Source organism: Toxorhynchites rutilus, chromosome 1 (genome assembly GCF_029784135.1).
Source record: "Toxorhynchites rutilus septentrionalis strain SRP chromosome 1, ASM2978413v1, whole genome shotgun sequence".
Classification (NCBI taxonomy): Eukaryota; Metazoa; Arthropoda; class Insecta; order Diptera; family Culicidae; genus Toxorhynchites; species Toxorhynchites rutilus.
In genome coordinates, this window is record NC_073744.1 from 149,965,901 (window position 1) to 150,099,741 (window position 133,841).

The 133,841-nt window shown below is 38.9% G+C and overlaps 6 protein-coding genes, 2 long non-coding RNA genes and 1 pseudogene across 11 annotated transcripts; 6 read left to right on the plus strand and 3 right to left on the minus strand.

Moving 5' to 3' along the window:
• The first annotated feature begins 3,955 nt into the window (after window positions 1–3,955).
• LOC129776700 (uncharacterized) lies at window positions 3,956–21,815 on the plus strand. 3 transcript variants are annotated; one of them, XM_055782500.1, is made up of 6 exons: window positions 3,956–5,137; window positions 9,596–11,277; window positions 11,331–11,539; window positions 11,601–11,950; window positions 14,022–14,185; window positions 14,254–21,815. In XM_055782500.1, the coding sequence occupies exons 1-6, from the start codon at window positions 4,533–4,535 to the stop codon at window positions 17,088–17,090; spliced, it is 5,847 nt and encodes a 1,948-aa protein (XP_055638475.1). In that variant the 5' UTR covers window positions 3,956–4,532; the 3' UTR covers window positions 17,091–21,815. The 3 variants fall into 3 exon arrangements, with proteins under 3 accessions (XP_055638475.1, XP_055638482.1, XP_055638491.1); XM_055782507.1 differs by having other exon boundaries at window positions 14,022–14,164; window positions 14,242–21,815; XM_055782516.1 differs by having other exon boundaries at window positions 14,022–14,164.
• A 611-nt stretch (window positions 21,816–22,426) lies between these two features.
• On the minus strand, window positions 22,427–27,729 carry LOC129772247 (uncharacterized). The gene is made up of 2 exons (XM_055776195.1): window positions 25,699–27,729; window positions 22,427–25,640 (listed from the first exon to the last, which is right to left on the minus strand). The coding sequence occupies exons 1-2, from the start codon at window positions 27,577–27,579 to the stop codon at window positions 25,551–25,553; spliced, it is 1,971 nt and encodes a 656-aa protein (XP_055632170.1). The 5' UTR covers window positions 27,580–27,729; the 3' UTR covers window positions 22,427–25,550.
• A 1,906-nt stretch (window positions 27,730–29,635) lies between these two features.
• LOC129762620 (uncharacterized) lies at window positions 29,636–31,229 on the plus strand. Its single transcript, XR_008740679.1, has 3 exons — window positions 29,636–29,885; window positions 29,940–30,136; window positions 30,843–31,229. It is a non-coding gene; the product is annotated as an uncharacterized LOC129762620 (long non-coding RNA).
• A 5,114-nt stretch (window positions 31,230–36,343) lies between these two features.
• On the plus strand, window positions 36,344–38,998 carry LOC129762288 (nose resistant to fluoxetine protein 6-like). The gene is made up of 6 exons (XM_055760426.1): window positions 36,344–36,752; window positions 36,816–37,017; window positions 37,077–37,247; window positions 37,310–37,598; window positions 37,657–38,743; window positions 38,806–38,998. The coding sequence occupies exons 1-6, from the start codon at window positions 36,581–36,583 to the stop codon at window positions 38,823–38,825; spliced, it is 1,941 nt and encodes a 646-aa protein (XP_055616401.1). The 5' UTR covers window positions 36,344–36,580; the 3' UTR covers window positions 38,826–38,998.
• A 15,171-nt stretch (window positions 38,999–54,169) lies between these two features.
• Window positions 54,170–62,581, plus strand: LOC129770789 (sphingomyelin phosphodiesterase-like). Its single transcript, XM_055773879.1, has 3 exons — window positions 54,170–54,383; window positions 54,443–55,875; window positions 62,135–62,581. Exons 1-3 carry the CDS (start codon window positions 54,269–54,271, stop codon window positions 62,477–62,479), a joined length of 1,893 nt encoding a protein of 630 aa, XP_055629854.1. The 5' UTR covers window positions 54,170–54,268; the 3' UTR covers window positions 62,480–62,581.
• A 113-nt stretch (window positions 62,582–62,694) lies between these two features.
• On the plus strand, window positions 62,695–65,008 carry LOC129770785 (sphingomyelin phosphodiesterase-like). Its single transcript, XM_055773865.1, has 4 exons — window positions 62,695–62,885; window positions 63,075–63,535; window positions 63,598–64,572; window positions 64,643–65,008. The coding sequence occupies exons 1-4, from the start codon at window positions 62,768–62,770 to the stop codon at window positions 64,982–64,984; spliced, it is 1,896 nt and encodes a 631-aa protein (XP_055629840.1). The 5' UTR covers window positions 62,695–62,767; the 3' UTR covers window positions 64,985–65,008.
• A 3,929-nt stretch (window positions 65,009–68,937) lies between these two features.
• Window positions 68,938–69,977, minus strand: LOC129770363 (replication factor C subunit 3-like; annotated as a pseudogene).
• Window positions 69,978–71,047: 1,070 nt separating this feature from the next.
• Window positions 71,048–72,580, plus strand: LOC129762986 (uncharacterized). Its single transcript, XR_008740770.1, has 3 exons — window positions 71,048–71,264; window positions 71,324–71,436; window positions 71,501–72,580. It is a non-coding gene; the product is annotated as an uncharacterized LOC129762986 (long non-coding RNA).
• A 4,732-nt stretch (window positions 72,581–77,312) lies between these two features.
• Window positions 77,313–133,413, minus strand: LOC129775607 (corticotropin-releasing factor-binding protein). Of its 2 annotated transcripts, none has more exons than XM_055780565.1 (6): window positions 133,169–133,413; window positions 122,054–122,177; window positions 101,018–101,084; window positions 78,030–78,470; window positions 77,812–77,963; window positions 77,313–77,745 (listed from the first exon to the last, which is right to left on the minus strand). In XM_055780565.1, the coding sequence occupies exons 2-6, from the start codon at window positions 122,108–122,110 to the stop codon at window positions 77,482–77,484; spliced, it is 981 nt and encodes a 326-aa protein (XP_055636540.1). In that variant the 5' UTR covers window positions 122,111–122,177; window positions 133,169–133,413; the 3' UTR covers window positions 77,313–77,481. The 2 variants fall into 2 exon arrangements, with proteins under 2 accessions (XP_055636540.1, XP_055636530.1); XM_055780555.1 differs by having other exon boundaries at window positions 132,947–133,413.
• Window positions 133,414–133,841: the final 428 nt, after the last annotated feature.

Genomic DNA, 133,841 nt, shown 5'->3' on the forward strand with positions numbered 1-133,841 from the left:
ACCGCTGAAGCATATATTGTAGGGGTAGTGCAAATTGGTCATGGGGGGCAAAGTAGTCACCTGTTTGGTAGTATTACTATTGACTATTGACACCGTATTGATTGACCTTTGACTATTGACACCGTATTGACCTTATGTTTGAAGAATTTAATGAATTTTGAGTCACCCTGTACTTCGGTAGAGCTGTCGCATGTCGAAATATAAATAAAAACAGAAATTGCTCTCTCGATAGCCATTCGGCTGTAGTTCTGTGTGCATGGTATCTAAGGAATTTATCGTGAAATTTAGTTTATTCAATCTGATATGTTGGACAAATCATCAGTTCATATATTCTAGGAGAGGTGAACATAAATTTTGTTCAATCTCAGCGATTAATTAGCATAGAAATTACTTTGATGTTTGGGGACAAAGTGGTCACAGATGCATGACGACTTACAATGGTATGTTTACTAAAGCTAATATACCTTATCACATTCTGCTTTTGAAGAGGTTCCTTTTGTGGCTTTGATCCTGGATACCACTCCAACTAAATCAAGTCTTATTATGCGGAACGTTATGTGTTTCTTACAGAGTTTTGAGAAAGAGCATAAGAAAATTTTAATTGAGACTCTAGGTGAATAGACCAATCTTATTTTATACATGTACCTACTATATCGAATATGATTTGAACAAATTAGGACGAAAAAACCGCCTCAATCTATCCCATTTAGCTTGATATGTGCGAGTGACCACTTTACCTCCAAACAAAAAAAAAATTCTATTTTCTAATTCTAATGATGAAAAATGTACTATTTTTAATTTTTATTGTAAAAGCCGCATGCTATCTTGAATAACAATGAGTTGAACTATAATATTCTTAGAAAAACGCTAATTGTAGCGGTATGTGGACGCTGGAAATGGATATATTCCTTAGGGTGACCGCTATGCCCCCACTTCCCCTACACGGTTTTATTCCTCGTCATGCTTCTGGTTTCACCGATGTTTATCGCCTCAAGCCGTTATTTTTTTATGCTTCCCCGGATTGGTTCCCATGCCACGTTACGAAGATCCCTGCGATTGAGCGGATTCAGAGAAGATTCACGCGGATTGCCCCGTGTTAGCTTCCATGGAATGATCCAATCAATCTTTCATGATATTCTCATCGCTTAAGTTTTCGATTTGGAAACCCTCTCTGTCAGGCGTTGAAAATTACAACGACTGTTTATCTTGAATCTTCTTACTTCTTATTTTGATTGCCCCGAGTAGCTAGAACAAGTTCCGTGAAGTATTCCTCCCTTATCAGTTCCGCAATTATCTCTTATTTGCAAATACTTTCTGAAGAACGAGATATGCATTAGATAACTATTTTAATTTGTGTTTTTTAACTTGCTGTTTTAGTAAATAAATACAGGGGAACTACGATATAACGTACACATTTTCAAAGTGTGCAGGAATACTTTTTAGAATTTTTTTTTTCTGAAAGAACAATAAATTATCTGTATTTTGATACTAGAACGTGTTTTGTACCTTGACCCATCCCGAAATACAATTGTTTTTGTGATTCCGGATTCTTAATGAATAGTGCTTTAACCAACAGTACGAAGGGAAACATAATGAAAAAGGTCGACTTCGTCTTCTAGTTGAATTTATTCATTAACCTTACCTAAACAGCAACACAATAAAATCATATAGGCAACGTTTCTGAGTTCTTTATTATGCTTCGATATAACGTACAATTCGATACAACGTACAGTTTTGATAGTAAAATGTAGGGTAAATGATTTTGGTTTGTCCGATTCGGGGTGTTTTTACGTAACTAGTAAATGCAAATCGATTTTTCTTCATGAGAATCACATATAATCGATACGAGTTTGAGTTTGTTGAAAGGCCCCAAGTCTCTAGTTGCTGATACCTCCATACGGTGTTGAAATTATTCAAATTTTTATGTTTTTGAACGATTTTCCTTAAAGAGGAATTATGATCATGGTTTGACCACCTCTGATCATGGTTTGCCCAAAAAATAATCATGGTTTGTCCGGTTTTAGAAATCACCATTTTTGAATGAAAACATTCGAATTCACAAGTAGATGTTGCATTTATCATTGATTGAGTTTACTGTCATCATATTTATCCATTCATAATTTAGGCTTTCTTCAGAATATTGTCTTTTCTTGGGCATTTTAAAAGTGTTACACTCAACACAGAGAAACTTCTTTTCTGCTATGTGCGAAGGACACAATAAACAAACTGCAGCGCGCCAAGCGGTTTCCATAGAAATCATGTGGACATAATAACATTATTGAATAGGACAACTCATGATCAGAATTGAGTTCATCAAAATGCGTTAATTTAATGGTTTAAAGCTATGTAAATCTGATACAAATGGTGTGCAAGCATGTTGTTTACAATATTTGTAAGTGTTATAATCCAGAGAAGGTCTGCATTCGTGCCAAATAATCATCTGGTGATCGATTAAAAGTTAGCTCGAATAAGGGGCGCATTGACACAAATCGAAGGTGTATTTTATAATCCTTTAAAACATGTGATTCCGTATAAATATGCTATAAAACTACTGTAAATCATGAAAAATTTTATTTATATGTTTTGAAACATTTGAATACCTTATTTGACACAGGAGAGCTGAATTAGAGCATTCAAAGAAGTGGGCAAACCTTGATCATATTTTCGACTGGACAAACCAAAATCATTTTCCTTACGTTATATCGAAGTTACCCTGTATACAGTGACTCAAACCCGTAAACGTACTCTACCATGCAGATCCCTTTTCCCTTCTTTTGAAAGTACTCCAATTCATAATCATACTCCACCATGAGTATGATTATGAATTTGAGTCACTGTATCTTTCACGGTCATTCAATCCGTTAGGGGTATGCAAGATGTTTGATGATGGTGATGTGTGTCATGCTACAGGTACAAGTTTGTTCAACTATTGCAGATGTATGAGATGGGCAGCTTGGAGTGTTGAGTTTCACAATCTATGGACTTCCGCTGTGTTGTGGTTTACTGAAACAATTTCATCGAAGTCAAAATAAAATTGAATTCATTCATATTCTTTCTTTCGTACAATTTTAATAGGTGATACAATACTGTGAAACAATTACAAAAGCAAATGTGGGAACGAGTGGGAATGAAATAGCCATGAACCGAATTCGCTAGAGAGATATTGTACAACAGATTCTATTTCATTTGAGTGTAAAAGCGGTTCGTATCTTCTAGGACTTTAAAGCCGTACCAAACACCACAATCCGTCAAAAACACACGCGTTCTTCGAGCATCAAATTAATCGCATCGAGCCCCACGTGATGATGGCTACGCATCACCCACCTCAACGGTTTTATTCAGTAATAAACCAACTCAAACACTTGCTCCTACACACCCCCATACAAAACTCACAATCCTGCTCAATGTGTGCGTCGCGGATTGATATTTTTCCGCTCACATCGCGACTGTCCTTTTCCCCCAACGCTAGATTTCACCCACAGTCAGATTAGGATAGAGACCTTTCCAAGTACCCATTAGTCACCAGCCGGACAACGTATCCTTCCGTGCAATGTAAAGCTATGCTTTCTCCATCCTCCGGCAAACAGTCAAACACACACACACACACATACACTTGTCGTACATTCCGATTGTTGGTATACGGGGGGGTTGGAAGGATCAAAACGGAAGACGCGGAAAAATCGAGCCAGCCCTTCGGATCCGATGCATGCGTGGAAATGGATGATGGCTGCTGTTCGGGAAATATTTATGATGAAAATACAGATGCGGAGCGAGTGAGTCTGGAGATGCGTTCGAAGCAATGTTGTGGAAGCGGAAAAACTTCGCTCTCTGTGTATCCTTGGCTCTCTCCCCGTTTGGGTTCGCGCTCTCGTGACATTCTCGCGCGCGCCCCTCAACGGGCAGGACTCCGAGCCGGAGAGAGCGGGAGCGTATTTCATCCTCTTCGTTCGAGGGAGGAAAAAGTGAAAAAATAGAATTAAAGATGAAAAGTTTCATCTTGACGAGTTTCTGGTCGTTTTAAAGTTGCAATTTTTGCTGGTAAAAGTTTGACTTTAATGGTTGAAAAGTTTTCAAAACAAAATGTAAGCAAACCCTGTGACTAGAGAGGACAAGTTTACGCGTGACGGAGCGACCGGAATAGTGGAAAAGCTGCGATTGAAAATTGATTGGGAGTAATAGTTGGGATTTTCCTCCCGAAATACAGCAGCGAAGCTCCATCGAGCTCGGATCGTTGTCGACATCGCGGGGCTGGCATTCAGCCTCCAGTTTTTTTTTATTTGGTTCCTCCTTCTATGTGCTGCGCTGCTCGCAGTGGTGATGAAAGTTAGACATTTTATTTGATTGCGATGTGAAAGTGAGTGAGAGTGAAATAATGGAACTGCGAAAAAAGTATATCCCGCAGCCTGGGAAGAGGAAAAAACGGGCGCCTTCATAGGCGTTGGGAAGTGAAAATTTTCATTTGCGTGCGGGAAAACAATGGTGTAATTTTGAGCTGTGCGAGAGTCGTGTCCAAGTCCAAGTGAACCGTGGGAATGCACGATACGATGCCAAAGGTGTTGGACAGTGATACGGAATCTGAGATACCAGTCAGTATTCAGAATAACAACAATAGTGAACCCAGTACGGACAATGAGGAGAAACCGGAAACGGAGTCCCTTCCCACGGGGATGGTACTCCCAGTCGGGAACGGGAACATCAGTGATACGGATAGCACCGCGAGTACCCCCAGTAATGCCCGACTGGTGGTCCACGGAACTACTGCGCAAACCACCGGATCGGGTCTTCCAGCAGCAGCAGCAGGAGCAGCAGGAGCAGCAACAGCGGGAATACCACAAGAAGTTACCAATAGCACTAGTTTAACCAACCTCAACAGCAATGACAGCACTGGCACCATACCGGCCAGGCCATCAACGGCCTTGTCAGGGTCATCGACGACATCGTCGGTCATCAACGAACGGGTAAAGAAATACCGCCATCAACATTTCAGCAAGAATATCTACATCGGAACGAAGAATGCGGAGAAGTGGGATACCCTCCGGAATGTGTTGCAGTTCAAAAACGACGTAGAATTTGTATCATTTCTGCTTCGATTGGCCGAAGTGGACGACCGAAAGCGGAAAAATCGAATCATGAACGGGTAAGTAGATCCCTCCGTTGGGTGGGTGGGCGCTCCCGATGGGAGTTCTGCACAGTGAATGTACAGAGCTTGACAATTGGCAGCGATGACGGACAACAAAATAAGAAAAAAAATATCGCATTTGCGTACGAATGAACAAACAGAGCGGACGTCACCACACAGTTGGATATATTTGTGTTGCCCGTGGGTAGGTGGGTCATGGTGAGCGATGAGTAATGACTATGTTGGGAAAAGGCAGACGGACTTTTATAAGGTCTACTGAGAGAGAGGATGCTGTTTGATAGATGTCCCTTTTTGGTGGGAAGAAACCCATCGGAGGAAAAAATAAATCAAAGACGAGGGTATTGAAGCGAAAATAATGATTTCGTATTTTTTATTACTGTAAGCACGACATGATTCATACAATTTACGTGCAAATGATGAATGCAGAAAATAATTACATACAGCGTAACGTTATCCTTCTCATCGCGTATTCAATGCATATTACATGTCATGTTTCGTTGCTTCGCATACATATTTTCTTTGGAACAACATTAATGGATGTATGTCGAATTTAACGACAATAATTTGTACCAGGGAGTACCTTGATGATACTAAAAACAATAGTTTCGTGGTTGACTCATACAGAAGCAGTGTTCTCCAAATGGATTCCAGTAACAGTTTTCCAAGGGGGTCTTCGTAGCCACTTGGTTACGCGTTCGCTTACTAAGCGATCGATCGTGAGTTCAAACTCAGGGCCCTCAATTGACCATCTTTGTGTTGTTATAGAATAACTACGTCCACGCAACCATCATCAGCTATGGAGATCGATCCACGGTGGAACAAAGATCGATTCATCCATACAACTGCTCTGCTCTGCAAGAAACATCGGGCTGCTGTTCTATAAATAACCCAACAATGATCAATATCAACTGTCTCCGCTGCCCGGTCTGCTGAACAATGGAAGAACAGATAGAATACCCTTACGCCAAAAAATGGCTACTACAGTGTAATTGACCATAATGTAATGTAACAGAAAACCTAACGCCTAAATGGCTACTACTACTACTACTGTGTAATTTACAATTTGTAGAAACATAAACATATGTACATGTACACGATAAAAACCCGGCTCTGTTACAGATAAAATGCTGATGAGCCTGGCAAATAAATAAATGGGATAAAAAAAACAGTTTTCCACCTTTGGACAGTACAAAAAATCAGCCTCATACTCTACCAAATTTGGAAAAAAAATTATAGGAGGTTGTGTTCAAGACACGACCGTCCTGCCAACGAGATGCCAACTTCATAATACCCCTGTTATAGAAGCTCGCTTCCTTATTGGCAAAAAACTCGGATAGCCAATTTTCACAGGCCTCTTTTGTGGCTAACTTCTGACTACCTAGCTCGTTCGCCATGGACAAAAACAGGTGGTAGTCACTTGGTGCAAGGTCCGGACTATACGGCGGATGCAAAAGAACCTCCCATCCGAGCTCCCGGAGCTTCTGGCGCGTCACCAAAGAAGTGTGTGGCCTGGCGTTGTCCTGATGGAAGACAATGCGTTGTCCTGATGGAAGACTCTGTTTATCAAAGATGGCCTCTTCTTCATGAGTGAGCGGTCCAGTTGTTGGCAGTACAGGTCCGAATTGAGCGTTTGGCCATAGGGAAGCAGCTCATAATAGATTATTCCTTGACAATCCCACCAAACACACAGCTTCCTGGCCGTTAATGAGGGCTTGGCCACCGTCTGAGCCGCTTCAGCGGGCTTCGACCACGACCGTTTGCGCTTAAGTGACCCACTTTTCATCGCCAGTCACCATCCGCTTCAGAAACGGGTCGATTTTGTTGCGATTCAGCAGCGATTCACATGCGTCGATACGGTCAAAGATGTTTTTTTGCGTCAACGTATGTGGCACCCATACATCGAGCTTCTTTGTGAATCCAAGCTTCTTCAAATGGTTAATAACGGCTTGATGACTTATCCCCAGCTCTTGGCCGATGCTACGGCTGCTACTATGCCAGTCTTTCTCGGTTAATTCAGCGATTTTGACGCAATTTTCGACGACAGGCCTTCCGGAGCGTGGCGCATCTTCGACGACCTCTACACCAGAACGAAAACGTTGAAACCATCGTTGTGCGGTGGAAATGGAAACTGTATCGGGTCCATAAACTGCACAAATTTTATTGGCAGCTTGAGATGCATTTTTGCCTTTGTCATAGTAGTACTGTAAAATATATCGGATTTTCTCTTTATTTTGCTCCATATTTGCGACACTATAACTTACGAACGACTTAACCAAACAAAACACTGTCAAGGACTATATTATAGCGCGCAAAAATACCTTTCCAACAAGCTATAGTATGACTCGGTACAATGAATACAACTAGAACTACGCGCTTACAACGACACCTCGCGGAAATACCGCAGGCCTTTTTTGACAGCCTAATATTTAAGTGTTTCTGAGCATTTCTCAAAGGAAAATATCAAGAACGCAAACCAAAACAAAATAATTCTTTGAAGATTTGTTGCCTAGCAAACCAAACAACTCGGAAAAGTAGGACAATTACACCGATAGCTTTCACTCGATCGATGCTATCGACTTACTCGGTATCTATAATAGTAAAATAGAGCTAACGAGCAAAATTCTTATCGACTTGATCTCGATGTTCCATTGATAGATTTGTATACCAAATGAATCGAATTTCCCTAAAGTTTGTTTGACATACTGTACATTACGACTCCCCAGTCCGTAAATGCTTCAAATTGATGAAAGCAATTTAATATTTTAATATATTCGTTCTGTACATTTCTGTGTTAACCTATCTATGCTATCAACCAACAACTAATGTAATGACGGCAGCGGGGCGGTCTTGAGCTCAGATAGTTCATTCGGCTCTAAACTAATGTAGCCACGAGGCATAACTTTCATATAGCACTACGAATGAGGCTCGCGTGAATATGAATATCAATTGCAGGGTAAATGATCAGTTTATAAACATCTATGTAATTCATCAGGCAAAGCCTTCAATTTCTGCCAATTACCGAGTGCCAAAGACTAGAGCATAATATGTATTACATTTTGTTATTATTATTTATTACTTATTGGATAAAAAGAAATCATTCGTGATTTCTGTCACACAGTCTTAAGGGGGGACCCCTGTCTACAAGGTCGTAAAAAAATGAATTTTCGTGATTTTTTCTTCGAATGTTACGAATAAAGTGATGTGTTCGGGTATTCTGGTTATTGTTTAAGGTATATTTGAAGAAATATTTTCCATTTTTTGAGTGCACGAATAATGGTTATTACGCTATTGAAAGCTGGATGTGTAGATGCTCTCTGAAAATCGATATCTTGTGATGGTATCGGTTCTGAAGCAAGGGGGTGTCGTAGAACAAATTCCAATGAATATTTTGAAACTTCAAGACAATACCTAAAGCTTTACATAGGGAATTTGGAAAATTCGAAAAATTGCTAAAATGGCGGTCGTTTTTATTAAAAATGAGTTATTTTTCATGGAAAATTATTGTTTAGAAGCTCATAAAAAATCGAAAAAATGAGATATCAAAAATACGGCTATGCAACGCTTTAGCTAATCCATTTTTACATGCTGATAAAAAATTTCAGCCAAATCTGTCGAGTAGATCCTGAGATGTCGATACCACCAGTTGAGAAAACATGGTTTCGAGAAAAACGCGTTTCAAAATTCGTACAGCAATACTATATCCCTTGAGGTGATTTTTACTTTTGGCTGTAACTTTCCAACGAAATAAAATATAGAAAAATCCTTTTAGGACAACATTTCTGAGGGTATAAGCTTCCCAAAAATGCAAAAAAACAAAAATTCCATTTTTCGGATTTTCCAGACCGGGGCCCTCATAAGCTAGTCTCCTTTAATGTTGTGACATACAGAACGCCATTGCTTGATAGGAAGTGCTGATTTGCAGCGGGTCAATAGTTTGTTTTTAATTAATGTTGTTGCATACCAAGGTACGATTTTGTTCGCTACTTCGATTCCAAGGCTCGATAAAATGGTGCACCACTTTGGTATTCAGACCATCTGGTGGAGAGTGCTTGTCTATTCTCGCGTCACACGCACACATTGTTGTAGTTCTTTTTCGTTGCCAAAAATTGATTTAGGCGGTTAGTAAATGTGGAATAAGTATGGTTTTACAATCGCCTGTGACCAAGTACGTGTCACCTGCGAAAACGATCGCCACGAAAGCTTAGCCGTTTCATTACGGCAGTGTGCTCCGTCGGACTGCTACCGCTGAACGGAGCACTGCGCCGAAAAGTATGCATATCGCGCTGGTGTAATCGATATGCAGTATCATCCTGATGTCGTCTATAGACGACGCTCGTTGCGAAAAGGTTAAACGTTCTCGCCTTGAAACTTTCGCAACGAACTAATCCATCTATCGAAGTATAGCAATATATCGTAACCCAAATCACTTACCATCGTTTCTGTTGCCTCTTGCAGATTGAACGGCGATAGGCTGCATCCGGAGGACGAATCGCGTAGCGATGTGCCACCCGGCGTACTGGCGGCGGGTCATTCGAGTGGGAAACCTAGCACTAAGAAAACCAAAAGAGTACAATTCCAAGACAATGTAAATATAATCAACGACAGCAACAATAGCAGTAGCAGTTTACGAACCTCCGGTGTGAATGCTTCCGGCGGTGTATTCGACTTCCACGAAGACGAGGATGATAACGAGAGTGGAACGGGCATGGAGTTCAGGCGGCGGCGGATGCGCTCGCAGCAACCGATGCGGTCTCCCGATCCACCGAACGAGGGTGATCAACGGGACGAGGAGGCGGCTGCCGAGGGTGGTGACGAAGATGACGAACAGTACATCTCACAGAACATTATCAAGAAGATTTCTAGTAGAGCTGCTCAGGGTAATGAGGTGCAGCAGGATTCGATTAGCAGCACGATGGGGTCTGTTTCCGAAGATTCGTTACACGCTGAAACGGAGGTGCTAGATTACCGCATTGCTGAGAAGATTAAAACCGAGTTGGAGGAGAAGCAGAAAATGGAACGTAAATCATTCGGTGAAGAGTTGCCTTCGACGTCAAACTTCTCGGAGCACTCCGATCGTCCTTCGGACGATGAGACTTACGATAGTAAGCTCGACATTAGGAAGGTTGATATCCGGAAGGCACCTTTCGATCCGAAACTCGGTACAAGCAGGAAGGTGAAACGAGAAACAGGTACCGTTGGACTTCGTATAGAGTACGAAGAGCAGGAGTATGGTCCACTCACGCCGGACGAGCGAAAACCACTGTTGCCCCCGCCAAAGAAGCCTAGAAAAGCACCAACAACGAAGAATAAAGCCTGTATTGGCTGTAGTCTGAAGCACGGACTCGACCCGTGTCCGCTGAATACGCCACTGGCAGTAATCAATAACAAAATCGAGCTTAAAGAATGGTTAGACCAGAACGAAGATTTGATCAAGAAGCACAAAATTGTGTTGAAAACGGAGAATCCGGAAGAAATGGACGATGAGAACGAAGATAATTACGATGACGACGAGGATGATGATGAGGGCGATGAGATGGAGGAGAATCAGTTTGAGGAGAAGTTGGACATTATACCGTCATTTTCCGAAACTTCACTACCGCAAGAGTTCGAATTGCGTTTGGCACCGCTGGCAACCACGATCAGTACGGCTCCGCCGGCTGCTAGCAGTAATCCTCAGCTATCCCTGGATGTCAACGAGTCATCGTCATGTGCTTTACAACCCCCGAATGAATCGCTAGCACCACCACCTGCACCAACCGCCACAGTGACCAACACGATCAACCATGGACTGAGCATCTACACGAAGATTTTCATACCAAAGTATACGCAACTGGGGCCGGTCATTGGCCAGGTGGTGAAGGAAACCGAAATCCAAGATGACTGCAATATGCGGTACATTTTTGAGACGTTTGATGGAACCAAATCCACCTACATCAACATGGAGAACAAGAATCAGGCCAACTGGTTGAGATATCTGCGGCCAGCTAGACATCGTGACCAGAAGAACTGCGTACTGAAAGTGCGAAATAGTCAGATCGTGTTCGTTACATGTTCGGACCTGGATGTTGGCAGCGAACTGCTGTACTGGAGTGACGACACGAATTCGGCCTGGGGGAAGAAGAAAATGGAGAAAACAAGTAAGTGTTCCACATTTGGGTAGATAATGCCATGTTCAAACAATGTTTTTCAGACTGTGGTGGTTGTAATCTGAAGTTCGAACACTCACTGTATTATCGGACACACTGCTCGGTCTTCCACGATCCGTCGTTCAGTTTGACGATTCGAAAATACCACTGCAAAGTGTGCGGCATTGCGGTCCTCGGTAAGGAGAACATCATGAAACATGCCGAAAAGATGCACGACGGCAAGGGAGCTTATCAGTGTCAGTTTTGTCAGAAGGTAATTTTGTAGCTTTCAACATTCTGGATCTCGTGTTCACAACGATATTGATCTCGTTCAGTTCTTCCTGCGCCTTAACTACTTGGAGATGCATCGAACATACGGTTGCAGCATGAATCCCCAGCGGGCACGCCCACTGTGTGACTTTTGTGGACGCAAATTCTGCCAACCGCAGAAGCTGAAAGTACACATCAAACGAATGCACAGCGATATGGCCGAAGTGCTGCGGGACTTTCAGTGCAAGTTGTGCTCCAAACTGTTGGGCTCACGGGCTGCATTGCAGCGTCACTCGAAGGAAGTTCACAGTAGAAACTCGGCGGTAGTGAGTTGTCCCCGGTGCCAGAAGCTGTTCCAGAACAGGAGCAACCTAAAAATTCACATGTTGACCCACTCCGGGGTTCGACCGTTCAAGTAAGTTTACGTTGCGAAAGATGTCTCGGGAAATTATTGCACCACACTTAAAAACACAGCGAAAGCTAATCACGTGGACCGAATAAAAAATAGTCTGGGCCTGATCACGATCATCACTTCGCGGTGAAAACGAAGTGAAGTACATATAACCTTGCATGCAAACCATTCTCTTTTCACCGTTCAGTGAGGTTCGTGATCAGGCACTCTATCTGATATAGGTCAGAAAGCTTCGAATGATTCCACGGGGAATGACAGATCGATCAGCTTTCGACCACTTTCAATTTGAATGAAGTTTAGAGACTACAGATCCACATGATCAGACTAGAATCGTTGGAATTAATAAAAGAAAAATGATGAACGATTAGGAACTGCGATACTTTTATTTAAAGTAAGTACGCAAAAACAAAATTGTAACGGGTATTTCAATAGGGACGCTACAAAAGCAGACCGATAGGGACAGCAAACGACGCCATATTTTTTCCTGCTCGCTTGACATTTCTCTTCAATAAGGTTTGCCATTTCATAATGGAAAGATATACGATCCAACAATGAGTCGAGATTATTAAAATTTACTACCGAAATTTGGAGTAAATGGCCTCAACTTTAAGAGCGCTACGTCCAATTTATGGTCGTCATAATCATCCTGCCAGATCATCAATCGCATCAGACGCATCAATTGAGGAAGACCCAAATCAGTCTCTAACACGTCGTTCTCAAGCGTTGGGCATCTCTGTGACGTCGTTGTGGCGAATTTGGCGAAAAGATCCTAACCTACATCCTTACAAGACCAAATTGACGCATGAACTGAAGCACAGAACTGAAGCTTGACTACCAGAAGCGTCGAATGTTCGTGAATTGGGCTGAGCCACAACTTGAAAATAACCCGAATTTTCATCGAAAAATCATCTTCAGCGGTGAGGCTCATTTCTGGCTGAATAGCTTCGTCAATAAGCAAAATATGCGTTCTAGGTCAGGCAGCAATCCCCACGTACTCCATGAGTCACCATCGCATCCCGAAAAAACTACGGTTTGGTGCGGTTTATGGTCCGGCTGCGTCATTGTGCCGTACTTCTTCCGTGATGAACAAGACCGGCATGTTACTGTGAATGAGAATCGCTACCGCTCAATGATAACCAAATATTTTTGGCCCGAATTGGATGATATGGACATGGACGATATGTGGTTTCAATAGGATGGCGCCACAAGTGTGAATGATAATAAAAACCTTGTAAGGAATTTCGTCCTTATGAAACTGATCAAAAGGGTTAGTTTAACTATAATATATTTTGCTGATCAGGTTTACCTCCTTTATGTTTCTAATTAAGGATAATGTAGTTTAAGGCTCGTATTTTTACGCTAAATTAGGTATTTTTAAGCTAGATAGTAGAATAACAAATTCAAATTCATAGGATATAGACAATTCTTCGAACTTTTCACCACACTCTGAGCTATTCAGTTCAGTTCAGTTTTTGCTTTTAAGGGACTTCAACCCGATGGTCATTCGTTCCTATCTGAGCTATTCAATTAATCTTTTGTATATATCCTGCATTTCATCGCTCACAACAAACCTGCTGACAAATAACGAGCCAGGGACGCACCCGGGCGCTGCAAAAATTGTGTTGCGTATCATGAGGTGCGTCGCATCCCGTAGGGCTGTGACAATAATATTTATACATTCAGAATTTATTTTACATAAAATGGGTAAAATTGAAGTTCACCTATAAAAGAAGCTGGATAAACTGGATAATATTTTAAAAATACTGAAAGATTTAGGGATTTTACTGTTTGACTGAATCGAGGAAAAAACTGAAAGAATCCACTGGAACATTGGCAACGCTGGACTCTCCTCCTGGCTTGAATCCAGGAACTTCACACACTGTATACCATAGATTCTCAAATTTTAAGAGATGTAAACAGTACCCGTTAAACCTAGCTACGATGTTTGCACGATGAGCTATTAGAATTGTGTGTGATGCAATAATTTCTTTGACCTTTGGAAACCTTTAAACCCTTAGATAGACAGAAAAACGTTCTCTAAAAAATATTCTGCTATGTACCCGTCTGACAACAGATGCGCGGAGGGCGAGTGCGTGGCGGCATTCACGACCAAACAGTGTCTCCAGTTCCACTACAAGAAGGTACACGGCTACACACAGGAACAGATGCCGAAGATTGAGCGCAGTGTGGCGTACACTTTCGACGCGTATTCGGGTGGTATGAATGATGGATTGGTTGGTAAGTAGCCATTCCAGCCCCAACGACGCGAACATTCCTAAGCCACACTAATGTAGATCTTATTGTAGATGGGATCCAGCGTCGGCAGCGCCGGAAGTTGGAACCGGGCGAGGAAGGTCAGCATCCGAATGGCGAGAAGAGGAAACGTGCCCCCAAGGAGATCTCCGGTAACATCCTCAAGACGAAAAACATTCTGGAATCGTTCAGCGAGATTTGCAAAAACGACAGCAATTTGTCGCTGCTTTCGAATAAAATTTCGTCGATTCTGAACGGGAATCTCAAGGACTTCTCGAAGGTTCCCGGTGGAGTGACCGGAATGGATGGCGGTGATGGAGTAAGAAAGGAAGAGTTGGAGGATGATTTAGATTCGAACGATTGTACGGAGCGGGATGAGCGTCTGGAGGCTATTCAGCGTCATTTGAGTCAGCCACTGCAGGAAGAGAAGCATGACGACTTTAGTCAGCTGCATTCTCGCCTATCTAACATATCAAGTCAAAGTGAGCCGAACCAACTGCATTATAAGATGTCCAACGAAGACGACAAACCGCTAGCTGACGGCGATGGTTTTGGTGATCTGAATGCTTTAGCCGCCAACCATAAGTACAAAGAATTCATGAATGGTGGTAATCCGGGGCTGGTGATTAGCAAAGGTAGCAAAAAGTGGATCAGCGACAACGATCATCTACAGGATGACAACAACTCGGAGAATATGCTCGCGGCGGCTGCCAACAGGGATTTCATCACCAAGCTGATAATGAATGGAAACGTAGGGCACAGCTCACAGCAAAATCATGCCGTGGATGACGATGAAGACGACGACGATAATTCTACGATCCTGGATGTGGTTGATTCGAACAATCAAAATCAACAGAACTCCAGCTCACAAAGTCAGCAGACTCAGCAGCAACAGCAACATCAGCAGCAACAACAGTATACGTCTAGTTTTACGGGTTTGAATAGTTCTTTGCCGGACTTGCCAACATTCCAAAGTCACACTTTTCCAACGCATTTCAATCATCAATCACTGTTGGGTAGCTTCTACAATAATAACGGTGGTGTGACAAGTAGAAACGCTATCAACACTATTCCCACGTCGGCCAGCATGTTGGTGGAAGCCGCCCTAAATTCCGTCAGCAATATAATAAACGAAGCGGAGATGAACAACAGCAACAACGACCAGCAGGACATGCACATGACCGATATTGATAGTGGCAACGCAGGTGGCAATGGTAACAACCTTCAGTCCGACTCGTTCAACACAAGTGGTATTGATGGGTCCGTAGACGATATGAAGATGTTGAAACCTCACAATTTCATGAACTCCATGTCTCAATTCTCTACGCAGTCTCCAGATGATGCCAGTATCATCCAAGAACGGAGTGAGATCGAAGTGGTGAGGCCAAAATCACGCGACAAGCTTTCAGCCTACGGTGACGGAGAAATGCTAGGTTATGACAGCCAACAACATCAGCAGCAACAATCCCAATCGACGCCACATAAACATACGCCAAGTGTAGATTCTGTACGCAGTGCAATGTCCCCGGAGCAGAACGATTTCAGCTATTCGAACTCGAACGGGGCGCAAGGACAGCCACACATTGCTACGAATTCTCCGGTACGTTCAAGCTCCCGACAGATCTACGGAGATCATGATCTCATATCACCCGCATCGACACCGTCATTGCCAAGATACGACTTCCGCTCCGAGAGTAATAACTACGCACGTCGACAGGAGAAAACCATCAGCTCGCTTGCTCTGGAGAACTTTGAAGCTAACCTCAAGAGTAACCACCACATGCAGCATATGTCCAGCGATGAGGATAGCAGTATTGTGATCGCGGAGAATCTGTCGGTCAGTGCCGCCAATAGCGAAGCTAAGCTGAAACTCAATAATCAGACGTCTACTGCCGACTTCCTGGCGGCGACTGCAGGTAGTGGCGGTAGTAAGTATGACACTGGGCGAAACACTATTGGTGCGGATCTATCCGCAGATCTTCGTCTGAAGTACAACTCCGAACCGAACGTAGATCTTCCAGACTTCCGGTCGAACAATGCAATGAACGAAGCTTCAGACTTCCAGGGATTGGATATGACATCTCGGGCGGGTTTATCTTCGAGTTACTCACACACCAACTTCCAGGTTCCACCGTCTGGACCTAACCTGAACTTCAACCGATACCACCACCATATCTACGACATTCTCAATGAACGCGAGCAACACCAGCAGCAACAACAGCAACAACATCAGCACCAGCAGCAGCAAGAATACCAGTTGCAGCAGCAACAACAGCAACAACATCAGCAACAAATGCAGCACATGATACAGGATCACATCGGTCAGGACACGGAATCAGATCAACCGGCATCGGTTGATTTGAGTCGTACCTCGAACTACCTTGTCCCTTCACCACCCTCCCCGGCGATCCCTTACTCCCATCCCCACCCGGATATGATCCGTATGGTTTCGTTGGATCTAAGCTCGAACAGTGGCAGCAACATGATGGTCGGAAACACTCCCCACCACGTGCGGCATCCATCGTTCCTCTCCTCCCAGATACAGCACTCCAACCGTGACTCGTTGCCAGATCATCACCGTTTGTTGGCTAGTGAACAGCTTGCTGCCAGCAATCACCGTCTCCTGGTCGATCCCGCTGCCCATCTGATCTTCGAGCAAAACAACCGGTTGTTGGCGGAAACTCCCGGACCGGCACCACCTCCTCCACGCCACGTGGTGTCCCCTCAGAGGGGCTTCGGAGCTTACCATCATCATCACCACCACCAGGTCGGTACACCAAACTATCATCATCACTCGGTTAAGCAGAATCTCACCTCTCCGCCGCTGAATCAACACACATCCGCTGCGGCAGCAGCAGCAAATTACCACCCCTTCCCGACTTACTACTAAAAAGAGCGATTCCATTCGAATTCGAAGGTCGATATTTTTGTATTTTTTTTTTATTTGGCTTTGATTTTGCAGACACATTCTCAATAACCAGAAAGGACATTTTGTATAATCGGTTTTCCATTTTTGACTCTAACCTTACTTTTGAGATGGGCCCAAACAAAAATTGCTTGAAAATAAAAGAAAAGAAACACAGAAACCAATTGAACTGGTCCGATTGTTTTGGTGTCTTCCGCAATATTTTAGGTTATTATTTGGGCCTTATGAAGAAAGTATGCGATGTTCAAAAAAAAGTTTCATTTTTATTCTATTTCGAAAATAACACTTAAAACTCAAATTTCTAAAAAAAGATGCTTTTGATTTTTGACGTAGAATTGCGTCTTTCGCGAACATATTAGGGGTGCAAATTGTGAAACGAAAATCGATCGCATCGTAAAAATTAAATTTCAAACGCTTTTTGTTGAGTCAATTCACGATGGATTGATGAGATTTTTGCTTCAATCGATTTGGGCACTCTATAACAATTTGGAAATTACACCTATAGAAGCTACATTGGCAACAGCAGCGGCAAAAGTACGAATGTGTCTGTCACAATGGATTGGATTTCCTGGCTAGAATGGATCGTTCGATTTGAGCTGCCTATTTTTCAGATTCGTTTCCGCACAAGGAACGTTTATACGGCGAGCAATCAGAAAAGTGGCCAACTCGTCTCTGCGTAGTAGGCGTTGTTATCACTATCAGGCCCTTCCTCACAATGTAACGGTCGCCATATCATGCAAAACACGCATTTAAACAAGAGGAACAACAAAAGCTTGCGTTTTTGCAACGTAATTGACCGTTTCGGATTTAGTTGCATAAATCAAGAACCCACTCATTTCTATCCTGGGGGATGTTCTCTGATCGAGTTATTGTTAACAAACAATGAAGACTTTGTCGTGAATTTCAATCAGGTGGCTGCTCTTTACTCTATAGCATACAGGATACCGTTCTTGCGGATGATTTTCTGAATATGTGCTTGTTAGATCTTTTTGATACGTTCGTTCCAGTCAAATAATTTTCATTCCAATGAAGAAATTCATAATGCCATGTTTTCAAGAAATGTTGCATACATGCAGTGGACTAGAAGCAGAAGTGGTTTTGATCATGCAACATATGAACGTGTTAATCATTTAATAAAAACAGCCAAAGCTGATTACGTTTCCTCTATTTTGCATTCCGGTAATTCTAGTCAGCAACTGTGGATGAGACTCAAGCAATTCGATGTTACTTTACCTCCTGATAATCAAACAAAGTTTCCTAACTCTGGTGATGAAATCAATAATTTCTTCAGCGAAAACTTTACTCGCTCCATTCTACCCTACGTTATTACTTCAATTACATTCATATTTAACCTAATATTTTCTGCTTCTAAATTTACTCGAGCGTGGAAAGCAACTAAAATAATTCACACACCTGAAAAAACCAAAAAAAATGCATTAAACAACATGCGTCCAATTAACATTCTTTGCTCTTTGTCCAATGCTTTTTTCCAAGCATCAAATGCAAGAGTTTAAAAACACGTTCAGCCTTCTTACTCCTTTTCAATCAGGTTTCCGAGCTGGTTATTTTGCAGTATGATATGGGATGGAAAGCTCATATTAATACACAAAATAATACTCAAAAATCTATGCAGGTCTGCGCCACTTGAGACTTAATGCAAGTATGTTGTATGTTACGGTTTGAATAAGATTATTTAAAACTCTTCTACTTCCCCACTTTATCTATGGTTTAGAACTCACACCAAATGCCTCTGTAGCTGCTCATTTGTTCGAATTCTTCACTTACAAAGTAAATATGTTGAATTCAATTGAATTCGAAATTATTTCACTCAATTGATAACTTAATCGATACAAAAAAGCGATTACTAAGCCAACGGTAGTAGTTCCATGTCAACCTTGTGGTTATATCATATATATATAACCCAGCCATTTTTTTCCGAAAGTAGCTACACTGGAAAAAAATTACTCAAAAAATTGAAACTCGTTTTTTATGAACATATTTTTTTAAATTCCTCTAAAAAATATGTATGATTAGTCCATACAATTACCAACAAGTCATCCATACATCGGAAGATGGGAACTTTCACAGGGAAACAGTTTTTCTAACAACTTTTTCATGTTCTCATTTAAAAAAATAACAACTAATCCTAATTTTGTTCGAAGTCAAGATAGCGATGTAGTGCATTAGACAAAGTTTTAGATCTTAATAAAATATGGACTTTGGCGAAGACACTTATTTTCTATCTTTTATAGTTTCTGGAATACATGGCATTTTTGTGTGGAGACTCCTGAAAAAATAATATTTTTATCATAGCATTTTTGTGTGTGAGTTCTCGCGTTTGGTATGTTTTTGACATGTTTCTAAAATGAAAAAAGATTGCAGAACATGTGAAACGGAATAATATGCACACAGATGTCGAATATCGTATTCCGATGCCATTTTGGAAAAGAAGATGGTGACTTCCGGTTCATTGAAATGGAGTTAGTGGAGTGGAGTTAGACAAATAAAGTGTTAGAAACTAAGATCGTGTTAGAGCGAAATGGCGGTAGTAAAAGAGCACGAAAACGGAAACGGAACGCTAAACGTCGTTCAACCACTCAACACTGCACAACGGTCAACGCTCAGCGAAAACTAATCTTGCCTTTTCCGGATTCCTGGTCCTTTCTTTGTTTCTAAATATGGAAATCAAACTTAACGTTTGTGATAATCACCTGGAATTATTGACAGTAATGAAAGTGCCTGAATGCAGGCTTTTCGATATTCGTTCATGCTGTTTTCGTCCAAAATACCAGACAAGTTCACGCGTCTCGACTCTTGTGTTATACTCATTATGAGAATTCATCCGACACTGGAAAAAAAGCTAATTCCTTCATTCGTGAATAAATTGTGATAATTTGTGGCACTGGTTTTTTGACCTCGATAAAAAGCGAAGAAGAGCAGGTCTCGAAAATGTTGATTTTTGCCTGCTGGGTACTTCATTTCTAAGCCTCAAAACTAATAAAAAATTATATAACTCAAAAATGCAATTAACATAGTTTTACACATCAAGAAGAGTTCTATCGAATAAATAAAACAAATTGTTGTAAAATAAAAGAAATATAAGAACGGTATAAACCTATTCCCCAACCCAATACTTTCTCTACATAGTCCTGATAATAACCTAAAACATTGTGGAGAACACCAAGTTAATTGGACTAATCGTTTCTGAATCATATATTTTTTTTTAATTTTCAAACAATCTTTGTTCAGGCCCTTCTCGAATATAAGGCTGGAGTCAAAATGCCGTGGATGCAATATGACCTTTTTGGTCATGGAGGTTGCGTCTGCAAAAATTGAGCAATTAAAAAAATACAAATAATTAAATTTATTGGAAGAATCGTCATTTGCGGTGGAACAGCTCTAAACCGTCAGGAAGTCATGCAGTGCAGTTGCGATCATAGCAGATAAAACAATTTCCGTTCTCTTCCTCTTAGTTACTCTAGTCTCTAGGTACTGAAAGTACGCACATACGAATCATACAAATCATAACAAGGTGAAACGACACAAGCTGTTATCAAAAAAAAAAACAAACTAAAACCACTTAATAAAAGTAAGCCAGTAGGAGAAGCAGCTAGCCAAAGAGTATTATCTAAAGAAAAACGCCCACCAGAAAACAAGCTGATCGTAGAGAACAGAAACCTCCCGGAAAGCACTTCCGATCAATCATCATCTAAAGAGAGTTCCGTAGAATGTCACGGTCAATCATCAGCCGGACTATATTTCCATTACTTTTATCGTGCCATTGTATTTTCGTCGATGTATACTGTATAAATTTTAGCTCTGTATTCGTTTCAGTTATAAATAATTTCCTTACATTGAATCAATCAAAACGTTAGATCGCGCAGGAAACAAGTTCGACAAATGTGTAAGCATACAAACATTATAAATGTTTTTTCTTGAAATTTATTCATCGCTGTATTTAGCACAAATTGGAGCAGCCAGAGCGCTTGGCAATACAAAAAAAAACTATTACTTACCGTAGTTTGTAAAATTTACTCCGACGTGAGAGAGACGAAAAAATGATACGTCAACCCCTACAAAGCAAAAGATAAACTTAGTAACTTATTGTGCCAAACGCGCTGAAGACCACTCAACAACAATGGTTTTTTCTGTTGTTTTTTTGCTCCCGTCTACTTCCGACATCATCAGTGAAATCGTTTTAGAGTTTTAGTAGTAGTTGTATAATCGATATTTACAAAACAAAAATTCAAACTGTATCTGTGTAATATTGGTAAATTGAAATCTAATGGATAGTGTTCTATGTAACAGTGGCACAAAAATGAATGCAACAACAGAAGAGAAAATCCTTTTGTCTTCAGCAGCAAACAAGAAACATAAATATACACTCACAAACACATCCACACACACGCGCGCCGATAAACTGGTCAAAGTTTCTCTGGACATTCGCTACCCAGTTATTCGACCAATATAACACACGGTAGAGCCGACACTTCCGGTAATAATAATGACTAGCACAAACAAATGGACGACAGCTAGAGATCATGTGTTTGACTGAAACCTTCGGCAAAAATTTTGCATATACTAAGAGAACTCAAGTCGTCATATTGATTGAAATGAAAGGGTAATTGAACTAAAATCTGTCAGGCATGAATAATGTATGATATGGAAAATTAATAAACAAAATGAAAGAATGCAGAATTGTTGTTATTTATTGGAAGGAATGTGTGCAGGATCACTTGCATCAGTCCTAATCTATATTCTTCGTTTGCGATGACATTTTTATTGAGACCTGGATCACATCGAATTCTTGTTGAGACATACGGCGATTGTTACTGCCAATTTTGATCTTGAAGACAAAGAACGCATTGGCGTGCCGGCGAAGCACAAACCAATCACGGGATATCGCTATCGAATAGAATAAGTGCGTTTGAACCAAACATTGGATAAAATCCCCATCCGACCACATCCTGCAAAACTGTTAAAACCATATTGGAAACATTAAAATAAGGACTTACCTCACTCACCGTATTCATCACACCTTTCGATTATTGAATATGTCGATCGATGACACATGGCTGGGCTGTTCGGTAGTTTCATTTTCATGAAGATACCAGAAAGGAGTCGATACTAGTATATCCCCACAAGAAGCCTTCGGAAAGTTTTAGGTTCCCAACATATTTTTTATTTCAGATAAAGCATTAACATTCACCGAAATCAGCTATATTTTAGTCAATGACCCAATAACAGAATCCTCTGATCTGACGTGTGGATGTACTAGATGATCTGAAGGTCTTCGTAGCCAAATGATCGATCATTCGCTAATTAGGGAGATCTATAGCTATAGATGGATTTATTCACGTGAAAATAGGTGTAAACGGGTGAGAATAAATATGATACACTTATTCGAGGTATATATAACTTGAATAAATTCAGCATATGTAAACGCTTGTGAATTCCTCACTGGTGAGAAATCACTAAAGTTGTATCCATCTATCAATCTAATCATATTTCTTCACATGAATATATCACTAGTCTAAACCCACCCTTAGACCTTCAATTGACCGTCTTTCGATTGGTCCATTCCAAAGCTAGAGGTGAATGAACTTTGTAATTGAAAGCCGTTGCAATAGAAAAAAACACTCTGACACTAGACGAGAATTATATAAATAATTTAACTGGGGTCTTAACTTATTAGGCCAATAAAGTTTATCTTCCAAACGTTACATCATTAAAGGTACTCCAGAGATTCCAAAAACGGATGACAGTGGACCACAAGCATTGCACCTGATTCAGTATCAATGTAATGCGTGTCCTCATTGATTGATATATAACATTTGGAGTTCCAGAAGGCTTTCAATAATTTATGCAAATCCGGACACGTTAAAACGTATGGGTTTAAGGTTGTGATTAAGGTATTTTCACAATTTCGATGAATCAAGGTAAGAGTGTATAAATACACATAATAGTGTCCGATTGAGCTGAAATTTTGCACAGGCCAATAAACAAAATGTACATGGTCGGTTCTTTAGATTCGATGATGATTTTTTTTCCATACATCCATTGCCACTCTAATATGCATATACTGAACTACTGTAACAATCCTAAGTAACACCCTAAGCAAATCGCCTTATATTTCCAAATCAATACGGTCTAAATAAAAAAAAGTCAAATTGTACACTAAGCCACACCTGTTTTCTCTCAATTAATAATTTTAAATCATTATATCAAGCTTCAAACTACCAAATATTGGGTTGGGGGAAAAGAAATGTATATTGTCAATATATGGCAACACTTAAACATATCTTGTGTTGTACTTCTCGAATCGGGTCATACTATACGGCTATTTAAAGCACGGGTATGACTAAAACGTCAAATCCCTCGTATTGCCAGTGTACCCAATATTGCTGCGGTTTACTGACATTTTGGTTCTATCAATTACTATTGTTTACAACTCGGTCCGGTTATATAGTCGAATAGTGGCTAACTTTAAATTCCATGTTAAATTTGAACACCTCCATGTGAAACCGAAATATGAAAATCGCTCATGCAGTTAAAAATAAAGCATACTATCTCCGTGATTTCAATCCTCGTAAATGATATGTTAGTAAACAAATGACGCCATATTGATTTTGATTTTGGGTAGCCTATATTCAATTGATGTCTAACCCCTGATTTAAAGACGACAATCTGTCCTACAAGTGTCGTTTTGACAGTGTTGTGATTATCCTTTTCAGTCTCAAGTTCTAGCGCGTCAAAGATGGAGTCCATCAAGCAAGAAATTCGCCATATTTTAAATTTTTACTACCTGCGAGGTAAAACTGCAACGAAGGCGGCCGAAAAAAATCGTGTACTTTATGGACCCGATACTATGGCGATTCGCACAGCACAGCGTTGGTTTGACCGATTTCGTTCTGGTGTAGTGGCTGTCGGAGATGCAATGGTCAATTAAAAAATTGACGGAAAAATGTAGTTCGTTCATTTTATGAGTTTAATTATTTTTGCTTTTGATAACAATATTATCATAAGAAAAATAACACTCCTGATCATTGGATCTTTTTTGACAGCCGTTTTGATTCAGTCCGCACTACCTAGGTTTTGCCCATCTCTATCGCGGATACTTTCGTACTCCCAGGTTGATGGCGATATTGACCGTGTAAGGTGGCAAAATATTGATTGAGGTTAGATCAAATGTCAAAAGCCATTCTGTCACGATATTGAAGACACAATAATTTTGATCGTGTAAGGTGCCCATCAAGACGGGTCTATGGTACTAGGTGAGGCTGTTTCGTCACTAAGTTGGTTAGGGGAGCGGTATATGAAAACAGCACGGAAGAAAGTAGAAGGGGAATTATTTGCTTGTAGCGTGAAAGAGACAGACTGATCAGGAGCGAGCTGCGGCAATAGCGTATTGTGTTTTGTTTACAAACAAAAAGTAAACAGTAGACTTCCAAGATGGCTGAAGAGTGGTTTTAGCAAGTTGGCCCACCTTAGTATATACTTCTAGGCGCCTTGGTGCCCATAGATATCAAACAAAGTTGACAGCATCGACAGAGTGAAGGCTATCGGTGCAACTGTCAGACTTTCTCGAGTTGTTTGATTTGCTTGTTGCATAACTTCAGCACCTGTGGCCGAGTGGTTAGCGTCTCACATTATCATGCCGGGTGTTCGGGTTCGATTCCCGTTCTGGTCGGGGGATTTTTCGTCAATGAAATTTCCTTCGACTTGTGACCACAGTGACGCGTATTCTAGAGTTTGCCCCTCGGAATACATTCAAGGCGTGTTATTTGGCTAAAGAAATCTCAACTAAGTATTACTAAATGACACTAGTTAATGCATACGTTGAGACGGCAAAAGTTCCACAGGGAACGTGAACGCCATTCAAGAAGTAGAAAATAACTTCAGAGAATTATTTTGTTTTAGTTTGTATCCCTGAGGGCAATGGGAAACATTTCATAAACGCTTAAATATATGCAACTCACAACACATGAAGTTCGAGCAAGATGTCGACTCGGTAAAATCATCTCGATTTACAAAATGCGAAATTTTGCTCGGTGTGATAGTGATAAGGATTGTATAGACTTCTCGATTCGATTCACATAATAGTGCCCTATAACTCTGAGTTAATAATAAAATCTCGTAAAAAGGGTCGCACAAAAAAAGCTTTGCCTGTACCACTAATTGCTTGGACCCCATGAAACTACCAGCAATAGACACTCTAATGCCAACGGATTACTTTCAAAATAATAACTTATATTTTTTCTGATCATCGATTTGTTCAATGTTATAACCTTCCATTCCTTGTTTTTGAGAGGCTTTAAACTTTGCAGTTCATTCGCCTCTAGTTATAACCTGGAAATGATTATCTATATACAGTAATTTCCCGGATCGAATTTATATTCCACGACAATAATACTATTACTATATCTATTGCTGTTCCAATAACGGATTGAGCTTTTCAAAAAGATAAGTGTCCATGGCTTCCTCTGAATTGATTGGCCACTCATACCACGGTATCTGTGAAAACGTTTTAAATCAGAATTGTTTTGAAGGAATCTATACAATCCGCACTTACCACTACCGGCTCGAAACCGATCAACCGTAGCTGTTTCAGTTTCATTGCAAAACCCCCCGTCACTCGATCCTGTCCTCGAATGTAGCAATTCCACGACCCAGCGACGATGGAGATCAACTTGAGCTCCTGCCTGTCCGAGTCGTCTTTCAGCAGGAACTGCCGGCTCAAAATATTCCCCGAGTACTGCTTCGGACATCGGGATGCCACATCCAGAAGCTGCCTCTGGTTGGAATCCCACAGCAGCGCAACATCCGGCCGTTGATAGTGCGGCAGTAGATGAGTGATGTGCGCGAATTTGTGTCGCTTCTGTAGTGTCTCCAGGATTTCCAGCAACATCCGGTCCGACTTGGACAACCGGTATTCCCTGCTGGGAATATAGTCCTGTGTCATTTTTGCGATGATTTTGAACTGTTTCTCTGGGAAGTAATTTCCACTGTATTTGCCGCCATCGCGCAAATTGATCCGCAGATATCCATCCAATGAGATGACCTCACGACCCGCGCTGGCAACGTTGCGGCCGTAGGTCATGTGGAGGAAGCGAGGCTCGAATGCGGCCGTAATCAGCTCCTCGCGGTAGACGTCTTTCAACGTGAGGAAGTGCAACAGGGTTAGGTAACTTTTTGGGTAAGTTGTAATTTCGTCGATTCGAGATGGCATCTCATCGAGGATTGCACTCAATAACGTAATATCCCTGTTGTCGGTATGTGTCATATTGTTCTGGGCAATAGCGAATGCAATTCGTTCCATATCTTTAAGTCGTAACAGCTTTATATCTTTGATAAACCGCTCAATTACAGCTTCCAGACAGGGCTGATGACCAAGATGGATGTCGCTTCCTAGTAAAGCCAAATGAAGACAGCAGAAGAGGGATATCCTGGGTACTTCCGGAGTAAATACAGTAAGAAACTGTTCCATACACTGAGCATGTGGAATTCTCGAAGAATATCGAAGGAGCTTCAGAATAGCTGCTAAACTTATATCTTTCACAGTTGATGCATTGTGCATAGTGAGCTGATAAATTTTAGAAATAAGTTCAACGCTCCTGATAGGAGTCTGTGTTTTGAAAAATCCCATACAAAGAATTGCTAGATCGTCAATGTCAAAACGGTAGAAATTGTTCTTCAGATTGAGCTCGATATCAATCATATTTTCCACCGGAACCCTCGTCAAATTTATATAGAACACCGTCCGCACCAAATCATCTTTGTTCAGCTTCCGCAGCTTACTACTTATCTTAAAAACAGCTTTACCAACAAATTTTCCTACTTTGGCGAGTCTCAATGGATACCACTGGTCAGCCATGAAGAGAAGCTTCTCTGTATTCCAACTGGGCACTTTCGCGAGGCATGCCTTGTCAGTAGCTTCCCATATTTGGGAATAATTCCTCGTATTAATATTTGGAGTTGGTCCCAGTTTCACCAGGAGCTTCAGTGTCTCAACTAATTGTTCTTCGTCGAACTGTGGCATTTTGCTAACGAATGAGTGCACAAAACTGTCGAAGCGCTCATCGGAAATGCAAAGCTCGTCGTCGCGTGCGCAAATCTCTACCACTTGATGGAACTGATCCAGCAGTTCCCGATCGGAGAGCGGTTCCCAGTCAATAATTTCATCAAATTGCTGAGTGCTCTCGGGAGCTCTAAGAGCCGCAACCACATTGGGCGCTGCTACGATGCTGCTCAGCAGAATCTCCCGCGCGTAGTCATTCTCGGTGTCGGTGAACTTTTTAGCCCCAACATAGGGATGCGTGTGAATGTTTGACGCTGGCCACATGACTGTTGAACTTCTGGAGAACACTTTTCGGCTTTTCAGAGCTCCCGCTCGATTCAGTAGCAGCATGTGTGACCGAGGTAACACATAGCGGCTCATGCTTCCGATCAGCATTATATCTGGTTATTCGTTTATTACGATAGTTTTGTCTATGAACTACGGATAGTTTCAACCATAAACTAGAAATATAACCCGAACTTTATTATATACACGTGCGTAAAACTTTCAATACATTCTAGCATACAGCATGTCTATCAATCTGCGCAAACGGCGAAAGTAAACAAACTACTCGCTGCTTTTCGTAAACATTGTTTGACAGAGAGATTTGTATAAGTATGTGTATATGGTGAATGAAAACAGAAATAAACAAAACACGTTTCAACCCTTCAGAAACGAGTCTGTTCTGTAATTTATTTCCAATATTCAAAATATGCATTTTGAAAAACACTGAAATAAAACCTCGATAGAGCTACAAAATTAATTTCAGTAGAAATGATAACTTCAAACATCATTTCGTTGAATTTTTTGCTTTGTAGCCAGATTTTTGAAACCAAAAATTCAGAGTGATGAATACCAACGACATTTGTTCATTGAGGGGCTTAGAATGCAAGGGGTTTAAGTGACTTGATCGATTTCTCTTCATCAACTTTTTCTTCAGTTCACAACTCAATTGCAAAAACGTTCCAATTTAGGTTTGCTATAGAATCCGATAGATGAGGTGCTGTCCTATCTTCCACATTGTCAAATACAGTTGGGAATTTATTTGCAGCCAAGCTATGACCACAAGAGAGAGTCGATGTAGAGAAATCGATCAAACCACTTACACCCCTTTCATTCTAAGCCCCTCCATTATGACTCTTATGTTTCAAGTACGGTCTAAGGTGTGTGTCGTGAAACTCAAGGAACTTAGGGGCTGTCCACATACCACGTGGACAAAAAAGCACGATTTTAGACTCCCCCGCCCCCTCCGTGGACAAGCGTGGACATTGACCAGACCCCCTTGTCCACGTGGACATTCCTGAATATTTTTATATTAAAAATTACCAAGTAAACACCTCGATTGCACCCTTATTCCAATTCAAAATTATTTAATGTTAGATTTTATTTCTCAGAAGGGACTGTTTCAAATGACTTTTCCACTCACGCGAATAAAAAATTAGGAGTTCGAGGATTTAGAGGCGAATGAACCTAAAAGTTTAAAGCCTTTTTAAAACAAAGAATTTCAATAGGAGTTCAAGGAAGTATTCTTGAATCATTTTCTGCCGTTTTTGCATCGAAACCACCGTGTTATTCCAACAGAATAAAGCATCATTTAATTAAAGTCGGAAGTCCTTTACATGGTTTATAGAACTGGGGCTTCGATTCGGGACTACCCTGCTTTTTTACCAGTTCTCACCCCAATCGGTAACTTATGTAGATTGATCGCACGAAGAATAGAACTGCCGAAGAATAGGCAGTATGCGAGTTTTATTGAGCTTAAACGAGCAGCTACCTCTGCGTGGAGCGAGATTCAAATTTCCACATGCCGTAGCTTGGCCGAATACGTTGTTTGGATTGATTGGAAACTAAGGATGGCCTACGAATTATAAACTTGTTATAATTCGTGCGAAATTTGTTGTTGATTTTGTAAAGAACACGTAATGTATTAATTTTTTTCAATAGGTCAAATTCCAATTCCTCGCGAAAGTGTACATTTGTGGAAAAAGTAATCCAAGTGAAAAATTAAATCTTCGCGTTCCTATGGCTCAGTCACCAACCTTTTTCACCGTGCAGAACTGTAGTCAAAAACCAGTACCTTATTTTGAGGGACTGTGTCGAAAGATGGCATACGAACGAGAGTTTTAGAATATATTTTTTATATAAAATAGCATTTTAAAACACATTATTCAGTAGATACACATCTAAAGTTCACAACGGATTGAAATAATCTTGTTTATCTTTAATTATCATTAAAATTATGAATTACTGCTCTTTCAAATAAAAATAATTCCGACCAGCATGGAACCCATGTCCAAATTGAATACGACCGCAAAGGGTTAACATGCACTGTGTTTCCAAATAAAAAATTATCATTATTTTGACATTTTTAATACAATGTTGGTACTTAAGGCTGATTTAGACGATGCCAGTCAGCGCTCTAGTTGAAGTATCCAGTGAACAGAGAATAGACACTCTGTTCAAGTATCTTGTACCAGTATCGAACAAGTAATTGGCCTCTAACTGGAACAGAGTGTCTGTTCTCTATTCACTGGATACTTCAACTAGAGCGCTGACTGGCATCGTCTTAATCAGCCTTTAGTCATGATTTGCAACTAGTGTATGCAGTGTAGGTTATGCAACTAGTGTCAACCCAAAAAGTATATTTTTATTCGAATTATTCCTGCGGTCCGTCTGAGAAGGATATTCTTAAAATGTTTAATGTAAGATTGTCATTTGTTTGTTTCTTTAATGTAACACTACTATTTGCATTTCAGCACATCGGGAAGAAATGAATTACCGCTAAGTCTGACCAATTTTCGACGCGCTATCCTCATGCTGGAAGCTGGCAAGGTACAACAGTATCCCTTCACGGTGAACCGAGAGGTGCCGGAAATCGCATGAATACTTGTGATTACTCCGAGGAACCGCCAATCAGATTGTCCTCGAGCAAAGTCCACAGAAGCTAGAAGCGGTGAGCTCAATGGAAATGGATGATTTTTGAGTGATTTATTGAGATTGTAATTTTCTTTCGTTTTTTTTAAAAAATAATAAATTTTTTGTGTTCATCTCACGTTTACTAACTACACTTTAATGATTCAGTTTATACTTAACTCTAAACAAAGAAACCACGCTTTGTCGGTTTCCATTCGCTATGAAACCGCTACAAGGCGAAAATTGCAGCCTTACGTTTCCAAGGTTTGCCTTCATCATCGGAAAATTTCGGAAAACTGTGCCACTCTTCAGGTGTATCAACCTGACCGCATTTGGAAAGTCTGGGAATGCCAGGGCCAACAATTCGAATGTAGCGTTGATCCGATTGATGTCGTGTAATTGGAAATGGTTTTTTTTTTCGGGTGAGGGATATTTTTCCTTCACAACTTTGTCCACCTTGTAGATGTAAACCACATCCTGCTGGTTTCCTGAAAATATGTTCACAAGACGAGGCTTCTCCAAATGATAGACCGTCACATCCGTATCGTTGCTGTGTGGTATTTAGAATCTGATGAGTAGCCTCCTGTGGCCGCTTACCGCTCTAAAAATCAATGAGAATTTTCTATATTATTTTACATGGTTTTACCTTTAATTCAAATGTAGACGAATGCGCAATAAATAATTTCCTACAGAAAATATAACTTTTAAAACAACGTGCCGTTTTTGTTTTTGTTTTGGTTTTACAGTTGTCTGACTGCTGCGATGAAAGTTCGGATTCGAAATTCACCGCCCTTCAGGATTTGAGGCGAACGGGTAGAAAGCAAAATATTCGAACTCGATCGGATTGATCCATTCACCGATCGGATTGAAATCCAATCGCCGAACGTGTACCGGAATAGAGGTGAGTATTTTGCTTAATGCTGTTTACTTTTTTCTTTCCAACACTGTACATAGGATATTTGGTAACTTATCGAAAAGCTCTTGATCAACCTGATAAATCTTCACAAACTGCTTTATGATTAGTTCTCTGACACCAAATAGATTATTAACTTCTTCTACTTTACTACTTCTGTAGCAATTTCATTTTAAGCATCTTCAAAAACCAGGAATTCTACCATTGTGTTCACACTAACAAGTACGCAGAACAAGCATGATGGGAAAGTTAAAAAATTCTTGGAAATGAAAAACAGATTTCGTTGATTTTTAAATACAGATGTGATTGTTTTTTTTTTCTAATATTTATTTCACGTATCCGTGGACATTGGCTATACCCCTACCCCCCTCACCGTGGACAATCGTGGACATTTTATAACTTTGAAACCTGCTGCCCGATAGAAACATTGAACTTTTCTTGAGACCGAGTTTTTGCCTTGAACTGACTCAAATTGGAAAAGTACTCGGCTTAGTACGAATTAATTGATTTCATTTGAAAGATGAGAGAATTTTGCATAAAATTCAGTTGTGAAACATTTAATTAAGTGGAAGGTAACAAGAAGGATACAAGTGCGGTGTCAAGGAGGAAATAGTAGAGTGGTTGGAGAGCTTCAATTTGGTTGATAGAAACAATCATGTTTATCATGCATTTTTGGGAGAAAGCAATACAAACCTATGAAAGAACGCTTTTTTTGTTTCAAAAAGGTGCATTGTTCCATTTATTTAAATGTTTCACAATTGCATTCTATACAAAATTTTCTTATCTAATCTTTCAAATGAAAGCAAGATAGTCATTAGAAGTAGCGTACTTTCTGAATTAGAGTCAGTTCGAGGCATAGAATTGAGTTATCACCTCCTAAATTAGTTACCTAATTCCATGTATATTTTATTAGAATACTGGTTCATTTTTTTTAAAGTTTGACGACTAGTTGTCAAGTCTGAAGCAAAACTTTGACAGTACTACAAAACTTAGTTTAGCTAATAAAAATCAGTTGTTTTAATATCAAAAATTCAGAGCTACAAATAGCTAAGACATTTCTTCAAAATGGCTCTTATGTTTGAAGTGCGGTTTAAGTGTGTCAGGTGCATTTCAATGGATTTTCGGGTGGAATAAACATACTTTTGAAATAAACATTATGAATAAAAATCATCTTTATTGTACACGTTCTATATGAAAAAGATACATATTTTTTGCAAGCGATAAAAGAAACTTTTGCTGAAACTGCCCTATAAATGTTTTATATTATAATTATGAAACTTAGTTGAAATCACAAATGTGGATGAATTATGACGTTTTTTTCGCATCGAGGCAAAGTTGCCACATTTGTAAAAGTAAACCTCGAACGGATTGCGAATTTTCAAATCCGATCGAGTTCAGAAATATTGGTGAGTAAGTCTTTGCTGCTAACGTTTTTTGATGAATTTGTATACCAATCGATCCGGTATTTCCGATAGATTTGTTTGCCTAATTTACATTACAATTCCCTAATCCATAAATGGTTTAAATTACGAAAATTTTTATTGCGCTTTTCTGTGCTTTCGAAGTGAAGCCGTCAAAAACAAGTCAAACGCAGCGAGGCACAATTCATATACATCAATACCATTGCGAAACCAATCGTAGCCGAGCATCGAACATCAACATATCTAAGTGAGAAAAGATGCTCAAGAAGGTTATCATATCCAACCAATCCGTCTGAACATAAACCGAGTCATAGTAATCGCTCTTTGTTCTTGATTTACAAGTCACCGATAAGCGACCATTCAGCAAAAGCTTCTCAAAGTTTCCAAAATTGCTTTTTTGAAGCCTTGGGATACAGTGTTAGTTTTCCTTTAATTGGATTTTTTTCAAGGTTAGGGACGACTGGATTGAAAATTTCAAAACCACTATAATCTAACACTATTACTACTACAAACCGTTAGTTGATGCTCTGCTATCGTGTGGATTGGACGTGCAATATCGTTTGCTTCAAAATAAATTTCAAGAATATGCATAGTTTGAACTGAAGCGCGGAAGAGAAATATTTGCAGCTTCATTATCATTTTTCATTCTTGTCTCGCTACAACTACCGAGCAGTCTGCGGTCTCCATAGCTCTCAATTAACAAAAACTATTAAAAAGTTAATTCCTAAATTTCGCTTCCTTTCAAAATAATATCCGAAATGATAAACAAACGAATTGGATGAAATAACTTCGTAATTCTATGTGAACAATGCCTCTATAATTTTCCCTCCATAGCTACCTTCAAATGAATAAGTTATCATCGTTAGACATCACCAGACGGTTTTATTTTCTCGATGTACACAAGAGCTTCCTGATTTCATCAAATACAGAACATAACCTTGGTCAAATAATGTTTCTCAGTAGTAACCAACGTATTTGTGACAGAAAAAAACCGATTTGTTCTCGTCTTTAAAACAGCTGGCTTTTCGACGTTCGATATCTCTGTCTTTCTAGTCACGTGTAGTACAGTTATTTGCTTTATCAACCATTGCCATTGTTTTCAAATATTTCAAAACAGTTCATCGACCGTCATTTGGGTAGGTAGCATATAACCCAGCAAACATTAAATCGTATAATTTTGCACGTGCCAAGTCTTACAAGAAATCCGAATAAATCATAATCGCATATAATATCAATCAAAGTATGTATCGTGTATATTTGAAATCGCATAAAATGTAAAAACTCGATTTTATATACCATTATCAAATTAAGTCGCAATTCGGTATAATAAACATCAATTTTATGATGTACATTGTCGTGAAATATATTTAATCCGCATCATATGCGTATATTACGCTGATGTAGTTTGTGTGTCGTATAAGCGTATAATTTAAATCGTTTCAGTACTGTAGTAAATCGTGTTGCATGCTGAAGAAAATCATGAAACAGTAAATCATATTAGATCCTAATAAAGAACATATTACATCATATTGAAATGTCAATGAAATGCTGATGCACTCGAAAGTTTTAACTGCTGTTGAATTAAATCTCAGATAGCCGCGCGAGATAGCTGGTTGATGATAATCCAGACGACCGGAGTTCGAATCCACATCGCAGCAGTTTTCACCAAACATTAGTCTGTGCCATTTTAAACATTCATATTCCACTCCCAACACAAGTCAATCAAACAATTATTATTTCCACAAACATGAATACTCATATATAAAAATGACGATTCGTGAGGCTATAATAAACATTTCACGAAAATATTTTGCGCCTTTTTTTTTCTATGTCTGTAATAAATCGTATATGAGTATGGCAAAAGTCATATTTGGTGCTTTGACAATTCATGAATATATTCATATTAGATCGCAATTCAATTCAACATAATCGCTATTATAGCCGGTCAAAGTTGCATATTCATCCAAACAAATTCAGTAAGCATTTGTCATGTATGTATATGGCCTCCACTTTTGCATGCATATGCCAGTTAGGCGCATTATATGCCAATCAAATTTTAGGGCATATGATGTTGTATATACGCTTGTTATACGATTTAATGTTTGCTGGGAAATTCGTATCAAATTACAATCGTATAAAATATCAATCGAAGGATGCATCATGTGTATCCAAAATCGTATCAAATACAAAGCACGATTTTCTATATCATTGATGGATTAAGTCGTATATCGGTATAATGATCATCCTTGTATCGTGAAATGCAGTATTATATACGTTCATTCTGTTCATTTTATATGGCATTCTCGGGTTGAATCGCATATTGGTGTAACAAGCATTGTATATCGCTATGCACGGTTTTATATACGTATAAAATATGGTATATACGTATATCGTCTCCACTTTTGTGTGTATAAGCCAGATATAATCATCATATATCATCCAAATGTGTCTTGGATGTATGTATATCCCCTCCAATTATAGCTGTTCATACGATTATATGTTGGGCAATCTTTGCTGGGCAATCTTTTGTTAATAATTGTTCCATACTATCGTCTTCAAAATTTTTAGGTCGTTTTCATGTTATTCGTCTTCAATGATAAAATCATAGTTTTGAAATTGTTAAAAATATTTTTTCTAAGCTGTATTGTTGACCGCATGTTGACCGTAAAAATAAGGTGTTTAAATATGAAACGAAAATTTACACATTAATAGTTATACGAGGGCCGATAAGTATTTAGCCTCATCGCCTGATGGTGTCAGTATCGCAAGAGAGATTACTAGCGTGGAGTATATTCTCGTAAACGGCTACTGTCAAAATTTCAACCGAATCGAACTCGTAGTTTTGTTTTGACCGTGTGTGGAAGCGGGCGTGTCCGCGGGTTTTAGAAAAATGGAAAGAATGGAAATTCCGCCGTCACCATGGCTAAATAGGTCGATTTGCACTACGAACTGCTACCCCATCCACCGTAGTCTCCAGATTTGGCCCCGTGCGACTTTTTTTGTTTCCAAACTTGAAAAAGTCACTCGCCGGGCAGAAATTTGAGTCGAATGAGGAGGTCATCGCCGCCACGGAGGCCTACTTTACAGACCAAGAGAAAGCGTATTTTCAGATGGATTAAAGAAGATTTGGAGCATCGCTGGGTCAAGTGTATCGAACTAAGAGGAGACTATGTTGAGAAATAAATCGCCACTTTTCCAAATTTTTTGTTTTTTTTCTGTAGGCTAAGCAACTATCGGACAGCCCTCGTACGTGCTAATGTAAGTAGTAAAAAATCATATCGATCGTCGTTTTTATGTTTTTTCAATATCTGTCAACAATTTCTAATTCAATTAATCAGAAGTTTCATGCAACTACAACAATTGAATGGTGTTTGAAATTGTGATTTTTTTTAACTTACCTACGATCTGCGAATATCATTTTTTTTGGCTTTAAACTAAAAAAAATCGCTCCCAATTCGTATAGAATGTTGGAGCAAGCTTACAGCGGCATGTTCTAGGTAAACCACATTTTTTACTCGATGACAATGCTTCGTCACATCGAACAAGACGGGCCAGACTGGTGCTTGAGCTACTCAATTCGTCCTTTCGGCTACCATTTTTTCCGTCGATAGGACACGCAGTCGTTGAGCAGCACTTCAATGCTTACAGAAATGTGCACAAATGTCTCGATTACTGGTTTGGCTCAAAATACGAGAAAAAACAAAACGAAGCATTCATGAACTGTCTGAAAACTGGAAAAACATGTGCTGTTTCCAATGGTCATTACTTTGAATAAAATATTTTAAAAAGTGCGTTTTTTTTTTGGCTACGATCAGCAGCGTATTTCTATTCTCAATACTAGTCAGTTTATTCAAATTGTCCGATGACCATCCAAATTTGACGTCTCGATACGCAGTAACTGATAACATTCAATTTCGCTTGCATTTCAAGTGCATCCACTCCGAAGCGTTACGTCAGGAATCGAGATGTCGATGACCGACAACCGTTGAAAACTCAATGGGTGGCGGGGGTTGATAGCTGTTATCAGAGAAAATGTTTTTGGGCCATTGACCGATTCCCTAGATATAAACCGGGCCATCGATTGTGCTACTGGGTCAGTCGGTGTTCTAATTTCAATTGCAATAGCCGATCGAACGGATTCGTTGAGGCAATGAAGCATTCCATGCACGTGAGGTTATCTATATTATCAACGGCGGTTTGGTTTGGTTTGTGTTGGAGGGGAGTTTTTGCGGGTAGTGCGAATGTGAATGACACTTTGTGTGACGTACAATTGCATGCGGCTATCTCCGGACTTAGTTCGAAAGAACTATGGGCTTTGCAGTGTAAGTTTGATAGTTTGATCTCGTTTGATGCTGTGGCCAAACTTTGGAATTTCATTGATTTAGTGTTTGATTCCTGGGGAAACTGGCCTTCAGGAAAGTTCTATGGTAACAGATACGACTTTGGGAACTATGATCAATGTCAAGGCTACACGCATGATCACGCTGTTGGTCGTATAAATGGGCGCTATTGTATGGTGGTGATAACGCGTGAGTCTAACTTGACAAACGATGGAATTCAAAGTCGTTTCTTCTTGAATACGGAAGAGTAAATTGAACAAACAGTATAAATTGTGTATCAAATACTACTAATGCTTGATTTTCCAGGATTGACGGAGTTGGAGTGGGTGTGTGTCTTCCGCACGTTTGCTCCGAACAAAAATCGGAAGCTCTTTTGAAAGATATAATCAAACTGAAGTACAATGTTGAAATCAACAATTTGTCTCTACAATGCGATTACGGGCCAATTCCTCTGGGATCGAAACGAGCAACTGCTATGTATGAATATTTTGTATTGCCTCAAGACAACTTCAAGATAACACGTTGATTTTCTCCAACAGAATCATATTTTCAATTTGTGCATTCCTCGTGACAACTAGTACTTCATATGATATAATCACAGCAATGGCTTCGTATCCCAGGACGCCCGCATTAACTTCATTTTCATTATACTCCAACTGGAAAAAAATGATGAGAAGAACACAATCGGTGAAAATTGAACATCGGAAGTCCGAGACCTTCGAGTGTATTCATGGTATCCGAGTGCTGGCCATCCTCTGGATCATATTTGGCCACAGTTATTTGTTGATGCTATCGGCACCACTGATTAACCCTATAGCTATCCTCGATGTGAGTATGGCACCTCAAAGTGAATTGTAAGACGCCTATCGAGAGTATTTATTTCCAGTGGTTTGCCTCACCCCATAGCTCGCTGATTATCGCTGGACGTATTTCGGTGGACACGTTCTTCTTACTGAGTGGATTACTAACATGCTGGAGTCTGCTGAAAGAGCTTGATCGTTCGTCCCAGCTAAATATCCCACTTATGTATCTGCATCGGTATCTACGCCTCACCCCAGCATTTGCTGCTCTGATCCTGTTCACGGTAGGCGTGTATCCGAACATCAGCTCCGGACCACTTTGGAACACATCTTTAAGGCTATCGGTTGACTTCTGCAACGAATACTGGTGGTCTGCCTTGCTTTACGTCCAGAATTACGTGAACCCCAACCAAATGTGTTTGGGGCACTCATGGTATCTCTCAGTGGACATGCAATTGTTCCTTCTATCTCCGTTCATCGTTTACCCTTTGTGGAAATGGGGTCGTAAAGTATTGATCATAGTAGGATTTCTTATTCTATTTTCTATGTGCTACATAATTGGAGTATTTTTCATCTATGAGCTACGCGTTAATCTACTCGTATCGAGTTTGGATCGAGACAAGTACAGCTATCAACCAACACACACCAGAATGGGTGCGTGGTTTATGGGACTGATTGTTGGCTATATTTTACACCAAACTAAAGATCGAATTGTTAGACTATCAAAACTGCACGTAACTCTCGGTTGGATATTGTCGGGAGGAATTATAACGGCATGTGTTTTTGGATCGTATCCACTAAATCAGCCCGATTCGAAACAACTCCCTCGAATCGCGGACGCACTGTACGAGTCCACCAAACACGTACTCTGGGCTGCGAGCGTGGGTTGGATTGTGTTCGCTTGCACTAACGGATATGGCGGACTCGTGAACACGATCCTGTGCTGGCCCATTTGGCAACCGCTTGGAAAGCTATCCTATTGCTTGTATCTGTTGCATTTACCCATTCAAACGATACTCACTGGATCGATGCGAACTGTGCGCCATTTTAGTGATTTCGGGACAATGCACACGTTTTGGGGGGACTTCGGGTTTACCATGCTGGCCGCGATCGCGTGGACGCTGTTATTTGAGATTCCATTCGGGAATCTTGATGCATTGCTGTTGAGGAGAGGTAACTTTGCTAGTGTTTGAGTAAGCCGTATGTATAGCATATATATTTTATTTCAATTGCAGCGAAAAGTTCCGACCGGTAGTAAATAAGATCTGTAACATCTTATGAAACCATTGTGAAGTTCAATACATTTAGGAAAAGTATCTATATTTACGTTTATTTTATTTCTTATGATTGTACTTTTTTAGGTTAGCAATAAAGTTGTAAAGAAGTGTGAAATTACAGTTCAAATAAAATCCGCTTTTCCTATGAAAAATGGGTTCGATCAGAAATCTTCTGGCTCTATACATTTCACCCATCTCTCAAGAATATAATATATAATTTAGATAATATGACGGGTCAGGTCTGAAGAATATGACGGTGCATCCGTGCGTTGTAAAGTTGTAATATCTCATCACCACTTCCGGTCTTTTTTCCAACAATACAACAATACAATTACAATACAATTAAATTCATCATTTGTTGTCGGTAGCAGTCTGCATTCAGGAAGCCAGCTTTTTTTTTTGAGTACTTTGAACACGTATAGTGATTCAAACCCGTAATCATACTCCACCATGTAGATCTCTTTTCCCTTCTTTTGAAAGTCGAAAACATGCTTTCGAAACATTCTATTTAGATAAAATCATAGTGTCATATGAGAGTTGCATCATGATTCATCTGATACGAATATGCCGAATGCAATACTCACGGTGTCTGAAAGAGGAACCGACAATACTGATAACCACAAGTGTGGTGCCATAAAGGGTGTGTCACATCAAATTGCATCACGGAAAAAACGCTGTAGAAATTTAATTTTTAGGAATTATATCTTCAGCTTTCGCTTATAATCAGATAAGAGTGTATAGATCACGTTGGCCATGCTTCACTGTCAATTTTTCGTGAATTTTGAAAAATGTCGTCGAACGAAAAAGAGCGTCGTGAATTAATCCTGCGCACTCATTTCGAGAATCCGGAGTTGTCACATCGGGACACCGGTAAGATGCTGGGAATCGTCCAATCCACGGTCAGCAGAGTACTAAAACGATACTTCGAGAACCTAACCATCGATCAGAAGGTGAAGAACGGCAAAAATGGATGCTCCGTCAGTGAAAAAGATCACAAGCGCGTAGTTAAGCAGTTTAGACGTGATCCGAGAAGTTCGGTCCGGGATGTCGCCAATAAGCTGAATTTGTCAAGTTCATTCGTCCAGCGGACCAAGCAGCGGGAGGGCCTGCGTACATACAAGGTTCAGAAGGCTCCTAACCGCGACGAAAGGCAAAACATGGTGGGGAAGACGCGAGCCCGGAAGCTGTACCCCGAAATGCTGACGAAGCCGCATTGCCTGGTAATGGACGACGAAACCTACGTCAAAGCGGACTTTCGTCAGCTGCCGGGCCTGTTGTTCTTCTCCGCAGAGGACAAATTCAGCGTTCCGGAGGAGATTCGCAAGCAGAAACTATCCAAATTTGCCAAAAAGTACATGGTTTGGCAAGCGATCTGCTCTTGCGGAAAGCGGAGCGCCCCCTTCGTGATGACCGGCACGGTAAACGGGCAGGTTTACCTTAAGGAGTGCCTACAGAAGCGCTTACTACCACTATTGAAGCAGCACGAGGGCCTGACCATCTTCTGGCCGGATCTCGCTTCGTGCCACTATTCAAAGGACGTGTTGCAGTGGTACGAAGCCAACGGGGTCACCTTCGTGCCAAAGGGAATGAACCCGCCCAACGCGCCGGAGCTTCGCCCAATAGAGAAATATTGGGCGATTATGAAGCAGGCCCTCCGGAAGAACCCAAAAGTTGTCAAATCGGAGGCGGACTTCAAGAGAAATTGGATTTCTGTTCAAAAAAAAACTACAACCTGACGTTGTACAGAACCTTATGGACGGGGTAAAGAGGAAGGTGTGAGCATACGGGCTTGGGCTTGAAGTATGCCAAAAGTTGTTTAATAGTTTTTATTTTACTGTCTAAAATTTTCAAAAGGATCGGTCTACTGGGCGAATTTCTACAGTGTTTTTTCCGTGATGCAATTTGATGTGACACACCCTTTAGTACGGTGGTGAAACAGGCGTTCGGTGGTCAATCTGAAGAAATTCGTGGCGCAGTAACATCGTCCTTCAAAAAGTTGGACGCTACGCACTTCGGAATAGAAAAACTCTGGTTGGGGGATTTTTCGTCAAAGAAAAATCCCCCAACCAGAGTTTTTCTATTTCCGGCTTGCACTGTGGTCACGCGTATTCTAGAGCTTGCCACTCTAGAGCACATTCAAGGCGTGTTATTCGGCATAGAAATCTCAACCAAGTATTAATGAACGACGCTAGTTAATGAATACGTTGAGACGGCAAAAGTTCCACAGGGAACGTTAACGCCATTCAAGAAGAAGAAGAAGTGACTTTCAACACATATCGGCTGGTTCGTCATTTTTAGAAGAATGTCGGGAGCGAGAATTGAACTCGTAATCTCTGCGTGAGAGGTATGGATGTTACCACTACGCCAGATCGCCTCACCTTGTTTTTTGTCCTAACTTTATTTTTCCGCGATTTTTGAGGCACTGAAACTTAGTTTTTGAACGACCTTCGTATAATTCATTGTAACTCGACACGATCTCAGTACTGTCGAAGGTTTTCAGATTGACATGCAAGAATCGTTGGTACGAGTATTGTTTTCATGGCCTTTGGCTCGTGGCTGGAATGCAAAATCGGTCGCTCAAATGAATATGGGAACAAGAATTGACCAATAGTTTGATTAAATACAACCTGAGACAGTATTTATCAATATTCAAAACACATTCTGAATGAAACCAACTGTGTTAATGTTAGATCTACTATTCCGTCTTTGTTTCTCGGATTATTTGACAACAACATTCCATTACGAGTTACCAAAGCCATCAATACGAAAAAAAGTGTTCCATTTGAATTGTAATTTCAATGAACTACCTCATCGTTAACCTAATAAATATACAATTACGAGAAATAAAATAAACGTTTATAAACTTTTCTTGAATGTCTCGAACTTCACAATTGTTTCATAAGCCGTTACAGATCTTATTTACTATCGGTTGGAGTCTTTTTCGCTGCAATTGAAATAGAATATATAACACACACTGCTTGCTCAAACGCTAGAAAAGTTACCTCTCCTCAAAAGCATTGCATCCAGATTCCCAAATGGGATTTCAAATATCAGCGTCCACGCAATCGCGGCCAGCATGGTAAAACCGAGATCTCCCCAAAATATGTGCATTGTCCCGGAATCGCTAAAATGGCGCACAGTTCGCATCGATACAGTGAGTATCGTTTGAATGGGAAGATGCAACAGGATAGTCTTCCAAGTGGTTGCCAAATGGGCCAGCACAGGATCGTATTCACGAGTCCGCCATATCCGTTAGTGCAAGCGAACACAATCCAACCCACGCTCGCAGCCCAGAGTACGTGTTTGGTGGACTCGTACAGTGCGTCCGCGATTCGAGGGATCTGTTCCGAATCGGGCTGATACAACGGTTACGCACTGAAAACACACGCTATTATGATACCTCCCGATAGAATCTATCCGAGAGTTACGTGCAGTTTTGATAACCTAACAGTACGATCTTTAGTAAAATATAACCAGCAATCTGTCCTGTGCAACTTACCTCGTCGGTGTCGGTCTAACCCGTAACAGGTTAAGTGCTAAGTTAAGCTCTATTGACATCGCGTTTGATATGCCACACATGTCCCACAAACCACGCCCCCATTCTGGTGTGTGTTGGTAGATAGCTGTGCTTGTCCAAACCCCTAATAGTTTTTTAACGCGTAGCTCATAGATGAAAACTACTCCAATTGTGTAGCAGATAGAAAATAGAATAAAAAATCCTACCATGATCAATACTTTACGACCCCATTTCCACAAAGGGTAGACGATGAACGGAGAAAGAAGGAACAGTTGCATGTCAACTGAGAGATACTATGAGTGCCCCAAACAAATTTGATCGGGGTTTACGTAATTCTGGACGAAAAGCAAGGCAGACCACCAGTATTGGTTGCAGAAGTCAAACGCTTGTCTTTAAGATGAGTTCCAAAGTGGTCCGGAGTTAATGTTAGGAAGACACGCTCACTCGCATATGTCGCCAATCGGTGTAGACGCATTTAAAAATTGCTCCAAACGCGCGCGCTTTCAATTCGATTGTTTTTGAATTTATTTGCGATTTTATCAATTTTGTGTGCTAATCAACTTGTGTGTCGTTGGTTTTCGTGTGCAGCAAACTAGCGAAACAAAAAGAACAAATATGAATTGCGAAATTTGTGTTACTGGGATCGCCGATAACACAACTGGGATCGCCAATCTGTGGGAGTGCGCAGGTTGTCCGAGACGATTCCATGCTGCTTGCATCGGTGTACATCGTAATAAGATCTTTTTTTAGCAATTTTACGGTGTTTAGGTGTGATCGAGATTTGTCATTGTGTGATCAAAAATCGGGGGGTGGTGTACTCATTGCTGTTAATCCCCTGTTAAACGCAGTTCGTATTCCTAGTGAACAACATAAAGAATTTGATGATGTGTGGATTAAAGTATGTATTAATGGCCAAACACATGTTTTTGTATCTATCTATTTCCCTCCTAATTTTGTCAAAAAACATTCTTATGAGAAATTTTTAAATATTGTAGAGTCATTTGTTGATGAACTCGACCCTAAAATTAAAATCCATATTTACGGGGACTTCAATCAAAATACAATTGATTTCATTGTAGACGAGGAGAACGAATCAATCTTACTCCCGATTGTAGGCGAAAATGAGACATTGCAACTTATTTTCGATAAAACAAGTCAACTAGGTCTATGTCAAATCAATCCTATTTCAAATGAATTAAATTGTTTCCTAGACTTGTTGTTTACTAATTGCACAGAAGATTTCCATGTTTCGAAAGCTGAATGTCCTCTTTGGAAAAATGAAAAATTCCACACCGCTATAGAATACTCTTTATTTATCGATAGCACAAGTACGAGCCCCGCCGATTACGAATTTGAGATAAATTTTGATAGCAAAATAGCAGACTACGAGCAAATTAATTGTAAGCTTAATTATATAAATTGGTCATTCCTACTTAAAGATGAAAGGAACATAGACAAAGCTGTTGAAATTTTTGATGATAATCTGTATAGAATCATAAGCGAACATGTTCCAACAAGAAAGAAAAAACTTAATACAAATTCAAAAACACCAGTATGGTTCACCCATGATATTAAAAATCTCAAAAACAAAAAACAAAAAGCTCATAAAAGATACAAAGCAAGCCAAACTTTGGATAATTTAACAATATACAAAGATATTTGTAAAAACCTTGATACGAAAATATCACTACAATATGAAAGCTATATTACAAAGATAGAAAATAATATTAAATCCGATCCTAAGAAATTTTTTTTTTGCCAGCGATAAGATGAAATCTAATAATTTCCCATCAAGTATGAAATTTGGAGAATACGTTGGATCAAATGATAGTGATATTAGTAATCAATTCGCCCGTTTTTTCCAAGGTAACTACACAACAAATAACGTGGTTCGAGATTACGATTATTTTTCGTTTTTACCCGAATGTGCAAACTCGGTCTCAATTGATAATATTACCGCTAACGAACTTCTTGTCTCGCTGGAGGATCTAGATTCATCTAAAGGTCCCGGGCCGGATGATATCCCTCCAATGTTGTTGAAAAAGTTGGCATCGGCTTTCGGTCATCCTTTGTTCTTGCTTTTCAATTTATCGCTAAAATTCGCAATATTTCCTTCTGTCTGGAAAAAAACATTCCTACTACCCATATTGAAATCTGGTAACCGTTCTGACATAAGAAACTATCATGGCATCGCCATATTATCTTGTATTCCCAAATTATTTGAATCCATTGTCAATACTAAAATGTTCAATCAGTTAAAACATTATATTTCACCGAATCAACATGGTTTTTATAAAGGAAGATCCACTGCCACAAATCTGTTAGAATTTGTATCCTATTCTCTTGCGGTAATGGATAGAGGCAACGTTGTCGAGACTTTTTATACAGACTTCAGCAAGGCTTTCGACAGAGTAGATATTCCAATGCTTATTTTCAAGCTCCAACGTATGGGAGTAACATGAACTCTATTGAAGTGGGTAGAATCTTACCTCACCAATAGAACACAGTTTGTTCGCTTTAGAGGAAAAATCTCTAGTCCAGTGTATGTCACATCCGAAGTTCCACAAGGTTCTCACTTAGGCCCTTTACTTTTTATCCTATTCGTAAATGATGTGTCACTAGTATTAACTAACCTCAACATTCTAATATATGCTGATGATATGAAATTGTACATGGAAGTAACCAAATGTAGTGATCTTGTGATTTTCCAACAAGAAGTAGATGTTTTCTTCGAATGGTGCGTGAAAAGTCTTTTAGATATTAATGTAAAAAAATGTAATAAAGGGTGTGTCACATCAAATTGCATCACGGAAAAAACGCTGTAGAAATTCGCCCAGTAGACCGATCCTTTTGAAAATTTTAGACAGTAAAATAAAAAATATAAAACAACTTTTGGCATTTTCTTTTTATTCATACTTCGAGCCCAAGCCCGTATGCTCGCACCTTCCTCTTTACCCCGTCCATAAGGTTCTGTACAACGTCAGGTTGTAGTTCTTTTTGAACAGAAATCCATTTTCTCTTGAAGTCCGCCTCCGATTTGACAACTTTTGGGTTCTTCCGGAGGGCCTGCTTCATAATCGCCCAATATTTCTCTATTGGGCGAAGCTCCGGCGCGTTGGGCGGGTTCATTTCCTTTGGCACGAAGGTGACCCCATTGGCTTCGTACCACTGCAACACGTCCTTTGAATAGTGGCACGAAGCGAGATCCGGCCAGAAGATGGTCAGGCCCTCGTGCTGCTTCAATAGTGGTAGTAAGCGCTTCTGTAGGCACTCCTTAAGGTAAACCTGCCCGTTTACCGTGCCGGTCATCACGAAGGGGGCGCTCCGCTTTCCGTAAAAGCAGATCGCTTGCCACACCATGTACTTTTTGGCAAACTTGGATAGTTTCTGCTTGCGAATCTCCTCCGGAACGCTGAATTTGTCCTCTGCGGAGAAGAACAACAGGCCCGGCAGCTGACGAAAGTCCGCTTTGACGTAGGTTTCGTCGTCCATTACCAGGCAATGCGGCTTCGTCAGCATTTCGGGGTACAGCTTCCGGGCTCGCGTCTTCCCCACCATGTTTTGCCTTTCGTCGCGGTTAGGAGCCTTCTGAACCTTGTATGTACGCAGGCCCTCCCGCTGCTTGGTCCGCTGGACGAATGAACTTGACAAATTCAGCTTATTGGCGACATCCCGGACCGAACTTCTCGGATCACGTCTAAACTGCTTAACTACGCGTTTGTGATCTTTTTCACTGACGGAGCATCCATTTTTGCCGTTCTTCACCTTCCGGTCGATGGTTAGGTTCTCGAAGTATCGTTTTAGTACTCTGCTGACCGTGGATTGGACGATTCCCAGCATCTTACCGATGTCCCGATGTGACAACTCCGGATTCTCGAAATGAGTGCGCAGGATTAATTCACGACGCTCTTTTTCGTTCGACGACATTTTTCCAAATTTACGAAAAATTGACAGTGAAGCATGGCCAACGTGATCTATGCGCTCTTATCTGATTATAAGCTGAAGCTGAAGATATAATTCCTAAAAATTAAATTTCTACAGCGTTTTTTCCGTGATGCAATTTGATGTGACACACCCTTTATTATATCGTATACTCGAAAACATGAAACTTATGACTTCATATGTTCTCTAGGATTTGAAACTGTAGAGAGATGCGTCAAAATTAGAGATTTAGGTATAATTCTTGATTCGAAACTCACTTTTGGCGAACATTACAATACAATGATCAATAAAGCAAATAGTATGCTCGGTTTCATAAAAAGATTTAGTTACAGTTTCAGTGATCCATACACAATAAAAACATTGTATATAAGTTTTGTTAGATCTATTTTAGAATATTGCAGTGTTGTATGGGCACCCTATCAAGAACTGCAATCTCCAATCGAATAGAATCAGTACAAAAACAATTTTTATTATTTGCCCTGAGAAAGCTAGGCTGGACAACATATCCCCTTCCCCCATATGAAACTCGTTGTATGTTAATAAATATTGAAACACTTGAGAAACGCAGAGAAATTGCCACAATGTCATGTTTAATTGACTTATTTTCACACAGGATTAGTTCTGAAAACTTACTTGAAAATCTAAATTTTTATGCACCAGCACGAGCCTTGCAAGTACGCAATTTGTTCAAACCAACTTCATTTCGAACTTTATATGCTATGAATGGTCCACTTAATAGAATGATGAGAACGTACAATAAGTACAGTAATGTAATTGATGTGACAATGACGAAGAAATTATTGAAAAAGTCACTGACTGAAAGATCATTGTATTCGTGAATTACAGTTTTGTCATATATGTTTGCTGCGTTGCATTTCGTAATTCATTAATAATACAAAATACATGATACCTCTAATAATTGATTTTCATAAATATAGCTATTAATTATTCATTAAGTATAATGTAATTATAAGCAATGTATGTAATTGTTGTCTACTATAGTTTGACGAAATAAATAAATAAATAATCAGCGAGCTATGGGGTGGAACAAACCACTGGAAATAAACATTACTATCGACAGACGACAGAGAACAGTAAATTTTGAGGTGCATTACTTACATCTAGGATTACTATAGGGTTAATCAGTGGCTGAAAAAGTTAAAAGTCTCTTTAATTCTACAAGGAAAGGAAGGAAAGGCAAACTTACAGTATTGTTCTAGATACGAAACGATGAACATCGCTTGTTCTTCTTTGTTTTGCGTCATCACATGTCTTCGTTTCGGACTGAGCTGCGGACGCGACCAAATGCTCACTCGCTGATGTCTCTGGCATTGCAATCATTGCATCATACTGACGACATTGCAATAATTTTTTGAGCTACACAATTGTGTAGGGAATCATCAAGCTAGGCTATCGTCAGCTCACACGGAAATAAAAGTTCTGGATTTTTTTCAGTGATTTATACAATAATATAAACAAGGGGGGGGGGAGATAGCGGGAGGGAATTATTTACGCTAGGGTATAATTCCCTAGCGTAAATAATTCTCTGCCGAGGCAAATATTCAGCCTTTTGCCAAGCAGTTAATATTGTTTATTTTCTGTCATCATGAAGGCTTCGTTGGTGTCTTAGACATTGCATCAATGCATTGAACTGACGCTATAGTGAAGCAGGTGTTAAGGTTGTGCACCAAAAAATTATTTGGGAAATACCAAGTTATAATAATTCATTAATTTCGTTTGTCAGTAGCAATACATTCTCCACTAAGGATGACAACATAACAATAAACAAGCGACTTGAATTAAACAAAAATTCAAAAATCAAAAATTAACTGAACTTTCAAAATAGCCGTACTTGTCAGCATAAGTGAGAGACATGAGTACCAACATCATGTCACAAAAAAATTGGAATCGAATATACGTAACCCGCGTAAATTCGAAAGATACTTTTTTAACAGACCTCGTATACGCTAACCGATACACACGGTGTCGACTTGCTGTCATTTTTTATTTGTTTACCACGCACGATGAAGGAGTACCGCGACGTCGTAGTTAAGTTGACCTGGCGACATATCCTGGCGGTTGAAATCCCACTGTAATCCCATATGTAATAAAGGTTCTCAATACAAAATTGACGCAGAAAAGAATATCTTGTATTTCCATTTTTTTAACACATTTTTAAAGTGTGTTCAAAATTATTGAGCACCCTGTATATATGTATATCGGGTAGGGGACCCAATATAAGATTGGAGAAATTCATCGCCTTTCGTTAAATCAATCGCCCCTAAGGAGAATATAGCGAGATTCAAACGTTGCATTTCAGACTTACACATATTTACCGTTCATGGTTCAAGAGTCTACCTCACACGGATTCGACACATTTCCTGAAAGTCTAAGCTTTTGAAAGTTGTTCTGTTCATGCTATATTCAAACATTTTTTGTTGCTTGCGACGCCATAAATTATAACTGTTATACTGGATGCGATGCGATGTCGCGATACATTCATCCGAAAATGTCATATCGAGTGCAACATAAACAGAAATTTATTACACACAAATTAGAAGTGACTGCAGTTCACTATCGTTCTGTCTGCAACACAAAATAAATATTTTGATTTTTTTTTTCGGTATCAGGCAATTCTCAAATTTATCAATAAAATGGTGGGGGAACCCGAAAGGTCGAAAAAAATAGTTAATTTTTTTATTTTTGAGAAGCTTTGATGTTGTCCTGAAAGGATTTTTCGATATTTCATCTCGTTGAAAAGTTATAGCAATGTGGTCATATGTGATCATCTCAAGGGAAGTAGCATTGCTGTACGAATCTTTAAACGCGTTTTTCTCGAAACCATGTTTTTCAGCTGGTGGTATCGATATCTCAGGGTCTACTCGACCGATTCGGAGGAATTTTTTTTATCAGCACGTTAAAATGAATTATCTAAAGCAGTGATGGCCAACATGCGGCCCACCGACTCTGTTCATGCGCCCGCAGCCTGATTTGGAAAATAATGGAGCTGTCACCAGCGTAATAATCATTAAAAAAATTTTTTTTTTGACTACAATAAAATTGATTTACAAATACATATTCATGGTGAAAAACTAAATATTGGGTAGGGGAAAAAGAAATGTCGTATATTGTCAATATATGGCAACACTTAAACATATCTTGTGTTGTACTTATCGCATCGGTTCATACTATACGGCTATTTAAAGACGACAATTTGTGCTACAAGTGTCAAGTTATAGCGCGTCAAAGATGGAGTCCACCAAGCAAGAAATTCGCCATATTTTACGTTTTTACTACCTGCGAAGGCGGCCGAAAAAATTCGTGTAGTTTATGGACCCGATACTGTAACGATTCGCACAGCACAACGTTGGTTTGATCGATTTCGTTCTGGTGTAGTGGCTGTCGAAGATACACCCCGTACTGGTAGGCCAATCGTCGTGGAAACCGATAAAATCGTTGAAATCATCCGTCTACTCGGCATGTGAGCACTCGCTCGATTGGCCAGGAACTGGGTATAGACCATAAAACCGTTTGGAACCATTTGCAAAAGATTGGATTCCAAAAAAAGCTGGATGTATGGGCGCCACACGAATTGACGCAAAAAATCTTTTAGACCGAATCAACGCATGCGATGCACTGCTGAAACGGAACGAACTCGACCCATTTTTGAAGAAGATGGTGACTGGTGATGAAAAGTGGGTCACGTACGACAACCTAAAACGAAAACAGTCGTGGTCGAAGCGCGGTGAGCCGGTCAAAACCATCGCCAAGCCCGGATTGACGGCCAGGAAGGTTTTGCTTTGTGTTTGGTGGGATTGGAAGGGAATCATCCACTATGAGCTGCTCAACTATGGCCAGACCCTCAACTCGGTTCTCTACTGTGAGCAGCTTGACCTTTTGAAGCAAGCGATTGACCAGAAGCGGCCAGAAATGATCAATAGGAATGGTGTTGTTTTCCACCAGGCCTCAAACATCTTTGATGACCCGCCAGAAGCTACGTCCTATTGCTCCCACTGTATAGTCCGGACCTGGCTCCAAGTGATTATCATCTCTTTCGGTCCATGCAAAACGCTCTTGGTGATACTAAGTTGGCCTCAAAAAAGGCTTGCGAAAACTGGCTGTCTGAGTTTTTTGCAAATAAGTTTGGGGGGGGGGTGTGTTGGTTTAAAAGGGGGGGGGGGGGGTTGTTAAATGAAGTTTCCTTCTAAATGGCAACAAGTTTGCGAACAAAACGGCGCATATTTGACTTTTTCCCCAACCCTATATATGTTTAATAACTTTTGTCTCAAATTCCGAACAGAAAAAATGCAAATTTAAAAAAAATCTTAACTTTTAAACTACTAGACCGATTCATATGATCGATATATCAAATTAAAGTCAATTAGCTAGTCTTTTTTGGAAAAATGCAAACAAAATGGATTTTGCTTTTGTAATTATTGATTGTATTTGTTTCTCACAGTTTACATGGTTTAGGGACCAAGAGCGCTATATCGGTATCGATATCTGTAAATGATGTTAAAATGAAGTCTATAACCCAAAGAATGTCAGGGTTTTGAATATTAAATTATTTACGATATCAAAGTGTTCGCAATTTGAATCATGCGTAGAAACTTGATTCATATTCCGAACACTATTTTTTATGAAGATTTCTGCATAAAATATCATTTTATTTCATCCATTTATTGTAGATTCTTACCATTTCTAGCACCTAACATGAAAACAACAAACAAAATAGTTGAAAAACTACAAAAACTGAAAAATTAACGATGCTTTTTTTTTACAGAATTTGCTAACGCAAACATTTCATCATTGGTTTTGACAGTCACATTTTTGCAAATACTTCATATTATAAATTATAGGCTGTATCGATACATGTAAATGATGTTAAAGTGAAGGCTATAACCCAAAGAATATCAGGGTTTTGATTATTCAATTATTTATAACACTAAAGTTCAGTAAATTTACATTTGAAAATGAAGTGTTCGGAATTTGAATCATGCGTAGAAACTTGATTCATATTCCGAACACTAGCTTTAATATTAGTTTTAATGAAAATTTCTGCATAAAGTATAATTTTTTTTAACCAGTTATTGTAGATTCTTACATTCTCTAGCACTTAACATGAAAACAGCAAACAAAATAGTTGAAACAACTACAAAAACTGAAAGATGAACGATGCTTGTATTTTACGGAATTTTCTAACGCAAACATTTTATCATTGGTATTGACTGTCACTTTTTTGCAAATGTCTAATATTATAAATTATAGGCTGTATCGATACCTGTAAATGATGTCAAAATGAAGCCTATACTTCGAAGAATGTCTGTGTTTTCATTATTCAATTATTTAAAACATAAAAGTTTAGTAAATTTACATTTAAAAATGAAGTGCTTAGAATATGAGACAAAACGGTATTATATTATAAATGGAAAATCAAATAAACTCTTTCGCTTCAAAGTATTTTTTAGTTCTAAGAAGAACTGGATTTGATTTGCTGATGACAACATCCTCGTGCTGTGCTTTGTGCTCAGAACCGCTTTGTTGCTTTCTGTGGCATCGGTGTTTTTGATTAGTGTGCAATGGGTTTCGATTGTTTACGTTTTGACGTAGAACTACGTCTTTCATTTATGTACTGGGGTGTAAGTTCAAAGTTTCGAAAACGAGAGAGTGACGCTTGGAGTGAGAGGTTTTGAACGTTAATATCTCTTTTTCGACTGAACGGAGTGGTATGATAATCACTTCATTATTTACCAAAAAACTTGTTTCTATAGCTTAAAAAAATAGCATTGAAAACAGGCTATTGAAATCACACAAATCCGTATATAAGTTGAAATATATGAAAGCCTCTTAAAAACAAAGAATCGAATTGAATCGGAAATGCTGATGACCACCGAACGAAAAGAGTTGCGTGTGTGTGTGTGTGTGTGTGTTTGGCGGCTGTCTTCAATGGCCACCTTCAATGAAGCATTTTACGATGCTAGCGCTTTCTTGCTCGCCTTCTTAGCGGTACCGTCCTTCTCTCTATTGGACTTTTTCGGGGCCTTCACTCTCGAATGATAGGATTTCGCCAAGTCTGGAAGATAGCCATTCGTTTCTGAAATCACCTTCGTTTGAATAAAATATTATTCCTCACATCCATTTCTTCAAATTGGGAAAGAAAGCCAAGTCTGGAGAATAGGAGGATGTGAAGCGAGTTGGGACCCTAATTCCATTCATTTTGCGACCACCACGGTTGAGGTTCGTGACAATGAAATGTCATGAAAAAAATCACCCGACTTCCTCGATTCAAACGAACGCCAAACACAAACAAACAGATCGATCTGGCTGGAACTTGGTGTGTGATCTACTAAGAGATGCTTCTTGCTAAACATAACATCGGTGCCTGTCAGTAGTGCCATCTGACTCTGCATGGCCTTTTCAAACGACCGTCGCATTTACTACCAAAAATATACAATTTGATTCGAGTATCGCTCGGGTGATCCATCTGGCAACTTTCCCTGCCAACGAACAACCAAACCAGATATTGAAACAGAATGTAGTGGCCTGAACAAGCGAGCGGATATTGTACAACAAGGATCTAACGAGCAACCAAAGCTGCTCACTTATGGAGAACGAAACCTACGTGAAGATGAATAGCGGACTATTTATCGAGCAAAAGTTCTATGTTGCTATTGTTTGAGAAGATGTGTCTAGCAAGTTTGTTTTTTACTGATAAATTTGCGTGAGAACTGGTGGCCTGACAAAATGTTAGCAGTTACGGACATAAAACCGATGTTTTCATTAGAAATGGGACTATGAACTCGAAGACGGTTAAGGAAGGGTGCTTGGAAAACGTCTTCTACCATACGTCAAAGCACATAATTACCCTGTGAAAGTTTGGCCAGATTTCTACCATAAATCCAACACTTCAGTGGTATTTCTTTCTTTTTGTCGAGATTTATTTACATTTTACGGCTGGATGGAAATATCCGTGTTGCAGTATGGTGCTACGATCTGGGATCCCAAATGAGAATGTTTCCATCGCTCGTCCGATGTAATCAATTCTGCTATCAAAACGAATAGCTGACATTATCTTGAACATATTCTGTATGTCATACTGCTTACATGATGTCGTGTGAAAGTGACACTGAACTTCGAAATATTATCACCCGGGATCACATCAGTCGATCCGCGCAGGTGGGACTAAAATAGATTCGATAAAATAATCAAAATTGCTCCCGTGTTCTCAACTGACACCTTTCTTCTTCAATATGCTATCAAACAAACGAACCATTTTTTTTCTAAAACACGCAATTCTTATACTTTCACTGGTTTTACTGTTTCTGTTATTATTTATAAGGGACTCGAACGCGAAAGTCATTGCCCTCTGGCACTGATATTGCGCCTCAAAACACAGAAATAAAAGAAGAATGAATTGTAAATATGAAATAGAATACTACATGACTACATGACTACATGACTAAACAATAGTATCTATCAGGAAGTAATACGACGCAATCTCGTAACTATTTATCGATTTATCAAAACTGTTTGTTGACATTTTTGGTCACATTCTGCAAGTCATCCTGTTCAAACGCGTGAAACCGCGTGAAACCGCGTGAAAGTTTAACTGCGAGCCTCGATTCATTATCACCCCGGATCGGATCAGTCGATCACCACAGGTGGGGCCAACATTGCTAACAAGCATGTCGCCCACATCCTCAGTCCCCGCGCTCACCACCGTGACATGTTACCTGTTACCAAAACACGTGCGTCTTTATCTTTTGCTTGCATTGCGTTGCGTTACTCCCCAACCTGTTGGACAGATTTTGGGGAGAAGATTAAGCATATTATGGTACAAAACTAGTTCATCAGGCTCAAAAGAAAGGGCGTTAGAAAGTGGACGATGCAAATCTCGTTGGCGTGTTTTTGGGCGTTTAAACTTTGTTGAATCAGTTGTTTGGAGGCAGCGATCTGACCAGGATGAGAGCAATCAGAGTGTTTGGTTTGTGTGTTCTGTTGGCTGGAACGATTTGCGGTTATCAGATAAAACCAAGAAATTACAACAAAATTGTCCAGCAACAAAAGAGATTCAATGGTGAGCAAGACACCATTCAAATTTTGTTTAAAGTTTTGACAACATATTCCATCCGACAGAACGATTCACCGAGGAATTCATGGCTGAACACTTACACTACGCCGAAACGGGTAACAAATCGACACGGCTGGAGGAACTGTTCGACCATATTCGACAAACGCCGGAAATGTTCCGCCAAGAATTGGGCAGAATGCCGATGGCTTCTCAGGGTATAGAGTGTACGGCGTGTGGAGCCCTCGCATCGTTGTTCTTGAGATATCGACAAACCTTCAAGTGGGATCGTGAAAGGCTTATCAATCAGGCCGTAACTATATGCCGCTCCCTGGAAGTAGTGCGTCCAGACAGTTGTGTGAAGCTTGTGGATATAAATATTGACGTGATACTATATATTCTCGATAATACCAGAGGTCTTACCGCTCCGACAATATGTGGAGTGTTGTTCCAATCGGGAGCTTGCACATTAGAGGATCCTAAATTTCTGGATTGGAGTGTCGACATAGCACCAGGTGGAACTCCAGTTACCTCGTCCAAGACTGGATCGAACAGGGGAGAGAATGATTTGAAGATTATCCACATTACCGATTTGCACTATGATCCCAGCTATCAAACTGGTTACAGTGCCGTTTGTGGTGAGCCAATCTGTTGTCGCAGAGACCAAGGAATTCCAGAAGAGCCAGTGGATGGAGCCGGAGAATGGGGAGACTATCGTGACTGTAGCTCACCTTGGAAAGCTGTTGAAAATGCTATCAGGGAAGCGGAACGTCAACACCCGGATGCTGATGTAGTGTATCATACGGGAGATATTGTCGATCATGGCATTTGGGACAAGACAGTTTCGGGAAACATTGATTCGATGAATCGTGTGTATTCTTTATTGAAAGAGGTGTTTCAGAACAGAACCATATTCAATGTTCTGGGAAATCATGATATAACACCCGTAAATGCTTTCGCACCGAGTTACATCAATCAAACGGACCTCTCATCTAGCTGGTTGTACGAATTGGCCGCTGATTTATGGGCTGATTGGCTGTCACCGGCAACGAGACAGACAATTTTGAGCGGTGGCTACTATACGAGCCTAGTTCGTCCGGGGTTCCGTGTGATTGGTTTGAACAACAACGATGTCAACACATTCAATTGGTGGTTGCTACACGATCCAACCTATCCGAAGCATCAACTACAATGGCTGCATGATACGCTTCTTCAAGCTGAAGCAGCTGGAGAGAAGGTTCACATCCTGGGTCACCTACCTATAGTATATGAGACAAGCTATAACACCTGGTCCCGGCAGTATAGACGCATTCTGGAACGATATTGGGATACGATCACGGCACAGTTTTATGGACACACCCATGCCGATGAGTTTAACGTGTTCTATTCGATCTCAAATCCCCAACACACCATCGGTGTTGGATTCAACGGAGGCGGTACGGTACCGTACAGTAATTATAATCCCAACTATGTGGTGTACTACGTTAATCCGGATACATATGTAAGTACATCCGATACCATCTATCCTGATTTAGAAGGAAATGTCCTGATTTTGAGATGCTTTGGGGGCGTCCTGATTTAATTTTCATATTTTAGCATTTGTCCTTATTGTTTAAAAATATTCAATTTTGCGGGCGAATCGTAATTTACTTTTTTTTTGTATTTAGTTTTGGAGTAAAAACTTTTTAATTGGTGACTGAAATTTTGCAAGCGTGTCTGTTTCATTCAGAATATTTCGTTTCATCGGGTTGTTTTTATGTTTTGTTTCAATATTCCAAGGTGATTTTTAAATTTCTAAACGGAAGTGTCATTTTACCGACGAATTGCGCCGGAAATGCCTTTGTCTCAAAAAAGACGTAATGGTTAGTTTTTTTGGTAGCGGTTACGGTTTTTCTTTACCCGGCTTCTTCTTGGCGGTTGTCTTCTATGACCTGCCTTTATCCCAGAAACGGTAACCTTTTTCGATGCTGGCATTCTTTTAGTCGCCTTTTTAGCGGTACCGGTGAACGAACACGACACTAGTGTCCTTCATTTGCACAAATAGGTTCTTGATGGTGACACCGTTCATCAGCGCTTTTTGATGAACGAGGTCAGCTTTGCCACATCAATCTTGAGCAGCGATAACATGCTCCAACCGATGTACAATTATATCTGAGTGGATTATCGAGCAGGCACTTGCCTATATACAGATTTTTGTGATTTCTATAGCTTGCCTTAAAAGCAATTTTGAGCTATTGAAACAAGTTTTTGAATCAAAATGTAACAAGCATACACTCTGTCCAACTTCTATAAGACCAGGTGATGATCTTGCTGCTTTGTGTCATTGTGAACAATCAATGCTTTAATTTATATTCTAGTGTGTAGGTATTGGTGACTACCATACACTGCATGATTTTCATATGTATGTGTGTGCAAGTGCTGAGCGTAAACGAATGTTTTCGTATTTTCAACTGTCAAGTTTCTATAAGACCAGTTACATTTTTCGTTGTTTTTAACCAATCATTTCACCAAGAAAATGTTGGTATCAGAGAAATTTCCCGTCGGATTGGTGAATCCAATCAAGTAGTGCTCAATTATTTGGCGAATTCTCAAGGATACGGTAAGAAGAAGAGGGCTCCACGTAAATCTAAGCTTTCTTGGGATAAGCGTGAAATAGCTAGAACAGGTTCGAATACCTCACAATCGCATTTGCAAATAAAGCAATATTTCATCTACTTAACTGCTCGGGTGACAATTCATCAAATTTTGGTAAAAAAATCCTCACAAAGGTTAAAACTCCTCATCTTACACCATCTCACCTCGGAAGACGTCTGAGTTTTGCCAAAGCTCCCATGAACCGACAGTGGGACATGGTATGTTGTGACAAAAAATGTTTCCAAAAGAATACATTTTGCTATATACCATAACGAAGAGTTCTTCAATGTATAGGTTATCTTTACTGACGAACACAAGTTCAATTTGGATGGTCCTGATGGTTTCAACGGGTACTGGTGTGATTTACGGAAGAAGCAGTATTTTTCAACCAGGAATTTTGGTGGAGGCTCGTGCATGGTTTGGGCGGGATTCTGCGCAACCGGAAAGTTCAAAATAGCTTTCACATCATTCAAGGATTACACACATGTTCTGGAATCCTCTCTCCTACTGTTTTTGCGTGGATATCGTCACAAAAAATTCTCATTCCAGCAAAACAATGCCTCTATTCATACCAGCAAGCATACTAAGCAATGGATTAAGGAGCAAAAACCTATTTTTTGGACTGACCGGCTCGCTCTCCAGACTTGAATCCTGTTGAAAACCTTAGTGGGGATCCTTGCACGCAGAATCTACACTGAGGAATAACGGTATACCACGATTGAAGAACTCAAGGTCGCATTTTCGGAAAAATTGAAAAATATCGAGAAATCCGTTCAGCACATCGGTAAATAGTATTCCAACACGAAATAGCAAGGTTGTCAATTATTAACATGTAAAGCAGCCGATCGTTTTGAATTTTTCGTTGATAATACTTATGAATTGTGAAGTGGTCTTACAGAAACTAGACAGCTGAGATTATCATATTTAAGCACAATAAATAAACAAACAACTCTTTTGAACGGAATTGACGTTAAATATACTTCATTCTAAGCAGTCTGCAATGTATGAATGTATCTTGTTGAAATTCTAACTGTTTGTGTTGCAACGAAATAGAATCACGGCGGTCTTATAGAAGTTGGACAGAGTGAACTTACACTCCAGTATAGAAATGAAAGACGTATTCCTATGTCAAAAAAACATTAGAAATACACTACAGAAACGGAACGGAAACAATGAAATGAATATTAGTCACTAACAATTATATAGAGCTAAATAAAGAAGATACAGGTTCCGTTAAGTTTTCGCAGCAAATAACATCCAAATGCAACAAGTCGATATATAAAACTTTTAAGAATAACAACATTTATTTATTGATGAAAATATATTAAGTTGTACGGAAAGCTCGTGCGGCTACTGATGCTGACCAAATAGCGATGCTGATCAAAAATAATCCTCGGTACATGAAAAATGAGTTAGCAGATTCACCGTTCATGAGCATCTGGTGAAGCTTGGTTACCTAAATTATTACGATGTGGGGGTTCCACACTATTTGACTGAAAAATCTTTAATAGATTGCAGTTGCATCTGCGGTTTGTTTCATAAACGCAAAGTAAATGCCGTTTTGAAGCAAATCGGTTGAACAGTGGTTTTAACCTTTTTTGCTCCATTCCCCCCTTTGCGAAAATATATAATAATCCCAGTTCTTTCCCCTATCAGTATTTTATAAGAAAGTATGTAACATATCAGTAAAATAATGAAAAATACAAACGGTTTACAAGTTATATTCGTAACATGTTTGATTTTATACTTGTATCTGTAAAAAGGCGTATAAAGTCTGTCAAGTCAGTATGGCACCTGCGCCTAAACGATTTCGGTCGTAATTCTTGAGAACGTTGTGGAAAAGCCCAGCTCATATCATCTTCGATATCTACTCTCGTAAATCCGTTAAATCCGTCAGGAAATGACTGAGTAATAATTATGAGTACAAGAGTAAGCTTGTTTCTTCGATTTCGACCAATCAGAACACGGGATTTCGTTTGGTGAATAGTTGAGATTTTTAAATTGTTCGATAGTTAGTGTAATGACACTTTGTTCAATGTAATAAATTGTTATGGTGTGCCCAAATCGATCGACGCAAAAATCGTATAAATCCATCATAAAATTACTGAACAAACAAGCGTTTGAAATCGGACAGTTTTCACGAAGCGATCGATTTTGGTTTTTTGATTTGTACCCCAATATGTTTCCGAAAGACTTAATCGTACATAAAAAAAAATTCTTAGGCATTTTTAATATGTCCAGACTTTTCCGTATTCGACCTATATCCATTGAATCGTTCCAATATGGATTCGTTAGTCGTACCCGTTTTTAGTTTTGGTGTTCGTCGAAGAATTAATGTTCGTAAATAACAACCGAGATCTATCCATTTTTTCCATTTTCTTACAACCTCTTCCTAAACTATTGCCAGTACTATTTAGCCATTGAATCACCTTAGTTCGAATTTGATACTCAAATTTTCTCCTTTTATTAAAATGAAAATTACCATATCTCGATTGTTTTTAACATTCCGTTGGCCGGCCGCCACACAGTGGTCCCTGAGAAAATTTAGGCGGCCAAAACTCAGATTTTTGAAAGCCGAAATTTTGGTAGACTGGAGTTTGCGGATACGCTGAGTTCATTTTTCTACTTTGTTTAACCAAAAAACCAAAAAGGGAAGGGGATGTGTAAGAGGGGAAAATTCAAAATTTTCAGTTTTTATCGTGTTTGGTATCAAAATGTATGTTTTCGGATACGCAAAGTCCATTTTTCAACTCGGTTTAACCAAAAAACTAAAATAAGAGGTGATGTGAAGGGGAGAAGCGCAATATTTTTGATTTAATAATGTGTGGTTTTAAAATGAACGATCGGAAATTAATACTAGAGATCAAAATATTATTTAAAATAGCGTAGTACAAATATTTGGCAACTTAATTAGATTGGTATACTTATTGAAATAACACCACAGATAGCTATTTAGAAACATGATTAGATAGGTATACTTATTAAAAAAACATCACGAATAACAAGTATTTGGCAACATAATTTGAGATTCTTATTAAAAAAACACACAAGTTTTTGCAAAATAAAAATTTAAAAAATGCAAAATATCGAGTTCGTCTCCTTCCATTTTTTCATCTCCATCCGCGTCTTCATCGGCTTCTTCTTCATAATCTTCTTCTTCATCTTCGTTCTCAATCTGAATTTCTTCATCTTTCATCTGAACTTGGTCTTCAATCTGAACATCCTCTTCACCGGCATCATGATAATCCTGATTCTCTTCCTCGATGCTCAGTAAGTACAGGGCTTCTCCGCTTACAGCTGGTTTTCTCTTCATTTGTTTCTTCCTCAACGTCGATATGTATGGGTCAGAGTTGATCAATAATCGATTCATTGGATCGGTATTGGTCCTCAATCGGGATGTCTTTAACGTAAAGCTTTCCCGATACCTTCTATAAAATTTATTTGAAGCTTCGGCTGCTTCCTCGGATAGTTGCCCCAGAACATCATCAATTCAATTAATTTTCAAATATATCAAAAAAGGCTAGCTAATTGGCTTTAATTTGATGTGTCGATCATCTGAATCGGTCCAGTAGTTCAAAAGTAATAAATCATTCTTGGAAAGAAATTGAAAAATGATTTTTTCAATTAATCGGTTAGCTTTGAAAACTCATAACTCAAAAACAAAAAAAAAGCCTCTCTGGCTTCGACATATGTTATGTGAAATGGTTCCCGGAATAAATCGCCACAGAAAACGACTGCAACAGAAACCACCGCTTATAAAATGTGTAGTAGGCTATAAATATTGTGGCGCGGTATTGTATTTCAAAACAAGAATTAACCGGGCAAACGTATCGCCCCAGGCAAACGTAACGCCCCGGGCAGACGTATACCGTCCGACGCTCGCTAGAGCTCGGTCGGACATTGCTAAAGGATCGTATCCTATGTTTCAAACTAACCGGGCAATCAGTGGATCCCAGGTTTGCGTGCGAGACACCGCCGCTTCCGACGGCGGGTCGGCGGTGGACTCGGATTGCGTCATCTTGGCGGCATGGGCCGCCTCGATTCCTTATCCTCGCCAAATGGGGACTTCGTCCCCATTACATTGTCCTCAGAATAAATTTCGAAAAACGAGAACAAGAGAATAAATTTATAATAGAAATGTGAGGCACATGATGTTTTTCCCGCGCCAAATATTTCTAGCCTACTACACTTTTTCTAAGCGGTTGTTTCTGTTGCAGTTGTTTACTGTGGCGATTTATTCCGGTCACCATGTGAAATATCCTCAGCTTTTCATAAAAATTATGAAAAAATATAGCGCAGAGATTATGAAAACAATAAAAAACGAATACAATCAATAATAACGGTTTCGCATGGAATGGCTGATTTCGGGTTAATATTGAGAGAATCCAAAAGGGTGAAAAACAAGTGCTGAGTGATAAAAGACACTTTGAGGAACACTTTCATTAAAAAAGTTTTGTGAGGAAATGCGGAGCAAGTTTTATAAGTCCATCCGAAGCAAAATTAATCTTCCAAAATAGTACTTACTTTGTGTGAAGTTAACACATGCTACAACCAACCGAATTTTGACAACTGACAACAAATTCTCCGTTAAAAATGCTTCAAGAAACATAATGAGCCAAAAAAATTCGTTCAAAAACTTCACCAAACACATGTTAGAAAAACACACGCGAAATAGTGGCACCGACGAGCATGCGAAACTGGTATTTTATTGCGGAATGGGGTGAAACTCGTGATCCTAGATGCCTTGAACATCCTAGAATAAGGGTCTGTAGGATTTTTTTTGTTTTTATGTAACTTCATTTTTTGGGTTTTGGCCGCCCAAATTTTCTCAGGGACCACTGTGCGTCACTGTGCCTCCAAGTCAGAAACATTGTAATACTAGATAGATTTACACGTCGAATGCAATCAGTTTAATCTTAATATGTACATTTTTTGAAAAATTAGGAGTTATGAGCAGCCTTTTGTATCCCCAACGAATTTCAAACACCCTTTGCACCTCATTTGAATTTTTTGATTATGTGGAAGAAAGGTTATGATATCAATCATAAACAAATAAGTAACAAAGTTGATCAACTCATCAACTCATCAACTCATAAGTAACAAAGTTGATCTACCTTCACTTACAGGAAGTGACAGACATCGAATCCTTCTACTACGATCTGGCCGAAGCTAACCTACATCCCCAGAGGGAACCACAGTGGAAAACTCTCTATTCCTTCTCGCGAGATTTCGCCATCGTCAACGTTTCTCCTTCATCGCTGGACTCTTTGGTGCATCGTTTTGCCGCGAACTCATCGGAACTGAGACGCTACTGGGAGCTGAAGGTAAAGCGTGGGGAGCCCTTCCTGGAGGAGGGATGCGATGGCGAATGCCTTTTGAACCATCTGTGCGAAGTCGTTAACAACGATATCGGTGACGACCGTAAATGTGACCAACTCCGAGCGATAGCAGCGAGCGTTGAATTTGAGTAGAGATGGATAATTCGAGAATAAATATTGGGATAATTTCTCCGCCAAGATAATCTGTTTTTTTTAATGCGCGAAAAGCCGCCGGGAGGAGGCACTCGTGACAAATCCCTCAGCCAATTACTTATTGATTGATGATCGTGTACAGATAAGGGTGAAGCATGCTGTTTGCGATAAGGTAGCCGTAAGTCAGCGCAAAGTGTGTATAAAAGTGGCCGTACAAAATTATTTGCCGGTAGTCAGTAAGTGATTTGTGTAGCTACCGGCAAACAAATAACGACACAAAAAGCCAGCATGGGTCTGGTGGTGAAAGCGCTACTGTTGGCGGGAGTCCTGGTGGCCACCGCCTGCGCGTATCAGGTGAAACCATCGGGTTACAACTATACAGTCCAGCTGTTGCAGCGAGATTACGGTTGGTTGTTTGTGTTCTGAATAATTCATAGAGTGTTCGTTTCTGGCCGTTAGTTAAGTGTTTGTTGATTCAAGTTGGTTTTAAGTGTGTCATAAGTGATTTCAATAGAACGAATGGCGGTATCAATGTGTGTTACAATTTAAGGGCAACCTACTTAACGACAGATTACATTTTCTCATTCACGTGTAGAACGCCTAGAGAAGGAATTTCGCACGGAGTTTCAGATCTGGCGCAAGTATGGCTTGAAAACCTCGCGGTTCATAGAAATGGTGGATAACTGGAAACTATCGAAGGATGAACGACGCAGTGAACTACAAGACCTACCTGTGGTGGCGGAAGGACAGTTCTGTTCATTGTGCAGAGCTGTGATTCCACAATTGGTGGACCTACGCAAGTTCGGAGCAAGCCGTGAGGATCTCTTCGATGCTATATACGAGCTTTGTACTTTGCTCGAAATTCAAGAACCCGACGTTTGCTATGGGCTCATCGATTCGAACCTAGACTTTTTCCTGTACATTATCGATACGAGACCAACGCTTAAATCGGAAAGCATATGCGGCGTTGTGTTCCAATCCGATGCCTGCGTTCTCAACGATCCTGAGTTTACTGAATGGACAGTCAATGTTGACGCCGGTGGAAAACCTATTACTGTGAGTATATTAAAATATTTCATTCAACCCTTAGCAATTTAATAACACATAGTATTGCCTAGGAATCGAAACACTTCCCACACGGGCGTGGTCCAAACGACATCAAGATTGTGCAGATAACTGATTTTCATTATGATCCGAAGTACAAGATTGACCACAATGCTGTCTGCAATCGTCCAGCGTGTTGTCGCAATGATCAAGGTATTCCGGAAGATCCCGCAAATCGTGCTGGTCGATGGGGAGATTATCGGGACTGTGACAGTCCTTGGGAGGCGGTTGAGGATGTGATTGATCATGTCGTTGAGCACCACTCGGATGCTGCCTACATCTATCACACGGGTGATATTATCGATCATGGAATTTGGGAGACTTCGGTTGGACATAACATTGGTTCCATGAACCGCGTGTACATGAAGTTGTTGGACGTGTTTCCGAATACACCTGTGTACAACATAATCGGCAATCACGAGGCACATCCAACGAACGTGTTTATGCCCAACATCGCGAATCGCTCCGATTTCTCGATGGACTGGCTGTATCACTATTCGGCAGATGTCTGGGGAAATTGGTTGCCACGATCAACTCGGAACACTATTGAGCAGGGTGGGTATTACACGGCATTGGTGCGTCCAGGTTTCCGCATCGTGGGCTTAAATAACCAAGACTGTTACACATACAATTGGTGGATTCTCTGGGAACCATCCTTCCTGTCGACACAACTTCAGTGGCTGCATGATGTGCTACTGCATGCGGAACGTAACGGCGAAAAAGTACACATCCTCGCCCACATTCCCTACAGCTCGTCCGGATCTACATTCCGTACCTGTCAGCGCGAGTTTCGTCGGATCGTTGAGAGATTCCACAATACTATCAGTGCCCAGTTCAATGGGCACACCCATCGGGATGAGTTCAATGTGTTCTATTCTCGGGAGAATCCTGCTCATGCGATAAACGTGGCGTGGAATGGAGGTAGTGCGACCGCCTTCACCTTCATCAACCCCAACTATGTTGTGTATTACGTTGATCCAGAGACCTATGTGAGTGAACCTTCTTTCACTTTTGATATCGGTACACGCACGAATCCATCTCATTATTTTTAACCCACAGCAAGTGACGGATTTCGAGTCGTTCAGCTACAACCTGACGGATGCGAATCGGTTCCCGGACCGACGGCCGGAGTGGTACAAGCTGTACTCGTTCGCGGAGGAATTCAAGATGCACAACCTAAGCCCGGCCCAGGCGGATAAGCTGGTCAAGCGGATGGGAACCCCCGAGGGTCGAGATGAGCTGCGGCGGTACTGGGAGTACAAGGTAAAACTGGGCGATCCTTCGCTGGCCGCCGGGTGTGACGAGCATTGCCTGTTGAATCATCTGTGCGAGGTCGTGGTAAGTGAGATGGGAGACGATGTCAAGTGTGACGAGTTGGCGGCCACTTTCTTCTATAGTTAATAAAATATAATGGTGAAAAAATATCGTGGAATGTTGTGTTTTTATTATTACTTCTAGAGTGTGTAGAATTCGTCTCCGTTTACTTAGAAATGATCAGAAAAGCAGCATTGTTATTCAACATGTGGTCATGTCACGCGACGTCTAGCGTTGGGGTGATGAATGCTGATTATCATAAAGCGTACATTGACATTTGTTGGACTGTTTGTTTTTAAACGTTTTATTTAGATTTGTATGCAGTAGCGTGTAGATCGTCATCTGTTACGATCATTGCGATCAATGGGAGACACTATTTTCCAGATGTATTCATTTAACTTGAAATTCTTTCCTCATATAATGTCCCAAGAGTGTCAAGTAAGTTTCGAGACTGGTGGTGATTTATGACTCAAGCCATTATCGTGTTGAAACATAAACTTTTCCGAGTTCTCGATAGACCGTTTTCTACGATTGAAAGAAGCGAAGCAAAAATAATCAGCACAATATCAGCATTTTTTTTACAACCAACAAAATATTATCTCAAAACAAAATCACTAATGTGTCAAAAAAATGTATCTAAACTTGGTTCATGACGTTTTGAATATTTCGAAATCGACCAAAACGACGACTGTCGGAGCCATCTATTGACAAACAGAGGGAAAATGGCGAATCGTATCTTCCAAAACGTTCAAGTGACTCACCCGTATGACTGTGGAGCAACTAGTGAGAGGCCTCACTGTCATTGGCTTATTGATCAATCAATATCATTGGCTTATTGATAGCGGTATCTCCATCATCGGAAGATACATTTCGGAAGATACTGAAATTTCAGTGACTTCTAAATTCCACCAAAGTTAAATATATAATTCAATTTTGATTCTCGTCAAATTTTAGGTTTTATTATTCTGAACACTACAATTATATAATTTGAACTTTTTTCTTTCTTTTAAACAACTATAACATACAAATTACACAAATTACAACATTTATTTCAATTTTGATCTGGTGAAAAAGATAAATGAACAAAGACTGAGTCACGAAAACGTTGAAAAAAGGATGCAAGAAAATCTTTTTTCAAGCAAAATGCACTTGAAAAATCAATTTGATTGACTCCGCATTAGGATTTGGCGATCTTTAGAAAAAGATCGATCTTTACGGATCGATTTTCTAAGCGGTGTAGGGATCGATTCACTGATTAAATCGGTACCAGAGAATCGATCTTTGCTGAATCGATCTTTGAAAAATCGAACGTCTTTTTTCCAATTGATTTACTTATTCTAATAGAAGCACCGGTAGGTTTCAAAAATTAATGCTTTATTCTGCAAAAATGGTTACAAATTTAATATTCAAAGTATTGCCCATCGCTAGTCACAGCTTTTTCTTATCTTTCTGGCAATTCACAGATCCCTTTGCGGAAATAATCGGCCGAATTGTCGGCTAACCACGAATCGATCTAATTTTTGACTTCATCAAAATTGGAGAAGTGCTGGTCAACCAGGCCATGTTGCATCGATCAAAAAAGGTAGTAATCGGACTGAGCAATGTCTGGAGAATACGGCGGGTGGGATAGAACCTTCCATTTCAGCGTTTCCAAGTATGTTTTGACCGGTTTCGCGACATGCGGCCGAGCATTGCCATGATGCAAAATAACTTTATCGTGTCTTTACTCGTATTGTGGCCGTTTTTCCTTCAGTGCATGGCTCAAACGCATCAATTGTCGTCTGTAGAGGTCCCCCGTAATGGTTTCATTCGGTTTTAGCAGCTTAAAGTAACCACACCCAGCTGGTCCCACCAAATAGACAGCATAACCTGGCCTGGTATGGCCGTGACTATTCCGCGTGGCCATCGATGTTAATGCATGGCCGGGGTATCCATACGTTGCCCGACGTTTCGGATTGTCATAATGGACCCACTTTTCATCGCCTGTAACGATTCGATGCCAAAAAGCCCTTTCTTTTATGCCGTCGGAGCAGTTGTTCGCACGTTGAAAAAACGGCGTTCGACGTCTCGTGGCTTCAATTCATACGGCACCCAATGTCCTATCTATCGGATCATTCCCATTGCTTTTAAACGATCGGATATGTTTCGCTGAGCTACTCCAAGTGTATCTGCAAGTTCTCGTTGCGTTTGTGACAGATCTTGATCGAGTAAAGCCTTTAAATCTCCATCTTCAAACTTTTTTGGCGGTCCGGAATTTCTTTCGTCTTCCAAGTCACGTTCGCTCAGTTGGAGCATGGTCATCATAAGCTTCCACCAAAATGCGATGACTTTCCGCAGTTTTTTTCTTCATATTGAAGTTATGAAGTAACACTCCCCGCTAAAACACTCTCGTTGGTACGAAATCCAACATTTTCGAAGTGGCAAAAATTTATGTTACTTACGCTTCAACTTTTTGACATATACTGAAAAAGACACGTAATTATAGTAGCTTTTCAACGAATGTCTGGGAATTTGATTCACTGGAATAATAATCAAGTTACGCCATCTGTTTTTTTTTATCCAAAATATATATTTTTATTAGGGCTCATATGGCGTCAGCCTAGCGGGGCCGGGAGTTCAATATTTTGACAATGTTTGCTTACAACTATGTTAGTAATATGTAACCGATTACTCGCGGTTGGCTCGAGGTTAGTATTACAAGTGTTTTCGTAATTGTGATGTTGCTGTCTCCAATGCTCTGTACGTGTGTCCGACACGGGATACTTCCTATTGGGATGCAGCTGATCATTAATCAGCAACGCCCCCCTAGTATGCAGAGCTGCAATCCATCACCGTCAATGTCACAAAAAAGCTGACCATAGTCACTCAATTCCTCTCACGGCACGTGAGATCCAAATATTTAGTAGTGATACTCACTCTCTTGTTTCTGACACCTAACCAAATGACGGTTGGTTTCAATGCCTCTCACTGCCGATCGCTCTGTTTACAACTTTACGTTACGAGAGCGGTGGTTGTGGCGTATGATGGTAGTAGAAATGTGAGTGATCAGACAGTTCCAATCATTTTTGACAAACGCGACGGTTGTTTAGATTAAGAAGGTGGAGTTAACAGGTGGCTCGTAATTTACACTATTTAGAAAAGACGTATGAGGAATGGCAAGACGAAAGGTTTGGATTTGTTTATGTTATTACTTACGTTGGACATGGTTACATTTGATTTCGTCGAAGGTATTTGAAGCAGTATAATAAATAAACAGTTGTCGTTGAAAATAGTAACCTAGTAACCTTTATGCATATGCTTCCGCCAGCTGGCTCGGCTAATGTTATAGGATTTATTCAGGGAATGCTTTGATCGTGGTACCGACATGGTGCATAATTTGCAGCTTTGTTTTTTGTGCTGGTTCATAATGGCAATCAACTGTGCCGATGAAACTGTAGCCAATGTTTAGTGTTGTTTAGATACCATCTATGTAAATAAATTCAAACTTACGGGATACGTCCGAACGGCAATTCTGACATTACGTTTTACCTTCCACTTCACTTTCCTTGGTTTAGATTTGTTTGTTGAAATAGAAGTTGTTGTTGTTGTTAGAGATGTCTAAATTTTTCGTTTATTCGATTATCGATTAATTGTGGGGCCATTTTTAAATATTCGAGTCATTCGAACAATTGTCTTTCAGTATTCAAGTATTTATTTCTTGCAGTTAAAATAAACAAACATTTATAATAAAAAAGATTACGGTGTCATAATTTTAAAAGTTATATTAAATATAATTTTCAAATAAACATGGTGCAGCCAAAACCATTATTTGAATGAAATAGTATTTAAGTATATTGATAGATTTACCATTTCATAATTATTTGCGGATCATGAAAATGATCCGATTGAAAACCGACAAGGCGTTTTTTTTATTTAGAGTTAAGCCTTACCAGATGTTAAGCCTATTGAAGTTTAGTTAATAAACGTGAGATGAACACAAAAATTTCATTTTTTTTATAAAATGAAAGAAAATTGTGATCTCAAAGAATCGCTAAAAAATCATCCACTTCCATTGAGGCTTTATTGAGAAACTTCTTATACAGTGTTACAAACCGCGCCACGAACACGTCCAGATGGAATATATGTTTGCTTCCTTGCTGCATCCAGTGTTCATAATGCCCGGCAAAATTCAATGTTTGCGTCTTCAGACTTATATCGCAATTTTTAACCAGATTCGGTACCAATCCACAGATTATAACATTCGATAGAACGCCTTGAAATAGCAGCTCGTATAGCCGTTCGCTCACCCCCTCCAGCTTCTGTGGACTTTGTTCGAGGACAATCTGATTGGCGGTTTCTCGATGGAATATTTGCCAGTCAATTTCCGGTACTTCTTAGTTGACCGTGAACGGTTACTGTTGTACCTTGCAAGCTTCCAGCATGAGGATAGCGTAATTCTTTTCTCCGAAGGAATGTGCTGAAATGCAAATAGTGTTGTTACATTCAAGAAACAAACAAATGACAATATTACATTCAAAATTTTAAGAATATCCTCCTAAGATAGAGCCGGTCCCCTTATTCCCAAGCAACGACTCCTCACCGCGGGAATAACCAGCGAAGTAGAATTGGCGCACAAAATCAATCTGCACCTAGACACATACTTTTCAATGGTTCTTCTCAGCGCATCCTGGGTATCTTTGGTCAACTAATCCACCACGGACAAGACGAGTCTCATATTCACTCTACCCGCTGGGATCAATTTGATTGATCAAATCCGACACGACCACCCTGTCATATATCCCGGTAACCGATGAATTCAACTCGATGTGGTAATTACTGCTGATGGTACTGATTTCCACCTTCCGGTTCGAGGGCGTGGTGATTTTTATTATTTCATTGCGTAGCCGTTCCACTACTGGTTGGTAAAGTTTCCACAGCAGATACATGATGCGAATTTTCTTACTGGCCCGGAAGGACCGTATAACATGAGATGCGGGAAGTCTCCCTGGGACCGAAGATTAATCCGATGCGCAACTTACGTTTTGTGGTAGTCCAGTTTGGACAGCTGGCGCGGTCGGTAGCGGTCAACTCAGAGAGCCATTGTACACAAAAATATTTGATGTATAATACAAAAATACTTGGTGACTTGTTGTTTTCGTGTTTTTGTCAGAGTAAATGCATCACCTCCAGATTTTTTTGAAAATCATCGACAAAAATCTGAAATGTTGATGAAATCTGAGATGCAGATACTTTTGTAACCGCGAGAATAGCAAAGTAATGTAATGAGAATAGCAAAGTAATGTAAAAGTTGAAAAGAAAATACATGCCTGAAAACACAATATTCTTCAAATTGTATTGAAAATGAAACTGTATATTCACATCTGGCATCCCTAGTCACAAAGAACGAACACAAATAGGCGAATGTTGTAAATATCGCCAACCACCAAACCATCAGTTAGACTTTTGAGTGTCGCACTATTCTGACATTTCAGCGACAGGACACTCACCAAGGAGCTCGGATTTCTACTGTCAAGTAGAAGTTCACCATGCGTTAGGGCGATTACACATTATTCGGTTTCTGCCGGACCGGTTTGAAACCCAAATGGCAAATTTCGACCGTACCAACCTATTTACGGCGCCGTGATGCAGCCGTCTACTGCGACTACAATGTCCGGTGACCGGACAAGCATTAAATGCGATGACAGTAGTATTGTGTCGACGTCTTGTGGAGATACCAGTTTGGGAAAGCAAATGATTCTCTATAAGATTATCAGACCTTAACACAGTTTCGAATTGTTCAAACTTTGAATGAAAATTTTTACTTCATATTATGTGATTGTTCAAAACACGTAATACTGACTCTTAATTAATCATTTTTGTATAATTTTGCTGATATTTTCACCAAGACTCATCATTATAATATGAAATTATTATCAAACACAATTCTTGCTTAAGAACTTTTCACAACTTGCAAAAGAATGCGTTACTCTATTACACAAAAGACATATTTCTTAAGAAAAATTTAATTTTCATTAATAATTTTTATTTTATGTGTTAATTGCACCTGAAAATTTATTTTTACTATCACTTCCCAAAAGCGTAGCACGAAGCCCAATGCCATCAACGCGCATTGACAGATGTTTGTCATGTCTGTTAGTATTGGTGCGATTCATGCAATTTTTCGTCCCATGTATTAGCATGTGTGTGCTATTGACGTTTGTTTGTTGATTTTGAAATCATTCCATAAGCTGCAAATGATATGGATGCCGAAAATTTTATTTCGCTACTGTGGAACAAGTGAAGTGATGTAAATTTCTGCTCAAAGCGAACCAATGGTCACATGCGCACGAGGTTTCATGAAGTGTTTTGCCATGGATTGTGTTCAACGGTGGGTAGTGTTATTATTCATAATTCATTAATTAACTTTTGTTTTTGTTTTGCTTACAGAAAATTTCCCTCATTTGAAATCGATACTGAACAAGTTTTAGGATGTCAACCAAATTTTCAACTGTTTCATCAAGGGGCAGATTTCAAGAAACTTCATCCAGCTGAATGTGAAGGTGAGTTTTTGTTAATTTGAACACACCAAAATCTTCTAATATTCTTATTCGGTATTTCATACAGTTCAACCTGACCCGGAACGTGATCGACGAAGAGGTGGTTAAGGCTCGGCTCGAGGAATTCAAGACCAAACTGTCCGATTAGTGCTTGGTGATCGAGATGTTTCCCTGCCCGACTCTGTCAGAACGCAATCACCCAGCTATCGGTCATTCTTCGCCCAGGATCCGCTGTGCGTTGATGCAAAACGCGCTCAAGAAGCTGCTTCTGCCCCAGGAGTACGTCCTCGAGAAATTACGGCTGAGTGCGTTTCTGGACGAGGATCTGCAGAAGCAGCAATTAGATAGTGTTTGAAAGAAAAGTATGATGTAATTTTAATCACAAAGCATTATTACTGCAATGCTGAAATTAAAAAAAAACACTCTAGAATGAATGAATAGGCACACATTATCTTGTAGGCAGATTTCAAGATGATCACAGGAAGTGAACAGACAATACACATAAATAAGTAGTGCCCCTAGCTTGTTAGAAATTGTTATTATTATTGCTTCATAAAATTTTACACTTTTATCTAACCGTGTTTCTGGGACTGTTAAAAAATATGTGGCAACGGAGCGTGTGAAATAAATCATGCTGTTTGTGTGTTTAGAAATAAAATAAATTAGTGAGTGGATGAGTACACAGCAACTGGACAAAAGTTAGTTTTTGTAATACTGTTGATGACAGCCATGTTTTTTGTCCAGTAAGTTTTTCATGTTAATTTATCATTGCAAATTTACGTTGCCGTCGTTGTGGGAACTTTTGTAGAACCATATGCGCCTAACATAAACGTGTGCGCTCTGAGAATTACCGAAAAGGTTTGCGAACGTATTTTGAAATGGGGCGGAAAGGTTTATACCTCTGACCGCTCTGATCGCACTTATCGGTAAGTTGAACTTATCGGTAAGAACACCGTCCTGATGTGCGCGTAATGTCTGCGAGGCCTGCACTCACTTTGGCCGTGCTCATGGCGTGCCACACTTTAACATTCGTCCGTATGTACTCTCAAAGGAACGCAAATTTGAGCAGGTTCGTCGTTGCAACCCCAAAAGGCATATCATGAGAGGGTGAATGCCCTAAGCTGCTCAAAAACAATAGTGGAAATTCAAAAAACACGGGCTCGATCAGCTAGGTGCAGCTATACCAAGAACAAGGTACAGATGCTTGATCTTCGCTCACTCATATGCGATCGGAAAAGATGCGCAAGGGAATTGGGGAATTCACCGCTGCCGATAGCGATCGGGAACATCGCACAGAGATGCGATCAACAAAGCGTAAGCGGAAATTCTGCGGAGCAGATACGTCCGACATCGTCCACCATGGAATCAACAATAAATTAAATATTTTATCGGATGTTTTGCTAAATAAATACAGATTGTAATTTTGTGAAACTGTACATTGTGAATATATGTTTTATATAACTAGTGTTTTCATATGAATATAAGTAGTTCTACCAGAACTGTATTTTGTTTGTTGATGTGATGCCGGGTGTTTCTCCGTTTTGTATTTACTGTCGGCATTGCGTGGATAGCAGTTCGAACTTTTGTTCGCCGACAGCAATTTGCGGAAAAGGATTTCCCCATACAATGTTGGGTGCTGGAAATTGTGGGCTGTCGAATTGAGCCAGCCACCCAACAGCAATCAGTTGTATGTAGCAGAAATATTTGCAGCAATATTTACCTGTCAAACCACTGTATAAACAAATGCATGTATGTGTATGTGAAAGATGTACGGTTTTGTGTAGCGCGAGGTCTCTTTCACATTGTTATCCGGTTATCCGTCCAAACCCAGCGGCGCTTTTTGAAACCGGTCCGGCTGAAACCGGATAATGTGTAATCGCCCTTAGTGTTGTGATAATACTCTTCTCACACTATTGGACTGACTTTGTGATGGTCACCAAAGATAATCGTAGTACAAAATTTGTTGATTATCTTTGTGTGAGTACCATCACTTGATTCTCACGACAAATCGCAGCTCTGCTAGTATGTACCCCATATCTAGCGTGGTGCGTCTTCTTGACTCGAGGAATCCAGGATAGAATGGTCACTAGCCGGCACAAACATCAGCTCTTGTTGAATCATCAGTGGACTGCAAAACCTTCGGCCCGTGTATCTGTAAAGAGTGTGTGTATGTATTGCCGCGACTAAGTAAAAGTTTATAGATCGGATAGGAGGGATATGAAACAGGGACACAACGAAGGAAACATAATTAAACGTTGACATCGGCGTTTCTGAGGAACAGGTATAGATGGAGCAGAAGATCAGGATCACGGCTACTTAAGATATCCCGGACGGGGATATCCGATTGTCTGCCTTGTGCCCTCAATGCTCTGGAGAGCTGAGAGCGGAACAGCATGGAACCGGATACACGACCAGACAACATGCTCGATGTCGTGGTAGCTATCGCCACAATGTACAATCGCCAAGATGTACAAGATGTACAATTTACAAGAACGTGTATTTTTAGTGAAATCGTATTACTCGAGCAACCGAAGCCTTAATGAAACTTCGTCCTCTTATGGTAAGAATTTCAACATTTCTCGTCGTCCATTACTTCCTCTGGGGGTACGTCAAGGACCGTTGCTATTGTTAATAAGCCACAAAATTTGGAGGAATTTAAAGAAGAAATAACTCGGATTTTCAACAGCATCGAAGTCGTAATGTTAGAGTTATGCATGAAGAATTTTGTTCACCATTTAAAACGCGTTCTCAAGGGTGGTTACATCAAAAATGTCCTTAAATAAGCTTTATTTTCGTTTTTTTTTTAAATATAAATCTGTAGAAGTTGTTGGGTGAGCGTTTAATCTGAAAGACCCTGTAGAATATTGTTCTCACTGAAACATGGTTGAATTATGATATCCACTCCGCCCAACTATTTGGTGACTACTATACGGTGTTTCGAAACGATCGTGACTCAATTATGACAGGGAAAAAAAGAGGAGGCGGCGTACTGATTGCGGTATCGAAGAAGTTTAACTCCTCAAAAACAGTGGCGCAAGTTAGCGATTTAGTGGAGCATCTTTGGGTGAATATACATGGACCAGACAGTATTATTATTGTTGGAGCGGTATATTTGGCGCCAGAGCTTGCGGGTAATGCTGACATCCTCGAAAAACATCTTGAGTCCGTTTCCAGTATCACTGAATCTTTGAAACCGAGTGATTCTCATATTCTTCTTGGAGATTACAATCAACCTCACCTTGTCTGGTCGAGCTCCACTACTGGATTTCTGTATGCTGATGCTTTAGAGTCCAGATTTTCAACATCTAGCGCGTATCTCGTCGATGGAATGTCTACTATGAACCTGAAACAAATGAATGACGTCAAAAATAACAGAGGCCGTACATTGGATCTGATATTCATAAACGCAGAGGCTGTCTCCAAATGCACTGTGACAGAGGCTCCCGAACCTCTCATTGAAGCTGACGTGTTTCATCCTGCTGTTGTCGCTAGAATGCATTTCCCAGAGCCTATGAGTTACGATGATTCCATAGATGATGTGAGATTGGACTTTCACAAAGCAAATTTCGATGAAATTAGTCGAGCTATTGCTAGCTGCGATTGGATCCAGCTTCTTGATAACAATATTGACGTGGCTGTCTCCATATTCACCAACACGCTTGTACAATTATTTCGCCGCTTTGTGCCCCCTAGGCGCCACCGAAGTAAACCCCCATGGTCGAATCACCAGCTGTGCGAACTGAAACGCCAGAGAGCGGCTGCTCTGAGAAGATATACTATTCACCGGAATCCAATAGAAAAACAACAGTTTAATGCTGCCAGTCGAAGATACCGCACTCAAAACCGGCTACTCTACTCAAGGTACGTAAAACGCAAAGAGAATGATCTCAAACGTAACCCTAAAAGTTTTTGGGCTTTTATGAATGAAAAACGCAAAACGAGCGGTCTTCCAAAATCTATGTTTCTTGATGATAGAGTAGCTGAGTCTCGTATGGGAATTTGCGATCTGTTCGCTAAGCATTTCTCCAGCGTGTTTAAAGCGAATTTCATCACGGATCAAGTCATGGGCCTGGCACTAGAAAATGTACCCAGAAACGTAATTGAGATGGGAAATTTCACATTTACTGAGCAAAGCGTTCTTGACGCGATTCGCAGATTGAAATCTTCCTCGGCCGTTGGACCTGATGGAATTCCACCGATCGTTTTTAAAAAGTGTGCTGAGGCTATTGCTGCTCCGTTGTCAATCATCATCAACAAGTCACTATCAGAGTTTCCGGAGAAATGGAAAGCATCAGTGATGTTTCCTATCCATAAAAAAGGTGATAAACGTGACGTGTCTACGTATCGTGGCATAACCTCTCTATGCGCTGGGTCTAAGCTATTCGAGATACTTGTTGGTGGCGTGCTTTTCAATGCCGTCAAATCATACATCTCGCCTGATCAACATGGTTTCTTCAAAGGAAGGTCGATTAACACGAATCTGATGGATTTTTCATCGTATTGCGTCAGGGCAATTGAGAATGGTGCACAAATCGACACTGTTTACACTGACCTGAAGGCTGCCTTTGACCGTGTGGATCATCAATTGCTGATTGCTAAGCTGAAGCGATTAGGTGCTTGTTCACACTTCAGTGGATGGCTGAGTCCCTACTTAGTCAACAGGCCACTCACCGTGAAGCTCGGATCATCGCAGTCCTATACATTTACGAATTGTTCTGGAGTTCCACAAGGAAGCAACCTGGGACCGTTATTGTTTTCGATATTTTTCAATGATGTGTGCTTGCTCATCCCACCAGGTTGTCGAATTCTGTATGCGGATGATCTCAAGCTCTACTTAACAGTTAGATCCACCGAGGATTGTAAGGAACTGCAGCGACTTATTAATCAATTTGAAAGCTGGTGTTGTTGTAATCGTCTGACCATCAGCGTACAGAAATGTTTTGTCATCACCTTCACACGAAAAAAATCTCCAATTCACTGGGTTTACGACACTGGTGGATGCCAGATCGAGAGAGCCAGCGTTGTAAAGGACCTTGGAGTTCATCTCGATTCACAGCTCACATTCAGAGATCATTACTCTAACATAATTAATAAGGCGAACAGGAACTTAGGTTTCATAATGAGAGCTACAAACAACTTTCGGGATCCTTACTGTCTCCGATCTCTTTACTACGCCCTTGTTCGATCTGTCCTGGAGACGGCTTCAGTGGTATGGAGTCCATATGCGGACGTGTGGATAAAAAGAATTGAAGCTGTTCAATCTCGATTCATTAAATTTGCATTGAGATTTCTACCATGGACTAACTCGGCTGACCTACCACCGTATAAGGACCGTTGCCGTCTGCTTGGGATAGAAACTCTGCATCAAAGACGTAGCTCGGCAAAAGCTTTATTTGTCGCCAAAGTACTACTGGGACATACGGACTCCTCCCACATTCTCGAACAGTTTAATTTAAACGCACCGACTGTGGTCCTACGATCAAGGGAATTTCTGCGACTAGAATTCAGACGAACCGAGTACGGAAGAAATGAACCGATTGTATCGATGTGTCGTGAATTTAATTATGTGTTTCATTTGTTTGATTTCTGTTGTTCCGTGGATGAATTTAAGTACCGTTTGAAACGTTTCAACTTGACAACTTGATGTTTTATGTTTTCGACTATTTATTTACATTTAATTATAATTTCATATTCATGTAGACTGTAAGTCAGATGGATCAAATAAAAAATAATAATAAATAATAATAATAATAATAAATAAATATGTCTACGATGTCGCATGTGTGCTTCTTCTGTGTATAGCGAGCTGCATTTGTTCATTCATTACACATGAGATGAATGTAGAAACAATGATTCCCCACAGAATGTAAAGAATGGAGCTTTTTGGATCAAGCCTCTGAATTGCCACCCGGTGAAGCAAGAATGTATTGAGAGACGTTTATTTCTAAACTAGCAGATACAATATTTTACATTTGGTTTTTGATTTGCATATTATTTTGAGCAGCTGAGCAGGTTCAATTTCCTCATCAGTGCACGTGCTGTTACTGTTTACTTCTTTTTCCTTCTCATGTCACAGAGAACCGTTGCCATCGGAATGTCATTCTCATCCGCAACGCGTACCGTTATCATTGCCTGGTTGACGTATCGACCGCTGGAAATCAATCGTGCCGTGGTGGTACCGCACATGATGGTCTGCTCGGGACCAAGTTCCAAACTTTTGCCACAAACCGAGCTTGATTTGTCCATGTCGGCAGAATCGAGCCCGGAGGATCCTCCAATATCCAGTCTGTCTACAACATCTGGTCGATCGCACTGAAATAAGAAAAAATCTTGTTTAGAAGAATCCCTGAACCATATTTATAATCATCGTTAGCTTACATCATAATTCACACCGTCCTTAAGTCCTCCAACGTCTATGCCAACGATTGACACGACGGCCGGGAAGACCGCCGTCAACGTGCAGTTCCGATGCATGCCATGATTATTCAGCGTGTAGAATGGAGCAACGCCTTCAGCCATGATGTTACATGCTGTGAAAACGGGAAAACAGCGTTGAACAAAACCACAACCTAAAATACTTTATAGTTTCTCCTTACGATCTGGGTTGTGAAGATATCGTACCGACACTACGAACGAACCACTGATTGGTATCCGATACTGTACCAGCGCGGCATTTTGGCTCGAACGGAACGCTTTCCGAACCGGTTTGAAGGGGTACATCTTCGGGTCGTTGCAGAACTCCTCGGTTCGTTGGTCCAAACTTTTGGCGTGATCATGCTCGGTTGGAAAATACATCCCATTCAGCTCCCATCCGTCAACGAAAGACATCAGCCCACCCGTTTCACAGTTCACATCCATATATTTGACGGAAACCTCAACGATTTTGTCCGGATCGGTGACGAAATACAGTCCACATACCTCCATCGATGGCGCCACACTCATCACATCGATCAGCCGGCCATGCTTGGGGGTTGAAACAATCGGGGCTGTCTTCTTGAAGTAAAACTCCCCCTCCTCGGATGTCACGTGCATACAATCTGGAATCGAAACGAAATTTACAGTTGTGAGTGTGGGTGTGTGCTGCTCGGCTGGTCCTCGTTAAATTGCAATTATCTCATCGTAGGTTGTCTGTCAGTGCCACTCCGCCGACGGGAAGTGACGTAGCAGCCCCCCGCCCCCGCTTCTTCTGTAGGAGCATTGTACCCCCACCCTTAGTGACGAGTCAATTCAAATTTGTATGGATCACAATTTACAACTGTAACAAACATCAGCCAACGCAAACGAAATTACAACAATGAAGCACTTCGCGAAGAGAAACTCATACCTACATTTAATCACTGTTTCTATTAAATGTGTTGAAGTTGACACGAAGTGCAATCAACGGTGATGTAACGTACAATAGCTTCCAATCGTACAAAGCAAGGAGTCTTGTTGAATCGAGACTTACGAATAATAAAACGTCTCATATCATTTGTTGAATAGATACTTCAAAGTTGATAATATCAATTGATGACAAGCTTCAATAGATGGATTTCAATGGAATTTGGATGTGGCTTGTAAAGAGTGATGAATGTGAATAAGACCGTTTCAGACATGTTATATGTATAAAGTGCTAGTAATCTTTCACGTACCGTCGATGGGGGTGAAGATGGGTTATGGGGGTGAAATTGGGTCAAAAATGGAGAAAGTTACTATTAGTAATACCTTGACAAATATTGCGAATATTTATGAAAGCTGTGAACCGTTTAATAGGAGACATATTTTCACAACTTCCAATGCATAATACTCAACTGTAGTACAAATAGTTATTATCCATGCCAAACCGATATAGTTATTGTCAGATTTTCATGAAAATTGGTGCAAGTATAATATTTTTCGAAAAGAGACTAGCTAATTGGATTTAATTTGATATGTCGATCAACTGAATCGTAGTTCAGTAGTTCAAAAGTTATGAGTTTTTAAAAAAAGTAGTTTTTGGAAAAAATAAGAAAAAAAATTATTTTTCGGACCACCCTACAATGGAAATGGTTACCTATTTAATTTGATATGTAGGTCATAGGTAAATGGTAGGTAAATGAATTTAAAAAAGTCGTTTTCGGAAAAAAAATGTTTTGGGCAACCATAAAATGGGAATGGTCACCCTTATGATAAAAAAATACGGGTCTAATGTTTTACGATAAAAAACAAAACTACCGCTTTTCACGAAAATCTGAGAACCACGATATCGGTTTGACATGGAGTGGCTGTATATAAACATTCCAATCGCACTCCTAGGTGGATTGACATTATTAACGTAACTCAAAAATCATTCAAGACACTTACATGTTGTTCAATTATCTTGAAATTATTGAGAAATTGATTTCTAAACACAATTCTTAATAAAAAGGAATATACACTACTTTGACCCATCGTAACCCCCTCTAAGGGGTGAGATTGGATCAACCTTCATTTTATCGTAGTTCAGTGAAAAAGTAATATTATTCAACAATTCCTTGAAAACTTACGAGTGTTCATCATTAGAGAACATTTCTAGGTAATTAGAAAAGTGTTTTACTCTATTTTACGATATTTATTCAACCAAAAAGTTCGAAAACTTCCTTTTTTGACCCATTTTCACCCCCATCGACGGTATCCTAATTTTAGCCCAATACTTCTATCATCTCAAAATATGCTTTTTATTTATTTATTTTTTTTTATCGGTTTGGCATGGGATGACTGTATGAATAAAAATGATTTAATGTTAAATGAATATTTATCTGTTTGCTGTCTTTTGGATTGCAGAAAAACGTTTATAAAATCAATGAGAAAGTTGGAAAACCAAATTTGAAATACAATGCCCCTATCGATTTTGGGGGCTTGTAAGACCGATTTCATTGGTCTTTCGATGTTCGGTCCAAATCACACCGCCGTGTATGACATCTTTTCTAAGATACGCATAAATTTTCAATTAAAAGAACAATTCAACGCATTTTTCACCGATCGGTAATTGAACTCGATTTAAGTTGGAATCACCACTTTACTAGATTCTCGAGATCGTTTTCGGGTTGAGCTAGTGCGAGTAGTGGTGAGTCCAGACTAGAATTACCGAATGTACCGTTTTGAACGGGGCAGTACCGTTTTTTGGACCATTTTGGATTGTCCCGTTTTTTTCATCAATTTGTACCATATTTAAAGTATAAAGAAACAATGTTTGTGCTAATGCCTTATTGTACTACGATTTATTTGGAATCCCATGTCATAAATTGCTTCTCATCAGAGATTGGTTAGTGACATTTCGAACATTTATTCGCCTTGTTGAAAGAGGTGATGTATCTGTTATTAAAATTGCTGCTAATTTGAATGATTTTATGAGAATTCCTCAGCATAAAAGGGAAGAAATATTCTTGACTAGTGTGGTGTAAAATTTTCTTAAAAAATATTGAGGGTTGTATCCATGAAAAGACCGCGTTGTTGACGCAGGACTATGGAATCATTTTTTTTTCAATTCGCTTGTTTACCACTTCGACTGGATGGGGATAGAAAAGCCGGTGCCATGCCGCCTTGAGATTTATTTTTCAATCACTCTGACAGTATGGTCGAGTGAACATCAGGGTTTCGTCATACCTGTCTTATATGAAAACAATCAGTGATTGCCAATCCAAGCAGCTTCAGTCAAAACTGAGATAAGCCCCGATCAGAACCAGTGGCCGATTCTTAAAACAATGAAAACGGGTTTAAACTTTGTGATTGCTACAGAATGCACAATTCTGCTGGCACAATTGAATGCCATAGGAGTTGAAGAACACCTGGAAATGTGGAACGAGTAATAGTTTCAATTGAGCAGTCATTGAGATGGACTGTGCACAAATATGTTGTTGTTACGCTTTGAGTTCCATCTTTATAAAATCATATTAACTCAAGAATTAAATGGACGTAATCATGTCAATGGCAAAACGCTTTGTGAAGAAATGCTCCAGACCACTTCACACATAAATAAATTATGATGAAGATCGCTTCAACCTGAGGTGGTTTTAAACAAGCAAAACTTTTTATATTGGGTTGCTGCTTATCCAAGGGAACCCAATGTGTAGTACATTTACACATTATACATTTACGCATCTGAGACTGATTGAGCGCGTGGAACGATTTCGCTTTTTAAGTTTGGATCGGGCAAAAGCGTTGTGTGTGACATTAGAATTTGGTGAGACCGCTGACCGCTCGCTAGCTGGAGCGAGACTGAGTATTAGAAACCGCGAATTATTTATTTATACCCAATAAGTTATAAACGGATGGGCTTAATATTCAATATCTCCTCTCTCCTCAGTAAGGGCAGAAATCGTAATGTATAACATATCGAACAATGCTAAGAGAGTATCCAGTTCGATTTGTTAGCAGCAAAAAAAAGTTATTAACTTTGAAACTATTTCATAAAAACGTGACATTTTTGTGATTTGGTACCCTTACTGGAATAAGTAATTGAATCGTATGTTTGAGAAACCCCATCAGTCCACTTGACGCAAATGCGAGAAAACGACTGAAAATTGTTTTTCTCAATTTTTTTACCTGGCCCTCCTGTTTGTTGGTATCAGGTTTGGTAATTACACCCAAAATATAATATGTGAAACCACTTTTCCAGCAATATAAAACTTTAAGCTTGAAATATAATGCTTTAAAGTAATTCAATTCCATTTTATGTACTTTAAATGTTCATAATGTTCATACCAAGTAATGATGGGGCTGTTTATAAGTGATAGTCAGCAGTGAAGGAGGGAACCCCTCGTTGGATTAGTATTGTTTGTTTTACTCTTAATGCATAAGGCATATAAAAATACGCTAGATAGAAGGAAGATAGAAGATATTTTAAAATACTTTTTGCGTTACCTAATATATGAAAAGTACTTAATAAGTACTATGGGGCTTTGCCAGCCACTCAGTTTAGTTTTCTTTGTGCTTTACAACCATGGACCTGTGGGGTTTCTCAAACAAACGAAAATTTGCGACTTCAATTTAAGGAGGTTCGTAGAACTAACTTTTTATGAAATTTTGATAGTCGATGTAGATACCTTTGAGGACTCAAAATCTGCCAAAAAGTCAATTTTAATAAAAATGGTGTTTATGGGGTTTCTCGAACAAACGATTCAATTGTTGGTTCTGACACAGTCTAATCACCACTAATGTGCTTGGTCGTTGTAGGTTTAAAGCTTAGATTCCATTCCTAAATGGTCAGAGATTCAAAGAAGCATTAGTTAAAAAAAACTGTTCATATACAGTGACGAACAAAACATTAAGACCACTGTTCAAGCAAATAGAAGGTGACAAAACTTTGAGAAAAAATAATCTAATTCAGTGCTCCAATCCATTTATAATAATTTATTTGCATTGTTCGAATAAATTTATCACAGCTGCAATTCAAACAATAGTCATTCATTGAAAAATGTGTTTTAAGCATACTTAACAACTAAAATGACGCGACAAAATGCGGAACGAGGAACTGTTTCTGCTGTTTCGAGTGTTGTTTCTACCGATTTTTGAAGAAAAGTGATTGTTTCTTTGTGGTATTTTGTGTTTTTCGGATCCAGGTAAGTATTTATCATGTAAATAAGAAGTATGTAAGGTTTTAATTCTCGAATTCTAGTTGTCCAAGACAGGCAGCAGCCAACGCGAAATCGCAGAGTACTTTGGACGATACACCCTTCGTGTTTAATACCCTCCAAGACCAATGAAAATGACCGCGAAGAATGACCATGCCATGAAGCGGGCCTCCGAGAAAGATCCCTTCAAGGCCTCGGAAAAGATCCAGGATGAACTGGGAATCGGGAAGGTAAACCTCATCGACTCGGACGGAAAAACATTGGTCCGCTGTCCAACAGGCTGCGCTTACATGCCACAGTATATCACGAAGACATTCAAGCATGGAGGATGGACGTTATGGTTTGGGGGTACTTTTCCTGGTGCTGTGTTGGCCCCCTATACTGAGTGGATAAGATCATGGATCAGTACCTCTACGTCCAAATCCTAAGGGATGCTATGCTGCCACACACCGAGTGGGAGATGCCCCTGAAATGGCAGTTCATGTAGGATAACGATCCAAAGCACACCCCCAAGACCGTCAGAAGATGGTTCCAGCATAACAAAGTCGACGTCATGGAATGGTCCGTGCAGTCACCGGATCTGAACCTCATAGAGAACCTATGGGAGATCGTGAGACGGTCGGTGTACACGGATAAATCGAAGAATAAGTAACAACTGTGGGATAGGATACCACAGAAGAAAAATCGATTTGCATTCACTAAAAACAAACTAAACAAACTAAAAACATCCTAAATCGGACAAACAACATTATTTACCTTATGTTATGACAAATAATGTTTTCAAACGAATACATTAACGAATTACCATAACGAAAATTTCTTCAATGTAAGACTTTAACTTTTAACTTTGCTAGGTTATCTTCAGTGACGAAAAAAATGTTGGATGGTCCTGAAAATTCACATTCCAGCAAGATAATGTCGTTACTCATACCAGCAAAAAAATTAAGCAATGGATTAAGGACCAAAACCTTGACTTATTGGACTGGTCGGCTCGCTCTCCATATTTGGGGGATCCTAGTACGCAGAATCTGTGACCGGAATAAATCGTCGCAGCAAACAACTGCAACAGAGACAGCCGCTTAGAAAAAAAAATATTGTGGCGCGGGATAAAAACATCATGTACAAGTTAAGGAAACATCTGTGTAACTGGCTGTTAACAAATAATGAGAACATTAGAAGATGCATGCTCTCAACGCATTCATGACAAGGATCATGAGATAGGCCAAAGATTGCAGATAGCCAACAACAATCTAAGCAGCAGCGATAAGGATACCAACGACGCAGGCAGAAATGAGGAATCCTAAACAAATAGCGATGAGAACACAAGCGACGTAGGAAAGCGAAATCATAAGTGATGAACAACGCGGGAGACGGAGATAAACACGTTGGCGTGGCAAAAGATACAAAAGCTTCTTGTTTGTAAAAACTCTATAAATAAATTAGTCTTAGTCCTAATGTCGTAGAGTAGAGTACTCTTTAAATCCGAAAGCCCAGATCGGGTCTTTAACTGGCGCAGTCGTTAGTTCCGGCCGCGAAACGGTTATGTGTTTTTAAGTGTTTTTTTTATTAATCGGGGGAATACCGATTGAGCTATATGGACTGTTTTAAGTTTTTTTTAATCGGGAGAATACCGATTAAATTATATGGACTGATAAAACTGTGGTGCGTGTTAGACGTTAAACGTGTTAAACGAGTGTCGTATTAAAACTAGTGAGGAAAACACATCTTTCGCCTTCGCCGGAGGGAACCATACGTGAGTAATATCTCAATAATATTTTTACTAAGACGAATAAAAAAAGTGCTCCAATTTAACGCATTTATTTCGTATTCAGTTTTAAAGTTTTATGCTTTTTTTTATACAAATAGAACTAGCTTAATAAACGGATGATTACTCGCAAAATGGCGGAATCAATCCAAAAACAAATAAAGGAAATAATCCTTTTGCTTGAAAACAGCATATGCATCATCAGAGACAAAATTATAGATAAAACTAATGACGCTCTTGTAAATAGTCATACAAAATTAGACTGGTCGGCAATTAAATCTGCTTTGCAAGATTCTTTTGGTGACAAAAGAGATCTTTCCACACTTTGTTCAAGTATACCTTACTTGAAACAAGGATCAAAAGATTTAAAATCATATTATGAGGAGTGCCGAGGCTTATTAGCTGATATAAGGGCAAAAATTTTGTTGAACGAAGAGACAAAAGTATGCGCTGAGGTTCTTACCAAAACATACGATTGCATGATTACAAATGCTTTCCTAGATGGCTTACATGCGAACTTATCGTCATTAACTCGTATTTACAAACCAGATAGTCTTTTGAAAGCCTATCAAAATGCTCTAGATCAACACAGCGCTTTAGAAAGACGGCGCGGCAAATTCTCTCAAAGATTAACCAATATTGTGGAAAACGATACTATGCGAACATCACAATCACATTTTCAAAAGCGTCTCACAAATTCAGTCAGAACAAATTACAAACCAATTTCACGTTCATTTAATGAATCCAATCAACCAAACCCTTTGAGGTTCTTCAATAAAAAACCCCGCCCTAAAACAAATTATGAACAGCATTCCAAATATTATGTTCAATCAACTAATACCGTGCCTAACGATAGCAATCTATTTCATGATGAAAACCAAGTCAAAAGTAACCACGAATATATTTCATCTGGCCTCAAACATAACTATCATTTTTCAGAGCAAAATCGAAATTAGGATAATAGGATATGAATCATTAAGATCACTAGGTGCTATAATCAATATCACATCCAATAAGCTATTGATAGGGAATTTAAGAATTCCTATGATGAAGAAAAATATCGGCTGTGCCGAAATAAATTTCCAAATCGATAACGTCAATATGAGAATGACAAATGGAACTGAAAACCGTTATATTGACCAGAATGAAACAATTGTAGTAACCGATGGTTTATCGGAAAGTCTAACAGATGTACAAATCAAACTAGATAGAGGAATAATAGAAAATTATGAAACTTGTTTGAAAAGGCTTCATTTTCCTAGCAAAAAATCCAACATTCGAATACATTCATATCTTTGTGTACCACTCGAAGCAAACATGAAATAAATAAAATTATCGAGAGGTTTCGCACAGCGTGCAACAGAATTTTTCTTTCTAGTAGGCACAAGTTTGGAAATTTGACACCTAAGGAAATGTTTCTAATATCATGTTCACAATTTAATAACACGTTACTCTCTTCCACAGATTTGGTATGTCTAGAGGCGTCATATGGCATTGAAGACGTTGGAGAAAGTCCTTCATGCTTGTCGAACTCACTCAAATATCGATACAACAATAACTTGTTCGAAGATATGGTAAAAAAAGTTCACCACAACAAACAGCGTCAAAACATGAATATCACTATAAAAGTGTTTCTCAACCACAATCTAGTTGAAAGCATTTGCTTGAAGGAACAGAATTGACCAACATAAGGACTTCAAAAACTATGAACCCACATTTTATGCAATAAAAATCACACCAAACGGACTAAAGACCCAAAGATTTATGAAAATTTTACCGAAATGATTGAATCAATTGAATTTAACTACAAAAATATTCACAACTCATTTGTCGGCTTGATGCCAAACCATAGAAGTAGAAGAGTGCTATTATACTTTATAGTATCAGGCAATAAAGAAATATCAGGAAATCTAGACAACAATCATCTTACAGCAATAATAAAACTTACAGCAATAATAAAATTCTAACAATTCTAAATGCCCGCCACCATCGCCATCATCAACAAAACCGGACGTATTTTCCCAGTAAGGAGTATCGCCGCATATCCGATAAGAACCGTCTTGAAGATTTCACCAAGAACGAGTGTTCCCCTAACTCATCAACTAGAGCCGATGATTGTACCGCTCAGGACAACTCTACACGAGCTGATGATTGTACCGGACAGTGACCATTCTGCCATGGATTTATATTGAGTCCGCCTTGAACTTGTTTGTATTAAAGAGGCATAACACTTCGCAGTTAAATAACAATGATGAAAACGCAGTCAAAACCTTACTGAAACGGAACGGAGAAGGGAGAAGTTAAGGAAACATCTGTGCAACTGGCTGTTAAGGATACCAACGACGCAGGCAGAAATGAAGAATCCTAAACAAATAGCGATGAGAACACAAGCGACGTAGGAAAGCGAAATCATAAGTGATGAACAACGCGGGAGACGGAGATAAACACGTTGGCGTGGCAAAACATACAAAAGCTTCTTATTTGTAAAAACTCTGTAAATAAATTAGTCTTAGTCCTAATGTCGTAGAGTAGAGTACTCTTTAAGTCCGAAAGCCCAGATCGGGTCTTTAACTTATATAAAAACCTCTCCAGCTGTATGGCAAATATTGTATAGGATAAAAAATGAGAATTTTTGGTGTTTTTTTTTGACCCCCTATGTGGTTTAACATAGGATCTATAGTGAAAAACGTACTTTTTCGTTTATTTCAAGCCATCCTCAAAAATTTCGTGATAAAAATTTGAACAAAATACTGAATGTGCTTCTCACTACGGTGTGTCAAGAAAAATTATCAAAAAAAATTTCATCAAAAATGGAAGTTCTGAAAAAAATATTGAAATTTTGAAAAATTTGAAAAAATCACCCATACAGCTGGTGAAATCATTGTATAGCGTACTAAATAAAACATGTTGGCAGTAGTTATTTTTCTATTTGATACACCGTAGGATCTATACTGAAAAATCGTTTTTTTCACGCCATTCTCAATAGCTTTGTGACAGAAATTTGAAAAAAAAATACTGAGGGTACATATTACAATGGTGTATCGATCAATATTTTCAAACATTTTTATTCATCAAAAAATCAAATACTAAAAAAATTAAAAGAAAATTATTTGATTTTTAAATTAAATTAATTTTTTTATTTTGAGATTCAGTACTTCTCTAGTTTGTATTCAAATTTATTCCTACGTCTATTTTAGATATATGTGATTTTTTACAGAATTTTAAGAGTGGTTTTCGCGGTACAAAAAAAAATTAAATATATTTTCAGGCATTTCAAAATTTTGAAAAAAAAATATTACCTTGGAGGCCAGTTTTGCTCTAATTTTTATTTAAATGCATTCGTATGTGTTGCTTTTTCCACATGTAGCGTGGAAAATTTCTCGAATTCTCGAAAAGTACTAATATTCATACTAATATTTAATAAAATTAGTACTAATATTTAATTAAATTTCGTTTTTCATATGTCTAATTTTTGTCGGTACAGTAGAACCCCGATTATCCGCGGAATAATCTGGCTAGCTCACCGCGAATGACGAAAATCGCGGATAATGCAATGAAGGACTAAAAATAAGTTTCAAACACGAAAAGGAGGTACAGTAGAACCTCCATTATCCGCGAACGGATGATCCGCGGTGCGGTTTATCCGCGAAAGCGAGTTCCATAGTAATTCTATGAACTTACCCTAAATTTGATAATGAGTGGTAGGTTTTTGTTCTTCTGTTTTGGTCATGACTTTCACATTATTTGACTACTGGTATGCATGACCTTACAGATGGATAGTTCAATGATTCCTGTATTGATAAAACATTGTTTTCATACTGAAATATCTGTTTTTTTTTGTGTGTGCACCTCATTTTTAGTCACTTGTTGTGTTATCCGCGATTTTCGTGATCCGCGGTGAGCTAGCTCGACTATTCCGCGGATAATCGGGGTTCCACTGTATTTCAGTATGAAAACCAGGTTTTATCAATACAGACATCAATAAACTATCCATCTAGAAGTGCGTATACACCGATAGTCAGATAATGTGAAAGCCATGGCCAAAACAAAAGTACATGAGGCTATCACTCCCAAACAAATTCCGGGAAGGTTTATGGAACTCGCTATCGCGGATAAACGAGGTTCCACTGTATATTTAGAGCCAGGGCCCGAAATCTTCGACGGTGAAAAATGAAGACCGACTCCACTCCCAGTAGCTCCGCTTCGACTAGAGCTGCTTCGGCTGTCACCGCCAACAAAAAAATGACTTGACTAGAAAATGAATTGACCAGCGTTGACTAGCGAGGATGACTGAACTAGTCCAGTCAGTGGTTATTTTAACTGACTCGACTAATGAATACAAATCTGCCTCTTCATTCAACTGACTTCAATCCACATTCCCATTTCCCCCTGACACTAATTTTGTACCCCCGTATGCAATCTTACTGTACGTCCATATAAAGAGGAACGAAAACTTGATTCCTGATGCAAAAAAGTAGTTACCCCATCAATGGACGGTTTATTGTCTACCCATCGTGAACTCAAACCAACGAACATCGGGACATTTATCAAGTATGTTGTAAAGGTCCTCGCGTTAGTATTAGTTAGTATTAGGCGTGCAAAATAGCGCACACACAGCAGGCTATTTTATACGTGTGAGTAAATGTCGTGTACGATACAAAAAAATCCAGCTCACCTGTAGCGTTTGTCAAACCACGGTGGACTCAAACATCGATGTATGCATAAAGATACATGGGGAAAAGAGAGAGGAACGAATTCGTTTTGGGGGAAGTCACTTCAAAATGCAATGAGGACCAGTGCTTGGAAATATCTGTATCACCTCAATCTTTTCAGCTGAATTTCCGACCACATTCGATCATTATAGCATTGCATTCGGGATACCGAAAATGAACCAACGCCGAACCTCACAATCACAGCAAGCCCCTCACAGTTGATTCATCCAAGTTTTTTCATTCTCTTTTTCGTTCTATTCTGCGTTCACGGAATGTGAGCAAAAGAAAATATCCCTAGTATTGTCATTCATTGATATTAATATGCCAGTTCAATCACTATCAGCATCGTTCTCGGACACTGACGAAACGGAGAAATTCGTTGAGGAAAATAACATTTAATTTTTGACTCAAATTCCGAACACACGAACATAAAATGGAGCGAATAAACGTCCGACTGGAAGTCATGAACAACAATTCAATGTGCCCAAGATAAATTTATCCTTTGAAGATCATTAACCTTTCTAAAGATGATCAGATGGAATATATTCCAATGTCGTCTGGAATAACCTGTCCAACACCTTATGATCGTAATATTGTTTTTGCTATTATACTGATGTTTCTTAACATGGCACTCTATTGATTATTCGTCGAAAATGAATAAAAAATATCCTTGAAGTTAGCCTACGGTTTTAGTAGCAGTACAGTATGGTGAGCCATATTCACGTGAATAAATCCATCTATAGCTATAGATCTCCCTAATGTAAACCCGCCATTACTCTTACCTAAACTTGTAAACAAAGCTCAATTCGCGTTGACGGCATTGGGCTTCATTTACCAGTTTAGGGGAGCGTCAAAGATAATGATTGATTTTCAGGATAAAACTACAGCGGCCTTACGTTTTTTTTCTCTGGGTTTGTATCGATTAATCGACGTAAATTATTCGTTCGCTTCGATTATTGGTTGCGCAGTATTCGTTCGATTAATAATCGATTTCTGTAGGAAGTATTCGATTAATCGATTAATCGAACGATTATCGGGGATCACTACGCCCGACTGACTATTCAGTCATTTTGGCGGAGAAACTGCGTGAAGAAGCCAAAAGCCATTACTAACTGACTACGGATATTGTCAGTCGGTTAGTCAGCCGACTATCCTCAGTTGACTATGACTACGCCGAGCCCTGTTTAGAGCATTGTGCTGCACAACGCTTTTTTTCCTCGTATCTTAAAATATATGAGATTTTCTTTACATTGAATTTAGACGGTTTACCAAATTCATAGGAGTCAGCAGTAGCACGAAGTGGCAGAGCACTTCGTATTTTTATTCTCCCACGAAGGAAGTGAGCTCCGAAGTGTTGTTTATTTCACACACCAAGTTCCCCAAGAAGGTGCTGCTATGGCTGACAATCAACGAGAAGGGGATGTCAAAGCCGGTCTTCTTTAGCTCCGGACTGGCCGTGAACGGGGAAATTTGTAGTACGGAGTGCCTGGCGGAAGTTGCATCGTCCATCAAGAAATGCCATAAGGGCGAAGACGTGGTGTTCTGGCCGGATCTGGCGTCGGTCCACTACTCGAAGCGATCGTTAGAGGAGATGGAGCGGCTGAATATCGATGTGGTACCCAAGTCAGCGAACCCGCCCAACGTAACCCAGCTGCTTCCCATCGAGAATTTCTGGGCAAACCTGAAGCGTCAGATCTACTTCGACAATTGTGTCGCGAAACCTGAGAAGGAATTGATAAATAAAACGAAGAAAGAATTCAAAAACATGCCTACACACATGTTTTCGTCCGCCATGGCGGATGTTCCGGTTGACTGCCAGCTAAGACTGTAAGCTAATATAATTACCTTCAATGGGTAATTTATCAAACTCAATTGTCTGTCTTAGTTTTTCATCACCATTCCAAAAAAATCCATTCTTTTTTTTAATACAATCGTTATCACAAATAAGCCCCATAAATAAACAAATGACTCTTTGGAACGAAATTGACGTTAGATATACTTTATTCTACGCATACTACAATGTATGAAAATGTCTTGTTGAAACTCTAACTGTTTGTGTTAGAACGAAATATATTCAAGGTGATCTTATATTTGTACAGAGTGTATGGGATACAACATAACACACCATCGTCATGCGAAAACGTGAACTTTCCCCTTCCCCAAACCGATAATCCCAACTAAGCTTGGAGATTCAACCAGGAATAACAAAGGTCAGAACCCTTCGGCTCATATTTCTCGACCGCAATTGAAGGGTAATTTATTAAAAACGGTTGAAACAAATCCAGTTTGTCCTTTTTCTCAATCGTTTCCAACGTGACCGGCCATGCTTCATTTTTTATTGAAAAGCGCTAGATACTTTGACTTTTCAACGGGACTAAGAATACAACTGGGATCCAACTGGGTAAAAAGCTCGGATGTCCTAACGCAATTTCTTGAAGACAGCATTAAGCTACCCTCCGACGTTTCCATCGGTATTTTTCTCGTCTTTGTTCCATATTACCCACCGAAATGAGAAACGTTTAAATACAATTCGTTTGGTTCGTTAAATAATTGTAAAACAGAGCTTGAGAGAATACAATGCTCTTACGTTTGAATCGCAGGAACGAAGAGAAAATAACGATATCGTTTCGTAATATTGCTCCTTACAGCAGCTTACAGACTAAATCCATGTAACGAGATGTTCGCATCGGGCTGAATACACCACGGCTAGCAATGGAAGAGTGTTTTTGGGCCGCCCGCTTCTGCTGAAATTGATACAAACCCGAAGAGTTTAAGTCATTAGTGTCCTTTAAGAATGCCAAAAATTGCGACATTGTCTTTGCTGTAACCACGAACAATATCTAACGAATTTCTGTGCAAATAAACCAAAGAAACTTCACTCCAACTTTCGGTTTTCTATGCAAACAAATCCAACGAACTCGAGTGCTTACACAACTATCGATGATATGCAAATAGCAATTATTTTATGTTACGTTTTTGTCGCAACATATTTGAATCGCTTTGATGAGCGGAGCGAAGTTCGCTATAATCATCGCGCTCGAAGCGATGGCTTCAGCTGTGACATCAATTTTGATCTGATATGAGAGGTCACGTCTCCAATATGTGTTTCAATATATGGTACCTGGAACACAGAAGAATGTGTGTGAATGATGAATATAAGTGTTTATCGCGTTCCTTGCGCGTTATTTCGTATGAAGCCATAATCAATTTCACACATGCTTTTCACGCCGAATATCCTTCATCAATTATCGCGGCAGATGTAAGCGATAAAATAAGTCGTAAAACGCCTATGATGTATCACCCCGGAGTAATTATTGTTATTATTAGCGTCTTTCGTTCGTGCATAGGTTAATTTTAGGTTAACCGCAGTGCCTTTGAAACGGAGTCCAGTTTCACGGATCATCTAGCTAATTAGTCGTAAGCCATAAACGCGCTGCGGATGACATCTTGCGGTTAACCATCATCTCACCATGGGTCGACGCATTTTGTCAACGACCACAGCAGCGCCTGGAATACGAAGCCTAACAGGAAAACGGAACCTCTTGTTGAGGCTTTAATGCCACTTAATACCCAATCCACCGTTTGGGGGTGAGAGTCCACACGGTTTGAAAACTGCGAAGCGAATAATGGATCAAATAATCATGAGGGAATAACGATCCACTCAAACGAGGTGGAAAGGCTAAAAAATCATCGCAAAGGATTTTCTTCTGTCAGTTTGCTGTGAGGTACACCCACCGTTTTGGATGGAAATCATATACCGGGTGGTTTTTTTTTTATTCTCATGATCGTCCTGTCGGAAGGTATAACCATAATAGCTCACATCGCTCACATTTGGTGAAAACTGTATGTGTATAAATAGAAATTCTCATGGGGGAAAACGTCAGCTGCAATTTAACTTCAATTTGTCTTTCGAGAATATGAGAGGCATATGGATATGTACTTCATGGTGTTTTTACAGAATAAGATTTATTAACCTGGTTTTACAATGATTTTCTTGCATATTCCCCAGAACCGAACGATATTTCAACGACTTGAATACAGAGCAATTCCAAACTTACTATCTTTTTTTTTTATCTCATTTATTTATTTATTAGGCTCATTAGTATTTTAGCTGTAACAGAGCCGGGTTTTAATCGTGTACATGTACATATGTTTATGTTTCTATAAATTGTAAATTACACAGTCGTTAGTAGTAGCCATTTAGGCGTTAAGTTTTTTCTGTTCCATTACAGTTGATATTGATCATTGTTGCACAGATTTTTGACGTAGAATTACGTCTTTCGGGAACATATTGAGGTATAAATTGAAAATCGAAAACCGAGCACATCGTGAAAATTGTCCAATTTCAAACGCTTCTTGCTCAGTAATTTCATGATGGATTTATGAAATTTTTGCGTCAATCGATTCCGGCACTTCATAACAATTTTTTATATTGAAGAAAATAATATACGTCATGAAACTAACTATCGAACAATTGAAACATCTCAACCCCTATTCTAACGGAAATACCCATTTCTGATTGGTCGAAATTAACGACACATGCGGCGGGTCCCTAACAGAGGCATCAAAACCAAGCTGCCTGGCGGAAATCGGCATTGCAAATACATAAAAGTAGGGGGAGCTTTTGCTTCCACCGAAATGTGTTCCCTAAGAGAGACACCAAAACCAAGCTGCCTGAGGGAAATCGACATTGCAAATATATGCAATTCGGGGGCATTTTTATATTGCAAGTAAGGTGAGTGATACAATTAATTCTAGCAAGTAAAATTTAAATTTGAAACTTTGATGTTGGTTGCTTCGTAAAATTTCATATCAATGACCGATCCTGTATTGTGAAAAATTTAGCACAAGGGTAAGTGTAAAATTGTATATAATACCAGTTGTGTTAAAAATGATTTGATATATGAAACGATTTATTTCAATGTTCATAAATAAAAACCAAGGTGTGTCCCCGCTCGAGAACGGGTCGTTTGGTTTAAGCTGTCTGTTTTGTTGTGTTCATTTTCATTCAAGGAAGGTTTATACGGCTAGAAAAATTGGAAAAGTAAAGAAATATTAGAAAAAGTGATTTCCCATATGCTCTACATATAGTATTACGTGTTGTTAGTCCAATTAAAATTCGCATTGGGTTGAATAAACACACAGAAAGTAAAAAGTAAAAAAAATGCCTTTTCCATTTAAAATATGTTTTCACTATATTAAAGTAACATGTTTTTACTGTTGAGAAAAAATTTATAACTGTGTTTGGTATTGGTAATGATCTTATATTACATTGGTGAATTTTTTTCTTTATTTCATCCATACATAACACAGGAGGCATCTCGTCTGGGATCACAGGGAGCGGTTTTTATCATATCTCGTTCCACTTCGGTTCCACTTTTATGTGATACCCATTCAACGACTGTTTACCATCCTTCTGTCATCATCACTCGGTAAACACTGATGGAGTGAACAAACAATACCCAAAAACCAAACAAAATGGCCCTTTTCAGGGCCACCAAATCATTTATCAAAGAGTTTAACGATGTAATTCTTCAAACTTATCCAAAATCGACAGTAGCCTAACGGAATCCTACATCAACTATGCGTGTCTCGGACACAACCCTTCTGTAACTTTTTGTTCCTACTTTTTATCTCGAATCTTTAAATTTATCTGATCATTGTCTACTAATCATACAATATGTTTCATCTATCTCAATTGAAAGTGCTTTTTACGAATGCTATTTCCAATCTCTGTTCATGGACTGTTCATGGAATGGACTTTAATACAACCTGTAGAGTTTCTCCTAGGGTAGCCTTCCATTTTTCATGTAGTCCGACACAATGTCGTTGAAATTTAGCCTCTTGTATTTAGAACACTAATGAAATCATCAGAAATAACACATAATTCAGATTAGGTAGCAGTTTACCGCATGGGGTTTCAAATTAATCGCGCATGACATTTCTCCTTTCGAAGAAAATAGAAGCGCAATCCGTCACAAATACTCCTCTCGATAAAAGATGCAATACTACATGATTTCTTTAATGATGTGTTACCATGCTCAAGCAATTTAGTATACTGTACAACTATTCAATTGTGTATGAAAATGTTTGTAAACTTTCACAGCGAAGCATTCAATATCGAATGTCAAACATTCGATTTTATGTCGATGGCAGCTGTGTAAAAATTCTGCGAATACAATGAGTAAAATTTAAATCCAAATTCAAATTCGAGAAAAATTACACGGATCCATGATTTTTCCCCTGACTTTTTTAAATATTTTTTTTATGTGAGTTTGGGTCAAAACGAAACGTCGCAATCCACTAGATCCGCTCACCATCATTCTGAAGGCATCTGAAAAGAAATTTGGAAATCACGCTGAGATGACTTCGTAAAAAGCACTGTTTTAGGCGCAATTCTAGACCGATTTCGTAAATCGCAATGCATTGGTAAAACATAAGACTGGTACCGTCATCCGGGGGAAAATTGATCAAACTTACTAATGAAAACGAACTGAATTTTTTGAAGGTGTTATTTAACTAAATGTAAAACTTTTTTATATGACATGATCAATAATCATTTGTAGGTTTTTTCGTCCGTGTTTTTCATCGAATTACTTATGAAATTGCATAATAATTTATCTTTTTCGGAACAGCATTTTGGTTCGGTTTGGTTTTCAACAAATCAAAACGATATTCATAGACGCAAAACATATTAATTCACACTCAGTTGATTCTTTGCGAATTGAAATCGTTATCAGATAGTTCCAATTACTATTAAAGAAAGTTAGAAAAAATCAATTTTACAAAAAAAAAGTATTGTGATATAGAACTTTTTTGCTAGACTAGATAACCAATGCAATGCTCAGTTTTCTCTGAAACGGTTGAACCGAATTAAATGCAACAAGTTTCATTTGGCTGGGTTTTTAGGGACCATACATTCCTTAACCTGAATATTAGAATGAACATTAGAATAACTCGTACGATCTCCGGATGACCTGCAGCTCAAACTTTAGATCGTGATATGAGAAAGACACGGTTGTAGTCGTTAGATGAGTACAATTAGATTAGGTATCCCTAAACCCTAGAATTATGATTTACATGACCATAGGTGAAGTAATCAAATCAAATTTTTCAAAAATTTAAAATGATGTATCGCTTTCTATTAGGATGAAGTGGGCTCAAACTCAAGGTCATCCAGATTTGTGCCGAAGCCCATGAAAAACCAAAGGTAAAGCTCCTGACAGAAGAAAAATTGAATTTTTGCAGCACTGTGTTATTGAAAATAATGACAAATAAATAAATATTTTTCTTTATACTCAAAATACGGTACAAGTTGACAAAAAGACGGGACAATCAAAAAGGGTCGAAAAAACGGTACTGTCCCGTTGAAAACGGTACGTTTGGTGAGCCTATCTTTAAGACCACATTGAATATATTTCGTTGTAACACACACAGTTAGAGTTTCAACAAGATATTTTTACACATTGTTGAATGCTTAGAACAAGCATATTTAAAGTTAATTTTGTCATGTTTTTGGACCTTAATTCATTGCTTAGTTTTCTTGCCGGTATTAATAGCGGCATTGTCTTACTGGAATGTGAATTTTATGGTGGCGATATTCATTTCATTTTGAAGAATGTGAAAGCTATTTTGCGTTTTCCGGTTGCAAAGAATCCCGCCCAAGCCATGCACGATCCTCCACCAACGATCCTGGTTGAAAACTCTGTTCCTCCTTCCTTAAAACACGCCAGTACCCGTCACTAAAACACGCAATTGTTTTTTGTCACTGAGTTAAGTTAAAAGTAAAAAAAGCCGTCTTATGTTGAAGAACGTTTAGTTATGGTATTTAGCGAAATGTATTGTTTTGAAAACATTCTTGGTCAAAACATATCATGTTCCACTGTCGGATCATGTGAGCTTTAGCAAAACTCAGACGTCTTTCGATGTGAGATTGAAGATTAGCCCGAAATTTGTTTTTTTTGTATAAATGGTGTCCGAAGTTTGATTCTTATTCGCTTGATTTGAAAAGTATTTTATTCGATGATTTTGCTATGCTTTCAATCAAATAGGTACCGTTCTGAATCATATTTCGAACAAAATCATATTTCGGACACTTTGTTCTAATATCTTGAAATGCTTAATGCACTGATGATATAACTATCAAATTAATATCACAATTGTTTCTATAGAGTAATCCCTTGGCTTCTATATCATTTCACATTAGAACTACATTTAAATTATAACATAATCGGGAGAAATCTTACAACACTACGCATCAAGGCGTTGTACTATAGGTGGACCGCAATGTCAAAATTGCTGTTCGGCCATTGCTCGTGAAAAAACAAATTTGTTTACAAAACAAGTCGTATCTTTTGGTGACAAATGCATTCGTTGGCAAAATAGCTGCTCGCGCTCTATTGTCGAATCATAACAGTGCAGAAGGATGTTTTAGTATATCTTTTCGCCTTTCTTTCCAAGCAAAATGTACTTCTGTTTGGTTCCCATCGAAGGGGGAAAAGAGTACTATCAGCTTACGGCGATGGTGACAAAAAATAACGCTGATTGTGGCTCCACTAATTTCACTCAGGGACGAGGAGAATGCTGTGCATATACCGGGAAGGAGATCCGGAAAGGGCCGTTACAAGTAATTGGCTAGAGCAAAAGGAGGTTGTGCACTATATTCCACGAATATATATTTGCTTATTTTTTCCTTCAATTATTTTCCTTAGCGAGTTGACATTGAAATCATAACCACACACCCAAACAAAAAGTAAATAATTCTGAAAGTTACGTCTCGCTACTCGTCTCACTTCATGTCCTGAAAGTGTCAAGAACGAAACAACTATAGTTCAGCATCTTGCTACGCATTATCGTTTGTGTTTGACGTTTCCTTAGCGTGAGAACCAATGTCCTGTAAAAAAGGTAATGAAGATGGTCGAGTTTCGAGCGACATAGCATGCGCTGCCATAACTATTTCGCAAATAGTGACGTCAGTTGTTGTGTTTATCTTTGATTGCCCACCGCATCCATGTAAAAATGCTATTTTCAGGAAGTAATTCATCAATGAAAAACTGTTACTGCTTTCGAGAACTAAGCATACGACTGCTCTCTGGACCTTTCTACCACATGAATAATCCAAATAAGCCACGATATAATTGTCATCTGTCAATTGTCAATTTTTCCACATTCCTCGTCAGTATACGCTCGTAAGTTGGCAGCGCATGTGGAGTGGTGATGAGTTCGGTCGTTGGTTACACACGATTATCCCTAAGGTCTCGACGAGTGCATGGTTCAAGGGATTGAATGTAGGTCGTGATTTCATTCGCGTGATATCTCGGCTTATGTGCAATCACTACAACCTAAACGCGCATCTCTATCGCATTGGGCTCGCAGCAAACAATCTTTGTGATTGTGGCGATGGCTACCACGACATCGAGCATGTTGTCTGGTCGTGTATCCGGTTCCATGCTGCTCGCTCTCAGCTCTCTAGAGCACTGAGAGCACAAGGCAGACAATCGGATATCCCCGTCCGGGATATCGTAGGTAGCCGTGATCCTGATCTTCTGCTCCATCTATACCTGTTCCTCAGAAACGCCGATGTCAACGTTTAATGATGTTTCCTTCGTTGTGTCCCCGTTTCATATCCCTCCTATCCGATCGATAAACTTTTACTTAGTCGCGGCAATACATACACACACTCTTTACAGATGCACGGGCCGAATGTTGTGCAGTCCACTGATTATTCAACAAGAGCCAAAGGTTGTACCGCTCATGACAACTCTACACGAGCTGATGATTGCGCCGCCATTCTATCCTGGATTCCTCGAGTCGAGAAAGACGCACCACGCTAGATATGGGGTACAGACTAGGGGGGCGTTGCTGATTAATGGTCAGCTGCATCCCAATAGGAAGTATCCCGTGTCGGACACACGTACAGAGCATCGAAGACTTCGACATACCAATTATGAGAACACTTGTAATACTAACCTCGAGTCAACCGCGAGTAATCGGTTACATATTACTAACATAGTCTAAGCAAACATTGTCAAAATATTGAACTCCCGGCCCCGTTAGGCTGACGCCATATGAGCCTTAATAAACTATATATTTTGGATAAAAAAAAAATAATTGTCATCTGTTAAAAAACAACCAGTTGAATGATTTCATGAGAATTTTGGCGCAAATTATCATGCAACCGTGAGTACTTCCAACATTGTTTTGTTTCTTCCATATAAATACATTCCATATTGAATGCAAATAATTACGACATGATATTTTGCTTGCCAATACAGATACACTTCGCCTACTGCTCCAACTCTATATGTACCTCATTGCGTGAGAACGTAGAATTTTCCCGTTCATAAATATTTAAATTTCTCCCGTGTTTCATCAGTTCACATCATTGTTAACAGTTTACTGTGATTGCTTGGTAAGTGTTTCGCAGTTGACTATAAAATATAATCAAGTGTGATGTAATTTTCGTCCAAAAAATTACAAAAGAAAGTGTTCGAAATTTGAATTCAATCTGTCCGAAATTTGATTTTGTGTCCGAAGTTTGATTTTTATTCGCTTCATTTGAAAAGCATTTTATTCGATGATTTTTTTATGTTTTTGGTCAAATAGGTACCAAAGTAGAAGGCTTAAAAGCATATTGAACTAATTTATTAAAAATATCAACCTAATAATACCTGTGCGTCCGAAATATGATTCAGAACGGTATTTGACTCTCTCCCGTGTTTCATCAGTTTTCATCGCCGTTAACAGTTTACTGTGATTGCTTGGTAAGTGTTTCGCCGTTGATTATAAAATATAATCAAGTGTAATGTAATTTTGGTCCAAAAACATACAAAATAAAGTGTCCGAAATTTGAATTCAATCTGTCCGAAATTAGATTTAGTGTTTGAAGTTTGATTTTTATTCGTTTCATTTGAAAAGCATTTTAAATCAAATAGGTACCATAGTAGAAAGCTTAAATTCATATTGCACTAATTTATTGAAAATATCAACTAAATAATACCTTTGCATAAAGTTTAGATCTGTTTTCTGCATCATATGCCTTAAGCGTCCGAAATATGATTCAGAACGGTACATGGGACACATTTGTACGTTTCAATTATTTTAAGGAATCGTGTTTAACTTTCGAATGTTATGTAACCATATAAAGAAATCACGTGAATAAAAACGATAGAACTCATTATGTTTGATTGTTGCTCTAAAAAAAGGATAACCTTCATAGCAGTTAAATCATTTGGGTAGCTTCGTCGTTTGAGTTCCAATTCTTTTCCCTTCAACATCAATGCTTCTGAGCAACGAAAAAGTTTCTAAAGAAGTGTCGGATGGATAAAGGAAAGCACTTCCAAATATTCGCACCCTATTTTTTCGCAACGAACTATGCGTTTCCACAAACTCTGAAATTCAGTCCAATCCTGTAAATGGCAACGACATAAAGTTATTTCGATCCACCTCGTACCCAGCCGGAACGACATTCGATACGGAGTCGATACGGGGAAAGTTGTTATAGAGTTACACCGATCCCAACAGCAATCACTTCTCACCTGTCACATGGATCATCTTCTCCGGTGGCTTGATAAACTCGAACGGATTCCGCACCGCTTGCCAGGCCTGTGGATTCGGAATGAAAAAAGAGGAAACATAAAAAAAATATTTCGTTAGCTGGATGCTGGTTGGAGTGATGAGACACATTAAAAAAATGTCGTCCATAGTGCCTTGTTTTTAATAAATTGAAATAGTTTATTACACACATAGATGCATCATGGAAGTAAATCTCTCCCCGTAACAAGATTACGAGGTTCTATCATCTCAGCTGCTAATGGTAGGATTTTTTTACTGATACATACACTTAGGCGCGACATTAATTCTGTCGGACCCACTTGTCGGACTAACACAGGTTGCGGTGTAAAGTAACAAACGGAAATGTGTATGCGAATTAGACTCATAATTGGCTCACATGGCTCTGTTGTTTCGTCCGACGCGGAAATACAACATATGATATTTCACAATAAGCGTTGAGAACGGATGCTGGATGACAAATGGATTACGTTCGTTAGAGTCGAGGCTTCCTCACAGGGAAATAACGGAAGATTTATTGGTATGGTGACGCTTGGGCTGAGCGAGAGTAATGGACTCAATCCCTTGCGACGGATGTGTTCACTTTGAAAGGACACACGTCATGGAGAAACATCACGAATTGTGAAGAGTCGAATTTGTGAAGAGTTCGATAACACAAGCTTCGATTTTGAGCATTCAGAGGTCGATTCGTTGAATATGTCATTTGGCCTCGACGTTCTGTGCCACCTTCTAACATTTGATGCAAAAAATTATGTTGTCTTACGACACTTAGGTGTCACTTTTGACTTACAATGGACTTTAGTTCATGTACAGTGCCCAGCGAAGGAAGAGATCTATTGATCTATTTGAATATGTATATTAGAGTACGCAAGAAAATGGTCATCTCGAATTTTAAAAAGGGACTTTCTTAAAAATGTTGATTCCCACGAAAAACTACCCTATGCAAAATATCAGTTCAATCGAACTTTATTTACTAGTGTCGTATAGCCGTCAAATTTTGAGTTTTTCGAAAATCGAAAAATCACCCAAGATAGAACAAGAAATCAGTGTTTTCGAGAAAAAAAAATTGATGCTAAATGTCTTCAAATTGCATGAAACGTCCAGATTTACTGTTATCTCGAAAATATTTTTTTAGCAAAAATTAACTTTTTGGTATTCGGTCGTTTTTCCGTCTGAAAAGTCGGGTTTTGACAAAAGTCACAGGATAGTTGTGTCCGAGACACGACCGCATAGTTCATGTAGGGTCCCGTAAGGCTATCTGTTGCATGCTGGTTTTGGATATGTTTGAAGAATTGCATCGTTAAACTCTTTGATAATGATTTGGTGGCCCTGAAAAGGACCGTTTTGCTTGGTTTTTGGGTATTGTGATTAGAGATTAGTCGTTGGATGATGTGTATCAGGATAGAAGATGCCGAAGTGGAATGAGATATGATGAAAGCCGTCCTTTGTGGCCCTGGACGAGTGGATTGTACGGATGAAATGAAGAAAAAAACTCACCTATGTTATATAAGATAACTATTATTGTTATTTTTTCTCACCAGAAAAAAACATGTTACTTTATTTAGAGAAAACATATTTGATATACTTTCTGAGTGTTCATTCAACCCATTTATACTTTCGCTTCAAACCCATTGGAACACTATGCTAGATGCCTTAATGTGAATTTTAATTGAACTAATAGCACTTAATACGATATTCAGAGCATATTAGAAATCACAACAATGATAGATAACGTGAGAGCCACGACCAAAACGGAAGAACAAGACATCTCATAATGTTGGAGAAGCCAGAAAGAATTACCGCTATCGATCGGGGACGTAGTATTGCATGAGATCTGTCGCTATTCGCTATTCGGCAGTCATCTACCTAGCAATTAGTCGGCGATGAAGGCACCCAAAAGGTTTTTTTTTCAAGACCGAAAGTTTAAGATAAGTTTTTTTAAATCAACCTCCTCCAAGGCTCGTTTTTTGGCGACTTTCGACATTGAAATGTATAATATAACTCTTTTACTAAGTTTTCTACTGGTCGGTTTGATTCATGATTGCTGAAAAAGGGACAACAGAGGCCAAATCGGAAGTTCCATTTTTCGACACCTTCCAAAATGATGGTTTGTGTGATTGAATTAAACACAAACGCTCTTCACATAACGATATGAAAACCGAAATATCTTTTCATTTAGTCTCTACATCAGAATTGAGAACAAAAAATTTAAGAAAAGATTAGATTAGAATAGGAATGCTGTTTAACATCTTTTATTCACAACTCTCCCTTCAAAGCGATTTCGTGTCGAGAAAAACCTCTGCTTGCTAGCTGAAGGATGAATGTTTATTGCAAATGCAATTAAAAATAACTCTTTTCTACCGAGCTTTTGCGCGTCAGTGCCAGCTTTGCACTATGTTTACTTTTTGCGTATTCTGAAAATAAATTTGAAAAAACGGACATGCGTTCAACACGGTAGCCAAAAATGAACTGGTGACTATTGTCTATATTATTAATAGGGACTTTTAACATTTGCAGTTTATTCGCCTCTAGCCTTGAAAAAATCCCTTCGTGAAACTAACGCTGAACTTTAAATATCGTTCTTTAGAGAAGTGTTTTGAAAGCATTGCCGCCGCTGTCGTTCGGTCACCCGCTGGATTACTGATAAATCGTGAATGAGACGATTAGATTTTGTTCCACCAACACCATTACCCCACATATTTTAACCACCTCAATTTATCTTTGGCAATAGAAACAACAACAAAATGTGCGTGTGATACAAAAATACAGAAGCACTCACCACCAGACGCCATTAGAACCGACGCGGTGTCTCCACCGAACAAAATTGCATCTCTGTGTGTGTCGGCTCGATAGCACGAAAGCAGAGGTTCCCGATTCTCCGATGAAAACGTGCCTCTGGACGCTTGAGCTTTCAAGTGGACAACGAAAAATAGTTCTGGAAAGAACTGATAGGTTAACTTCTTCTGCTTGATACATGGTGGAAGAAAACGCGTTTCGGCAGAAGCGAATCATTGATCATTTGACTGCTCGTGTCAACTACTTCACCCAACTGATCACTTCGACTGATTTTGTTTTTCTCTTGAAACTATAAATTTCATGTTTCGATGCGATTTTTCGCTACTTTTCAGGAGCTGAACAGTGTGCGATATCTTCCATCCTTCGTTTGTATCGAGCAATTAGATACTGTTGTCCACTTGATAGTGGGTGCAAGACTGTGATTTGAAATCGCTTATGGTTTTTATTATATCCACATTGTCCATTGAACGAACTCTGCATTTGCATCTGATTGGCAGTGGTATATAAATATTCCTTCTTGTTATTGTTGTTGTCTTGGATTGTAGAGGCTTCAAACTGCTTCAGTTCATTAGTCTCTAGTATTGGGTTGGGGAAAAAGAAATGTCGTATATTGTCAATATATGGCAACACTTAAACATATCTTGTGTTGTTCTTATCGCATCGGGTCATACTATACGGCTATTTGAAGACGACAATCTGTGCTACAAGTGTCGTTTTGACAGTGTTGTGATTGTCCTTTTCAGTATCAAGTTATAGCGTGTCAAAGATGGAGTTCACCAAGCAAGAAACTCGCCATATTTTACGATTTTACTACCTGCGAGGTAAAACTGTAACGAAGGCGGCCGAAAAAATTCGTGTAGTTTATGGACCCGATACTGTAACGATTCGCACAGCACAACGTTGGTTTGATCGATTTCGTTCTGGTGTAGTGGCTGTCGAAGATACACCCCGTACTGGTAGGCCAATCGTCGTGGAAACCGATAAAATTGTTGAAATCATCCAAGTAGACCGTCATGTGAGCACTCGCTCGATTGGCCAGGAACTGGGTATACACCATAAAACCGTTTGGAACCATTTGCAGAAAATTGGATTGCCACACGAGTTGACGCAAAAAAATCTTTTAGACCGAATCAACGCCTTCGATGCACTGCTGAAACGGAACGAACTCGACCCATTTTTAAAGAAGATGGTGACTGGTTATGAACATTGGATCACGTACGACAACCTAAAGCGAAAAAAGTCGTGGTCGAAGCGCGGTGAGCCGGCCCAAACCATCGCCAAACCCGGATTGACGGCCAGGAAGTTTTTCCGTGTGTTTGGTGGGATTAGAAGGGAATCATCCACTATGAGCTGCTCAACTATGGCCAGACTCTCAACTCGGTTCTCTACTGTGAGCAGCTTGACCGTTTGAAGCAGGCGATTGACCAGAAGCGGCCAGAAATGATCAATAGGGATGGTGTTGTTTTCCACCAGGACAACGCTCGACCTCACACATCTTTGATGACCCGCCAGAAGCTACGGGAGCTCGGATGGGATGCCCTATTGCACCCACCTGGCTCCAAGTGATTATCATCTTTTCCGGTCCATGCAAAACGCTCTTGGTGATACTAACTTGGCCTCAAAAGAGGCTTGCGAAAACTGGCTGTCTGAGTTTTTTGCAAATAAGGAGGGGGGGTTTTATAAGGGGGGGATAATGAAGTTGCCTTCTAAATGGCAACAAGTTTACGAACAAAACGGCGCATATTTGACTTAAATGGGATAATTTTAAGTATGTTAAACAAAGCGTCTAATTTCAATCAGAAATACGACATTTCTTTTTCTCCAACCCTATATTATACGTCGCTAATACATTCGTTGCTTTGCTTGTTATTAGATAGGTAAGCACAGAGATGCAGAATAGAGGCGAATGAACTGCAAAGTTTAAAGCCTCTTAAAAACAAAGAAAGAAGAAGAAGATGCAGAAAACAAATAAATGGGGAATGAGAAAGCTTTCAATTTTCTTTATTCCAAACCAAACAAATTTTAGAGAATTTTCGATTCAATTGGTAGGGGAGAGGGGGGCACATTCGGACACTTTTATTTCCTTGATTTTTAGTATTTTTGGTGAACTTGAAAAAAAATCCTGAGTTCATCCTGGTTGTCATTTAGACATCAATGTATCATATGAGCGTGTTAAAGGTGTGCGTTGATGTGATTACGAATGGTTCATTCGAGTTTTTTGAAAATTGCCTTTTTGTCCGAATGTGTCCCATGTGTGGGACAGTTTCGGACAGTCCTGGGCCACTTTCGGATAACGAAAAAAAAAAATTAAAATTAAAAAATTAATTCCGTTTTCGAGTGGAGGTTTTCCGCGGTGAAGTTTTTGTAAAAGGTTCAACATTTTCCGAGGACAAAGTTGCCAAAGGAAAATCTATCTATGCTGTAGACGCAATGTTTTGCAGCATTGTTGTATTACCCGATGAGTCAGTTGCTACCTCCGCTCCAGTAGGTGAAATCATTTGAGCATTCACAATCGTTGTCCGAAAAAACCTTTCTTGAGCATGGATAGCAACCTGTCATTTTGAATCCAGCTAGGATATTAATCAGATTGAAAGAAGCATTATAAGCCGATGCAACTGTACCTGAAAGGTCGTGTATAGAAAGAGTTTTTCCAGGATGGTTGAAGAGCCAATCGTTCTGGAAAACTGAGAGCTTTTGCTTGAAAGGGCCCATAACTGAAACATCCAGCGGTTGTAAGCGATTTGTGACATAAGGTGGAAAAGATACATGAATTGTGCAATTTTCTCAATTTTTATTTAATTGTTTCCAAAGTGCAATAACTTTTTGATTGATTTTAGATTTTATGAAATTGATTCGTTTAAGTAGCTTTTTGCTACCTTTTTCAAATGTTCCAGAACATTGAGAAACAGTTTTCCCGTTATGCAACCGTTAGTAGGGAAAATAGCAAAGACAATGGACCAGATTTTCCCATCATGCAACCGTTAGTTGGGAAATTAGCAAAGACAATAGACCCAGTTGGAAAACCTGTGAGCTAGAATCATGAAAACGTTCTATTCGAAATTAGTTCGATAGCTCTTTACATCTCATTTTCGTTGATGCTGGTTCTATCGGTTTTTTTGTAGTTTCGAACCATCATTAAGTTTGAGAATCAGACTAAATTGATGTTTGTTAGTAAATAACAATCAGACACAAATTTTATGAGGTATTAAACAGAGTCCGAATGTGCCCCGTGAACAATGTCCGAATGTGCCCCACCACCATCCGAAAACAAATCATAATTTTATCTAATAAATAGACATTTATTTTCGCGATGTATGTTACGTTTTTTATTCATTTCATATTAGTTACTAACTGAGGTGGTGTACTTAAATTTCTAAACCGTTCACAAAGGAATTAGGGAAATACTTACAACTTCAAGCTCAAAAGTTTCGAAACGTGTATGAAAAAGGGCACTGTGTTGTTTTCGTAAATAATAAACGATCAGGAGATGTCAAACCATGTGACAGCTGTTGGCTGAAGGGCTGTTGACTTACTTATATTTTTTAGTTTGGTTAAAAATTGTGCTACTCAATTTTTACAAGCGTTGTCCGAAACTTCCCCCGTCCGAGGGGGGCACCCCTTTCCCCTATTTAAATCACCAAAATATGTTTGCAGCATATAATAGTTATTAACGTTAAACACATTTAATAAAAAATGTGACCTTTTTTTTATTTGGCACAATCACAGAAAGACAAAGTCCTACGTCAAAAAACTGATTTTTTAGATTATTTTTACTAAGGTAAAAATAAAGGCCTATTTTTTTCCATGAGGAATAAATGTACAAGGTATGAGAAAAATCGGAGCAATAAAGTTCATCTTTTTTATAGAATAAATTTTGAAGATCCATTCCCATTTATCTGACAGAGAATTATCGTTTCTGAGAGCGCCATCGGCTTTGTACACCATGAATGTGATCGAAAACAGTAGCGGTGATCATTTGGTCAATATTTTACCATGCTGAATGGTAAGGCGAACATCCACCGACAAAACGCACACAAACCGAGGGGATTTTTCTAAGGTGGAATGAGACATCACGACATTGTTGATTATATTTTCGTATTAATACATTCAAACACAAACTGTGGATCCATACGAGGCTCTACTCTAAATTATGGATAAATTAATCGATGCAAATTAATCGTTCAGCTGGATTATTAATTGTGTAATAACCGTTCGAACGATAACCTTTTTTTCAGAAAGCAATTAGTTCAGTAATCGATTACACCCATACCTCGCTTTACGGTCTAAATACGTTCCACAAAACTCGGCCGCAAAGCAAAAAGCCTTATAAAGAATCAATCACTTTTCAAAAAACTGTTTTTTCGATTTACTAAAAACTCAACATTGACGGCTGTGCGTCAAAAATTCGAGATGGCCATTTTCATTGGCACTCTAATATAAAGCTACCAAGCTACCTAGATATATCGACATCGAGAAACAATTTTTTTGCCGTTATAGAGAAACATTTTCGACTGTAAATCGAAAACGTGCCCTAATTGAAGAGGGCCGTTGTAGCGAAATGCCGTATAGCGAGGTATGGGTGTAGTCGAATAATCGAACCGTTATCGGACATCGCTATGAGCGAGAACGTTGAGAATTTTTTATAGGAGAAAGACACAAAAGTAAATGTAGCATGTTTTCATTTACTATCAGTATTTTTCATCAGTTTTGCAACGACATACTTGCTGGTAATTTCAAGTTTGAACCCGACTTTCAAACAATTGTTGAAAATCAGCTTCAACGTATGTTTTCGCTTTGCAAATAATAATGGAACGAATTATAAAAATGGAATAATTTTGAGGACTGGCATTATGATGTTTTATCTTTTGAATATATCTATATCAATCAACCATAATTAAATAAAGTCAATGTTATTAATGATTGCCTTATTCACACAATTCGCAAACTAAAAATAATGTATCAGACTTACCATGACACATCACAAGAAGAAGGATCTGCTCATCTAACATTTTCTCTTCTGCATACAATGCAACCTCATTGCATACTCGCATGCAGAAGAAATAATTTATTTCGACTTTTTACGAGTGAAGAAACTCAATTACCCTCCGCTCTGCATATTACCACGAACCTACGGAGGGAAACTCAGGGAGAAAATAATAATATCGAAGTCTATCTTTTTTTTTTCAAATGAGGAACAGAATCTTCCAGGAACAGACAGCTCCAGGTTGGGAGCATATGGTACCACAGATGCCTCGTTGTGAACAGCACAGAGCATGTATAAATTTATTAATTTCACTCAACGAACTTCCCTTTGCGGTGCTCTCGAGCAAGGCTATATTCTTCGTGCAGCCTCCAGCAATATTGCTCATATTCATTGGAACCATTACTATCGACCACTGCTACCGCTACTCACGTATTGCGTGTCCTCCGAGGTTAATTTCCTGCTCCAGCAGTTGATGTGTTGACGCGAACTCATTTGCCAATATTCGAATGACTCGCGCAAAAGTCCTCATAAATTTAGAGCGGTTCATCCCACCAGAGCGAGTGATTGGGTGATTGAGTGGGTGGCGCGGCAAATGTCCTCGATTTTGACAGCACCATACGAGCACATCAATTACAGCTTCTCGTTAAAGAGCAAGTAAAACGTTTGTAGTATCACTCCCTTGTAACGACGAGGTGCTGATTCGTTTTTCCCACCATGGTGACGCTATAAATTCTCCGCCTGACGAAAGCAAACACCCAATTATGGCTTTCATCTGAACCTTTTAATGATTCGGGAAACAATTGGATATAAATTTGATTGTGTTAACGGATCACCCCCGCGATTGGTGTAAGTCAGTCATTTTGAGAAAATTATAAAAAACTTCCTTTATTCCCTCGGTGTCACCAATTGCTTCATTGTGCCACGAACCTTACGCACGGGGATCAATGCAGGCTAATTATAAGAGCTACTCCAGCCATTATACTTTGGTAACCACCGTTGTCTGGGTGTTTGATCCCGTGGGGATCGTTATAATAAAAGCTGCTCCCGCAGCCCTACGTGGATCCCAAAGAACGACATTAATTATTAACAGACCCACGCCGGAAACGGTTTTTTTTCGTGTCTTGTTTTGACAGAAGCTTTGGTTGCATCTCAAAAACCGCTGGCCCACAGCAGACGCCTCTAATACTGCTGATGGAAAATCTTATTTGGCCGAACTTTTAATCCCGCACAAATGAGAAACAATTTTAAACCTCTGTGTTGCGTGAAGTGAAAAGAAGATGGAGGAGGAAATTGTCTTCAAACGAATATTAATTTTTGGGCTCCTACACCGCGAATGTCACAGAAACGCTGATTCCATTAGATCAGATTACCTTGAACGATAAGCGATAATACATATTTTATTAGGTGAATATTCGCATAAAAACATCGATGTATAAACTTCTTCTATTAATTAACACATTAAGCACCGATTTTTTCTCGCTACGCTTTCCATTCAGCCCGTATCGAGGGCATTTACACAATGTCAGTGTCGGTCCCCGCTCCCACGAAAAATTTTTGTTTAAAAATAAAATAGTAATAAATTTGACTAGAAAGAAGTCACATATCGTAAAACATCCGAAAACAAACCATTTTGACGTAGGATTACGTCTTTCGGGAACATATTGGGGTATAAATTAAAAATCGAAAATCGAGCACATCGTGAAAATTGTCCAATTTCAAACGCTTATTGCTCAGTGATTTCATGATGGATTGATGAAATTTTTGCGTCAATCGATTCCGGTACTTCATAACAATTTTTTATATTGAAGAAAATAATATACGTCATGAAACTAACTATCGAACAATTGAAACATCTCAACCCCTATTCTAACGGAAATACCCATTTCTGATTGGTCGAAATTAACGACACATGCGGCGGGTCCCTAACAGAGGCATCAAAACCAAGATGCCTGGCGGAAATCGGCATTGCAAATACATAAAAGTAGGGGGAGCTTATGCTTCCACCGAAATGTGTTCCCTAAGAGAGACATCAAAACCAAGCTGCCTGAGCGAAATCGGCATTGCAAATATATGCAATTCGGGGGCATTTTTATATTGCAAGTAAGGTGAGTGATACGATTAATTCTAGCAAGTAAAATTTAAATTTGGAACTTTGATGTTGGTTGCTTCGTGAAATTTCATATCAATGACCGATCCTGTATTGTGAAAAATTTAGCACAAGTGTAAGTGTAAAATTGTATATGGTACCAGTTGTGTTAAAAATGATTTGATATATGAAACGATTTATATCAATGTTCATAAATAAAAACCAAGGTGTGTCCCCGCTCGAGAACGGGTCGTTTGGTTTAAGCTGTCTGTTTTGTTGTGTTCATTTTCATTCAAGGAAGGTTTATACGGCGAGAAAAATTGGAAAAGTAAAGAAATATTAGAAAAAGTGATTTCCCATATGCTCTACATATAGTATTACGTGTTGTTAGTCCAATTAAAATTCGCATTGGGTTGAATAAACACACAGAAAGTAAAAAGTAAAAAAAATGCCTTTTCCATTTAAAATATGTTTTCTCTATATTAAAGTAACATGTTTTTACTGTTGAGAAAAATTTATAACTGTGTTTGGTATTGGTAATTATCTTATATTACATTGGTGAATTTTTTTCTTTATTTCATCCATACATAACACAGGAGGCATCTCGTCTGGGATCACAGAGAGCGGTTTTTATCATATCTCGTTCCACTTCGGTTCCACTTTTATCTGATACGCACCATTCAACGACTGTTTACCATCCTTCTGTCATCATCACTCGGTAAACACTGATGGAGTGAACAAACAATACCCAACAACCAAACAAAATGGCCCTTTTCAGGGCCACCAAATCATTTATCAAAGAGTTTAACGATGTAATTCTTCAAACCTATCCAAAATCGACAGATAGCCTAACGGAATCCTACATCAACTATGCGTGTCTCGGACACAACCCTTCTGTGACTTTTTTTTAATAGTTCCTTATTTATTACTGTCAGTCCCAGTGATCAAAGTTTTTCTAATGAAAAGCTCAACGTCATGGGACTTAACGTGTTAACTTAACTTACTTGGTTTTTTTTTCGATACAGTATATCTCAAGAACTTAGCATCAAATGGTCGAGCCGAGACGGCCCGGAAAACAATTGAAATATGATAATAATCAATAATCAAACTTCAGATACTCCACGAGAAAAGATCTATAAGGAAGAGCCCAAAAAGGGGAAATTAGCTAAAACCTCGCATTTTTGACGTAGGACTACGTCTAACCGGAAGATATAGGGGGTGAAATGGAAATCTAAGCACTGAACAAGTAGGAAAAAATGCAAGATTTGGAACGCTTATAACTCGAGCATTTCTCAATAGATCGCAAAGGTTTTTGCATCAATTGATAGGAAATATATCTACGTATCTATCATAACGAATAACATTTCATTTTTCTTGAGATAAATAATTGAATAATTGTGAAATATCAAGCATTGTCAAAATGCACTATGTGCCTATTTTTGATTGGTCCATTTTGTGCTCCTCAAATCGTACCGACCAAAACGGGCAACCAGAGCAGCAGCGAAATAGAATGAAGCACGATTGGAAAGGAAAAAGAAAAAAATGAACGGAACATTGGTCGCAGTCTCACACATGCGTAATTCTCGAGCCAGCCAGTCAGCTTAAAAATCCCCGCTCCGCTGCCGTAACGATCATTCTCATTCAAACCGTACACCACATCGGTTCGCATCACAACACATCAACAAACCAACCCAAGCAGCCATGTCTGGACATGGTAAAGGAGGAAAAGTGAAGGGAAAGGCAAAATCCCGCTCGAACCGTGTTGATCTGGAGTTCCCCGCAAGGGTAGCTAGGCCGAGCGCGTTAGTACCAGTGCACCAGTCCACCTAGCCGGCGTTATATAGTTTCGGCCGCCGAAGCGATCGAGTTAGCTGGCAAAGCTGCTCGCGACGATAATAAAAACCGCATTCAGAACAGAACACATCAAGACAACAGCAGGCAGTTGCAGCGAGTGGCGAGTGGCAAACGCAATCGCAAAACGGCATCAGGTAGCAGAAGAAAAAAGTTTGTTCTTTATACAAACTGCTTTGGTGGCAAATCCAGAACAAGGCGGCAATGGTTTTTTTCAAAACCACGAGTACTAAGTTTTCTAAATTGGAACCATTCCATAAAACAAGGCGCTTTTCAGGGCCATTAAACCTTCCAAAAAAGAGTTTAGGAAATACAGTTCAATGCTTTCTAAAACAATATCCAAAATAATAAAACACAAATTGATTTTTTCATAATTTGTTTGCCAGGATATGATGAGTATGTGAATTTGGCTGTTGTTCTGAGCTTATTGATTTTCACCAATTCTTAAATTGGTTCTAGATTGAAAGTACAGTAATTTACACTTATCTCGACATTTAGCTAATTGGACGGACCTGTAATAATATTTAGTTGGACATTTTTGTAAACATAGAGTTCGGGGTCTAAATTATGACGCTCGCTAAACAGAAAGGTTTAGCCGAACAAGATGGGGATATCGAGTGATAAAAGTAAACTCTTTAGATTCAAGATAATTTTGTGATCCTGAAAAGGACCCTTTTTAGCCTGCATGTGAATCCAACGAGCGAACAAATCGTAATGAATGTATTTTTTTGCCATCGCTCCCTTTTAACGCTGATTCGTTCGTCTCGTGGGACTCGCCCCTCTGGCTGAGTCTGCCGATTTGTCTCTATCCTGTGAGTGTGTACCGCTAGAGTATAAAACACGCGACCCCAAAAAAATATCTTATTTTCTTTCAAACCGTAAACCCGTGTGGTTGTACGGCATCGGCATCGTGGACGTAACAAAGGAGGACAAGTTAAGGGAAAGGCAATAATACCTAACAGCGATTATAGAGTTTCGGCCGTCGGAGTGCTCGAGTTGGCTTGCAAAGCTGCTCACGACAATCAAGCATCAAGAACAGAGCAGCTTCGGTTCGGCGCTCATCAAGGCAACAATTAGTTTCAGTGAGTGGCAGAGATGTTAAATGTAATTTACTGAACAACATGTCACAAGCTGGATGGGAAGAAATTTTCCAACTGTGAAAGCTGTGGCGAGTGGCAAACGCAATAGCTAAACAGGAAGGTTTAACCGAACAAGATGGGAATATCGAGTGATAACAAAAACACAACACCAAAGGTTCTTTTCAGAACCATCAACATATTCATAAAGAGTAAACAGTAAACTAATCCATTTTTCAGGTAGATAGGTAGGTATTCACGTAGGAGAAGAAAATAAAACAATATATTTAAAATATATATTTAACAAAATCTGTCCCCTTTGTATAGTCCTACGTCACTCCGGTTATGTCCCCGACATTACCCACCCGTCTTTTTTTTTCTCCTCGAAAAATTTTGTAAATCAAATAAAAATTTTAATTTAGGTTTTCCCAAACAATCTTTGTTTTTGGTCAGGAAAACGCTCTTTTTGCCAATATATATTTTGAAAATTTGTAACTTTTGAGTCACTTGATTGACCTCAGATATTTTCACTGAAAATGAAAGACAATTAGACAACTAGGAAAAATATTAAACTGTTAACCAAATGTCCACTCTTTAACGGAGACTCCAACGGATTACTTTTGTTCGAAAAAGCTTTAGCTTTTTCACACGATATATCGAAAATTCAAATAGTTTGACTGGGAGCGGCTTATAGAAGGGATAGTATATTTTTTAATAATAGCCTTTTTGCTGTCCATGCTTCATGTTCAGTTTGCGCTATCCGCAATGACCTTGCTACTCTATCCGCGGATAATCGAGGGTTTACTGTACTTCAGAAAAAAATATATATCTCATAAACAAAACAAAAGTCTCCGTGAATTTTCGATACATCGTACGAAAAAGCTGGAACTTTTTAAATAAAAGCCATTAAATAAATCCATGGTTATTACGTAAAAAAATAAATGACTAAACCCCTGAGTCATGGAATGACGCGAGCCGTGCCGAAAGATAAATGGTCGGGGGGTTTAATTGGATACCCTGCAGCTAACGGAGTATTCTTTTTACCTTCACGGTTACCTTCTCAGGATTTCCAAAAATAACACTCCGCCGTCGCGATTGGAGTTCTATAAAGCGTACGAGTGATAGATAACAGAATATATTGTCGGATCGATTGATTTTAGAAGAGTTCTCTCGGTTACCTTCTCAGGTTTCCATTGAGATGACCCTTCAAGAAACCGTACGCAGAATGAATAACGGAATATATTGTCGGGTCGATTGATTTTAGAGAAGTTCTCTGGGTTACCTTACCAGGTTTCTCAATTACAACTTTTCGCCATCACGAGCGTAATGCATAATAGAATATATAGCCGGTTCAATTAGTTTACAGATTTTCCCTCTCAGGTTACCTAAAGATAATCTCTGCTGCGTGCGACACATTAGATTTTCGGATGTTCGTTTCGTCGAGGTGTCGACAGTTCACATATACATAATCACATTCCATTACATTACATTCCATTACTGGTAACATCACCTACTTCGGTGAATCCTGATTCACATTTTTTCACACTAACAACTATCCCTTCTATGATAATCGCAAGTAAACTCGCAAGTAAACTTTGGCTACGAATATCACACTAACACAAGTCTTGATAATTTAGATTTTTGAAATTTTCATTCTTTTATGAAGCACTTTTTCTGTTTTATCTTTAATTCTAAATGAAGATTCGGGATAAATACACAAGCTTTGAGCAAAATCGGTGTATTCTTCCCGGTAAATCTTTTTTGATGAAATTGCTGCAATTTTGTAATTGCTTGGACAAAGGAACTGTTTGATGTCTCGTAATAATTTCCTGACGTATCCTGGCGACTCCAAAGACTCATTCAAAACCTCTTAATGTAGTCTCCAGCAAGACCTAAACAAGGGAAATAACGTGTTGCGATCTCTCTACGATTGAGTATCGCATATACGCACTTTGTTGTGAACAACGTAATCACTAAAAAGGGTTTTTTGTGAAATAAATTTGATGCCGCTCCAAGAAATCCTCACTTAAAACTTGTAACCATGATAGTTACAACTCAATCATGGTTACAAGTTTTGGTCAGGAAGTTTTGATTTTCATTGTTTCTATTGGAAGAAAAGTGCAGCTAAAGCGCATCGAATTCTTGTGGATGTTTACGGTGACTCTGCACCATCAGATACATTTTGTAGGGAATGTTTTGGACGATATAAAGGGTTGTTTTAAGTGTTAAACACGAAAAGCGCCCGGGTCAACCGAAAAAGTTTGAAGATGAAGAATAAAAGACATTGCTTAATATTCGTGTCAAACGCAAACAGAGCTTGTGGAATCATAGGGAGTAAGTCGACAAGCTATTTCTAAAAGACTCAAAGCCGCAAGCAAGTAAATTATATTCCATACGAATTGAAAGCAAGAGATGTCGAACGACGATTTTGCATGTCCGAAATGTTGTTTGAGCGGCACGAAACGAAGTCTTTTAAGCATCGATTCATTACCGGGAATGAAAAATGGTTTCGATTTGTTTCGATCGATGCACAACGCTTTTAGTGGAAGAAGAAGATGAGTACATACTCCATGCTTCAGACTCGATTCACCAGTCATTTAGCCAGTGACCAGATGGTAGCGGTGGCTAGGCTCAAAAATGGCTTCTTTCAAGGTCTATAAGAGTATAAGAGTATAGTTTTAGTTTTCCAAATTTGCAATCCGATCAAGCGCATATTTCATAGCAAACAAAGAAACCCTCATTCTATCCAACAAACGCACAATTCATTGTACAGGATGAAGTGCCTAGCTTCTGATGTATGGACTTGTTGGAAATTGTATGAGCCATTCATATCCTTTATTTCCGAATTTTGAAAAAAAAAATTCGAGAAAAATTAATTTCAATTTTCAAAATACTTTTTTCAAAAATTTGAGTTTTTTTTTCTAAAAATCTTAATTTAACCCTTTGCGGTCAGAATTATTTTTACTTGAAAAAGCAGTGATATATAACTTTCTGATATTATATGCAGAATATGTATAACTTGTGAGATTACGAAGGATGAACAAGATTTATTTATTTTCATGTAAACTTCAGATAAGTTTTCTCTAAAAAAGGTGTTTTAATTTGTTGTTTTCATAAAAAAATATATGCTATAATTCGTATAATATCTTTCGTAACAGTCCCCACAATGCAGTTCAGTTATTCACATGTATCAACAAAATAATCAGTTTGACGTCTTCCGTCTTTTATCCTTCACACATAACAATTCTCTTTGCCGCATTACATGGAGTTTCCCATTAAGCCTTTTCTCAAGCATGGGTGACAACTTTTGTTTATACTGAGTTCCATTGTCTATTATTCATAGAAGCACCGTTTGGATTCGTGAACCAAATACATCGGAAGATGGGCACCCTTACAGAGAAAAAGTTTTGTCTGACAACAATTTGCTTTCTTTGAAAAATTACTATCAATGTTTAACTCGTAACATTTTTACGTATAAATTATTGTGATTGTCATGTTCTGAATTTTTTTTCTATTTAGAAATATGTTCTTCACGTGAGAATTTACATACAAAAGTTTTACGAGTGAAACGAGTTGAGAATAAATTCATCCTTCACTAGGCGTCTTAACACTAAACGAACCGTTATTGGTGACATTATCAACGACTTATCAGAACCTTGCGTCGATCCAATTTAGTGATCGACATGGAAATACATATGGAAATGATTTGATACCTTCAATATCATCGTATCTAAACGCATCAAACGCAAACGACGTTCGACAAAGTTTCTACCACTCGCTCGCTAGCTGGATTGAGACTGTAATTTCAAATCGTGGATAGCTTATTAATACCAAATAAGTTGAAAACCGTCAGATTCAGATGCATTAAAGGGTGTGTCACATCAAATTGCATCACGGAAAAAACGCTGTAGAAATTTAATTTTTAGGAATTATATCATCAGCTTTCGCTTATAATCAGATAAGAGTGTATAGATCACGTTGGCCATGCTTCACTGTCAATTTTTCGTAAATTTGGAAAAATGACGTCGAACGAAAAAGAGCATCGTGAATTAATTCTGTGCACTCATTTCGAGAATCCGGAGTTGTCACATCGGAACATCGGTAAGATGCTGGGAATCGTCCAATCCACGGTCAGCAGAGTACTAAAGCGATACTTCGAGAACCTAACCATCGACCGGAAGGTGAAGAACGGCAAAAATGGATGCTCCGTCAGTGAAAAAGATCACAAGCGCGTAGTTAAGCAGTTTAGAAGTGATCCGAGAATTTCGGTCCGGGATGTCGCCAATAAGCTGAATTTGTCAAGTTCATTCGTCCAGCGGACCAAGCAGCGGGAGGGCCTGTGTACATACAAGGTTCAGAAGGCTCCGAACCGCGACGAAAGGCAAAACATGGTGGGGAAGACGCGAGCCCGGAAGCTGTACACCGAAATGCTGACGAAGCCGCATTGCCTGGTAATGGACGACGAAACCTACGTCAAAGCGGACTTTCGTCAGCTGCCGGGCCTGTTGTTCTTCTCCGCAGAGGACAAATTCAGCGTTCCGGAGGAGATTCGCAAGCAGAAACTATCCAAGTTTGCCAAAAAGTACATGGTGTGGCAAGCGATCTGCTCTTGCGGAAAGCGGAGCGCCCCCTTCGTGATGACCGGCGCGGTAAACGGGCAGGTTTACCTTAAGGAGTGCCTACAGAAGCGCTTACTACCACTATTGAAGCAGCACGAGGGCCCGACCATCTTCTGGCCGGATCTCGCTTCGTGCCACTATTCAAAGGACGTGTTGGAGTGGTACGAAGCCAACGGGGTCACCTTCGTGCCAAAGGGAATGAACCCGCCCAACGCGCCGGAGCTTCGCCCAATAGAAAAATATTGGGCGATTATGAAGCAGGCCCTCCGGAAGAACCCAAAAGTTTTCAAATCGGAGGCGGACTTCAAGAGAAAATGGATTTCTGTTAAAAAAAAACTACAACCTGACGTTGTACAGAACCTCATGGACGGGGTAAAGAGGAAGGTGCGAGCATACGGGCTTGGGCTCGAAGTATGAATAAAAAGAAAATGCCAAAAGTTGTTTAATAGTTTTTATTTTACTGTCTAAAATTTTCAAAAGGATCGGTCTACTGAGCGAATTTCTACAGCGTTTTTTCCGTGATGCAATTTGATGTGACACACCCTTTAGTTGCCCGTTGTCGACGGTACGGTTAGGTAGGCACACAAATGGGCAGAACAAATGTATGGGGGAAATGAGAATGCTTCATTTTTCCGAAATTTCCTCTAGATAGAGGCGCCAATCGACTGCTGCTATTGGGCGTCTCTGGAAAATTTAAGGCAGTCGCCACCACACAACCCCATAATCGTCAAGTCGAAATATGTCGAAAAATAACTGACAATTTCCGGTCAAGATTGAAGGATCCAACGAGCGATCACGTGTTCAACAACCAAACAATGGAATGATAAAAATTTCTTCGAGAACTGAATTATTAAGATTTTTACATTACTCTTATATTTTTGAAAAGGAAACTCCTAGCATCATTCTCCTTCAATTGATAACAGTCCATTTGTTCTCCTCATTGCAATTAATCTCTGTGCTAGAGCACAATGCGTTCCCACTAGAATGTTGGACACTTGGCGCCTGTATGGGAACGCAACATGCAGAAGGCACACATAAAATCATTATTTTTCGCTTATTATTTGAGTCGGCGAGTTTACATGACTCATAGTTGCAGTAGGAAGAGAGCAGCTGGACAATAATTAATCGAAAGAGAATGATTCAGAGGGTTCGAGATATAACCATTGGAAGCACTGAACCGAAGGCAGTCTGGAGACAAATGATACAACACATATTTTCCCGAACAGGAAAAGGTATAGGTACATCGAATATCTTCTCCCTTCACCCCCAAAAATAGATGAGTGTGAATTTACCCTGCCAAAGTGATAAGATGAATAATCGCAAAAATTTATTGCCAGGCACATTTTAGGATCATCCGCAGGGATTGTTTCTGATAAGGAAGTGCGATGGATAATCGACGATAATAATAGGAAGTATATTTCATTGAATCACAATTTATAAACTGTCGGATATGGTGTAGCCAAAATGGTCGTGATTGAACTGGATAGATTACCATCAAGCCTACATTTTGAATGGTTCCGATTTATCTACTTGAGAGGTATGTTAATGCAGAATAAACTTCTTCTTCTTCTTCTTCTTATATGGCACTAACGTTCCTAGAGGAACTCCGCCGTCTCAACGTAGCATTACTTGCGTCATTTTCATTAGTACTTAGTTGAGATTTCTATGCCAAATAACACGCCTTGAATGCATTCTGAGTGGCAAGCTCTAGAATACGCGTGACCACAGTGCAAGTCAGAGGAAATTTCTTTGAAGAAAAATTTCCCCGACCAGAACGGGAATCGAACCCGAACCCCCGGCATGTTAGGTTTGACGCTAACCACTCGGCCACGGGAGCACATGCAGAATAAACACAACGAGCAATTTCGTTGCTCGTTTACACGTTGTGTTGGTTCACTTAATTGATACTTTGTACAATTTGTTGATTTAAATTGCTCATAGTTATTAGATAAACACATTATGGTTGATTACAGCATCCACATACACCTCGATTCGATAATAATGCAACCTTCCCAGCCTACGTAACTGATAAACATTGCTTTTGTTTCCTTTTAATTAAAAGCAGTTCAATGGATAGTATGTTGTTGGATACGGTTGAAACATAGAACATGTGATACTCAGATTGTGCAATGTGCGTGGGAGTGGATGGGAGAACGGAATTGTTTGTTTTGCTTCACTATTGCAGTGGAAATTGTGGATATTTCGCGCTCACTACTTTGGGATCTTTTTACGTTACTGGCTGAGCAAAAGTAACAACGCATCATCACTCGACAACAGGGTGATAATATACATTTCACTCATACAGAATATGTGATTCCGACCAGCTGTAAAGTCAACTTCATTTTCCAGCATCCAAGAGAGCACATTAATCATTCACACTGGATTGGATTGACAGAGAAATGTGCGGATATGATTTATTAATAAACACGGCACATATATGCGAAGTTCTTCCTGCACCATAAATCCACAGTCAAGTGCAAATTGGTTAGAGACACATTCACGGGAATTCACTTATACGAGCTCGCGCTTATCACAAGCAGGAAGTAATTGGTGGTGATTCAACTCACCTCCACTCCGCTTGAGTTGGTACTTGTTTTATCGTTAATGCATTGCTTAAGAATGGTGCACTTTATGAACTGTGTGTGAATTCCTGCCTGTTATGTTTCGATGGGTCTGAATGTCTTCGATATTATCATATTTTTTTCACGCTCTCCCAATATGTGTTTGTGTTTGATTTCGTTTCTACCCGATGAAGAACAAATATTTTCCATCAGACATCTGGAAAACATGAGCATGATATATTCAATGTTTTTGTTCCTCTCTTCTAATCAATTATTCATATTCATTCAGAACGAATTTCATATGCAATCTAAAAGGTTGATACACATTTTGAAGTTAATATTGAATCAGATTTGATTTTCGGTCAACACATGTTTCTATCAGTACGTCATTACGATAATATACCATGTCTGACAACACATAACGACAACATTCATATAACTTCATTAATTCACGCGCCACATTAGTCTCAAATTATGTTGAGAAATTTTCACACAGCAAGAGTGCCCACGATTGCTCGGATATTAACACCCACTGATGGAATGTCACATTCATCCCAAGATGAAACCAACAAAATTTCGCATGCCAATGTAGAACCTCGCGACAACATTCAGTCACCCAGAGAAACACCTCAATTTGCATAATTTTTTTTTTTTTGATAGTCATAGTTTTGTTTATTTCATGTTTTTTTTTCATACAATAATTATTTCAGCTTTTTAAAAATAAAACCTTATTCATTTATGATTAAATAGAAGTTTAACGCATTCACATCAACGTTATTGTCAGCCTTATTCACGAAATTAACATAATTTAGCATTTTGAGATCTCCGTTGCTGCGAGTCACAGTTTCCTAATCTCGAACTGGGGGTTTCTCCCATTCTCTCCTCTCAACGAGTATGTAGAATTGACTGAAGCGCAACGGAATTAAATATTTCCTAATCGTTCTGGATACAACTCTCTGTGCACAAACACGTCATCTTCACATCGCATTGACGTTAATTACCAAACACAAACGACAATATTACACTTACCTTTGCCCGAAAGCTCAGCACCAACACGTGAAAGCAAAGGATCAACACTCCTTTCATTGTGTAATCCCTGTAGACTGTTGACTGTTGGCTATCTCCTTCTGGCGGTGGAAAACGGTAAAAAATGCTGAAAGAAACATTCGACAAAATGAGTTGGATGTATTAATCTGAACGACTTGTTTGTTTCTGAGCATGTTTCTTAATTTAGGATAGCAATTAGCGTATTGGGAGTGTTTGCAATATTTTAAATCGTTATATAGGACGAGGTTTTCAACGGAGTCGCCCAAAACACTGACCGACCATGCCTAGGCCGTCTTTGAGTTTCTTAAAAGTTCATTTCATCTCTCATTTTAATTTGCCCCTTTTTAGTTGAGATGAGGTCGCTTCCAAAATAAAGATCAACTTCGTTAAACTTGAAACTTAACTTGAAAACTACTTGTCTGATCAGAACCTCCAGCATTTTTTTATACTTTGTTCCAAATACTTACATAGTCTAATTGATGAAAAATGTACACAAAAATACCATTAAAGCCATTACTACCCTTTTCTTCTGTTTATTCAATCATGCAGAAGAAGACAAAGAGTCATCATGTATTATTTTTAAACACAAATCTAAATAGTTAAGACGTACATAAATCAAATCAATCTATGACTACAAAAATATATTATAGATAAAAATAGCATTATCTCCTTCGTTACCACGTTGGCTGGAACATTATTTGTAATAACTGTAAGATCGCGACTACTCAAGCTATCATAATCTGATTTACGTGGGTATACCCTTTCGATCTTCTAAATCAGCAGCTATTCAAATTCATTTATTGCACGTTTACATAAGTGAACAACATACTCGATATTATGACATCCTGGACCACAATTACACAAATTGTTAGTAGTGAGACCTACACGATAAAAATAAGAATCGAACACAAATTGATTGGACAACATACAATCTATATAAATAAAAATGTAAGGAAAAATCTGTTGGTAAGCGGAAAACCCGAAGATGGGATGGTCCGATTTTAGCATCCTGTATTTTGTTATATTCGTCTCCTCCCGTAGATCAATATAGTGGAGAGAAAAACCGGAAATTTTTCGGAAAACTCTGAAGGAAGGTCGGAAAATTCGGAAAATTGAATTCCCACAATTCGAAAATTACATCATAATAAGCGTTGTTAGTCCATTCGATGTTTGCGCTATCGGAATTGATCTCTGTTCGTAACTGGAAATGGATTTTCAGGCGAAGAAATATGATGAGATTTATAGAAATCGCATCAACCGTTTACACTAGCGTGAACTTCTATAATGAATATATTCATATCTTCGGTGAATTTATTCACCTGAAGTTGAACTGCATCCAACTTTAGTGATTTCTCACCAGTGAGAAATTCACAAGCGTTTACATATGCTGAATTTATTCATGTTATATATACCTCGAATAAGTGTATCATATTTATTGTCACCCGTTTACACCTATTTTCACGTGAATAAATCCATCTATAGCTATAGATCTCCCTAATGTAAACCCGCCATTATATCTATAAATAAAATGGGAAGGCCGAATGTGTTGGTAAGCGCAAACCCCGAGAAAGGAATGGCTCAATTTGAGTCATCTATATTTCGTTGTATTCGTCTCTTCCCGTAGATCAATATAGCGGAGAGAAAAATCGGAAAATTCGGAAAATTGAATTCCCATATGTTTTACAATTAGCTAAGCGTTGTTAGTCCATTTGATGTTGGCGCTAACGAAATTGATTTTTGTTCGAAAGTGAAAAAGGATTTTCAGACGGAATAACGCATTCCTATATCTTCTACCTATATAAACAAAAATGGAAGGCCAAATGTGTTGGTGTGCCTTAAACTCGAGGAAGAATGGTCCGGTTTGAGCTGTCTTTATTTTGTAATATTTTCTGTATCAAAAAAGTATTCCATGCAACGGAGAAACATGTTATTTCCAAATGCTTGAAGAATTTTGAACGAGAATTGTGTCTGGAAATAATTTTATATTATAAGGACGATTTTTTGTAGAAGTACTAGACAATTTATAGTAAAAGGAAATTGTAAGGGGTCAATGGGTAATCTATCAATGAAGAGTTCAGTGATTGGACTCACTAACGTTCACTTAGTAATTAAACGTGGATGTTTGAAAGTATTCAAATCAAAAAATCTTTTTTTTTGGCGGGACGAAGTTCGTCGGGTCAGCTAGTATAATATAAAATTAATGCATGTTATCGGTAAATGGAGAATAATTAATTTTACGCATCAACTCACATCACAATTCACTAACGCCCGAATTAAGGCAAAAAGATTACTCGTTGCCTCGGGTTGGAATCGAGTGGACAGTGTAATCGAAAGAAAACATACCCAATTAAATTGTCGAATTGTGAACTTTTTTACTATATTCACTGTTCATGTTTCAATCCAAAAAAATCTGGATAAATTTCCTTTCTAATGATATATAACACAACATATGTCGCAATAACCATTCTAAGTAATTTGCGTTTGAAAACTCTTAATTAATCGTTACATTTTTCGTAGAGTAACCCCCCTGTATAGAAATCAAAGACATAGTCCCATGTCAAAACTTCCTCATGGCGCAACACTACGATTTATATCCCTTCCTTCTTCAGGCGAACAATACCAACCCAATTGTTTACATTATTGTGAATAGAAGTAACCAGACGTGGTTTTAGCAAAATAAAGACTTTGTTTTCCAAACTTTTAATAGAAGACGTTTATTTTTTTATTTTGAGAAGTACAGACTTTGTTACATAATTGATCTGAAATTCGGGATAATATTTTCTGTTTTCCAGTTATATTTTTAAAACCAATAAGCCCGGTTCTGCTTCAAAATTACCATGCGTTTTCGTCCCATTTCTAACCAATGGAGACGCGACATAGGTTTCAGACTAAACCGGGATTAGCACTTTTTAAAAATATACCTCAAGAACAGAAAATAAAACATTCCTGTTTTTTTTTAATATATCCAGTAGTCTGAACTTCCCGAAAAACTTAAAATAAAGGGTGGAACGATCCACATTTAATTGAGTTTCTTTTGAGTGTGTATTTAAAAAACCTGAACATCTCTCTTTTGTAGGTGTGTACGTTTAGAACGATTGTTCTAGTTTGAATTTCACGTTTACTCTTCAGTTCCAACTTCTTTAATCCATCTGAAAAATACGTAAGCCTTCGTGGCGGTGATGACATTCGACTCAAATTTCTTCCCGGCGAGTGACTTTTTCAATTCGCGCGCAGCCAATTCTGGAGAATACGGTGGATAGGGCAGCAGTCCGTAGTGCAATTTGACCAATTTGGCCGTAGCGACGGCGGAATTTCTATTTTTTCCCATTTTTCTAAAATCCGCGGACACGCCCGCTTCCACACCGGAGCTGCATTTTTTATCAATGTCACTGACAACTGACGAGGCACGTTAGTCACTTCCTACTGACAAAATTCTTGGTCAAATGATGACTGACAGAGTACGATGCAACAATTTACCTGTTACTGAGTTTTGTCAATACGCTCTGACCGATCAAGTAGGCGGTAAAATTGTTCATAATGAATTGATGATTGTCGCAGATTACATTTTATTTTCATCGAGCAAAGCTTCGGTTTTCATTTACTGAAGTAAATACTATGTCGAACACGCGATAACGTGTGAGCGATTGCAAACCATTTAGGCAACGGAATATATAATTGACCAAAGCTTGAACAATCTCCACATGCTGAAATAATGAAGAAATTTCTCTTTTCGTAGAAATTTCTGCCCGATATCGAAATTCACGCATTTGAAAGTCCGTTTAGACTCATTTATATCATTTGTTCTCCTCCAAGTTTTAGCATTTTATATTAGAATGATATTCAGGTAGCAAAGTGAACAAATGCATCCTGGTAAACGTGTAAACTTCCATTACATCAGGTGACATAGTATTTCTTGTCTTGACGATCATAGTGCACTGACTTGCAACATGCTTTGATGGTCAAAACACTCTGACAAACTATCTAGCATCAAAGAGTGAGGAATTTGTTTTGTTGGTTTATATTTTGTTGCATGTCGTTTGGTGGTAATGTTGCAATGGTCGCAATAGTAGCCTAAATATATGCAGTGACTGTGACAAATTGCAGCTCTGTTCCACACACGGTCAAAACAAAACTACGAGTCGGATTCCACTGAAATTTTGACAGTGCATGTACTGCACGATAAGTAATCTCTCTTGCGATTCTGACGATATCGGACTACGAGGTTAAGTACTTATCGGACCGCTTTCGTACGTCAAGAAATGCCTACTGCTTTTCCTTAAGAAACACGACAAATCCGTCCGACCGAAGCATATTTGTTTGATCCACCTTTGTTGAAAATTAAATCTTAGGTGAATGGGTTAATATCCTTTGTTCAGTTCCTGGAGAGAATCGAAAACCACAACCCTCACGCCTTTGTGATTCTCCTGTCAGCTAGCAGAGAAGCAGAGAGGCCAAGCAACGAGGAGCAGGCAGTTATTTTACAACCGGGAAGCACATTACAACAGACTAATCTAGAGATGAAACGGATATTCGATATCCTGTCCGGTCAATATTTGGTATCTGGCCGAATTCCGGATATGAGAAAAAAAAACAATAATTTCTCATTAACAGAAGAAAAAATCATAACCGGGACTTGTAATGCTTGTTAATTCTTTTTTGATTTGTAGTTAATTAAGTAGGGTACACTCTCAGATTATCATCCCGAAAGATCTTAATTTTTAAAATTTTGAATATAAATTAGGATTGGGCGGTCTTTAGGAAAAGATCGATATTGTCGAATCGAATTTCCAAACGGCGTAGGGATCGATCTTCTTATTAAATCGGTACCAAAGAATCGATCTATGCCGAATCGATTTTTGAAAAATGTAAAGCTTTTTTTCGATTTATCTGCTTGTTCTATATGAATGGCGGGAATTCAAACAGGGAATACAATTTTCATATTTCTATTCAAACATCAAAAGCATTTTGTTTTGTTCCTCAGCATGAAGGCCACAACTACAGGGCATTCATCTTGTGTCGTCAGGCAGTCGTTTTATTGAACAAATTAATTGAAGAACCATTATTAGAAATTCATCAACCGCGCAGAGCTCAGCTGACAATGATCCCATAAAAGTCATTCGTGCCATACATCTGTCATTTAGTCAAAGTCGTCTCTTGATTTTGGCGCCAGATCTAAAAAAAACCTGTAATTGATGCCAAAATCAGGTTCAGTGATCCTATGCGCAACTGATTACAGTACATCCCCTTAGTAGGGGAACCCGGGGCAAGAGTGCCACCTTAAGCTAATACACGTTTTTAAATGCTCTTTTGTTATACTTTTTTCCATTTTTTTTGCTGATTTGTTCATTTATACTCCTATTTAGGTATAGCTATGCATCAAATTGTTCAAAAGTTTTGTTTACTATGAAAATTTACATTTATTTACAAAAATGATGTTTTCGGCTTGTATTTTTCCAGTACGGGGCAAGAGTGCCAATCTTATAAAAATATAATGTTTGATAAAAAAGCACTGTGAAATTCACGGTGGTTCCAAAGAACGCAAACTCAAGTTCTGGTGGCGTTCACGAAAACCGGCAAGCCAATCTTCTCCGGCCAATTTGGATGTTTTGTCGAAAGAGTGATCTAAATTATTTCACTCTGCGATTTTATACCCTAGGTTCGGGATGTCGTGTGTTGTCAGCCCATACCATGACCACAACAAACACAACCACGATTACACTATTTGCGTTTGACAGATCGAATTCGAGGTTACGACTATGGCATTTTTATCCCGGAAATAATGGCTCCTTTTGCCCCGAAAGTTGAGAGATAACAAATTTATTTTTTATTGAAATGAATGCGTACGATTTTGATTAGTTCATACAGTAAGTTGAAGAAAAATGATTATTCCGTTTGTATTTATGGGTGGAGACATGCAAACATATAGAAACTGAGGGTATTTCGTTAATTTGCGCCTGTGCGTTCTTCCATAGATTGCAGTTGTAAGAAGCTCAGTTAGTATTTATCTGTTTTCCAATAAAAAATATTTAAGGTTCTAGCTGATAATATGTGAGATATATGCAGTATCTGTATAAAACAAAGTTCTGTAGTTGAATAATAGTAAAAGATGGAAATTGGCAAAATAATCAGATGGGCACTCTTGCCCGGGGTTCCCCTAGCTGCCCCTAGTTCTGTCTCTGTCAGCATTTGTACAGAAGTAAATCGTAGAATATACTATCAAAATGTTGACATTATGTTTAAATAAAAAGCTAGGTGGACTGAGATAAAAAGTTGATGTATACTGAAAAAACAACAAACAGTACTGAAAAAATTACAAAAAGTTTTTAGGATCGAAAAGATCGGAAGCATAAAAATCGTTTTTCTTGATTTTCTCGAGTACAAAAGATCGATACAAAAAATCGGAAATCGGAATGGAAAAGATCAATCTTCTATCGATCGATCCGAGATAGCTCAATCATAAAACAAACAATTGATTGATATTGTTTGCATATTGGAATTATGTGGCACAAAACCTGTCTGGAAAGCCATGGTTATCGTAAGAGAAAGTCAATTAAGGGATCAAAGCAAAAGCAAAAATTAGGCAAAAATTGCCGAATAATGTATAATAAATAATGAGTCTAGTACAGAATCTATTAGAATTTTCAAAATTGGCTTCTGATTTGGGAATAATCGCATTATTGAAAAAGTATCCATTAGAAAATGGGGATTTTTTTCATTCTATCAAAATTTTATCCTGTAGTAAAATGACCTACAGGAGCGTTCTTGGAATCAAATGAATGCTGATTGATGAGGTTAATTGGATTTACTATTGACTTGGTTAATAAAACACTGTGTTTATCTACAAAGTCTTAAAAAAACAGAAAAATCGTTTTTTTTTCTTTCCAGTATTGTTATCCACTACACATACATACAAAAAGATAGAAGCATTCAAGTGTTACATCTTAAAATTAAGCTTTAAACGGTGCTTTAAAATGATGTAAATCTCATCTTCATGCGTTGGTTTTTCACAAAGTTACAGCGTTTCTAAAATAACTTAAAAACTTCGACTTCGCGCTCCGTTCTCATTATTTTTTGTCGAGTGTAGAATCAACGACATAGTATTTTATACTAGGAATAATATTCAGAGTTATAGTTTTATTTAAAAATTGTTATTGAAGTATTATTTGAATCCTATTAACACATTTTCCATGTGACACCAACTATTACCATAATGGCTATATGGAAGTGGCATTTTCAAACATTTTTGTTTATACAATTTAGTCAAATAATCATCGAAATATCAGTGAGAATCTTTAAAAACAGAGTCCAAACTGCAAGAAAATATAATTGTGTATACTTTTGAACTAAAAATACTGTATTTATTCGCCAATTTCTGCAAGTTGGTGACATATGTCCTCCATAATTGGTGAACTTACCCTATAATCGATTTCAATCGATTTTTTTTTATCAATTTTCCTACTTATCTTTGATATTTAAAATTACTTGATCATTATAATCTTGGTGGAGACGAACACAACGATATAAATGCAAATCACATCTGGCCATTCGTTCTCTCGTGGTGATGAGTTATACGAAGGAAAAAATACCTTTGTTTTATGAGTAAGAATATTCCATAATTCTGGTGAATTATGATAATAATCAACAAATTATGTAGTCTCTTCAATATTGTCGTACGACTCAAGCCTCACCGATCCGCGTTGTCTGTTGTTTAAGCCCAACATTACTCGCAAAGGTCGATTATGTTGAGGAATGATGCGCTCCAAGAAGTAACAAAAATTGACTTGTAGCATGTATCAAGTTGCCTCGATGGGCTCAAGGCTCAATGTGTAGCGATGACAAGCCAGTGCATTCAAGTTGATCCCCAACCCATCCGGCCCAGATATCGTAAACAAACTAGAAGCAATAACTGAAAAAAAATTGGTTTGACCTGCTATGTGATGTAGTGAATGAAGCAAACTATTGACAAATATGTTACTTTTTATTTTAATTTACGCTACCCGAAAATGGAAAAATAATAAATGTGATTTTTCTGACATTCCAGATCGGAAACATGGGTTACCAAAGGTTCCAACTTTTCACAGAAATGTGGAACAAATTAATCTACTGGTTGCGTGGCTTCAAAAACCTAGAAAATTTCGAAAAACCCTTTTGTAATTCCCACACATAGCACTAATGAAAAGAGCATATCTTTGTAAATTAACCAGATGTGTTAAACTTAAAATTGTATATCTCAAAGACGGATGCTTTTGGGAAGTTCATCACTGTGAGCTTTTCGTTTTAGAATGAACTCCAGGAACATATTAAATCATTGGAATATGTTTATTCTCGATATGATTTGACATAGATATGATTTGATATGATTTGACAAATGCATTAAAAGGTGATCGAATAGATTTTTTACTGAAATTTATCCATCCTGGAAAAATGATTTTCTATATTTGCACTCATTGATATGTTAACGAAAGATCTTCATAAAATGTTGCATCATAAAGAAAATACAGCTTATTGTATTGCACCTGACAAAGGACTGGATTGTCACTGGATGTCAGGCCAAACTCTGTTCGCATTGTTATCGAAAAAAACGCGTCTCCCTTTTCGGTCTTTTTGGAACTGGAGTTCAGTATCCCAAATCGCACATAGGTGATAATGGAACGAAATGATACAGAATCTCCTGAATGATTCTACTTCAGCCATTCCATGCCAAACCGATACAGTGGTTCTCAGATTTTCGTAGGAAGTGGAAATTTTGCTCTTTTTCGCAAACCATTAGACCCGTATTTTTTTATTTTTTTGTTAAAGCGACCTTTTCCATTTTAGGGTGGTCCGAAAAATCAAATTTTTCCCCTTTTTTCAAAAGATGACGTTTTTCAAAAATTCATAACTTTTGATCTACTGAGCCTATTCAAATTATCGACATATCAAATTAAAGCCAATTAGCTGATCTTTTTCAAAAAAATACCAGATTTGCACAAAAATTTTATTCTAATTTCGTTATTATTGATTGTATTTGTTTTTTTTTATATAGTTTTCATGGTCTCGAGACCAAAGGCACTATATTATTTTATATTTTTTTCGGTAATCTGAGAATTTTTTACATAACATATCTCGAAACCAGGGAAGCGTTTTGTTTCCGTTTTTGAGTTATGATTTTTCAAAGTTAACCGATGGTCCGATAAATCATTTTTCCCCATTTTTTCCACTACAAAAAATCATAACTTTTGATCTACTGGACCGATTTAGATGATCGATACATCAAATTAAAGCCAATGAGCTAATCTTACACCGTGGATGAAAATGGATTCTGTTTTCGTAATTATTGATTATATTTGTTTTTATAGCTTACATCGTTTCGGGACCAAGGGCGCCATATTTTTTTTAATATTTTTCCCTGAAAGCTAAGGTTTTTCCACATAATATATCCGAATACCAGAGAGGTGTTATTTTTTGTTTTTAAGTTATGATTTTTCAAAGTTAACATGTTTACAGTTAATTGGCAAAAGCTAGCTAGTAGGCTTTAATTTGATATGTCGATCATCTGAATCGGTCTAGTAGTTCAAAAGTAATAAATTTTTGAATACAGTCATTTATGGGAAAAAAGGGGAAAATGATTTTTGAACCATCGGGTAACTTTGAACAATCATAACTCAAAAACGAAAAAACGCTTCCCTGGTTTCGAGATATGTTATGTGGAAAATCCTACGCTTTCCAGAAAAAAATATAAAAAACTATAGCGCCTTTGGTCCCGAGACTATGAAAACAATAAAAAACGAACACAATCAATAATAACGAGAGCAGAATTCAAATTTAATTAGATGTAATATTTTTCCAGAAAAGACCAGCTAATTGGCTTTAATTTGATATGTCGATCATCTGAATCGGTCTAGTAGTTCAAAAGTTATGAATTTTTGAAAAAAGTCATTTTTGGCAAAAATGGAAAAAAATGTTTTTATACCGGTCTCATAATTTGCGATGAAGAATAAAACTACCACTTTTGCCGAAAATCTGAGAACCACTATATCGGTTTGGCATGGAATGGCTGACTTGGAAATGTAAAAAAAAAATTGGTTTAATTTTTCTAATCATTTCATATTTTATTTCCATAAAACAAATTCCGGTTATTGCAAGGTTTTTTTTCAATGAGCTACCAAGAAGTTCCTTTCTACCCATGAACTAAAATTTCAGAAAAATAATCCTCAAAAAGGTGTCAAATGTTTTGTTTTTCGTTCAGGATATTCCATACAAACTGTTTACATTACACAATATACCGACAAAATGTTTTGATGTCATATATTTTCAAATATCATCAAGTCTGGCAGACATGCAAATAATGTTTCCTTGAAAACGTTCCCAGCTTTTTCGTCGCTGTCCGGGCAGTGATTATGTTTGATGTTATAACATCGAACTAATAGAATGAATAAAGGCAAACAGGACTATGGTAATCTTGTATTCATAACTCAAAAGTGTCAGAATTCCGATCACAAATTATCGCTAACATCATAACATCCTAACAAGCGAACAGCGCTTCTTTTCTGCATATCAATCAGCTAGAAAATTGATGCAAAGTTGTTCACAAGATTCGTCGTCTTCTCGTTCCACTCCGAATATATTCAATGCATAAATCTGTTTCATCTTCTCCAATATAGTGTACCAAGTAGTGACACACTCGGCAGCAGGTTGGCAATATCGGAAAATGTATTCCACGAACACATCCGATCAAGATGGGAAACAATTGGATTGCCTTTTAAACATTCAACAGGTTTATCTTTTTTGCATATTTCTTGCATTAAACATACAGTTCAGGTGGAAGAAACCGCGAGCGGTGAAAACTTTCAATACGAACAGTCATTTGTTTAAGTATCAGCTTTGCAAACAAACCTTCGAGGATTGTAGGCTCGCTTTTGCTGTCGGCAACGGACTCAAACTGCAACTGCTTTCATAATGTTACTCGTTCACACACTTCACTGCCAGAAACTCTTTGCTAGCGTTCAATAATTATTCAAATATCGTTATTACTATATGACACACAGTTTATGCTCACTTTAACAACACTTGTTAGGCAGTATGACAAAACGAGTTCAATCCTCGTCCGAAAGTTACCGAAGATTAATCCTGTTGTGACTCGCTTTGCGTCCAGCTGGCCAAACGTTTGTTTTACTATTATATTCTTCTCAGATCCTGCGGCCATTCAAGCCCACCGGCAAACAAACAGCCATCCACAAAAACAAGAGAGCACTAACGACACACGAGGGTCAAACACTGCAGGGCACACACAACTAATTTTGTGATGCTTCCTTTCGGTCAACGGTTGGCTCCGCTTAAGACCATGTGCAAACATCAACCCCTTGCTGGAAAACGTCCCGAAGATGGTGTTTGATGTTGGCTTTTATACCATTTTCCACCTACCCGACACGGCGTCCATCCCACCGGGTGGCGCCACCGGTGGTAAGGAGAATAACCGTCTACACATCACCGAGGCTACCCAGAGAGGGAATCACTCGGGAATGCCCTATCACGAAACGAGTTTTTCTCCAACAGACAGGACCCGAGTGATACCAGCCGATTGAATTTTCCCGCGTTTTCCACCGAGAGTGTGAGAGAATGGTGCTCTCTGTTATCATTGCAAAAGAAGCGGGAAAATGGTACTCTCCTCGCACGCAGCATAAAGCAGTAATGCCGGTTGCGGAACTGATTTGCGGAAAAATGGTTCTTACTTTTGTCTCGTCACTATATTACATTGACGTGGCATCGCTCCTGATAACGGAAGCCCTTT

What these genes read in the sequence shown, in the direction of transcription:
- LOC129772247 (XM_055776195.1), bottom strand. Translation starts at nt 27,579, where the DNA reads ATGCTGATCGGAAGCATGAGCCGCTATGTGTTACCTCGGTCACACATG. An exon ending in TCGGTTTCGAGCCGGTAGTG is followed by an intron (nt 25,641 to 25,698) that starts GTAAGTGCGGAT and finishes ACGTTTTCACAG; the next exon opens with ATACCGTGGTATGAGTGGCC.
- LOC129770789 (XM_055773879.1), top strand. Translation starts at nt 54,269, where the DNA reads ATGAGAGCAATCAGAGTGTTTGGTTTGTGTGTTCTGTTGGCTGGAACG. An exon ending in GCAACAAAAGAGATTCAATG is followed by an intron (nt 54,384 to 54,442) that starts GTGAGCAAGACA and finishes TCCATCCGACAG; the next exon opens with AACGATTCACCGAGGAATTC. An exon ending in ACGTTAATCCGGATACATAT is followed by an intron (nt 55,876 to 62,134) that starts GTAAGTACATCC and finishes CTTCACTTACAG; the next exon opens with GAAGTGACAGACATCGAATC.
- LOC129762288 (XM_055760426.1), top strand. Translation starts at nt 36,581, where the DNA reads ATGAAGCATTCCATGCACGTGAGGTTATCTATATTATCAACGGCGGTT. An exon ending in TTCTTCTTGAATACGGAAGA is followed by an intron (nt 37,018 to 37,076) that starts GTAAATTGAACA and finishes TTGATTTTCCAG; the next exon opens with GATTGACGGAGTTGGAGTGG. An exon ending in ACCCTATAGCTATCCTCGAT is followed by an intron (nt 37,599 to 37,656) that starts GTGAGTATGGCA and finishes ATTTATTTCCAG; the next exon opens with TGGTTTGCCTCACCCCATAG.
- LOC129775607 (XM_055780565.1), bottom strand. Translation starts at nt 122,110, where the DNA reads ATGAAAGGAGTGTTGATCCTTTGCTTTCACGTGTTGGTGCTGAGCTTT. An exon ending in TGCTGAGCTTTCGGGCAAAG is followed by an intron (nt 101,085 to 122,053) that starts GTAAGTGTAATA and finishes CCGAATCCACAG; the next exon opens with GCCTGGCAAGCGGTGCGGAA. An exon ending in GAAGATGATCCATGTGACAG is followed by an intron (nt 78,471 to 101,017) that starts GTGAGAAGTGAT and finishes TTTCGATTCCAG; the next exon opens with ATTGTATGCACGTGACATCC.
- LOC129776700 (XM_055782500.1), top strand. Translation starts at nt 4,533, where the DNA reads ATGCACGATACGATGCCAAAGGTGTTGGACAGTGATACGGAATCTGAG. An exon ending in GAAGAAAATGGAGAAAACAA is followed by an intron (nt 11,278 to 11,330) that starts GTAAGTGTTCCA and finishes AATGTTTTTCAG; the next exon opens with ACTGTGGTGGTTGTAATCTG. An exon ending in AGTGTCAGTTTTGTCAGAAG is followed by an intron (nt 11,540 to 11,600) that starts GTAATTTTGTAG and finishes GATCTCGTTCAG; the next exon opens with TTCTTCCTGCGCCTTAACTA.
- LOC129770785 (XM_055773865.1), top strand. Translation starts at nt 62,768, where the DNA reads ATGGGTCTGGTGGTGAAAGCGCTACTGTTGGCGGGAGTCCTGGTGGCC. An exon ending in GCTGTTGCAGCGAGATTACG is followed by an intron (nt 62,886 to 63,074) that starts GTTGGTTGTTTG and finishes ATTCACGTGTAG; the next exon opens with AACGCCTAGAGAAGGAATTT. An exon ending in ACGTTGATCCAGAGACCTAT is followed by an intron (nt 64,573 to 64,642) that starts GTGAGTGAACCT and finishes TTTAACCCACAG; the next exon opens with CAAGTGACGGATTTCGAGTC.